Source organism: Centruroides vittatus, unplaced genomic scaffold, assembly GCF_030686945.1.
Source record: "Centruroides vittatus isolate TY-2023 unplaced genomic scaffold, ASM3068694v2 contig_753, whole genome shotgun sequence".
Lineage (NCBI taxonomy): Eukaryota > Metazoa > Arthropoda > Arachnida > Scorpiones > Buthidae > Centruroides > Centruroides vittatus.
In genome coordinates, this window is record NW_027122489.1 from 333,423 (window position 1) to 477,601 (window position 144,179).

General features: G+C 31.7%; 2 protein-coding genes across 7 annotated transcripts in view; one reads left to right on the forward strand and one right to left on the reverse strand.

The window, feature by feature from the left end:
• Positions 1-248: 248 nt before the first annotated feature.
• Positions 249-81,935, forward strand: LOC136981347 (MOG interacting and ectopic P-granules protein 1-like). Of its 3 annotated transcripts, XM_067277665.1 has the most exons (3): positions 249-397; positions 11,058-11,195; positions 78,201-81,935. In XM_067277665.1, the coding sequence occupies exon 3, from the start codon at positions 78,450-78,452 to the stop codon at positions 81,150-81,152; it is 2,703 nt and encodes a 900-aa protein (XP_067133766.1). In that variant the 5' UTR covers positions 249-397; positions 11,058-11,195; positions 78,201-78,449; the 3' UTR covers positions 81,153-81,935. The 3 variants fall into 3 exon arrangements, with proteins under 3 accessions (XP_067133766.1, XP_067133765.1, XP_067133767.1); XM_067277664.1 differs by lacking the exons at positions 249-397; positions 11,058-11,195 and adding an exon at positions 51,023-51,456; XM_067277666.1 differs by lacking the exons at positions 249-397; positions 11,058-11,195 and adding an exon at positions 51,467-52,089.
• Positions 81,936-95,098: 13,163 nt separating this feature from the next.
• Positions 95,099-144,179, reverse strand: part of pnut (septin 7-like protein pnut) — a 55,554-nt gene continuing 6,473 nt past the window's right edge. For 2 of the 4 annotated variants that reach the window (XM_067277675.1, XM_067277677.1), the window contains 12 exons: positions 137,840-138,101; positions 134,655-134,761; positions 133,206-133,306; positions 129,110-129,244; positions 128,897-129,014; positions 127,971-128,063; positions 127,044-127,140; positions 123,489-123,540; positions 118,533-118,643; positions 116,211-116,346; positions 113,702-113,865; positions 97,530-97,680 (listed from right to left, as the gene is read on the reverse strand). In XM_067277675.1, coding sequence (XP_067133776.1) covers positions 97,593-97,680; positions 113,702-113,865; positions 116,211-116,346; positions 118,533-118,643; positions 123,489-123,540; positions 127,044-127,140; positions 127,971-128,063; positions 128,897-129,014; positions 129,110-129,244; positions 133,206-133,306; positions 134,655-134,761; positions 137,840-138,101 — 1,464 coding nt within the window. In that variant the 3' untranslated portion in view covers positions 97,530-97,592. Of the gene's footprint in view, positions 96,231-97,529; positions 97,681-113,701; positions 113,866-116,210; positions 116,347-118,532; positions 118,644-123,488; positions 123,541-127,043; positions 127,141-127,970; positions 128,064-128,896; positions 129,015-129,109; positions 129,245-133,205; positions 133,307-134,654; positions 134,762-137,839; positions 138,102-140,078; positions 140,109-144,179 lie in introns of those variants that run through there. The other 2 variants (XM_067277676.1, XM_067277674.1) reach the window with 2 other exon arrangements.

Below are 144,179 nucleotides of genomic sequence, written 5' to 3' on the forward strand. Positions count from 1 at the left end.
TTCATATAAAATAAAATATTTTTCAAAAACATAAATCATGTAAAAAAAAACCGTATTTATTTTCATCTGTATAATAAATATGAATAAATTAAATAATTTAATTTTTAAAAATTTTATTAATTTAAAAAAATTTAAATATTTTAATTTTATACCAATGACGTCATTTTAATTAATTGAACGATACGAAATTTTTATCCTTTTTTTTCGTATTTTTTTAACAATCCCGCAGTTAAAAATGTTTTGGAGGGGCAATTTAAGGGTGCAGAATATTTTTATGTCGAGAAAATCGTAGTTTTAAATATATATATTTAATAACAAAAAAACATTAATTTTCCATATTCAATACATTATAAACTTTAAAATTCTCATGGCCGCGACGTGGATCAATGAATTAATGGTACATATTTTCATAAACATTTTTTCTTCCTTCTTTATTCTACTTTAATTTCTTATATTTTTTCTATTATAATGTTTTATTATTTTAATTTTTTAACGTTGAATTATTCGTATAAATCATCAATTTCACTTATCACGTCATCATTTACAATCTCTGTCAAATAAGTTATGCAATTGTCTGCAAGTCTCAAGCAGTGTAAAGCTGATTTAGGATAAAATCCATTTTAAAAAATAAATAAATAAATAATAATAATAATAAATTGTTTCTCCAGCAAATGTTTTTAATAATCTTTTGTCTAAAAGTATTTAAAATTATTAAGATTTTAAAAAAATTATATTAATTTATCAATTGATGCAACTGAATGCTTTCATACATGTTATTTCTTCCATTTAACTAGCATTTTTTTTGTAATGGTTTCAAAATATAATATATAAATATTGCATTGTTAAAGCTGCAAATATGAAAATATAGATGTGTTTTTAAATCAATAATCCCAAAATGTTGTATTTTCAGTTAATAAAAGTATCAGTTTATATGGCAAATCATTACATAAATACAAACAAATCTTATGTAAATAATAGTGTGATGGTGTATAAAAGTTTTTAAAATTAATATTTAGCTAATAAAAATGCTTTTGTATGTATTTAATTATAAATTTAGTTTAAAAATTATGTAATTTCATAAACAATTATTTAATAAAGGTGGGACTTTTATATAAATTTAACATTAATGAAGAGTTTGTGAATTTTTTATTTGTAGATTACGCTGTAATGTATATTATGCGGTTGTGTGCGTAGAGGAACAAAAAGTGTGTTAAGTCGGTATTGGTGTAATTAATTAGAAATTCGTCTTACTGAATATTAATTTTGAACGTTAAATAGTTGTTGTTATACAATTATAATGTATTTTTGATATAAAAATGTGTTTTTCCATGTAAAAGTGCTGTTTGTTTATTAAATTATGGAATTTTTCGTACAAAGGAAATGTTTCTGTGCATACATACACAATTGATGTTATTTGACTTAAAACTGTAAGATGAAGTTTAGCTAAATTTCTGATATTGTATTTATTTATAAAAGCATTAGGGAAACTGTAATAAACTAAATAATTTTGCAATAGAACAAATAATATGTTACAAGACAGAACACTTTGCACCGGATGTTAAACACTTCTTGTTCTGAAACTAATTTTTGGCATCAGAAACAATTTTGTACTTCAGGAACATTTTTGGGCTCTTCCAGAGCTCTGCTTTGGAGAAGCCCAAAGACATTTGTGAAGTGCAAAATTTTTTCTGACGCTAGAAATTAGGTTTAGTATGGGAATTAAATATGTTATTTTGATTGATATTATTATTATTATAATTATTACCTTCTGATTGTATTTAAAATGCAATACTATCTGTAACAAGATTTGCTGTTTATCAAATATGAATTACAAAACATTACAATTTTGTTATCGAAGTTGAATGTTGTTGTTTTCCTTAAAGGATTATCATCATCATTTTTGAAGGAAAACGGTTTTTATAAAATAGTTTAATGAATATGCATGTAATCATTTTAAATCAAATATGTAGCCTTATTTATACAAAAAATGCAGGTAAATTCTATATTCAATAGTGCATAGAAATTATATTCACTATTCTTGAATCTTTCTTAAAATGGAACGAAAAAATTGAAGATTTAGTTTGATACAGTGGGGAAAGATTTAGGTAATTCAAGAACAGTTTTTCATTATAAATGAATAGATCAGTTATGTAGTTCAAAATTATAAAATAACCACAGAGAGAGTAAATCCTTAGAACTTTTGAAATGTCAACTTTTTAAAGTTGTTATAAGTTTGTTGTATTTGTTACTGATTTATTCATTTCTACTATTTGCTCATTGACAATTATCTTTACATAAAAGATTTAGCTTGCTCATGCAGCTATAATGATGTAGGCTATATTGACTAATGAGGAGAAACATTCTGTTTATTATTAATTCATTTATTTTACACTTATTATATCAGACAGATATATAACAAAGGTATATATATAAAGTATGCATGCATATATCTGATATAATAAAGAGTTGTCAGAACTGCATTTTATGTAATAAAAACATAATGTAGAAGAATTTGCTTATTGTAATAAGAGTTTTAGCTGTAGTTATCATTATCTTCTTGTAATTAGGTGTTTTTTTTTTAACTATTTTTTTCTACTATCAGTCTTAATATGTGGTTGATAACACATTTGTTATCAGTCTTAATAAATGCTTTAACAATTAAACATAAATTGTCATATTATTTTTATCATTATTTGTTTGCAGTAGAGTAGTATAAATCACCAGTATATCTTATTTCAATTATATACTTGATAAATTACTATAATTATTATTATAGTAATAATAATTAATAAATTATGAATTTATGCATTTTTTAATTGTTTTAACATATTCTTTTAATGCTAGAGTCAATTTCCACTAATTGTATTCCAGAGATTGCTTGATTACAAAATCTGAGAGGCAAATTGACTCACTTGGTCCAAATTAAGACAAATCTCATACATTTTTGAATCAATGTAATTTTTTTTATAATGTTAAATAATTTTTTTAAAGATAAAAGAAAACTATATTTTTAATTTTTAGTTATGTTCAGACTTTCTTGCTTCATTGAATATGTTAGAAAATCCACATCTACATCATCCAAATTTAAAAAAAATTCCTTTGGAAAGCATGAAAATTGAAAAAATGCAAGTCATCAGAAATCAAAAAGATATTGTGAAACAAATTTTTATTTTCTAATTATTACATTCTTTCTTTCATATTTTCAAATAATTTTTATTGCTTTCTTTCATTTTATTTTTATTGCAAATGAAAATTCAGAAAAAATAGTATCATGTATTCTAAGTGACATTGTATAGCTTCTATATTTTTGTCCTCTTGACTATATCTTTGATTGCATTTAATTTGGTTTTGTGTACTAAAAGCTATGTCATTAGCATTTGGATATTAAATGCTCTTATGAATCAATTAGGTTGATGGATGTTGTCCTATATAGCAGAGATGGGCAATCTTTTTCTATGTAAGGGCTGCATTTCAAAACTTTTGAACTGACGCAAGTCGCATACAAGAGTAAAGAGGAAAAAAAATGCCAGTAAATCACAATTATTCATTCATATATAATTACAAATTAGCATACATATACTTAATTTAGCTTTTGAAACTGATGTAAACGTAATATGTTGGAAATATTTGGTTAAATATTAATCACTGCTAGTTTTAAATTAGTTTCAATGTGTCTGTTAGCCAGTTTCTTGTTTTAATTTTTACTAAATTTATTGTGGAAAAACTATTCACATGCATAAGATGTAGAAAATAACATTTGAATTTTTGCTGCATATTTCCTTAAGCTGGAAAATTGATATATTTATTCATATTTTATGCGACGTGGGCCGCAAAAAATATTAATGTAGGCTATATGTGGCCCAAGAGTCATGGCTTGCCGATCCCTGCTACATAGGGTGTCAGATTTCTACAACTGGAAATTTTTAATAATTTTATAAATGTTTTTGGCTTGATTTAAGGCCATCAGGTCTAAACCATCACAACACAAATTGCATTCTATTTTGGAACACTGATTCTATGATGCATACACCAGATTCAAACTTTTTTAGAGTGTACAACAGTTCGATCTTCAACAAACCTGGGCAAGAATTTAAAATTAAAAACACTAACCTTGAGATTCTCCCAGCAGACAACGAAAATCCAGAAAAACATGATTTTGGATTCTACACATTCCATTTTTGAACATCAAAGCCTAAGACATTTAATTTCTGAAATTTATAACCCTGAGGCAGATTGTAGAAGTAGACTGAAAGCTTTTGTTTTTCTGAATTTTCATGTCTGCTGGGAGAATTTCAAGGTTAGCATTTTTAATTTTCGAATTTTGTGTACTGTATATTCTAAAATCTGTAATTACAGATATTAATAATTATACAGCTTATTAACACACACAACTTTATTATTGTCCTTTTTATATAATGAAGTTGTGTGTGTTAATTAGCTGTATAACTATTACTATATGTAAAGCATAGGTTTTGAATTTTGTATACATTCTAAACACTTTTGAATCTGGTATATGTATCGTAAATCTAATTGGTGTTCCAAAATAGATCTTATTAAGCAGGCCAAAAATGTTTGTCAAATTATAAAAAATTTTTGCTGGAAAGAAGAAAAGATTATTTTTTAATATTTAAACTATTTCCTGTTTATATTCTCCATTTTCTTTTCTACAACAGGATTAAAGGATACTTAAAAATGATTTAATTCGACACACTCCAATTTTCACCTTTTCAAAAAAAGTTGATGGCCAAGTGCCAAGGCAGATAAGGTGTTAACCTACCATTCTGAAAACCCAGGATTGAATCTGGGTTCCCGGAGTGTAAAGATAAGTGGTCCATCTTGGATATTTTGAGCCTTTAATTTTCTATTGGCTATTAATATGCCCATAATTCAAGGTCCGACTATTAATATGCCCAAAAAACCAAACTTATCATAATGACCACAAATGATTTTAAGGTGACTGTTTTTCATCTCATTTTTATTGACTCCAATATGCATTTCGGGCGTATAAATTCATCCCTGTTCAGTTGGATACAATGTTAATAACTAATAGAAAATTAAGATAGGCATCCAAACAAGAAGCAAATTATACTATGTTGAGCCTTGTCCTTCACTACTCAGCTGTCCTCTGTTGTAAGCCTGGTCAAACCCATCATGGGTTTGACCAGGCTCACAATAGAGAAGAAAAGCACTCTTAGTGCCTACAGAGGAGAAAGAGTTTAAAAAATCCCAAAAAAATTAAAATTGAAGTTTTTGTTTGTTTTTAGTTAATGACTGACTGGATTGATTTGAAGAAGACAACGTGTGAGCAGAGTTTAAAATCTGCTACTCATTACCATCCTCTCCCCATTAACTCCTTATCTGCGATTGTCAAGAATTTGGAGAACTGAGGGGTCACGAAGGGGAAGGGATAGAGGAGAGAAATGGAATCACCTTTCACACTGGACATATGTGGAATGGATGTATCTGTGCTTATGATTACCTTTATTTTTAGTTCAATTATTGTAATATTATACTACACAATACATGGGAAATTTATCAAGCAGGTACCTCTCAGGAGGACTTGGGAAACTGGCTCAGTTTAGGTGTTAGGTATATTAAGAAAACTGAAAACTTAATGTGGCCAGCCTATTGGTCAGGCATGAACCCATCAACTACCACCAGTGTTCAGTAGTTTTATTCACTTAGCCAGTGGATTAATAATTAGATTAGATTTTGATTGAAAAATTATAGTTTCCGTATGATTTTTTTAACGAAAGACAATGGCTCTACACAAAGTGTGACAGAAGAAAGGAAGAGAAGGAGGGTGAGAAGATAGAAAGAAGAGAAAGAAAGGATCCCTCTGTGCAGTGTACATAAAATTTGAACAACGAAAGACCTCACACTTGCTAAAACTCATCTGCCGTTCCGCCATGTTACTCTGTTTATGCTGATGTGTGATGCGCAACCTGCCTCTTGACCTTTTTTTTTTTTTTTTATTTTATACTTGTATGTTACTCCTATGCAAGTCCCTAGTCCCTAACTGTAACTGATTTAGAACCAGCATGCACATTATTCTTTGCATTGTAAAATGACATTGTGCATGCGTCAGGAACTTCTGTTTGAACAAACCTGACCTGCTGTCTGGGTCAGCGATTTTGTAAAGGTGGCAACACTAAGCTACATATAAGCTAGACATAGTAAAGTTTAATGCTTAAAACTAATAACCTAACTGAAACAAGAGAAAAGTAAATATATAGATAACAATGTTCCTGGAGACTTCTCCACATTAATTTTTCCAGCAAATTATAGTTTATTTAAACTTAGATAAATCCTATTTACTTCACTTGTTATTTTCTGGATCATCACAGGGACCAGTGGCATAATGTACTGTACATACAGGACCAAGAAATAGGAGTAGATAGAATTACCCCATCAGTAGATGCAGGGATGTGTGGTTCTGGGAAGTGGTAGCCTCCAGAAAAAGTTTTTAAATTTAGAGATATTTGTTGAGAATTTTTTTAAAGGAAAGGGTACTAGATAAAATGTCCACCAATGTAAATGCAACATTTTGTATACATCAGGGGCAATGATTTATGCAGTGTATTAGTTAACCAATGGGTTTCTGACCAATGAGAAGCCAACCAATGGAGACACAAAGGAAATAAAGAGTGTATGGACCTGAAGAAAATGGTATTAAGGTATGAAACAGAGATGCAAGATAAAAGAAAGTAAATAAATTAAACATGTACACAAATACCACAGACATGCTACAGCTAAGGAAATGCATTCTAATTTGTAAAGAAAGAGAATTTGTGGGTAGCTCACCCACAAATTCTTTTTCTTTCTTAACATAAGTGGAAATAGGATGCAGTGAATGCAGAATTCAATGTTTGAGATATAACTTTGCATAAGTGTAGCTAGTGTCAGAGACTGCTGAAATAATATGGTGTAATTCCAACAATTTCTGTTTGAGAAAGTATAGAGATAAGCTCTACAGACAAAGCAGAAAGAGTAACATTGTGTTATTTCTGCTGCATATGTGCTGAGTTGAAAGGAGGAAGCAGGTTTGAATCGTTCTTGTGTATTGTCAAGAGTAAAGATGAATATTTCACAATTAAATACTGGAATTTATAACTAGCTTTTTCAAAACCTTTTTATTTCCAGTAAAATATAATAATATTTACTTGCACGAACGAACGTTTTCGTATCTCTATCGAGACCTGCTTCAAGTTCGATAATATTCTACCAATGGAATGACCAGAGTTCAAAAATTAACTGCCAATTAATTCAAGCGTTCAAATTATTTGGTGCAAATTAATTTGGCTATTTATGTTCTACTCCATTATATACATTCACTGTCTGCATACTAATATTTTATCCCAAATTCTAAGAATAAGATGTCAATTTTGTTGTGGATCTTTCTGATATGTATATTGTCGTGTGTATGAAATAGTATTGTTGTCTTTATAATTTATACAGTTTCCTGCTCTGCTGACTTTGTATATTTTCAATTTTTCCAATTCTCCTATATGGTCCATTTGGAATGATTTCTTTATAAGGGTAACATTCCCTAGGTCAGCATGTATACCACAGCATTGGCAACAGCAGCATTACAGGCAACAGAATACCACAGCATTGGCAACATATGCGTCAGACCCGGATATACATGCTGACCTGACCTAGGGAATGCTACTCTTTTAAAGAAATCATTCCAAACAGACCATATAAGAGAATTGGAAAAATTGGAAATATACAAAGCCAGCAGAGTAGGGAACTGTATAAATTATAAAGACAACAATACTATATCATATGCATGGCAATATACATATCAGAAAGATCCACAACAAAATTGACATCTTATTCTTAGAATTTTGGGATAAAATATTAATATACAGACAGTGAATGTATATAATGGAGTAGAACATAAATAGCCAAATTAATTTGCACCAAATAATTCGACGCTTGAATTAATTGGCAGTTAATTTTTAAACTCTGGGCATCCCATTGGTAGAATAATATTGAACTTGAAGCAGATCTTGATAGAGATACGAAAACGTTCGTTCGTGCAAGTAAATATTATTATATTTTACTGGAAATAAAAAAAATTTGAAAGGGCTAAAGTTGAATAGCAATAGGAAAAGCAAAGCTTTTGAATTGAATTCCAAAATTACACGGGAGCCCGATATAAGTTTTAATTCATTTCCATGTGAAAACAGATGATTATTTGGAAATCAGAATTCAAAGAAACTCATAAATGTAATCAATGAAGAGTGAATTCAACTGTTAAGAATTGGCAAAAAGATTTCCAATTGTCCAGCTTTACATGAACAAATTATGTTGTCGATTTTACAAGAGTTTAACTTACCTTAAAGTTTAAAATGCCAGTAATTTTTGCGGGACAATGTGTGGGCATTTACATGCATTTGATATTTTATTTGTGATTAAATGAAATAAAATTAGAATTGTATTAATAAATTTGATTTTCTTTATTTTGATCTTTAAAGTCACACATTGTCCTATATGCAAGATTGTTTTGTTTGCAAGTAAATATGGTAATAATAATGAGAACTTTGTGCAAAGTTTGAATAGTAATGAAACAGATGCTTTTAAATATAGTAAAGCTGTCTTGAAGATGGAAATGATTGCATTTAAGGAAGACTTAATTTTATAGGACAAATATACCAAAGTTTTAAATAATCTTCAATGTGAATGATTCTCTATTAAATGGGCATATGATAGTAAATACCCAGAACTAAAAACATTAACTGTAAAACTACATACAATGTTTGGATCAACATATGTGAAGCAACAAAGATGAATGTCATAAAGAATAAATTTAGATCTTCACTCATTGAAGTCCACTTCCATGACCCACTGAGAATCACTCCAAATTTAGCAAATATTCCAAAGTAAAAAATGTCATTATTCAAACCAAACTTGAACTTTCATAAACTTGTACTATGCTTTGTTTAGTATTATTTATTTAAAAAAATACAAAAATCAAAGAATAAAAAGGAAGTATCAATAGAATAAAATCACTTTATTAAATTAGTATCATTGATAAAGTTTGCTGGACAAAGGTATGGAAACTTTTTCAAATGAATTTCCATTAAAAATTAGTGGTGACCACATCTGTTGTGTACATTACAGATGGACAAATAGCAGCTAAGAAAACCTACAAAACATATTTACTCATACTATTCAGGTTAAAAGCATGTCATCTATATACCTTAGATGTACAGTAGTAAAAGGTAATGGATGGTAAGTGATACCAAGAACAGTCTAAATTCTTTTTTCTCACTATCAACTCTGACAAAACAGATAACAGCAGAGAACTAATAGGAACATCCTGCTTTTGTAGGTAAAAAACTTATTCCCAAAATGGAAATTATTATTTCCTGTTAAAATAGTAAAAATAGAGCCTAGAAAAATAGAAATAATGTATCAAAATTTGTTTGTTGTAATCCCATAGATTTATTAAATTAAAATTTATATATTCTAATTGACTTTACTAAATGTAAAAAAAATTTAAATTCAAAATTTTTAAATTCTTTACAGTTTAGTTATATGCTGGACCATCAAGAGGGATGGGAAGCTGGGGATTTTTTCCAGGTTCAAAGAAACTTAGGGCCTAATGTGGTTCTTACACTATTAATGTTATGTTTACTAACAAAAAAAAATATCATTAAGACTGCATTTTATTAATAAAGAAATATTCTATACACTTTTGTATTTCATTTTTTCAAAAAAAAAAAAAAAATGGTAAAAGGAGTTTGCTTAACTCCCAGGTTCACAGAAGTTCTTGATGACTTTGGTTTATATGTGCATCTTAGTACATGTGATTCATTATAAATTTTTTAAAGAACTTTTAATATTCTACTGCTTCAAGTAGAATTCTAAAATGTCATAATATTTTTTCATCTCATCATTTAAAGTATGAAACAATAAATATCTTAAAATTTTATATGAAAAATACTTTGTTGGCTCCTACCAATAAATAAGTGAATTTGAAAGTTTTCTGGTTTTAAATATAAAATTTGGAAAATTTACATTGATTTCAAAAGAAATTTCTGAAATTTATTATTTATTTAATACGTAAATAACATGAAAGCCATTCACAAATAATTTTTGTAATTTTATGCTCTAGTATAGAATAATAATGTTTTGTGAGTGTTAAAGTTATTAATATTCCTTTGTACAGCATTCTTTGAAGTGTCACCTTATTGAAGACAAAGATCTTTAGCATGACAATGCAATTGCAAAAGAATGTATGGTGAATATTTTAGAGTGAAGCAGTCTTTTTTGAATAATAACCCATCATACTTAGCATTTGCCTGATTGCTATTTGGATTCAGGTTTGAATAATAATAATAATGAGTTGTCCATAAATCATGTCTGCATTTTTCTTGAAATTTTTACTCCCCCCCTCTTGTCCTAGTTTGTCCAAGCTTCCATAACCCCTCTTGAACATCCAGTAAAACTTGAACCCTCTTAAAACCTTTATCACTTTAGAATGATAGATAACATAAGTAAACAAACATACCTCTGAGCCTGTTACCGGTGTGTGTTTTCTAATAAACAGACTGTTACGAACATTTTTGAACTCTTAGGTTGTTCTTCAGATAACTAATAACTCCTGAATGAATGCAATTCAAATTAAATTCAATTGCATTCATTCAGGAGTTATTAGTTACCTGAAGAACAACCTGAGAGTTCAAAAATGTTCGTAACAGTCTGTTTATTAGAAAACGCACACCGGTAACAGGCTCAGAGGTATGTTTGTTTACTTTACTCTGGTGTAGTATCACTTGTTTTACCATAAGTAAAAATGAAATATACAAGAAATTCTGAAATAAATATAATAAAATGCATAAACTGTATAAATTTACAACTTATTCAACTTGTCGTAATCCCCTTCCTTCTCTCTAGTGTGGACATCATTTATGGACAGTCCCTAATTGAAAATTATTTATAAATATTTCAAAATTTTTAAAATTGTATAATATATATATATATATGTATGTATGTATTAAGTAATATTAGTAATTATTTATTAACTGACCAACTTATTTGTATAGATCAGTGCTTCTTAAACTATGGGTCATGACCCCATATGGGATCGTGTAACAGAATTTGAAGGTCGCAAAAACTTTGGTAACTGTTTGAAAAGGATATTGCTTTAACCTGAAATGTTCCTGTTAGATTCTCCAATACTGGTTAGCAAAAATAATTATGAAAATCATTTTGAATTAAAATACAGAGTGGACCAAAAGTCATGCTACCATTTAAAAAATTCAAAACAATTTTCATAATAGTGATGATTTTTTTTTAGTTTGGATATTTTAAAACTTCAACCCTTGAAAATTTGTTATGGAAATGAAATATAGCACAGCCCAGCAAACCAAAACTGTAGATTTTTATTTTGAAAATGGATGGTCCATTGTTTGCACACAAAGAACATACATGTACCATTATCAAGTAAAGAACCTGCCTGCTAAATATGCTCTGTGGTTGACTTGCCATGAGTTGAATGACCATGTTCCAGACAAACCCCAGAAAACCAGAAAATGTGAACTGTGTTGAGCAAAGCAATTAACAAAATGCAACATTGACTAGATGCCACATGTGAGTTTGATATCTTCAAAATGTCCTTACTATAAGGTGAGCAGACGTCCCACTTTTTAACAGTTTTTCCCGTGTCCCGTGGCATTTTAAAAAGGTCTTGAGTTTTGGAAAGATTAAGTTTTTGTCAATTATGTGTCAAACTTCTGTCTTATGTTTAAGATTTGTAAAGATCATTTTGTATCACGTGTATCACTACCAAGGTGTGCGTGAGCATTGGAAATAAAGAATGCTGTGCCGACAAAACCCTTTGTGTTCGTGGCAAAGACTGACAGAAAATGGTTCAGGACACGTAGTTGCTGTCCAAATGAATGAACATTTTGTTTGTTGTATGTTACATGGCACAGAGCTCTTGTCTATCGTGTCTTGTCTTAAAATTTCAGTGTCAAGAGCGGTTAGAAAATAATTTTTTTCCGTTAATCATCCGTAATAGTATAAGTCAGTTATAAGAACATGGTGTAATAAATCGTGCAGATTTCATGAATCGCATCAAAAAGTTCTTATAGTAACTGCTTAGATTGTTTAGAAGAGTGGATGGTACATTACAATGATATTGAACATTTTTATTGGGTTATATTAAAACAAGAACTTAATTGGGAAGATGTGCAAAAATCATTCTATCACATTAGTCAAAAGATAGTAATATTTAAAGATAGTAAATCCTATTGACAAGGAAAACGTTAAATTTTGGGCATCAGCAAAAATCTCAACAGAGAATAAATAGTTGGAAGTATTTCATCATTTTGAAAGAAACTATGTTCCATACAATAATACATTAAAAATTGTGGAATATGCACTGTCCTTACCAGGAACTAATGCTGCAACTGAATGCATTTTTATACCGTAAATAAAATGTGGACATCTGATAAATTACAATTAAGTGTTGAGACCTTAAAAGCCATATTATGTGAGAGAGATAATTTAACAAATTTTCACAAAAAATTTCATGACATTTTAAACGATGACGGCAATCTACTAAAAAAAATTCACTCAACGGAAATATACGAAAGAATAAAGAGTTTTTAAAGATTTATAATACTATATATGTATATTTATTATATTTGTAAACATTACATATGTTGAAATTTCAAAAAATATAATACAATACAATTTTTGCATTCTTTGATGATAAACTTTTGTGCTCTAGAACAATTTTTTTCAACAAGACAACCACTCCCCCATCAATTTTGTCCCACTTCACCAATGTTAAAATCTAGTCGCCTTACCTTACTAGAACTTCAAAAAGATTTGCACTTGTTTTGCACTTGTACCCTTACAAAGTGCAGTTAGTACAGGAGACAAAGTCGATAGATCATCAGCAATGACAGTGTTATACTATTTGTTTTCAAGATATGGAAAGAGACAACAATGAATTTCTTCATACCTCTAGGGCCACCAAAAGAATTGTGTGTACATTAACAAACTTTGCAATATCCAGCAACTGAAAACATTTGAACAGAAATTTGTGCACTGGGGGACCCATGTCATGGAAAATGCACTTGAAAGGAAGCATTTTTGGCGAATAGTAATTGAAGATCATTTGTATAATATCTTTCATAATTAGACTAAAAAAGTTTTTCAGTTTTTAAATGGTAGCATGACTTTTAGGCCACCCCATATTTAATTAAAATTAAAATATCATATGTTATATGGATACATAGCAGAGAAATCTACTTTTCAATTAAATCTATTTCCTTATTAAATCTGATTCTACTACTAGTGTACTTTTTCAAACTTTGCATTGCATTGCATATGCCATCATGTGAGGTAATGCAAGCAAAGTTTTATGCTCTTACGAGAAACATAATTTAATTACCAAGAGGTGAAAAATTTTAATAAAATTTTTTTGCTATCATTCTTCAGCATGTAGGTATAAAATTTGTAAATCCTTGGCTTGTATATTGTGACTAAGGATTGTTTTCCCAAACTTTTTGAATTCTTGAAAATGGAAATTTCCAAATCAGAAAAATTTTTTTCTCAAGAATCTCTAGATTTAAAAAAACATTGATTATTTATAAAAGACATGGATTAATTTATTAATTTGAAAAAAAAAATGTTGCAAAAGAAATCATACAAAGTGGGATTAGTGGATATAAGATTGTCTCATATTTACCTATACTTAATTTTTAAATATATTAAAAATTAATTGTATTTGTTTCTAATTTACCAATTATTAAAAATACTTTTCAGTATACATAAACAGTCTATTGATTTATCTGACAAACAAGTTCTTTGTGTTGACACAAAAATTCCAGAAAAGGAGTTTTTTCATTTTGTATTGGTCAATACCAATTTTTGCAAAATAGAGAATTTTTGAGCATTTTACCTGAGACTTCATAAATATTAATTTCCTGAGAATGAACTGAAACCACCCTGCTGTTTTGAATGCCAAGCTTTATAGATTTGATTTTTCCAATTCCTGAATCAAATTCTTACTTAAGATGTTTACTCTTATCATTGTGTGTTGAAATGGGCAGAACAGTGTTATTTAAATTCTCATCGTTTTATTGATGTAATCTATTCATTATGCTTCTTGCTATATTTGTTGTATCCTTTTTCATTTTCATCATTGACAATTGTAAAATTCAAATACTAATAACTCTGAAAAATGTTGAAGATGTCTTGCTTCCCACAGTATCAAATATTCATCCAAGATTTAACTTTTTATGCAAAAATAAACAAGCACATTTATCTTGTTAGTATGAATGTTTGCATACTAATGAGATGGAAACATACTGCCCTCCCAGACATACACTTTGCTGGAAATGTATGTAAGGTCAGTTTGTCAAATTTGCTTTTGTCTTTAATAAATGGCAATAAATGGTAAAATAATATGTAAATCAAAGAATTAGAAATAAATTGTTTTATTATTTATTTTCATCAAGTAATTTTATTTGTATACCTATTTTATAGACCTATTCACTGAGATTGCATAAAATTTTCTCTGGTAAAAAGGGGTCATGAATGGATAAAGTTTAAGAAGTCCTGGTATATTAGTCTAAACCAGTGATTCTTAACAGGGGGCTGTGGCCCCCTGGGGGTCCATAAGAAGTTTGCTGGGGGGCGCCAAATTATGCAAAATTTCCTTTAGAATATAATAAAAAGAAAATTGATGTATAACCGAATATCGTATTGGAAAGTGAAATAAGAAAGATAAAGTTTTCCTATTTAGTTTTTTCTTATTTTTTATTTCTTCCTACATACAACTTTGTAAGTACAGAAGAAATAAATGCAAATATGCTACTTACACTGCAGTATTTACTTCTTTTATTCCAAAGCAATTCTAAGAAACTATTAATGCTTGGAATTTTAAAAATAATTAGGAAAAATAGTAGGCTTTGAAAATTTAAATATTTTTGCAAAAGATATGCAAAATCTTTACCACAAGTTGTGGGAGTTTTAGTTTAGTTTTAGCATCGACTTTGGATTGATTTATCAATATGTTTCTTATTTTATTTTTTGTTAAAAATTAATGAGTTTTCATGTTTAATTGTGAAGTTTGAATGTTATTTAAATAGATAAATGTAAATCATAACTTTATTATTTCATTATTATATAAAAAATAAAGCAATAATAAAAAAAATCTATCTATTATAGATATTTTAACACACATAAATTATTATTTAAAAAATGGGAGTCACAAAAAAAATTATGAAATATTTGGTGGGCTGCGAGTATAAAAAAGTTAAGAACCACTGGTCTAAACAATTACATTAATTTATGACTTGGATATTCAATGGCCCATTTTGTGTTAAGTTAATTTAATCAATTTGAAAGGTATTGATAAAATAGAAATATTTCTAATAACAGTAAATTCAAATTAAACTAAATGAAACATGAAAGACAGAAAAAAATATAAAATGTTTTCAAATACCTGATAAAATTGCAAGGTGCCCATAAATTATCTGAACAGTTTTGTTAATAATTTTTGAACAGAATGGAAAAAGTAAAAATGATTTTTTTTAAATTTCAAACAGTAATTGAAAAAGTTCTATTGGAACTTATAAACTAACTTCAAAAGCATCATTGGATACATGCAAGATATCAAGTGTACAAATGCCTTCCAAGATCCTCTGGTCTACTGTCACAATCACTCACTTGATTTTTGTTTTTAAACTTTGGTTTTATAAACCTTTATGCATACTCACAGAAAAAAGTTCAAGGAGGTGATTTAAGAGATTGAGGTGTAGGCCAATAATACTCTCTCCACCTTGGAAATCTTTCATTACAGGCTTGGTGAACAATTATCTCCAGTGAGGCAGAATTCCATCTTGCTGGAACATAAGGTCTTCTGATAACTCTTCTACTTGTGAGGTAAAAAGTAATATGTCCAGGTAGTTTACTGTCATCTCCATTTTATCAGCAAAGAAAAAGGGATCAATTAATTGATTAGACCAATACATACTACATATTAATTTTGAGGCTGTCATATTTGTTTTGTCATCTTAGCTTTTACTTATTAATTAATCAATCAGACAAGCAGAACACAAACTTGACTAGAATAAACATTTATTAATACGTGACAACTGCTACTACACCGGATTAACTAATAAAAACGTACTTAAAGCCTGTTACCGGTGGGGTCCGCTGAAAATCGTTACAAACGTTTTCGAACTATAAAGTTCTTCTTCAGGTAACCGACGACCGTTAATCGAATGCAATTCGAATAAAATCCTAATGGAATACGATTCCGAATTCTATCGCTTGGATCGTTGACGTCATCCAGGCATGCGCTCTTACCGGCTGTGTACTATCTTAAGTTCCTATTTATGAGTGCTTGCCATGCCGTTGACAGGGCGATTTCGTCCTTATTGTTGATGCAGTTATCTTCCTTGAGATTAGCCTTATATATGCACAGAGCTTCCAGCCATCTAAGATGGTTTACGCATTGAGTTGTGTGTATTATTTTGGCTTGATTGAGAAAAGGTTCTATTTCCGGATCCGAGGTATAGATAGCAAGAGCGGTGGTTGACCTCGCGTGCAAAATATCACTCTCGTGTTCTTTCAGTCTTACTTCCAGGGAGCGCTTCGTGGAACCTACGTAGATTAGACCTCTGTCTGTTCTATGGTCCATAATCGGGATGGAGTATACGCCCGGAAGTCGTTCCTTGTTGGAAATGTCTTTACCGTTCTTTAATATATCCGAAATTGTAGCGCATCTTCTGTAGGCTATGCGTATATTCTTTTTCTTAGCAATTGATCTGTATATTGCTTCAAGATATGGATTATATGTGACCGGTATGAGATTAGGTCTAACCTCCTCGTGAAGCTGTTTAGGTTGTGGATCTTGGCTATTGTGTTTGCGGATCAATTTACTTGCAATCCCTTGGTAACCATGTTTCTCGGCTATGTGATGTATACGATTCAGTTCGGCTTGTAAAGAGCTCTGGGATGACGAGTGTGTATAAGCTCTCTTAATTAAAGCATTAAATGCTGCTGTTTTATATTGCGGCGGGTCGCAGGATCCTGCCGGTATATAGAGATGTTCTGCCTCTGGTTTACGGTAGACCTCTGTGTGGATGGACGTTTGGTCGATTTTGATGTTGATGTCGAGGAAATGCGCTTCCGTAACGTGTGCTTGGTCTATCTCTAGGGTCATGCCGTAAGGATTATCATTGAATGCCCCGACAAACTCCGATATGTCCGGTTTCCGTCTCCACAGGATGAGAATATCATCTATGTATCTTTTATATAGTAAGATGTTCGGTGAATACTTCGTGATGATCTTAGATTCCAATTGCCTCACCACCATCTCACATAGATCTCCTGCGATGGGGCTGCCCATCGGGACCTCTCTACCCTGGGCATATGTGACTCCCTTGAATTGGAAAAAGGAGTTATAACATAATAGATGCGCCAATTCTAAAATCTGTTGATGTAGAGAGCTGTCATTCACGATGTTAAAGAGTTTGTCTCTAAGGGCGCAAAATACCGGTGGTAGTTTGATTGACGGGTATAACGACTTAAAGTCCAACACTGTTATGAAGCCGGGAGATGCTGGTAACTTTCCCAGTTTGGATAATAGTTCCGCTGGGTTCGTCAGAGCATATGGGTATCCTTCCAAGTCGTTCGACAGTAGCTTATGAGCGCGTCTCTCCAGTTCAATGGTTGGAGCTCTCGCTTTGTCAATAACGGGTCTTAACTGTTGACCCGGTTTGTGGGTCTTCGCGAAGGCGAAGATCCTAGGACTGTCCGGAGAATCTATTACGATATTCCTTAATCCCAGGCGTTTAGCTAACTTCGTGTTGGAAAATCTTTTGACCTTCGCCTGTAAGCTATCTATCGCATTAATGGGCGCCCTGGTGCATTGAGTGCTGTTAATATGTTCTTCTATACGACTATTGTACGTATCCCGCTTCATGAGAACGAAAGAATGGCTTTTGTCGGCTCTGACTAAGGTGACTTTATTTTGTTGCATCCATCTTTTTGTGCGTTCCACGTTATATTTTATTCGTTTGCTGTCCTGAGGCTGCTTGGAATTTTTAAGTTTGTGTGTGGCTTTCCATCTAAAGTATTCCTTCTCCACCTGCGTTAAACCTGTTATAAGGGATTCTAATTCCGGAATGGTGTTTATTTCTTCTGTAGACGGTGCGGGTGCAAATTTGGGACCCAAGCTCAAGACTTTGTGAGCGTACTCGGGTATCTTCAAGTCGTCCCACACGAGGTACGGGAATGAGGGTTGTCGCGGTTTTCGTGGTGTCTGCAATCGAAAGATCCACTTGAGTTTTCGATTATATCTCTTCTTCAATGAGATCCCGAGCTTTTCCTGTATGGTTACTAGCCGTATGTTTTCCTGGGATAACAAGTAGGGATTCCGATCAAACAGTGCGTTCTCAATCTTGATCAGCTCTGCGATGCTGGAGTATATTTGCTTCCTCGTTATGCGTATTGCTCGGTTCAAGCACATACTCTGTATTTTTGGCAGCAAAGGTTCACTACCCGGAGGGAGTCGAATTCGGAAAAACGACATAGGTAGTACTTTTTCGTTTTTGCATTCTCTCAGAAAGTCGTATCTGGCTCTTGCCTTAGTTAGGCGTATGAGCGTTCGCTTGTAGCTATTAGCCGGCATCGCTAATTAATACGTGACAACTGCTACTACACCGGATTAACTAATAAAAACGTACTTAAAGCCTGTTACCGGTGGGGTCCGCTGAAAATCGTTACAAACGTTTTCGAACTATAAAGTTCTTCTTCAGGTAACCGACGACCGTTAATCGAATGCAATTCGAATAAAATCCTAATGGAATACGATTCCGAATTCTATCGCTTGGATCGTTGACGTCATCCAGGCATGCGCTCTTACCGGCTGTGTACTATCTTAAGTTCCTATTTATGAGTGCTTGCCATGCCGTTGACAGGGCGATTTCGTCCTTATTGTTGATGCAGTTATCTTCCTTGAGATTAGCCTTATATATGCACAGAGCTTCCAGCCATCTAAGATGGTTTACGCATTGAGTTGTGTGTATTATTTTGGCTTGATTGAGAAAAGGTTCTATTTCCGGATCCGAGGTATAGATAGCAAGAGCGGTGGTTGACCTCGCGTGCAAAATATCACTCTCGTGTTCTTTCAGTCTTACTTCCAGGGAGCGCTTCGTGGAACCTACGTAGATTAGACCTCTGTCTGTTCTATGGTCCATAATCGGGATGGAGTATACGCCCGGAAGTCGTTCCTTGTTGGAAATGTCTTTACCGTTCTTTAATATATCCGAAATTGTAGCGCATCTTCTGTAGGCTATGCGTATATTCTTTTTCTTAGCAATTGATCTGTATATTGCTTCAAGATATGGATTATATGTGACCGGTATGAGATTAGGTCTAACCTCCTCGTGAAGCTGTTTAGGTTGTGGATCTTGGCTATTGTGTTTGCGGATCAATTTACTTGCAATCCCTTGGTAACCATGTTTCTCGGCTATGTGATGTATACGATTCAGTTCGGCTTGTAAAGAGCTCTGGGATGACGAGTGTGTATAAGCTCTCTTAATTAAAGCATTAAATGCTGCTGTTTTATATTGCGGCGGGTCGCAGGATCCTGCCGGTATATAGAGATGTACCTATATACCGGCTATATACTCTATATACTCTATATACCGGCAGGATCCTGCCGGTATATAGAGCGGTGGTTGCACGCGAGGTCAACCACCGCTCTTGCTATCTATACCTCGGATCCGGAAATAGAACCTTTTCTCAATCAAGCCAAAATAATACACACAACTCAATGCGTAAACCATCTTAGATGGCTGGAAGCTCTGTGCATATATAAGGCTAATCTCAAGGAAGATAACTGCATCAACAATAAGGACGAAATCGCCCTGTCAACGGCATGGCAAGCACTCATAAATAGGAACTTAAGATAGTACACAGCCGGTAAGAGCGCATGCCTGGATGACGTCAACGATCCAAGCGATAGAATTCGGAATCGTATTCCATTAGGATTTTATTCGAATTGCATTCGATTAACGGTCGTCGGTTACCTGAAGAAGAACTTTATAGTTCGAAAACGTTTGTAACGATTTTCAGCGGACCCCACCGGTAACAGGCTTTAAGTACGTTTTTATTAGTTAATCCGGTGTAGTAGCAGTTGTCACGTATTAATTAGCGATGCCGGCTAATAGCTACAAGCGAACGCTCATACGCCTAACTAAGGCAAGAGCCAGATACGACTTTCTGAGAGAATGCAAAAACGAAAAAGTACTACCTATGTCGTTTTTCCGAATTCGACTCCCTCCGGGTAGTGAACCTTTGCTGCCAAAAATACAGAGTATGTGCTTGAACCGAGCAATACGCATAACGAGGAAGCAAATATACTCCAGCATCGCAGAGCTGATCAAGATTGAGAACGCACTGTTTGATCGGAATCCCTACTTGTTATCCCAGGAAAACATACGGCTAGTAACCATACAGGAAAAGCTCGGGATCTCATTGAAGAAGAGATATAATCGAAAACTCAAGTGGATCTTTCGATTGCAGACACCACGAAAACCGCGACAACCCTCATTCCCGTACCTCGTGTGGGACGACTTGAAGATACCCGAGTACGCTCACAAAGTCTTGAGCTTGGGTCCCAAATTTGCACCCGCACCGTCTACAGAAGAAATAAACACCATTCCGGAATTAGAATCCCTTATAACAGGTTTAACGCAGGTGGAGAAGGAATACTTTAGATGGAAAGCCACACACAAACTTAAAAATTCCAAGCAGCCTCAGGACAGCAAACGAATAAAATATAACGTGGAACGCACAAAAAGATGGATGCAACAAAATAAAGTCACCTTAGTCAGAGCCGACAAAAGCCATTCTTTCGTTCTCATGAAGCGGGATACGTACAATAGTCGTATAGAAGAACATATTAACAGCACTCAATGCACCAGGGCGCCCATTAATGCGATAGATAGCTTACAGGCGAAGGTCAAAAGATTTTCCAACACGAAGTTAGCTAAACGCCTGGGATTAAGGAATATCGTAATAGATTCTCCGGACAGTCCTAGGATCTTCGCCTTCGCGAAGACCCACAAACCGGGTCAACAGTTAAGACCCGTTATTGACAAAGCGAGAGCTCCAACCATTGAACTGGAGAGACGCGCTCATAAGCTACTGTCGAACGACTTGGAAGGATACCCATATGCTCTGACGAACCCAGCGGAACTATTATCCAAACTTGGAAAGTTACCAGCATCTCCCGGCTTCATAACAGTGTTGGACTTTAAGTCGTTATACCCGTCAATCAAACTACCACCGGTATTTTGCGCCCTTAGAGACAAACTCTTTAACATCGTGAATGACAGCTCTCTACATCAACAGATTTTAGAATTGGCGCATCTATTATGTTATAACTCCTTTTTCCAATTCAAGGGAGTCACATATGCCCAGGGTAGAGGGGTCCCGATGGGCAGCCCCATCGCAGGAGATCTATGTGAGATGGTGGTGAGGCAATTGGAATCTAAGATCATCACGAAGTATTCACCGAACATCTTACTATATAAAAGATACATAGATGATATTCTCATCCTGTGGAGACGGAAACCGGACATATCGGAGTTTGTCGGGGCATTCAATGATAATCCTTACGGCATGACCCTAGAGATAGACCAAGCACACGTTACGGAAGCGCATTTCCTCGACATCAACATCAAAATCGACCAAACGTCCATCCACACAGAGGTCTACCGTAAACCAGAGGCAGAACATCTCTATATACCGGCAGGATCCTGCGACCCGCCGCAATATAAAACAGCAGCATTTAATGCTTTAATTAAGAGAGCTTATACACACTCGTCATCCCAGAGCTCTTTACAAGCCGAACTGAATCGTATACATCACATAGCCGAGAAACATGGTTACCAAGGGATTGCAAGTAAATTGATCCGCAAACACAATAGCCAAGATCCACAACCTAAACAGCTTCACGAGGAGGTTAGACCTAATCTCATACCGGTCACATATAATCCATATCTTGAAGCAATATACAGATCAATTGCTAAGAAAAAGAATATACGCATAGCCTACAGAAGATGCGCTACAATTTCGGATATATTAAAGAACGGTAAAGACATTTCCAACAAGGAACGACTTCCGGGCGTATACTCCATCCCGATTATGGACCATAGAACAGACAGAGGTCTAATCTACGTAGGTTCCACGAAGCGCTCCCTGGAAGTAAGACTGAAAGAACACGAGAGTGATATTTTGCACGCGAGGTCAACCACCGCTCTTGCTATCTATACCTCGGATCCGGAAATAGAACCTTTTCTCAATCAAGCCAAAATAATACACACAACTCAATGCGTAAACCATCTTAGATGGCTGGAAGCTCTGTGCATATATAAGGCTAATCTCAAGGAAGATAACTGCATCAACAATAAGGACGAAATCGCCCTGTCAACGGCATGGCAAGCACTCATAAATAGGAACTTAAGATAGTACACAGCCGGTAAGAGCGCATGCCTGGATGACGTCAACGATCCAAGCGATAGAATTCGGAATCGTATTCCATTAGGATTTTATTCGAATTGCATTCGATTAACGGTCGTCGGTTACCTGAAGAAGAACTTTATAGTTCGAAAACGTTTGTAACGATTTTCAGCGGACCCCACCGGTAACAGGCTTTAAGTACGTTTTCATTTATTAATATATATGGTTTAAATAAGACACTCAAGACCAACTTACATTGAGGTTGTCACCATTAATGAAAAAGGAGAGTTACAAAAAACAATGTTGCCAGCTTTTTTAAACAAGTAATAATTATATTTAATATATGCATATTTAACATCATGCTCAAATTTTCAGAACATGTGGGAATTTTCTGAACCATAAATGTGAACATGCCTGAAAGCTGGAAGATGGCTTCATTTGAAAACATATGAGATTAACAAAATTTTTGTCTTCTTCCAATTTATTCAAAACAGTAACACCACATTCCTTTTGCTTTTGCCAGTCACCTGGTTAGACTGCTTGCACCAACTCTACCTTTTATGGATGTACTGTAAACCTGCCTAAAATAGGAATTTATTGGACTGATAAGATGTTTTGTTTTGTTTGGGTTTCTGTCTTATAGAGGAATGTTTCTTCACATATGCAATCGTGTGTCTGTGTGTGCGTGTGTGCATGCTAAACCAGAAAAATATGAGAGAAATGCACACACAGTCTTATATATACTCTGCAGTTGTGTACTGAATAATTGTATTTTACATTCTTTTCCAAAAAACAGCAATGAAAGTCTGTCTTGTTTTGTTGGCAGCAGCACACTTTTCCATTTCATTTCTTCATGTTAATAATTCAAATAGTTCTGTGTTGTTTGCATCAGCAAGTTTTGCAACTGACATACTTGTTCAAGGGCTTTTTTGTAGCTCCCAGTTTTCTTTTCTACTGAATCTTCTAATTTATCTGTGTCATTTTCCTCACTTCTTTACTGTTAACAATACTCATTAATTTTCCTGTAGGCTGGTGTTCTGCTATTAATTCATCAGTGGACTGTATTCCTGCACTAAATTCCAAATTTTCATTGATTGTCACAAGATATGTGCATCGACATTACTGAATGCACTGGCATTCGAGAGAGTTTGCAATGCATCTGTAAATCCTGAATCCATAACACTATCATATTCTTGAGAGCTATCACTTGGAAAGCCATCTTTAAGAAAACATTTTTGGATTATTTAACAGTGGTGTGTCGTGACATTTGATTATAGGGAAGCTGTGTTTCTGTAAGAAGCTGACTTCCAGGGGCAATCAGTTAATTGCACCTCAGTAATGGTCCATTCGTACATGCGTGGTGGTGGAAAAGACAAAGACAACAAGTATCTGACAAAAACCGTTTATTTTAACATAAAATAAACATACACTATGTAAAAAATAGTTTGCTTTAGGACAATCAGCTGTTTGGATGTCCTGGGCATTGATGTGGTTCTTTGATCGTCAATGGAAGGTGGTCCCAGGACAGTGGTGTTGACAAGTCTGTAAGGCACGGGCAGTCTTCGTCCGTTGGCGTCGGGGACATGGTCGAAGTCTGAAGTGGCACAGGTTACAGGTTGGCACAATAGACGAGAAATTGTTTTTTTTTTTTTGCGCATTGACACACAATATTTTGATTATTCAGAACGTTAACTGAGTGCGAGGTGTCCTTGATTGTCAGGGATTATATCAATCTCCATTCTTTCTTTCATCCATTTTGATTGGTCGTTCTCCCTCAATTATGCTTCCCGAGTGGTTGGTTCCTCATTACTAAATGTAATGAGACTCTTACCTGGAGTGTGAGAAAAGTCAAAATCGAAGATGAATTCGATCTTCCACAAATCATAGGACAACTTCCTTCCACGATTTATGGTTTCTGCCAGGCAGTTTGATATAAACAATAGGTGTCTGACTACAAATGACTTTTTCCTGTTTTTTAAACTAATAAATTTTTCTCTAAATTAACCATTTTTTCATGTCTTTTATGACAGTTCGGACCTGTCTGGAACCTCACATTTCCATAAAAATTTTAAACAAACACTGGAAATGACAAAAACAAACAATTTATGTATTTTAGTTCTAAAATACAAATAATTCATACATAATACAAATTGATATGATACAAACAATATTAGAAAAATTGTTTTTTTTTAAATTTTTTATAAACTAACTCTATTCGGCAATTTTTTTTCTGCAAAGTCGTTAATTACTTTATCATAAAAGTTACTGGTCGTTGATTCCATCAACATATTTGAAAGCTCTTTTTCTATTGAAAGCAATGCTAGCGACGACAATCTTCCCTCCAACCATGAGTGTTCCTGGCCAATGTATGAATTTGCTTCGTGGTTGAAAAACTGTGCTCAACAGACCCACTGATTGATGGAACTGTAAAAACTAATAATATTAAATCATATAATTCTTTTAGTACATCTTTGTTTGGATCGTCATTATTTATAATACTTTTTATGTCTAAGAATTACTTGTTAATGTGGTCCAGACATGAATATAAATAATGCGATTCACTACGTAATTTAGATAAATCAAAAAATTTCCCATAAAATTTACTTTAATTTAAAGAATTAAAAAATGCTTGGAAAAATTGTTAATAATTTTAATATTATGAAAAACATCTAAAAGTGATAAAAATTCTAAAGATTTTATGTCTGAAAATCTGTCAATATAATTACAGTATAATTAAAAGAAAATTATAATTAAATATAACTTTTCAAAGAAACGTACATAAAAATAACATTGAATACTCTTTACTTTTTAAATCTTAAAACAATTCACTTAGTCATATAGCTCCCTACCAGTGGCTAAGGGATAGAATCATTGGAAGTGTTATATGATATTTTGGTGTGTAGCTTTTACCAGCTAAACCAGGTGAGGTTGGTACTCTGTAAAGTGCATGCGCCAATGCCTATAATCTGGCTGCTTTACATCATTCAGTTATTTTTGCTGTGGAAGCTGACCCGGTTTCGACAATACAGTGCTTCCATTCTGCCACTGATATTCGAATATACAACAGCAATCTTATCATTTTTTTCACATGTAGTAGTACAAGTATAGAAACATGTAGTATACATGTTTCTATACTTCTTAATATAAATTAATATTTTATTATAACCGCATTATTGCGGTTATAATAAAATATTAATTTTAATTAATTCAAAATACATTAAAATATAAAAATAATCACTCAATATGAATTTATATTTTAGAAAATACAAGGGAAGCAGTGCTTCCACTGCTTCCAATGATGGCACACCATTGTTATTTTAGTAGAAATATCATTGCTCCAACATTGCAATATCCAATTCATAGCATCTAATTCATCACATTAAATTTTTTTGCAAGTTCCATTGCAGAAGTGCATGTGTCCATGTTTACAATGAATGACTGCAGCATCTGGCATGGATAATGGGATTTCAGAGAGAAAAAAATAACTCTCTGATCCAAAGGTTATGTCACACTTGTTTTTGGAGGCAACCAAATGACCTTAACATTTGACAATTTATACTCTTGGGATCGCATGCAGCATTGCCCAAAAACAAAAGTATTTTGCACTTAACCATTTTGTGCAATTATTGAAATCCTGCACATTCCTCTAAAATGGCTGCAGTCATCCATGCATGTCTGTTTACTTCATCAAGATCTTTTGCTTCTCCACAGATCTTGTTCCATGAAATTGTCCAACCAACCATTTGAAGCTTTGAAGTTTACAGTTTGAAATTTCTTGGCAATTAATTTGGCTTACTGTTGCAGAATTGGCCCAGAAACTGGCAGGTTGTGAGAGTGAGCATCAACAAAACCATTCCTATACAAGTTCATTGATTTCTTTATTGCCCATTTTTCATACCTTTTACTTTGAGTTTCTGTTTCTTTCTTGTCATTCTTCTTGAATTTCTCTTTTTTGTTTTAAAATGTCATATATCTGGGTCTAGCCCACTTAATATTTTTCAACAGTTTGTTTCACAGTCCATTTTTCTGAACCAGTCTATTGGGGATAAGTTAATTATAAAGGAACAGACTGGATAAAATTGGTACTGGAAACTGCTTGTCAAATGAAACAAGCTCACAGATTCTAAGGTCGGTGTCACTTAATTTTGATTTCAAGTTTCTGATCCAAAGTCAATGTTTTCTTGAAAGACTTGCTCATTGTCATAATGACTCAATACCTCAGCAAACTAAGCAAACATTGAAACCACATGGCAATTTTAAGTAAAAAAAGGCTCAGCCTTATTTGTGATCTAGCATGTGTGCAATAAGCCAACTGTCAAACCCAGTTGGCTATTGCACACATGAGCATCCTGTGTTCAATTTAAAATTCTCGTGTGCTTAATTTAAACATTTTAATACTGTATGTAAATTTTAACAAATTTATCTTATACAGCATTATTTGTTTCCTTGCAGCTGGGAAAGTTTCATCACAATCTATTATGCAAAATTGAAAATAAACTGGCAAATCAGTGGCTCTTCCATGGAATCCTGTACGAATTCTGTAACATTATTTAGGAGAAAATAACCAAAAACACAGTCCCTACTGTTTGTGTGGTTTACATGTGTTGACCACATCAACTTTATATCATATAGTGAACATTCTTTTGAGTTTAGGCAGTTCATTTCTTTCAACAGCGCATACCTCATGGTGTTTAATGACTGGCCATGTTCTAGTGTGTGCAGATGCTGCTTGTCTGAAACAATAGATTATCCTTTCCATTTCTGCATTAGACAAGATTTGTTTTTGGTCTGTTACCTTTAACCCCAAATTAAGTTCTTTGTATGCAAAAATTGCTAAGAAGTGTGCTGTTTGTATATTCTTCAGGAGGTGCCTATCTGTTTTCAACATACTTCATGATGGAAAGGACCCAATCCTACCAAACTACCTGGCATATAGAGTATCCCTATTAGGGACATCAGATGCAATAGGGACCTTCTGTATATCAGGAGAACCAGAATGCAAGAACATATCTCAGACATGTAACATACTACAAGGGTGGATCCAAAAAAAATCTTCTTTTCTTTTGTATTGCCTATTGTAGTTGTCAAAGAAACTCACAATATATGGCTGCAGTGATGGTTATCCCAGGCTCCAAAAATTTAGTCAGTAAAACTCCTCTTCTGTCCCAAACACAATTGCTAATAGCTTTTTGTTGAAAAATGTTTGCTTGAACTTTTTCAGAAATGGAGACCCAGCATGCATCCACTGTTTTGATTGCTATTTTGACTCACATTTTCAAACTGGATTCATGTGTCATCATTATCTTGTCTAAAAACTTATTCCCTTTCATCTGTTTGTGCAGCAAAAACATCTAGACTGAATCCATTCATTGAGTTTTGTGATTGTCACTGAGCATCTTCAGCATCCATCAGGCACAAACTTTTCTATACTGTAGAGAGCTGACCTTAATATTTAAGGGAATTTGTCAGACAGTTCAGAAATTGTAAACCAATGCTTTTCTTAAACCACTTGAACCACTTAGTCAAGAACATTGTCCATCATTACAGACTTCCTCTCTTGACCCACTCTCTCATGATGAACATTGGTTTGTCCTTCTTGGAATTTCCTGCATCATTCTTTCACACAACCATTTCTCAAGAAGTTGGCACTATATACATTATTCATCCTGCAATGAATTTCTGCACTATGCCCTTCAGCTTGGACAAATCATGCACCTCACGTTTGGCAAGTGATTTGATTATAGTAGACATGTTGCATGCTTTCTTAGTGGGAAATGACTAGAACAGTTTGGAAAATATTTTTTTACTGTTATTAAAACATTGCTAGCATTACAACGTATGTTTTTCTTTTATTTTTGCAATCTTCTCCAGTTTTTGTATATATAAAATCCAACTCAAAAACTGGATAATTAAATTAAAAGCATACTAGGTAGCCACTTTACATTAAAACTGAAACTGAAAATAAAACTACAGTTAAAAATAAAATCAAAATTAATTACAGTAATTAAAATTGAAATCAATTGAAAATTAAAACAATGTTTCTAAAAACTGTTTAAAAGTTGTTTTGAAATTTTCAAATTGTAAATCAAATTTATTTTTAAATTTATGTTATTTGTGTGCAGTGGTGATAGAACAATTTGTTTTTAATATATATACAGATTTTACAATTGTGTTTTTATTTATATGTTGGATCCCTTTTAAGGTTATGATTTTTGAATGGTTGTTTACTGTTTTCATGGTTTCCATTACCTTGACAAATGTTATATTATGATTTCAGTTCATTCCATTATCAATAAATTGGTTCCCACTGTTTATAAAGTTATAAATAACTTTAGCACTTGTATAGTCTCAGATGGAGTCCTCATATCATCAAGGATTTGATCTGAGACTACAACAATTACACCTCACATTTCATATCTGCATTGCTACATTCATATATCACTAGACTCAACAGATTTTATTGTGGAACCCTAGGGTTGTGCAGAACACAAGTTGAGAACCCCTGTTGTAGAGCAAGTCAAAATTAAGTTTTTTGTATTCTTTATTAAAATTCTTTTTTGTGAAAGTAAAATCTCTTGTGATAGCTTGTAACTATATTGAAGCAATTTTTTTTACAACTATTTTATTTTTTTACAGTCAAAAATGTCAATGGATTATCACACTATACATATCCACAGTCCTTTTTTAGAGTAGTCAACTACTCTTTCATTTATGACATTTTTAAGCATAGCTGTGTTCAAAATTTTGAAGTTCATATTGCTTATGAACAAGAAAAATTAAAGTTCTTTGATGTACCAATAACAATTTTGTTATTGTATTTCTTGGTTTAAAAAGCTATATAGTACTAAGAAAACAAAATGAAGAAAATAGAATTGTGAATATGATATGCAAAAAGACCACATTTATCGTAGGTGTAGAAACTCACTTAAAGACACTGACTTTACAATTAGAGATGTGGAAGACTGTGTTGCTCATTTTTTGGGGATGATGCATTTCAGAAGGAAAAGTGGATTTATGACTGAAGATTTAGCAGAATTGCTTGGATGGAACAGTCTTCAAAATTCAAAAAGAATGTTACAGAATTTGAAAAAAAAATTTATAATGTAAGAGAAAGGAATTACCATTTAAGGACTCCTAGAAAATGTCTTTGAAGTTAATCTAAACTGGAAATGTATAGTGCTACATTACACAAACAATTCATGAAAAGTGAGAAGAGGCAAGATTAAAGTGTTCACTAGTGTTATTTAAGCCAGGCAAGAGGTAGCAAGTCAAGCCAGCATTGAAGAAGAGGCACTAATTCAATACATCATAGATGTTGTTTAAGATGACAAGGTGAATAAAATTGTCTTGTAAGTAGCATTGTCACTATATGAATTAAAAGAAAAATTCAAAATGGAAAGCTGATCAGAAGATAAGGAATCTGCAAAAGATCCCAAAAATGGAAGATCAAAAGCAACATTGTTATAGCTCAGTTGAACAAGTAATAGAATATGCCTGAATAAAAGTAAAGGATCTAAGTGTTTTAAATGCAACTGGTTTGGAGAGAGATTTTATAAAGGGTACAAAGTAAACTATAGGTGAAAAAAAATGCTTGCAGTTTCCTATACAGTTCAAACCTGTTTTTATGCGGTCTTTTTTTTTTGTGCGATTTTTTTTTATGCAGTTTTTTTTTTTGTGCAGTATAGTTGGCGACTAGTCTCGTGCGATTTGTCATGTCTCACGTTGACTTATTATAGCTAAATAAACTTATTATAGCATAAATGAACTTATTATAGTAATATTATTGCATGAATATGCGAAAAATGAAATAATTTATTTTTTAAGTCAACAAAACACCACCTGGACAAAAATATGTAAAACAGACGATGGAAGAGACGATGCAGTCAAGTGCTGACATCTGTTGTCAATAAATTCTATTTCGTACGGTTTTGAGTTATTTTCTATGTGAGACTTTTTTTTATGCGGTCCCTATTCACTGCATAAAAAAAAATATTTTTTTAATTGTGTTGCGAAAACTATTTTTTATAGCCACTCGTGAAGTTTCGTGCGATTTTTTTTTTTTTTTTTTTATGTGGTCCCTATCCACCGCATAAAAACAGGTTTGACTGTATTTTGAGTCAACTAGACACCTCACAAAGTTTGATGTCAATAATATTGGTTGTGATACTCTAATTGACGATGGATGTAATGTGAATGTGATATTGTAGCATGAGTATGGAAGAATCAATAGTACGGCCATACAGAAGACAATGTGTATACTTACAGGACTAGGAAGAGGTTGATGTAAAACTGATTGGTGGAAATTTATGGCTGTCATCAAGTTTTAGTATTTTATAAAGTATGAAATGTCATCCTGTGATAAAATACCTTGTTTTAAAAGGTTTAACCCTAATGGATATGGAAAAAATGGAGTTGGATTCTATCCTTAAAGATTCTTCACCAGTGTTTTCTACAGGGAAAAAATGGGCTGCTGAATTTAAACTTGGTCATTATTCTATTTTTGACAATGAACATTCAGGAGGCCCAAAAATTGCAATAACTGAGGACATCATTGCAAAAATCTCTAATGCTGTATTAAATGATTGATGAGTGAAAGCTTCTCAATAGATTGTTGATTCTTTATACCTCTATGCCATAATATATGTATGTCCATAATATTTTTCTTTTTGTTTCTATATTGTCTATTTGGACCTTGTTTATAAATAGGACTTATTATACTGGTATAGTTTCTGATTAGCAAGAGAGGAAGTTTTAGCCAAAAGTCAAAATAAAATATCTTTATTTTCACCTGTACACTCTTTTTTTTGTGTGTATTGGAATAGTTAGGTTTTTCTTCAGCAGGTTTACAACATTATTTTATTTACTGTCCAATATTAATACAACACTAATACTGACTTAAAGCATCCAAAAAACATAGCATAACATACTTTTCATAATGTTCTTTAATTTATGCTGACCTGGTTTGACTGTTTTTTCAATTCAACATCTTTTCATATTCTGTTTCCTTTTTTTTTATTTTGGAAAAAATCAATAGATTGTGTTGACATCTTATACAAACATTTGCCTATGAGAAAGCTGTCAGAATGATGGGTGCTATGTTTGTTAATGGTTGACCAGAAACACATTCAAATGAAAATTTCTCAGGAGTGCTTGAGTGCTTGAACATGTTTAAATGCAATGTAACTGAGTTTCTGTGGTTCATGGATTCACCACTGTGTTGTGAACTCACACGATCATACAATGAGCAATGAGAGCAAGTACAAAATAATAAATAGAATTTATTAACAGTTTACGTGGTGATTAACGTTACACAGGATTCTTATATAGGTCCCAACTATAACATAAGCATGTATATGTGTATATATTATCTTACAAAGGATAGGAGTGTTAACAAAGGGAGCACGATTCATGACAATACTGATTCCAGTAGGAATTTCCAAACCTTATAACTAAACTTAAAACTAACTTATACACTAAAAAGGGGAAGAAGGAAGGTATAAAATAAGTTCTAGAAGGTGAGAAAGAAAGTATGGATTATACCCAGGGTTTTTACTGAATTGTCTGTCTCTCAGGTTGAGGAGCTATGCTAACTCTGTTTCAATGTTCTTGATTCGAAAATCATTCACTTCGATGTTCAATTTTTGTGTAGACCCTCATGCTCGTCCTTGTTACGTTTGATGACTCTTGCCCTCTCGCTGTCCCACTGGACGATGTCTTGGACCTTGATCCTTTCCCTTCTGTCCTCGTTGAGCACTCCACCGAGAATGAATTTCTCTCACCCCGACTTGCCTCAGGGTTTTCACTCTCCTTTGTCTTTGTTGCGATTTCCCCAAAATGCGTTATCACAAACAGGAAGGAGGAGACGTGAGAAAGTTTGAGAAAAGATTTAAGACAAAGAACTAAGAAACTTATTGTTAGGCTTAAAACTATATACAAAATTATGGCGTATTGCCACAACTGAATACCAAATATGAAGCAGCAGTCCAAACAATGGGTGAAAGAAGATGGAAGTGCTTTATCAGAGGAAAAGATATTGGCCACTATTTTTTAAAATGGTAATGGTTTGGAACTTAGATTAAGGATCAGATTTGGCGCATGCATATCTTTTCTTTAAATGTTATCATGTTAAAACTTTGATATAAATGTGACTTGGGTCCAAGTAGATCAAATTAAGGTTATCTGATAATGCATTTTATGTGTTTTTAAAAAATGCATATTTTATAAGTCCAAAATATGATTTTTACTGTGTTTTGCAGATTTGACCATTTTCAGGATTAAATGTGTTTTATAAACATTACAGCTTATTTGCATGATTGCTAGTGCAATTTTTTAAAAATGATCTGTAGTCTGTTTCTGCTACCTGTCAAATCTGTGCAGTGAATCAGTTAATATGAGAATCACTGCCATCTAATTACAGATGAGCATGCAAAATTTAAATGTTTAAATTTGAACATACTACCTTTCATTCTTTTTTTTTAAAGTCCTGCAAACAAACATGTTTTGCATTGCCATAGAAATCAGTCATTTTTTCATCAGTCAAAATCTTTTGATTTAATTGAATTAAAATCATTGTAAAAGTCTCTGACAAGGTCTCTTATAACTAGTACTATTGGAGCTACACCTCCAAATTTGTAAATGTTATATTTATTAATTCAGTAATTTAAAATTTAAATCTTTCAAAAACCAGTATAAATATAATGTTTAGTTAAAATAATGGAGATACTTTCTTGGGAGTAAAGTACTCAAACTTCTGTGTATGACACATGCACAGAAAGAATTCTGTTGTTTATGTGCTACCTGGACTTCTGTCAAATCCTTCACTTCCAGACATACTTAATTTAGATATAACCATACTAGTTACAATATGGATAAACAGCAAAAAGTTATGCTGAATTGCTAAGAAAATATGTAAAGGAGTTTGTATCCTAGATATGTAAAACAGATGGAAAAATTATTTATTATAATGTTTATGCCAAAAATCATTTCCTGTTAAAATTTATTCAAACATCTTAGTATATTGAATGTTTACATCAATCAGCACAACATGAAGCATAAATAAAAAACCAAAACAGCAAATAAACACTCATTAAACCCAATAACATTAAGCCAATATATCACCAACTGCCGTAAATAATCATATATATCCAAAAGTTAGCCCGATTATTTATGGCAGTTGGTGATGTATTAACCAAAATAGCAGCGGATCACAGGTAAATTCTAGTTATACTAAAACTAACTTTAATAGAGTTCATAACATCAGTTGGAAATTAAATATTACTATCAACTTTGACAATAAATCTATAATTACTTAATGTAACAAGAGCATATACTTATTTCTCATCATTTGTACAGAGATGTAAACAAAAATATACAACTACTTTGGACCAGTGACTTAACAACAGGAAAAGGGAAATTAGGTTAACCTGGTCATCTTCAAATATGTAAACAATAAGGTACATATAAGGGGCAGTCAAATGAAAACGAGACAGACTATATAACGAGCATGGCGCGGAAGTTGGTAATGCAGGTAGGTGTGTGTATAGAAGTGCCCTCTATTGGGAATTAGGAAGGAACAACGCGAACATTCACCACTATGCCATTTTTCTGTTAGATGTGCTTGAAGTGAGATCGGCAAGTCGTGTGTTCATCTGACATCACTATGGAGGCCAGGAAAGAGGAACAGCGAGGTTTAATGCATTTTTTGACTGTGGAAGGAGTGTCAGAAAGGGAAATTTATGCCCGAATGTCTGTTGTGTATGGCGAACACAGTATGTCACGTGCACGTGTGTTTGAGTGGAATAAACAGTTTTGAGAAGGTCAGATGTCATTGAAAGACAGCAGTCAGCTAGGACAGGTTCATCGTGTCGTTACTCTTTCTGTCATTGCTGCGGTGGATGTTGCCATCAGAACTGACCGACAGTGGTCGGTGGAAGACATTCGCCTCATGTTGGGCATTAGTCACTGTACTGCTCATGCCATCTTGACAGAGCACCTGAAGTTCTGGAAAATCTGTGCACAGTGGGTTCCCCACAGCCTGATGGAGGAGAAGAAGTTGAACAGAATGTTGACATCACTGCAGCACCTGGAACAGTATTACGATGAAGAATATCATTTCCTATTCCGTATTGTCGTGTGAGATGAAACTTGGTGTCATCATTTTCAGCTGAAGAGCAAGCATCAGAGCAAACAAAGGAAGCATGTGGATTCACCCCCACCGAAAAAATCCAAAGCCGTGCACGCCAGCTCCAGGAAAGTCACGATGACCTTTTTCTTTGACTGCAAGGGCCCACTGCTCATTGACTTTCTGGAACATGGCACCACAATTAATGCACAGTGGTATGTGGAAACTGCAAAAATTGAAGTGCACCATCAAGTCCAAACGCCCAGGAATAATGACGGATGGCATCATTCTGTTGCAGGATAATGCCTGCTCACATGTTGCCAAGGTTGTTTCAACTACGCTGCAGAAGTTTTGCTGGGAAGCCCTTACACATCCTCCATACAGTCCTGATCTCTCCCCATGTGATATCCATATTTTTGGAGTCCTGAAGAAAGACATTCATGTCCATCAATTTGCTTCAGACAAACAGGTGCATGCCTGGGTACAATCATGGTTCTGTAGGCAACCGCAAACATTTTTCCATGAAGGCATTGCCCATCTTGTCTCACAGTGGGATAAATGTATTAACAGTTATGGCGATTACTTTTGAAATAATAAACAGTTTACTTACTTTTTTCCCATTTGTCTTGTTTTCATTTGACTGCTCCTTATATATAAATAAACTGACTAATTGATTATATAGTATAAAAAGTTATAAAATTTAATTGAACATATAATTTTAATTCTTAATTGACTTGACTGAACTTCCTACATGAAACATTATTGTTATAATATGTGCTTTGTGTTGACATAATTTTAAATCCTTTGTGTCATATATTGTTGCAAGTTTATCTTCCTATATATAAAAAGTGCAACATAATGGACATTAGTGAGATTTACTTGCAGACAGTATGTATGCATTTCAACTTACAAATTTTAGTATATATGACTGGTGCTTTTAACATGTGTACCCCTGTGATCAAAAAGTATTAGGAATGGTTCAAGAAAACACAAGATTTGAATTTATTTGTCAAAATTTGTCTTGTCCCCTTCAAAATAATCCCCTCCCACTGCAATGCACTTATGCTAATGTTTTTTCTAATTCTTAAAACATGTTTTAAAGTCATTTTCATGAAACCCTTCTGGATTCTCGGCAAATTTTGTTTTGTGACATTGCCTCAAAACGGTGACCACAAAGCTGAAATTTCAATCAAGGAAACAAGAAAAAAGTCACACAGTGCCATGTAAGGTGAATATAGAGCTTGTGAAATCACATTTTGTTGAATTTCTGGCCAAAAATCACAGATAATGAGCATTGTAAGCAGGTATAGTACATTATTGTGGTGGAAAAATCTTGAGTTTTCTAGCACAAATTGGCTCGTTTTCTATGAATTGCTCATGAAAACAATACAAAATAATATTATTTGTTGATAATTGGGCCAGTCAGAAAAAATCTGTAATGCACATCACAACATTCAAAGAAAACAGTCAACACAACCTTGATTTTTGCTTGCCTTTGAAATGGTCTTCTTGGTCTCGCTTCACCTTTCAAGCACCATTCACTTGATTGTTGAGCTGTTTTGGTGTCAAAAGCGTAGATCAATGTTTTATCATCCATAATGATACATTTTAAGATTGATTCAATTTGAGAAAGCATTTCCTTGACCACTTGAACATATTGTTTTTGGAAAAAGTTCAATGTTTTCAGGATGACTTGAGTAGCAGTGTGCCAAAAGACAAAATGATCTTTTAAAATTGCTTGACAAGATCCAAATGATACTGGAACATGTTCAATAATGTTCCTAATTATTAAAAGATGATCATTGAGCCCCAAATTTCTGACTTTAGCAACGTATTGGTCGTCAGTTGAAGTAGATGGTTTCAGTGTGTGTTTCATCTTCAACATATTTGCTCTGCTTTCCTTGAACATCTCCATCACCCAAACTAATTTTTGTAGACTATCATCAGCAAAGTTTTTTTGCAACATTTCCAACATTTTGGTAGCAGTAATTCTATTGTTAAAACAAAATTTAATGCACATTCTTTTTTCAATTACACTTGACAGTTTGAAAAATTGCTGATGTAAAAATTCTTTACACACAAAACAAACATTTACTTGCAAACGAAAACAGATGATGACATACAATTGTACTAGATGTTGATGAAAGTAGTACTAAATGACAAAAAATATGATGACAGCAGTCTCTTGCACACATGCAGTTTAAATGAACCATTCCCATACTTTTTGATCATAGCAGTATAGCAGTGTGTACACTGTATGTGGCATTTTTAAATGCTTATCTGTGCATATACAGTGTGATTTTAAATGCATAAAAATCTGACTGTTAGTTATCACTGTCATTTTGAGTATAGTCTGGAATCAGGGATGGTGCTACTGCATGGATAAATGCCCAGTTTGCAGTCTAATCCCTATATAAATCAACAATACTTTGCTTCCATCAATTTATAAAAATTTGCCACCCTTGCCATTTACCACCCTGGGCAAACTGGGCATTTGCCCAGGGTGGTAAATGGCAAGGGTGGCAAATTTTTATAAATTTTTGTGCATGAAAATAATGAACAGTGAAACTTTCATAGAAATGTAAGTGAAATTAAACTATTTTAAATAAAATTAAAATTTAAAAACATTCAAAAATTTCTTCCCACTTCTAATCAGCATTTTAAAACAAATTTTTGTTTTTTATAGGGGTTAAGGGGTGTCAAATGCATGTCTTGCATCAGGTGGCATAAACTCTAGTGCCAGTCCTGTCTGGAATAAAGACATCTATAAACATATCAAACCCTGATGTTTTTAATAATGATTCAATTGCTGCATTCTAAATTTAACTATTAATAGTAGTGGTAAAGTATCCTGATTCAATACAATGATTGTTTGGATTATTACTAGAATAAAGAATTTGTGAGTAACGAATTTTACTTTTAAATGGTTAGCTCCATGTTCATGGGAATCAAAAATTGGTTCTTCTGTTGACCACATCAGTTATCACTATATAAAGTAATTTTTAATTCATCATCATAAATGAAATTTGCAGTATTTTAAAATATTTTCAAATGTAATTGCTGATCTTGATAGTCCCTCTATGTCACTTACTTTCATGTCAGATGTAGTTCTACAATTTCAGAGTTCAGCTTTCAAACTGTAAAATTGCATGAATTTAATTATGATGTATAATAATACACTGAGATGTTGTCTCTTGGTGTGGATAGCACAGCTTATAAGTTGTAAATAGTAACTTTCATAGTTTCTTAGTTTCTTTAGTTTCAAGTTTCTTAGTTTTTTCTTTAACCTAAATTTTTTATCCTTAATAAGATTTCTTGATGGGTTTCATATTTTATTCTCAGTTAGTGTTGCCACCCATCTGGTTTTTACCCGGACAGTCTGGTTTTTAATTTATTGTCCAGGTTAACAATTAATTTTGTCTGGGATTTCATAGAAATTGTCAAATTATGATGAAACAAAGTACTAGCAAATATTTTTTATAAATTTACTTTATTTTAACAGAGAAAGACAACTTTACAAAGATCAGTCATGCTTAAAACTACCTTACAAACTGTTTTTACTCTAATTAATGCTTAAAGAGGAAAGAGATGTTAGATAGAGAGAGATAAATTTACAAAGAAAGAAGTCTTAAAAAAGAGGTACCTGTCACTTCACGTATCAGGATAAAACTGTCCAAATATACTGTGAAGCTAATGAGCGGTAAGAAGACAGAGAGTCGAAAATAAGAGAAACAAAACACGATGAATTTTATTTTCTTTGCTCGTTAATAAACAGGATACAGAAGATACCAACAAACACCTTTCCCACTGACAATACATGAGAGCAAATACCGAATCTTGTACAACAAATTTTCCCAACAATATCACTTAAAATATAAAATTTAATTCTAGTGTACAATATGAATTCCTGACAATATCACTTAAATTATAAAATTAAAACTAGTATACAAAACAAAGAAATAGCAAGAAAGAGGGAATATCAAGAATAGGACAGGAAAGAGGGTACCCACGACTAGATGACAAATCTACCGGCCAGGATGTCACGGTGAAACGAGGATTGATGAATACTTTCACTTTTTCTCACTTTCTAAAATGCAGTTCAGATTGTTCTTGTGTTTATCGTTCGGACCTATGCGTACTCAGGAGGCTCCACAAACACTCCTTCCAACTCGAGGTCCCGCTCCAGACTGACCCACGTGTTCCTCTCTCTCCCCTCAGGGCTGCACTCGCTCTTTTGTTTTCAGGGGTGAGTCATCGAAATAACAAAGAAAGTGTAAGACAAATAGATACATTCCAAGAAGAATGAACAAATAGGTTAGAAAGAAAGGAATAAAGGAATGGAGAATATAAAATATAAAAAACGATAAAATTATATATAAAAATATACATTTGAAGCATGGCGTTTAGCCACAATACCTTTGCAGTTCTCCTGAATTTCACTGGTATAACTATTTCTTTCTTAATTGTCACTAGTTCTCTTTTCTTTTGGTCTTCCAAAAGAGATTTCCTGTTTCGACTCTCAGAACTCGCCAGCGCTTTCTGTACTGACCATATATCTTAGCGGTCATACCCTGTCACTTCTCATGCTATCCCAAACCCAGAGGTCATCCTCTGCACATCTACCTTTCTTGGAAACTTTACCAAAAAGGGCTGACTACACTGATGTTTGCCTTAAGGACCTTCTCCACTCTGTTGTCTAATGCAGAAGTAGGGCAAGGGTGGAAAGTTCTCAAACTCAGAAACAAAGGAAAATCAAGAACAAAAGGAAAATTGATAGGCTAGGAAAGGGAAGTGATAGAAAATGAAAATAACATAACTTAAAACTATACATGAATAAATGGCATCATGCCACGATTGGTTGTGTGCAGTATCCGTTTTTGTTCAATATTTTTAAATATGCCACCACTATCTGCCTACCAGTGCTGCGGAGTCAGTAAAAAAAATACTTGACTCCAACTCCAACTCTGGCAAAATTAAATACCAAGTCATTTTATGGGAGGCAGGGCACTCATAGGGGTTACCCTACTCTGAACTCTAAAAGGAATCCTGGGCATTTACCCAAATACTTTTATAGTTAGTATTTTTAATATTTAACTTACATTAATATTTATTTATATAAAAAATTAATTTTTAACAAATATTTAATAAGAGGAAAAAGGGGGAGTGATAAAATTCTACATCTACATATCTTTATAGCTTTTGCACTTCAATTTCACCTTTCCAGAAAAGTTAGTCCAACTAAAAAGTGTGTAATCTAGCTACTTCAGCCATTCTTCAGTAAAGAAAAATATATACTCTGATCAATTAGTCTGGCTCATTCAGAAAAATAGAGTGCTTATTCAGAGTGGGGATAATAAAGGAATGAATCAAAAATATTCAAATTCAATTGGGTCTGTTAAATTTCTTTCCTGTCATTACCTGTGCATGTAGCAATGATTTGTATTATGTAACCTTTGTATTATTTTTCTTATATAAATAAACGGCCATGAGGTGGCGCCTCTAGCGAGCCCGCCACTGTTCGGTTTGGTATAACTTTGCAATGGACCAACGTAGTCGTGTACGATTTTTTAAACTTATTTGTAAGGTATCCTGCTCACTATCTGCGAACACATAACTTGCAACAGTGATAAATTTAACAGGTTATGGGCCCAGACACAGGTATTTACTGAGTGAATAGTGAGACAGAGTTTTATTTTACGTAACGGGTTTATTTAGCGTACGAGTACAAGAACAAAGACAAGATGGTCGACAGTGTGAAAACGGTTATCACGAAGTTGAACAGGAGTAATTATCCGGCTTGGAGGTTTAAAATGGAGCTGCTACTTATTGACAGTGACTTATGGGATGTTGTATGCAATCCACCACCTGAGCCACAGACGAATGAATGGAAACTAAAAGATGGAAAAGCAAGAAGTAAAATCGGACTCATGGTAGAAGATTCGCAATTACAGCTCATCAAAAAGGCAAAAACTTCAAAGGAAATGTGGGAATCGTTAGAAAAACATCATCGAAGATCAACACTTACACAAAAAGTAAGTCTGTATAAGAAATTATTACACTTAAAGTATGAAGAGGGGCAGGATATGGAAAGACATTTAAATAGTATAGAGGATTTAGTAGATGAGTTAACCGCTTCGGGAGAACAAATGAGTGACAGACTCATGGGAATTCTTATGTTGGGAAGTTTGCCTGATAGTTATAATACATTAACGACTGCCCTTGAGGCAAGAGCAGATACGGACCTCACTCTTGGATTCGTAAAGATTAAGATCATGGAAGAGTATGAGAAGCAATCAAGAGGATCGATTGGACATACCATGAATACGGATGAAGCCACGGCTTTGAAAACAATGGTCCGTAAACAGAAAACCGGATGTTACTATTGTGGGGGTCCCCATTTGAAAAGAGATTGTCCTGAATTGGGCAGAGGAAAGAAAAAGAAAGAATACAAAGTAAAATTAACTGAAGTCCAGGAAGAGTATGATCCGTTGGACAATGATGAAACATACGAATGCCACTCTGCATGTGTGAGCGCACAAAATATGCCATTAAGTATGAAACAATGCCTTGCTGTGAAGACTACAAGGGATTGGTATGTTGATTCAGCAGCAACAGCTGACATGACAAACAACAGGAACTTCTTCAGAAAGTTGAACAACAACAACCGTGAAATTGTTCGTGTGGCTGATGGAAGAGAAGTGCCTGCAAGCGGAGTTGGACATGGTGAACTAATTTGTAATGAAGATAGTTCAAATGGCAAGTTAAAATTAGATAATGTGTTATATGTACCACAATTAAATGGGAATTTATTGTCGGTCTTAAAAATGATGCAAAGAGGTTATGATGTGTATTTCGACAGCAAAACAATGCAGTGCTACATAAAACGAGATGGCAAGACACATGCAAAGGCTGAGCTTCGGGGATCACTATTTGTGTTGAGCCAACACAATGCTTTACAAGTATTATCCATGCCCAAGAAACAGTGCGTACATCTGTGGCACTTGAGGTGTGGCCACCGTGATCCATCTGTAATGCGTTATATGGCTGCCGAAAGTGTCGAGGGTATGAAAATTAATGAGTGCGGGTGCACTGTGGGATGCGAAAGTTGCATGAAAAATAAAACGCCGCGGAAACCATTTCCAAAAGAATCGATGAATAGAAGTAGTACAAAGCTTGAGCTCTTGCACAGTGACTTGTGTGGACCCATGCAAGTGAGAACCCCTGGTGGAAATAGATATTACATAACGATTATAGATGATTATACTGGTTATACCAAAGTTTATCTGTTGAAGCACAAGACCGAGGCTAATGTAAAAATAAAGGAATATGTAAATTATGTTGAAACACAAATGGGATGCAAGGTGAAAAAGTTCCGATCTGATAGAGGAACTGAGTACATGAATGAAGACCTGCGTAAATTTTTCAAAGAACATGGTATTAAAATTCAGACCACAGCACCAGATTGCCCTCAACAGAATGGCAAGGCAGAACGGAAAAATCGCTCTCTTTGTGAGATGGTAAGAACAATGCTGCATGATGCAGAATTAGGAAAATGCTACTGGGGTGAGGCATTAATGACGGCAAATCATATCCAGAACAGATTACCATCAAAAAAGGATCCAATCACACCATATGAGAAATGGCAAGGTAAGAAGCCAAATATTGAGTACTTCCGCCGTTTTGGATGTATTGCTTACACAAGAGTTCCTTTTGGAGTAAGAAAGAAACTGGATGTAAAGGCAACTGAAACAAGATTTGTGGGATATGAAAGTGGCAGCAAAGCTTATCGATTGCTGGATATCGTAACCAAGAAAATTAAGATAAGTCGTGACGTTGTCTTCATAGAAGGAGATCCACATGACAACATGGGCTCGACCAACAATTCATCCCTCCCACATTACCACAGTGAAGATGACAGCAAAAGCGAAGTGGAAGTTAACCTAAATGAAAAAGCCATCTTTAACAAGCAATCTGAGGACAATCCGCCACTCCGTCGCTCTACGAGAAACAACAAAGGTCGTCACCCAGACAGATTGATTGAAGCAATGTCAAGTACGGTTGTTTCTGAACCGAAAACCTACGATGAAGCCGTCAACGGAAAAGATGCGAATGAGTGGATAAAGGCAATGGATGCGGAAATTTGTGCACTCGAGAAAAATGGAACATGGTTGTTGGCCAATCCACCACCAGAAGCAAATGTTGTTGGAAGCAAATGGATATATAAAATTAAACGTGATCCACATGGTAAACCGACAAGATACAAAGCCCGTCTGGTGGCACAAGGCTTCAGTCAAAAATACGGGGAAGATTATGACCAGGTATTTGCTCCAGTGGCAAAGCCAACAACCCTTAGGATCTTGCTCACTTTAGCAGCTAAACGTAAAATGCATGTGAATCACTATGACATTGAGACAGCTTTCTTGAATGGCGACCTACACCATACAGTATACATGCAGCAACCTAAAGGCTATGACACAGAGGAACCGAGCAAAGTTTGCAAGCTTGTGAAAAACCTTTATGGATTGAAACAGGGAGCTACTGAGTGGAACAGAAAATTGCATGAAGTACTGACTGAATGCGGTTTTGCGCAGAGCATAAATGACCCCTGTCTGTACACCGGAAAAAGATGCTATGCAACAATGTACATCATTGTACATGTTGATGATGTAATTGCAGCATCAACCTCCAAAGAAGCGTTAGATTGGCTTGAAGTGGAAACTAACAAATATTTCCACATGAAAAACCTCGGAAATATCGATCATTACCTCGGAATCAAATTTGATCGAGATGGTGATGGAATATTCCATCTAAATCAAAAACATTTTATAACTGACAAACTAGTAGAATTTGGACTCCAAGATGCAAAAACCAGCAAGATTCCCCTTGATCCTGGATATTTCAAAATTAAAGAGAGGGGACCAAGGATGGAAAGTAACAAACTGTACCTCAAGGGTATAGGTAGTTTACTGTACCTTGCAACTAACACACGCCCAGATATATTGGCAGCAGTTTCCATCCTCGCCCAGTGTACTAAGGAACCAAGAGCAGCTGACTGGAATGAGGTGAAGAGGGTGTTTCGATATCTGAAGGGAACAGCTGATTGGAAACTGAAATTGGGTGAGAAGAGCAACACTAGAACCACACTAGAATGTTTCGTCGACTCAGACTGGGCAGGTGATAACACAGATCGAAAGTCGCATACAGGGTATGTCTTTAAATATCAAGACAGTCCTGTATCCTGGTACAGTAAAAAGCAAAGTAATGTGACACTGTCCTCGACTGAAGCTGAGTATGTTGCACTTTGTGAAGCCGCTCAGGAGGCTACTTGGCTGAAGCGAGTGTTTCTGGACCTTGGGGAAGCCGTCGATAAGAAAGTAACTATGTACGAGGATAACCAAAGTTGTATGAAAGTGGCAGAGAATGATCGTGTGAGTCAACGTACGAAGCATATTGATGTCAAATATCATTTTGTAAGAAATGAAGTGAAGAATGGGAATGTATGTATTATGTACTGCCCTACCAAGGAAATGGTAGCAGACATTTTAACAAAACCAGTGTGTACTGGAAAACACGTTAAATGTGCTAGACAACTTGGACTCGATGACTGTAAGCAAAATGGGACAAATCATTGAGGGGGAGTGTTAAATTTCTTTCCTGTCATTACCTGTGCGTGTAGCAATGATTTGTATTATGTAACCTTTGTATTATTTTTCTTATATAAATAAACGGCCATGAGGTGGCGCCTCTAGCGAGCCCGCCACTGTTCGGTTTGGTATAACTTTGCAACGGACCAACGTAGTCGTGTACGATTTTTTAAACTTATTTGTAAGGTATCCTGCTCACTATCTGCGAACACATAACTTGCAACTGTGATAAATTTAACAGGGTCAAAATAATTAAACTACTAAATACAAATACTACAAAGAAAACTATTGATACATATTTAATAAATTGTTGCATTTTGTATTTAAAATAAATGAATTATAACAAAATAAAAAAGCATTTTAAAAAATTGTTAAAACATAAAATAAATTTTCTTTCATTTAAATAAAAAAAAAATAAATTAAATTTAAAATGCTGGAATCAGAGTTGACACATTTTTCCCAACTCTGACTCCTCTGGCCAGAAATTCCTCCTGACTCTGACTCTGACTCCACAGCCTCCTATTGAACTCATAACAATACTGAGAAAAGTATTAATAAAAAGCAATTTAATTATTACAATATTATGCATGTGAACCTTTTTATAAAAAAATTACTGTTATAACTTGAAATGCATAGTGGGCACTGTTGACAATGTCAATGTCATTTTGAATTATAATAATAGTTACAAGAAGCAAATATTTGTTCCAGTAGGAGCTTGTCACAATTAAAAATATTTTAGAGTTGTATCATTATTGAACTGGAAGCATTGTAACCTTCACTGTAACAACTCACTTATGGCACTGTTTTCACTGGTAGAAGTGTTAAAGAAAGGTTAAGAGTATAAAAACACTTCTGCTCTCTAACAATGGATTTTCCAAATGGACTTATGACATTATTTTACCATATAGATATGGAATCAGGCACAATTAGTATACACTTAATTCAGAATAGAATTTTTTTGAATTTTGACAATATTCTAGATGTGCAACCTATTGTTAATATGCATGCATAACTTATATAAATAATATACAGACAATAATTATATGTGAAATTGACAAAAGCATGATTTGAGGCAAAATTTCATAAGATCACCTAATAATAAAACTAACACACTATTATAGATGGTGCCTATTCATAAAGAAATGTAAAATTACAATGCAGAAAATGTAAACTAGGATACTACACTTCTAGTTCACATTTGTTTTCAGGGTTACATTTCAATAGGATGATATACATTGTGTGCATTAACTGATAAAAGAACTTTAATATAGCTGGATAAATAAGCCAATGATACAGCTTGCTTCAAATAAAAGAGACTGTCATTGGCTTGCTTATCCAGCTGTATTAAAGCTGCTTTACCAGACAATGCACCCATTGATTCACTACTGTGATATCAATTTGATATCATCATTATCTTTGGGAACAGCTTTTCTTTAGTATTATTTAGCATAACCTCAAATATCTTGGTGTCTGTATCTAGAATATGATGAATGTTTATTATTTACAGTCATAAAATTCTTGTACTAACTGTACAAGAATTTTATCATTTACTACAATATATTCAGTTATCTTTGAAACTGTTTTATGTAAAATAATTGCACCAAGTAAAAAATTATGAAAATTTAGTTGATAGTCAAGTTTTTTTTAGCAGTTTTTCTCTGATAACAATAAGCTTGGCACTTCAAATTGGTATCCAAAAGATTTTTACCTGTATTAATGTTTTCTATGTTTTGTTTCCAAGCACCAGGCTTATCTTTGCCAAAGAATATATGAAAGAAATAAAACTGTCTTTTAGCATTAAAATTCTTTAATGATTGTGAAATCGGCACTTTAATGATAATTTTATTTATTTTATATATAATTATCAGCATAAAGAATATATTTTATTTAATGATTTACCAAAGAAAAACATTTGACTATCAATAAATTATCATAATTTTTTGCTTCATGCAATTTTTTTACATCTCAGATGTTTTTGTTTGGATATCAATTATTTTTTGGTTAATGATTGTGTTACAGGTATTATATCAAGATCTAAGATGATTACATAGGGGAGACCGGGGCAACCTCAACATGTTAAGAATAAGTTAAATTTTTTGTAACAAATACTGCTGTAAACTGAAAGAAAAGCATTATTTATTGTCTACCAGAATGTATCCTTACCAAGTTGCCCCCATACCAGGGGGCAACTTGGTAAGGATACAGCAACAGTAATGGAGCAAGATAGGCAGGCATATAAATTTATGTTATTAACAATGTATAAGTTGGAATTCACTATTAAAACAAAGAAATACTGTTCCAAAGACCTATTTAATATTATAACAACAAAATAAAAGTTTAAAGGCATATTTAAGTAAAGAAAATGTAATGTAAACAAAAATTAATTACAAAAAAGAAATCAAACAGATGATAAATGAAAACATTCTAATGCAAGTTAAAAGCAATATAAAGTAAAATGAATTAGTGAACTCAAATAAACAGTAGAAATGAAATATGCTTAGCAGCAAATTGTTTATGCCCTACACATATTGCAAATAAATTGAACCAACTCATTTTCCACATCTGTACAGCCACATGAGCCCACAGTTCACACTTGCAGCAGATAATCCACTTTTTTTGAGTAGTTCTATATTGTTCATTGCAATATATGCAATAAGTATTTTCATCATCATTTTCCGGTTTTTTAGGACTCCCTTTTCTTTAGTGAACTTCCAATCCGATTTCTCAAAATCCATTGCTTTTCTGTAAGTTCCTGATTTTTTTAACTTTAGCCTTGGCTTCTAGTGTGGCTTTGTATGGGAATCCAGTTATTTCTTCTACTAGTTGTTAGTTGCAGCCAAATCAAACCATAGCAAAACACAATCAGGAACAAGATCGGCAACACTGCCGAAGATGCTTGAATAGTAATGATTTAGAAACATTAAGTGGAACCCTGAGAATAGGGTACCAATCCATGACCTGGCCACGTGAATAAGTTAATGTTTTATCCCTCTAACAGGAAAAATAACTTTCGTTATTATGGAATTATAACAACACATGCCAATTCTATATAAATGGAAGCAAAATATTATACGAAATTGAATGACGCAGACAACTTATTTGATATTTCAAATACGCTTGTCGAAGAACAACACAGACACCACACTCTACAAGCCATCATTAAAACTCAACTGTCTAGCCTGTAAAAAGAGTCTCCTTTTATTTTGTTTCAAAGAAAATTTGATTGACAAACTTGCCCTGAATGCCGAAGTTACCCCAGTCTCCCCTATTGCATAATTTGCTGACTGAATTATACAATATGTCCAACTGAACAAAATACTTTCAATGCAAAATATTTTTAATATTGAGCCACTGAACAAATACTTTCAATATGCCATTTAGTAAAATCATTATAAAACATTTTAATTGGTATAAATTTGAGCTCTTGTTATTCTGGATAACATTTTGAATAATAATCATTCATTTCAAAGCAAATTTATCATTATAAGCATAAAATTAAGCAATAAAAGTAAAATAGTTCTACAGGGAACTCCTGTGAACTTTAACCTGTTGGCCCAGAAATTTCACAAGCATTCACTGATATGAAGGGAGACTTAAGTTTAAAATTTGAGCTTTCTATCACTAGTAGTTTTTTTTTTCTCTAGGAGTGTTTGCAGTGCTGGATAAAGGAAAAAATATAGCTTTTTGGCAATTTTTGCCTTTTTTGATTGCTTATATTTTGCCTTTATAGAAAATTCTGAAATTATGCACACCACCTAAGATAACAGTTATCTTTGGAATGACATTTTCAGAATTACTTTAGGTGTTGGGGAAGAGAAATTAACCCCTGAAAATTGTCTATTTTGATTCTTGTACATATAATCAATCAGTGACTTTTTACTTGGTGGTTATTGGTTATATAGCAATTTTTCAGGATTCTTTGGTGACACTTCTGCTCAAAGTTTTTTCCAAGCTTTTTCATAAACATTTCCACATTTGTTATTTGCACTCAAGTTTTTTTCATTTATAGATCATACAGACCAACTATTCTTAAATTTCCAATATCTTGGCAGGATTATTTTATGTTGTATATTAAACAATACTCATTTTGGTTTGTTTTCTTTGTATTTGTTCATTTCAGCTAAAGTTTCAAAAGTAAGTTTTAATTGTTGAAATACTCTTATACATTTTTTGTTTTTACTGAATTAATTTTACTTTTCATTACATTTTTAAATAGCTTTTGCCATTTCATATTGCACTCCATCTTTATCATTCTCATCTAAACATCTCATGATTTCTTTAGCTTTCTAAACCATCTTTGGAACGTTTTTTTTATTTTTTTGCTGCAAAATGAAAAAAATTGTAGACAAATTCCCACTGTCACCCATCTGTCTTTCCTTAATCTCAAGAAGGAATTAGATAGATGAAATCTGAGACCAGATAGGGACAAAAGGCCCTGATTATGATATATATGAACTTCCAATGCAAACTGGAAGTCACATTATTTCAATTCAAAACTTTTCTCCTGAAAGCAGTTAATAGATGATTGTCACAACTCTATTGTTAAAGGAAAAGTATGATGTACAGGAGCAAGACACTATTAATTTGAGGTGGAGAGCATATATTTTAAATGAAATAAAATAAAAATATGATTAAATATTGCAGCCTGGCATTGTGATGATGTTACAAGAAATAATCGCATATTTTTATTTATTTGATAATCTGTAGTATTAACATATTTTTTGAACTATATTGCAATCCCATGCATCTTGTAATGTTTTACTGCTAACAATGTCATGTCAAGCTTCTTGTTTTCAGATTCTATTGATTTACTTCATCCACTTTATGAAATTATCTTGTATTTTTCTTTGAGTATTTCAGAATCTTGTTATGAGTTATTCAAAATCTCTGTATGCTCAAATAGTGTGATCATTACAATTTTCAAATCCTCTTTTACCTTCTCTTACTTCGTGTGTGTGTGAAGAATATTTTAATTCATGTTATTAATCTAATCCATCAAACCTGCATGAAAAATTTCTGGAACTTCTATAAAGCTTATTCATTATACAACGAATAATTTTATATACAGATAAACATCTGCAATAACAAAAGTAATAATAAATGTATTATATACACATTATTGTGTATATACAAGCTTCAATGTGTTACAAAATGTTTACAAAATATAAATTTAGTGGATCACATCAATAACATAAAATCAGCTATCCTTTTCTGAGCACCAAGTATGACAGAACTTTTATAATTTGTTAAAAATAAAGTGTCTATTGATTGCTTCGCATAAGATTTTATTAATCCAGTTATTAATGATGAATTCATTACTAGTACGTCACACTATTATATTTGACTATGTATAATCAAAATTAATGTATTTCAAATAGAAAATAATCAAGAATCAATAAAAATGATAATGTTTATAATATATAATAATAAAATCTTCATGAGAGGTTGAGATATATTTCTAAATTCAGGAAAGAATATTTATGTACGGTGAAAACTTGATATAAAATTCAAGGGACCCATTAAAATGCCATTATAAAGTATTTTCATTAGAATGAAAATTCACTGATTTCTTCTTCATTAATGACATACATGATGGCCTAATTGTCTTTAATTTCTGAAAAATGTTCACTTCCTTGTAAAGCATCATCTATGTTAATGTTGTCATCAATACTGACATTTGATGATAAAATCTAATCTGACCACTGTGTTTGTCATCCAGGTGTTTTGCTTTTTTTATTATAAAGTTTTAGAAAATCTATTTTGTTGTAAAGTATTTTTTATTACAGAATAATTCATTATACAGTTTTCAAAGCTGTATTAAAGTACATTACACTGACCAAATCATGATTATCTTTTTGTTATAATGAGATTTGATTTGTATACAAAGTTTTTCAATGTTGATAATGGTCTGGGCAAATGTTTTTGAGTTTCTCCATATATTAAAAAATACAAATTTTTAAGGTTATTTTGTCTTATTAATTTTTTTTTTTTAAATAATAAAATTTTGTTTTCTTAATATACAAGTGCTATGAAATGAATAATCTGTAACAAATATTTTTTAGATCCTTATGTGAGGCTTATGCCAGATGGCACTGTTGGCATTCTGTAGGATCTCTCATAGGGTTCTAAGCATATGTAAAAAACTTTAAATGGAAAAAAAGGAGAAAAAATGTTGAACTAGCATTACAAAACAAAGAACATAATGTGGAAATTTTGTAAATCTTTATAGGTAGAAATTTTTATATTTTTCTTGCTGTATATTATAATAAAAATTTAAAAAATTCATTTGTATTATAACAAGTTTTGTTATGATTTAGTTTCCAGATCTTTATTCAAAACCTTAATAATTGATTGCAAATTATATCTGATGAATTACAACAGCTTTAAATAGTTGAAATCTAATCAAAAATGATAAAAATTTTTGATTATCTTTTCACGATTACATTTAATGCAAATATAAAAGACATTCTCTAAAGAAACGTCATTTGAATTTTAGAAGAAAATTATTTTAGTTATCAGTAGTGCAACCTTTGTAAAAAGTTCTGCCATAGTTTCTTCTGCATGTTAAATTTTCTGAAATAATAAATAACAATTAATGCATTGATATATATAATCTTTTTTAATAAAATGTGACAAGAGTGACAAGTTGAAATTAATGTAAACAGTAGAATTAAATAAAATATTTAATAAATAATGCTTTGAAACCAATATCTGTTTGATATTAATCAGTCTAGGAAGCTAGCTTTGAAAATGGACATTTATTCTAATAGAAAAATATCTTGCAGGAAAAAGGGGGTGGAAAATGTGACGTCACAATATAACTAAGTTTTAATTATAAGAATCAATAAAGGTATATCTGGGCAACATGATCACGTGATTTTCTATGACTAACTTAATAATGCTAATGAATCGCGTGTGTCATCAATATTAATACGTAAGGTGGATAGTTGAGGGGCGCACCACGTGACTCCCCGCACTCTTTTCCATTCGCCTACCGGTCTTTGTCTACGTAAGCAGCTGCGTAAAATTTACTGTCACGTGATACAGCGACGCCATATTCGTGCGGCTGACACCCCAAATAGGAGTTTTGGATGACCGGTTAATTAGTGATCAAGTAAAAACATTCCCTGTCATCTAGCCCACCGAACTCATCTGTCCATACATAACATTCCAGATATTCAGGTAATGTAAAATATTGATTTATTTGAGTATAAAAAGACAAATAATCTTTGTTTTTAAAGAAAAAATCCCGCGCGAAAGATTCGAAGTTCCGCAACCAAACGACGCGACAGTCCCTGCACGCGCTCTTCGTCATCACACAATCTTATCCTACAATAATTTGCTACATACACAACTATAACATATTATTTCCAACGTGATGGTTAAAAAGGCGATCGCAGCCAGTCTCGGATCGGAAAAATTCGAATTGATAGGGCAGTCATAAAATTATCATTGCAGACGATCGGGATAATGAATTTTGTCTGGAAAGAAAGATGGCGTACTAACCGGACTGCCCTCCGGTGTTGAATAAAGTTGGTCGATTCTTAAATTCTTTATTCGGTCGAGTGATTTACATAGATTTAAGACAAAGATGTAAACTATTATCATTTGATTATCGAAATCGTATTTCTTTTAGATGAAATCACACGATAGCTTGTATTTAAAATAACCAAGTTAAACGATGATTGTCATCCAGTTAAATTGTCAATGCACCGTTGTTTGATCCAATGGAGATATGTCGCTTCGTGCATCTTTGTTGTCTACGTTTTTGCATAAATTAAATTCTCTGATAGTGACATATCGCACTGATTTCCGGTTTGTTTTTTTTTTAAATTGTTGCTGATCATTATTTTTTCGACTTTATAACAGACTGTAATTTTATTTCCTTACTTTAAAACACCATTATATTTTTAATAAGTATATTTTTGCTGTTTCTGTTTATAGGCACGTTTTTTTTCTTTTTAATTTTTATATATAAAACTTTGAGAGAGATTTGATTAATGTTTTGAAAATAGTAACAAAACTAGTTTCCTGTAACTTAATTGTATTACGTGTGAAAAACTGTTTTTAAAATTGTAAAAGAAATTATTAATAAATTTAATTAACTTTGTAATTAATTATAAAAAAATGACTAATTAATATTGATCTGTTTATTGGAATTTCAATAAAGTAACAGTATTATTGTTTGACAAAATGTACAAATATTGTGTACAAAATATATTGTAGTTACAGTAAATATTATATACAGCTTTGCTAAATTGTTACTATTTTGATGATATTACTAACTGCATGTTACATAATATTAAATTATGGTTTCTATGCACAATGAATATGTATATTTAATTTAAAATAGAGTAAATAACAAAAAGAATTTAATCTCTTTTATCATTTTATCATTTCATGTATTTAAAATTTGCTTTAATTATAAAAAAAAATTTAAAATAATGTATTTTACAGCATATAAGACATATCTCCATTTAGCAAAGAATGTTTAGGAAAAGTAGTGTGTATTTAAACTATTCTGAGCCTTTGTCACTTGGACTCAATTTTTTTTTAATACTATATTCTGGTTAAAACAAGTAAAATTAGAATGCATGTTTTTTTATTTATTGGGGAGAAAGAGAAGCTTAAAAGAATAGTTTTCAATTAAAATTTACTGTTAAAATATTTAACATGAATACGTGCAAAAAGCTGCAGTAGTAAATAATGACAATAAAAATATGTTCCATTAAACAATAATGTTCTTTATTCAAGATTTGAGTTAGATAGAGGTTACCTGTGTCTTACTGAAGGCCACACCATTTGGGGTATTTATTAACCTATGGGAGATTGCAATTTTACATAAAGACATGGGCAATGGGCAATTTTTTTTATACAAAAAATAAGATGCTATATATAAGTAGATCCAAAAGGGAGATCTTTGCATCTTTCTCTTCCTCCAGGCAATTTTTTTTTTTTTTGGACAAAAGTTATTTCTTATATGCAGTAAAATATGTATATTAATGTTCTTTATAGAAAGATTTCAATTGGTCCATCATTGATTTTATAAGAAATTTTTTCCACAAATTTGCTATAATTAGAACTGTTGTACCTATGATAAAATCAAGTTTTATATATTGTCATGTAGATAATTGACATAAAATTCTAGTTACAATTAAAGATATTTTTTAAACTTGAGTTAGTTATGTGCTTCATAGCATGTTTAGGCAAATTCAACTGCATATACATTCCATAATATTATGTTAGAGAATGGGAAAGTTTGATCACTGGAAAATTTGAGAACATTGGCACAATCTGATGGGAAAATATGGTTGGTATAAGAGGAAGCCTGTTAAGGACTTGGTAACATTTATCATCTGTACAAAACAATTGTGCTATTAGGCATAAAGTGTACTGTATACCCAATGTTATCAAGTCTAAAATTTAAAGTTGCCAGAAAATTTTTCAAGAAGTTTTTAGATTTTTCCAGGTTTAAAATAAATATTATAAATAAATAAATAAAAATTACAGATAAAACTAATTAAATAATAAACATTCTCATTAATACTGTGTCTGCAGTATTTTGTCTATTCAATCAATACAACTACATTACAGTATCCCATATAGGTTTGCTAAGTAAATAGAATGTTGTGCAAACACTATATTATATATTTCAGAGAACTTATTGTAGTCAATAATTGATATATACTATGTTTCAATGCTGAAAGATTTATTTGTATTAACTTTCTAATATTAATATTGTTAGATTCTATTAGGCACTATGTACTATATGCCTAGTTTATTTAATACGATCTCAGTAGTAGAATATGAACAAAGAATGCAAGTGTTTCTTTTGGGGATACTATAGATTACCACCTATGGAGTTTCAGGACTTTGAGTATATTTCTGAACTGAGGGGACCGAGATGAGTTCAACAATCCCCTACTTTTGGACCAGAGACGAAAAATAAGAAAGTTATCATACTTTTTTCCGGCAATTGTGCAATGATCAGGAGTTGCTCTCTGCTAAACCTATTGCGTGTTTAATTAACAGGCAGTCCAGCAAGTTGGCCATATATACCTTCAACAGATGTAGATGTTGATCCACGAGCACACTGATTTTCTGCAGTTGGAGTTAAGTCCTTTTTGCACACCCTTGTGCTCCTCGACCTTGGGGCCTATGGCCCCTCAGCCACCGACATGCTTGCTATCGCTTGCGGTCAGCTAGTACTACATGCCACTATCACAGCTTGTCCAACAAACCCAACCTATCTCTCCAGGAGATGACCGTCACCGCTAGGTGGTGGAAAAATCTGAAATGGCGTGAAATGCACTGTGAAAGGCAAGAAATTGTAAATGTTATAACTTTCTTATTTTTGGTCTCTGGTTCAAAAGTAGGATATTGTTGAACTCGTCTCGGTCCCCTGAGTTTAAGTATATACTCAAAGTCCCAAAATTCCATAGGTGGTAATCTATAGTATAGCCTTTCTTTTGTATGAAATTATTTCAAAATATCTTAAATTTTGAGCTGAGAGAGTTGTTGTTGAGTTAACTTAATTTTCTGAAACAAAGTATAGGTTTGTTTAAATTTTATATATATATATATATAATTTAAACAAACCTATACTTTGTTTCAGAAATTAAGTTAACTCAACATCAACTCTCTCAGCTAAAAATTTAAGATATTTTGAAATAATTTCAATATATATATATTTATTTATTTATCTGTTGTATTTGAACTAATTAAAGCAATTAATATTGTTTGTTTTTATAATGAAATGCTTATTGATTATAATGCTATTAGTTATATTGCAGTTCATTCTTCCTCATTTCATTTAAAAGCAATACTTTAGAAACATGAATGTATTACTCCAGGGTCCTATTGCATAAGGCACTTGTAGTTTTTACAAATTTACAGACAAAATACATTGAATAAAAAGTTTTGTATCAAGTTTCAGGCTACAAATATTTTATTTTTAGGCTACTAATTGTAAGCAATTTTTGTTGTATAAAGTTACTTATCATCAGTTAACAAATTAAAAATATTTCTATAAGCTACAAGTTTAGGAAAAATCCATTGCATGAAATCTGTTGTAACAAGTAACATTTGTAACAACACAAATTTTCTTGTAAACAAGCTTTTATCATCAAATATATAAGAATTTGATTCAAAAGGTATTAGTTCGTCTAGTGCTGTGCGTGTATTCTATAAAAATTTCTACCAACAATTTTTATCTCAAAGTGATTACTTAAAGTTGCAAAGTTTTATTCTTATTGAATTCTCACATTTTGCTTCATTTGATTTGACAGTATGATGATTGATTTTACTGATGATAATGATGGATATAAGGGCTTTGATGAACAATTACAGAAAAGAAGACAAAACATGAAAAGAATTTTAATGTGGTTTGTTAAAGGAATAAATTTTACTTAATTATAAAGAAATTGTATAGTAAATGATACAAATCTAGGAAATTTTTAACACATGTCTATAAAAAATAACTCATGAAAATCTCAGTACCTGCTCCAGCACTTGCTTTACTAATCACACAAACATATTTGGCCCTATTTTAGGGTCCTTTGTCAGGTAGTACAACTGTTCCGTCAAACCCAACATATAAGGAATAAATTAAAAGTAAAGCCCGGCATTGTGATGATGTCACAATGCTGGACTGCAATGTTTAATCCTATTTTTATTTTATTTCATTTAAAATATATGCTCTCCACCTCAAATTAGTAGTGTCTTGCCCCTGTACATCATACTTTTCCTTTAACAATAGAGTTGTACCAATCATCTATTAACTGCTTACAGGAGAAGTTTTGAATTGACATAATATGACTTCTGGTGCAAACTGGAATTTCATACATACTTAATTAGGGCCTCCTGTCCGTAAGGTTTCCATATTTGGTCTTGGATTTCATCTATCTAATTCTGTTCTCAAGATTAAGGAAAGACAGACTGTTGGACAACAGTGGGAATTTATAGGTCTACAATTTTTTCAAATTGCAACCCAAAAAGTTTTATACAGGAACATTTCACCATCAGATTAGTGTAAATGTTTAAATCAAATGTTTCTGTATGGATTCTGAAATATGAAAGTAAAAAGTGTTCTACAAGAATATTCCATTAGCAAATTGATATAAATTTTAAATGAACATTTCCATGTGGGTTTTCAAAAATGAAATTAAACATTCATGCAGAATGTTTTTTAATTTTGTTTGAAAATCCTATGGAAATGTTTAGTTTAAATACTTACACCATTTTGCTGATCTTCCTGTAGAACACTTTTTACTTTTAATTTATTCTGTATATGTTGGGTTTGATGGAACTACCTGACAAAGTCCTGTAAATGGGGCTGAAAACATTTGTGTGGTTAGCAAATCAAGTACTGCAGTAGATACTGAGGTTTCTGTGTGTTATTGACTATTATTCCAGTTTTGTGGGTTTATAATAAAATTTAATAACAAAATGCATATTTGTTGCTGGATATATTTTCTCCTAACTTCTGATTATTTATAAAATCTGAATTTCATCAACTGAATTTTATCATTTTAATAATTTTCTTGGAATTGATAAAGGACTCAAATGTTTGATTGATAGAAGATACCTATATAATAGTTTTGCTTGTAACAAGTGTTGCTCTTAAAAGTGAGAGAAATTGGCTTTATGCAACAAAGTTTACAACTTGTAACTTATTCAGTTGCTCCTTATAACTCATAAATGCTTTATTTATGCACCTACCTATGTATCAAACACATGAATTCTTAAATACACAATGACTTCTTGTAACTTGTAATTTTTTTTTGCAATTGAGCATAGGCTTTGTCTTACAAGAAGTCTGGAATAACAACATACATATTTGTTTAAATATTGCACTCTGTTGCTTGAAATAAATGAATTTTATAAATATTGTTTTATATATAATTATTGAGCATTTCATGTAATCAAGAACTTTTCTGTACTCTGTGAATGCCTATGGTCATTCAATTTGTTTTGTGCACAAATTTATTCTATATTTCCTACTTTGCTTATTTAGGATTATTTTCACTGGAAAATCAGGAAATGTCAGAGGATTTTGTAATAATCAGGAAATTGCTTATACAGTAGAGAGTCGTAAATCGGCACCCTGGTAATCGGAATGGCCGGTAATCGGCACGATTTTCAGTCAAACTGTGTCGTGCTGAATCGAACGTTTTTGATACTAAATTTACTTCTAAAGTATAATTTTCATGTTTTTATATTCTTCAATATATTTATTTTGTTTGTACAAAATAAAGAAATAATTTTTAACGATACGATAGCCTCGATTATTATTATTAAAAATTTTCGTTAGGCTTAAAATTGACGAAAATTCAACACGAGGCGACATGCAACGGAGAAAAATTCAACACAAAGTGACACGTAACGGAGAACGGAGTTTGAACATCGGACAGGTTAATATATTTTTTCATACATAGACCGTAATCGGAACAAATCCCTAATCTGAACAACCCCAGTCCCCAATTGATTCTGATTTTCGGTTCTCTACTGTATTTAATGTAAAGCAGTAAAATTTATTCATTTTTCCAGAAATTTACATATTAAATTGACAGTTTTGGATTGAAGGAAGTTTTAAAGTTTAAAATATTTTAACCAGTGATATTATTTTTATTATAGAAGTTTATAAATCTTGGCACCATTCTTATAAATAAATAAATAAATGACTGATAATTTCAGGAAGTCAATTTTCATTAATTGAAAGAAATGTTTTGAGTCATGAGCTGATCATCCTCAGCATAGAATTTTAAAATATTAAGATTTTAAGCTGAGGATTGTTGGATCTTAACCAAAAATGTTTGGTTTAATTAATAAATGTTAGATTCCTGAAATTAGCAGTCATTTATTTATATTGTTTTTATGTAAGTAGGGAATGTGAAGACAAAACTTAATTGAATTAATCCAGCAGGCATATACAATTTTTGTTAGTTTTTCCAAAAAATATGAATTCAAAGTATAAAATGAGTAGATTATTTAGTTTTGAATAATAATTAACATAATATTTATATTGGTAGTTCCTAAATAATGCTTATTGTTTTACCGCTAACTCTGCTTACCTAAACTTCTCAAATATTGGTATATATAGTAAAATTATATATGCAATTTGAATATTTTTAAGTGGGTATAGGGTACATTTTGTAACATTCTTTTGATTAACCATCAGATAGCAGATTTTATTTTTCACGTTTTTACTTTCCTGGCTGTTATGTATACATAACAAGGGAAAGTATGTGAATCATGCCAAATTTGATCTCAGTGTTTTTTGCAAATCTCCACGTTTTGAGACCTGAATCCAAAAAATTAAAAAAAAAGCAAAAAAAGTGTATATGTATGTGTTGGTGTCTAATTCACTTAAATATCTCAGGATGGAGTAAAGATTAAGAAATGAAATTTGGCATGGTGACTTGTATATGAGAGGCATTTGTGCTATTAAATTTGATGGTGAAAGGTTGAGAGATCGAAGGGGGTCATGTATCTCAAGGGATAGGACTTAATGAAGATTTTATTTGTTATTAACATTTACACTTTTTTTTCTAAAACTTGTCGGTCCCTACTCTCAAAATTAAGATTTTTTCCATTTTATAGTAATTAAAAATATGAAAAATTTCTATAACAAAATCTGATCACAGATGGCATCACACACAATTTTATTTTTTATTTATTAATATAAAAGTTTTCTTTAATAAAAACTCATAACAGCTGGAAACTTACACAACTCTTGTTGCTAGATTTTTTCTTATATCTCATAGTAAATGCTAATCTGGTTATGGACTTTATTGGTAGTTCTTTACATGGGAGGTATTCATTTTGAAATATTTTATTTAGATTGCAAATATCTGCATCTAAGTGTTATATATCAATGTCTTCCTCAGACACAATTTAGTTGTTTGGCTGACAACTAAATATTTCTTCCAACTGGTCTATTAATTTTTATACCTATGGTTTCCATTTATTTGATTATTTAACGTTGTGAACAGGTTGAGGTTGTCTTTATATTATTTTCAACTTGTGATAGATATTGAAGTGCAATTAAAAAAACAGTGCAGTAGACCGAGCTTATGATATTTGACATAAAAACTCATTTGATCTGTCAAGTACTCTTTTTGCAAACCACAAAATTGTTAAAAATTTAAAATCATACGTTCTATCACTTATAAATAATTTTTTCTAGTTATATACTTTTGTTAAAGTATCTTATGAGTTTGAAGAGATTTAAAAAACCAGTTTGTTTATTGTTCATTGATAAGCAATATATTATTAAATGAATAAACTAAAAATTATTAAAATAGTAATAACACTGAAATTGAAATTGTAGTCATAATAAAAATGAAAAAAAACTATACAGCACAAATTTTTTTCTTTGTCAGCCACCAGTAGATTCAAGTTGTTGGATGTAAGAAATATTTGATTTGACAGACTGAGTCTTTTCTTTCCCACATTTCTGTTTTTATGCGGCATTACGTTACTATGTTGGTGATTGCTGTTAGTTCTAAGTCTGGTTGTAATTCTGGAATTGTAACACTTTTAATTAATGGCTGCTATGGTGGAAGGAATTAAATGCGAGTAATCAAGCTTTGGAATCGGTATGTATTTTGGACCCTTTGTTAGCATTTGATGAATTTCTTTTGGTACCTTTAGATTGGTATAATTATAATATGGGATCTCTATTTTCCTAGCCTGTTTACAGTGGGAAGTTTCCTGTAGCCAAAGGAATTTCTTGTGGAGTTTCTTTCTGTATCCACTCACTTTTTTGTTGGCTAAAAAGGAAATTTTACCCAATTGCTGATGTAGAAATCTTACATCACATTGTTTGGCAAAGTAAAGATGGGATAGGTACAACTTTTCTTCTTTTTCTGCCACTTCCTTGCATTTGTTCTTGATTAATTTAGAGAGTAGAGATAGTTCAATTCATGGTAATAAGGAGCAAACTTCAAATGGAAAGGAGTTGTACTTTAGTGCAATACATTTGGGAGTAAGATCTTTTTTGCGAATTTTTAAAAGGAACCATAGTTGTGCTTTTAGTTTTAGCCGTGTAAGTGTAACTCTCGTATTCAGTAGAAGGAAGAAGTGTTTTTTATGGTTTTCCATAATAAAACTGGTTATCACTTCATTTTGTAATTATCATAAACTACACTCATATGTTGTGGTGTTACCATGTTGAAAAGTTAAAATATAACAATGTTCACGAGCACTTTTGGTAACTTACAGTTACCATCTTGAGGTGAAATTGAATACTATCTGAGTTACAGCATTTCTTGAAAAATGGTACGGCTAAATGGAACACCAAATACAAAAAAATTCATAGTTTGAAAAAGTTTTGAATTGGTACAGAATGTTGTATGCATGCGCTAACAACGGTTACTATGCGACCATGCAGATCTAGAAATCTAAATTATAGCATTTAAATAAAGTAGTCCATGTTTTAGAAATTTCTAGAGTTGTGGTTTAATTATAGTTTAAAACTATAGTTTAATGGTATAATTCATTTTTTACTTTGTCGTTGGACTAGTTAATTATTAATCTTGCTGAAGTGAAATGTATGAAAGTTGATAAGTTTGTAAAAGTAATCAATTCAGTGTTAAAGTAATAAATTTACTCCATTTTAAATGAAGACTTATTTATTTGATTTAATTTTAAGATCAGAAACTGTGTAATTTACTACAGTAGAGTGTCGTTTTTCTAAATCAATTAGGGACTGGGGTTAAGTAAGTCAATAAGTCAATTTTTTTCAGATAACTGATTATTTTTCAGATAACTGATTATGTATGAAAAAATATATTAACCTATCCCATGTTGAAATTTTTCTCTGTTGCATGTCACTTTGCGTTGAATTTTCGTTGATTTCCAGCCTAACGAAAATTTTTATAATAATAATCGTGGCTATTGTATTGTAAAAAATAATTTTTTTATTTTGTACAAACAAAGTAAATATATTGAAAAATATAAAAATTATACTTTATAAATTAATCTAGTATCAAAAATGTTTGATTCAGCATGACACAGTCCAACTGGAAAGCTTTCAGTTAACTGACATTTCGGTTGATCGGCTTTCAGATAAATGATGCTCTACTGTATATATATATTTGTGTAAACAATGTAAATTTGAATCTCTTCATATAAATGCAGGATATAAATTATATGAATCTTATTGATGATTATGATTTGTCATAAAAATATGCTGGACTCATCAAAATTGGGAAAAAGTGTTATATATAGTATGGGTCACATTATGACATAATTCATGATGACATTGTCCAACTTTTCCACTTTGCAATTCTACATTGTGTAAGTTAGTAGTAGATTGTTAGTGAAAAGTATTATTATTTTGAAAGAATGCTTTTGTCAGTAATTTTCAGTGGTCCACTAGATTTGATTTAACATGAAATTAAATAATAGCAATAATTTTCAATAATTTATGCACTAAGTTTTTAATTCCATTGTTTACATACAAATTAGTTAAATTTCTATTCTTACTGTGAATTAAAATGTTAAAGTACACTGTTTATTGAATAAATACAGTATACTGTATTAAAAATAAAATATAATTAATTTCTATTAAAATGTATCTTTTAAAGAGGTATATTGACAATTATAAATAAATTTCTCAAAATTCCAAACTTTTTCTTCTTATTCACTGTTTTCTAGATGTTCTCAAATATGTATATGAGAAAAATGCATGGTTTTTTTTTTCCAATTTACTCAGTCTAAAAGCCAAGAGATATTTATTATAATTCAAATATTGAAGTATATGTTCACGAGTTAAATTTTCTGCAGAATTGTTTTTCACCTAATTTATAATATTTTGTTACTTGTCAGTTACAAAAGTGGCGAAAATGGTTTACTGGAAATTATATTGGGAAATTAGAGAATTAGAGTTGAGTAATAGGGGAAAACCCTGTTATTACTTTGTCAGTTTTGTTTATTTTTTGCTAAAAATTGCATTCACAACAGTGTTTATTCCATGTCCATGTTCAACAACTTAGTTAGTTTCTAGTTTCAATTTAGCAAATCAAATCTTAGATTTTATGTTGTTTCAATTTTGAACTTAATCATTACCTATTTTAAACTGCATTGTTTTTGAGAATAAGTTAAATTTCTTCATAACAGAATGCATGATTTGAATTATCATATGATAAATACTTTTACAAGTCAGTTGAGTACAAATTATCATGTCTTAGTACAAAATTAAGCTGATTTTGTAGAAAACTATTTATCAAGCAAAATGAAGAGGTATAGAATAAGACAGAATTAAAGCAGTTTCAGAAGTAACTCTAAGATCAACAAAACAGTTTTGGGAGTGTTATAAAAAAAACCAAAAATTTCCAGATTAGATCAGGCTATATCACTGCTGGTATTAATAATTAAATGCTAAGTAATTTGGCCTAGAGGTAGGCATTAGGTGTCATTTCTTATTAAATTTAATAATTTATAATTAAGTTAATATTTATTAATTTAGAAGGTTCTGGAAGAAAAGAATTTGTCCAGATACTGTAACTCTAACACACATCTGCTACTTACCATACACTAGATGCATTGTTAGTTACACTACCCATACCTCCATTTAATCTTTGCTTTCTACTACTATAATTTAGGTATGACCATACTGGTTACTCACAGCCAATTTAATAAGAGACTATGCCTAATACCCTCATTTAGGCCAACTAACTTAAATTTAATTATTAATAGTAGCAGTAATATATATATATATATATATATATAGTCTTATCTAATCTGGCAATTGTTTGGCTTTAATATAACTATTGAGCTTACAGATGTTTACTTTTTTTTTGTTTTCAAATCCTTGAAACCATGAAAGAATAAATAATAGAGTTGGAATATGCAAAATTAGTGACAGAAAACTATGTTCAATTATGTGAAAATCTGCTCTTAGTTATAATGCAATAAATAAATGTGTGGTGGTCAACAAACTGTGAGAAATAGATGCCATAAATCAGTGACGGTGAGCCTTTTGAATTCAAGTGCCATATAGTAAGCATATTTTATAATATAGCTTTAAAAATATTTGAGTGCTGAAGCTCTAATTAAACTTCAAATAACAATATTTAAAGAAATGAAAGAATATCCCTTAATTAGAACAAATGTAAAGAAACTGATTGTAAAAGAATGATCAGATGATAAATTGAAAGGATAGTTGAAATGAAAAGATGATAAACTGAAACCATATGATACATTACATGCCAGATGATTTTTCCTGATGTGCCATTTTTGACACTGCTAATTTATTGCAGATTTGTCATTCCTACCATAAATTAAAGTTTACATGCTTCAAAAATTTGTTTGTCTTTATCATTGTTAGATATGTTAAAAGTAAAAAGCTTATGTAGTACAGGTAGGCCTCCTACAATGCGTTTTCGCTCCAACGCGGTTGGAAAAATGCGGAAATTTTCTTACAACGCGGTTTAGGTATTTAGAAACGAATTATCTTTCACATAACAGAAAAATCGCAACGGATCACATAAGTGCAGTGGAACTTGATAAAACAAGCTCAGATTTTGAAATAAGGCCAGTCAAACATTCTCAAACAACTATAATAAGTGACGATGAGGACTGAATTTGTGAGCATAGCATTGTTTCTTTTTGATTTTGACTTGAAATCATAATCTTTTTAGTTTTCATATGATGTTGAATTTTATTTAAGCTTTTTATGTACATAAATTTAAAAAATGATGAAAATGTTACACCATAAAAGGCAGTTTTTCTCTTTTTAGAACTGAATCCCAGTTTTTGTATTAAATTCATGTCTCCTATAACGCGATTTCCCACAATGTGGTATTTTCAAGGAACGTATCTACCGCGTTGTAAGAGGCCTACCTGTATTTAGTAAAGGGTATATTTTTTAGAGGTATACAAATTTAAAATGAAATAAAACATGTAAAAATAATGTTAATGTCCATGGTGTTGGCTTTATTTAAAAGATAATTTTATGCCATTAGTGTTTAAACATGCTGACGAAACAGTTTTGCCAGAGGTTTGGTTTTTGAATTGGCACCACTGTTTATAATTTAATTTAAATTTAGTGACTGTCAATTTGACAGTTGACAGTTGATTTGTGGTCGGTACATTTTGCCATTTCACCATGAATAGGCTTATACCAGAACAATGCTTACAAATTATGCAAATTTATTTTGAGAATCATGGTTCAGTTTCCCAAACTTACCGTATGCTACGTCTATTTTATGGTCGATATAATCATTCATCTGAGCAAGTTATTTGGAAAACCATGGATTGTTTTCACACCATGCACACACTAGTTGATAATATGCATCCACAAAGACACCATACAGTGCACACAGAAGAAGTTATTGCTGCTGTGGAGTGTAGTGTTGAGGAGGACCGGAGTGAGTCAATTCGCCATGCACAGCAATTGGAGCTGTGCCCATCCACTTTGTGGAAGATTTTGCAGAAAGACCTTGGCTTATGAGTTTACAAGATCCAGCTTGTGAAAGAGTTGAAACCGTGTGACCATTATGCGTGCCGTACGTTTGGTGAATGGGCTGAAAACAATTTTCAGCTTGATCCTCTTTCTCAATGCAAAATTTTGTTCAGCGATGAGGCTCATTTTTTGTTGAACAGCTACGTCAATAAACAGAATTGCTGAATTTGGAATGGAGAAAACCCAGAAGCTTTTGTTGAGATGTCCTTACATCCATTAAAAGTCACTGTTTGGTGTGCTTTATGGACAGGTGGAATCATTGGCCCATATTTCTTTAAAGATGATGCCAGCCAGAATGTTACCGTCAATGGGGAGCACTGTAGAGCCATGATTGCTGACTTCTTCATTCCTCAGTTGAATGGTATTGATGTGGCGGAGCTTAGGTTTCAACAAGATGGTGCAACATGCCACACAGCATGCGACATCATCAATTTATTACAGGAAACATTCGATGAGTGCATACTTTTGTGTAATGGACCTGTGAACTGGCCTCCATGATTGTGTGATCCTATGGATTATCTTCTTTGGGGATATGTGAAGTTATTAGTCTATGCCGATAAACCACAGATGTTGGACCACTTGGAAGTCAACATTCACCACGTTATTGCCAATGTATGACCCCAGTTGCTCAATAAAGTGGTCGAAAATTGGACTTCCCAATTGCACTTCATATGCCCAAAATCATGTTTAAACACTAATGGCATAAAATTATCTTTTAAATAAAGCAAACACCATGGCCATTAACATTATTTCTGTGTGTTTTATTTCATTTTAAATTTGTATACTTCTAAAAAAAAAACACCCTTTATTACTCTAGTCTGTCTAGTCTAGTCTTTATTACTCTAGTCTATCTAGTGTGGAAGATTAAAAATCCACAAATAATTTGATAATTTTGTGGTGAAAACTAATTTCACTCTGACTTTAAATTCTAACTCAAGCTAAGAATACAGGTATAAATGATGAAAAATTTAGTAAATAAATAATCTTCAAAAGTTATATCAAAGCCAGTAAATAATGTTGAAATAATACTTAAATTTGATTAGTTTATTTTCAAATTTACTTATTCTGTAATTATCAGAGAACTTTTTAGTTATCAATTTTAGTGTGATTCATTTTATAATGTGGGTCAGAGCCTCCTATCTACAATCTGTATTGAAACCAGGAAGTGTATTTACAGAATTTGATTTTTCTATTGTAAAATGAAAATCTGGTGGAGGAGAAGTTTTTGTTTAAATCTATAAATTATATATACTTAAATATATGTAAATTTAATTTCTTATTAAAATTTATTGTTAATATCTATATTTATTTATATCACAGCCTATAAAAAATCGACCTAAATTTTTAATCTACAAAACTATAACATAAATTATATATTTCATGTAGTAGTAGTAATAGTAGTAGTAACAATAATAAATATGGCATTAGTGGATACTATCCTATCCAGTTTATATATTATCTAATACTAAGTTGGATCAAGAACAAGGCATAACTATAGAGTAAGCTAATATTTTGTTTGCATTCTGTTTACATATCACAGGCCGGCAAGAAAGGTGACACAACTCAAAAAATGGCAATTTTGATGTTATGTCATTGAAAAATACATATGAAGTGCCCCGATGTTCACAACAAATATCACATCTCTATCTCACAAAATAACAAAGTTATTAGAAAAGCAAGAAAAGTGACATAACTCAAAGACGTCATATATATTTAACTGATAACACCTCACATTCAACGAGAGCAGAGCTACAGATCCACAATTACTATACTATAGAACAGCAGTTCTCAACCTGTGGGTCGTGACCCCTTTGCGGATCGAACAACCTTTTCACAGAAGTTGCCTAAGACCATTGGAGAAAACACATTTCCAATGGTCTTAGGCAACTCCTGATTTGATTTATTTGAACATGTATAGACGCAGTCATTTTGAGTTTATCCATGATTGAAGCATTCAGAAAAAATTTAATTTGAAGTTTGATGATCTCATTATATAGTTTTCTTCCTATATCCAGCACCTTAATAGGGGGTCCTTTCTTAAAGGAAAGTTCTCCTGGGTGGTGCTTTCTCTTTGATATTACCTATCTGTTTATTGCCTTCCCATCAATCTTTTCAATACGGAATATTTTAAATGCCATTTGGTGTTAAAGGCCAGAAATATTTTGGTGTTTAATTGAGAAAGTTGAACAAAAATAAAATTTAAATTTTGCTGATAAGTCACTTACAATTCTCTCTTCTCTGGTTTATTAACTAAAATTGAAATATTTTGTTTAAACATGTTCTATTATATTAATTACTTATCATTTTATTTTTTATGGTTTTTTTAAGATCTGGAACCAATTTCATTTTTTCACATGGTTAGTATCTATTTTTTTACACAGATTTTTCAGGTATATCTAGTGTATAAGAACAAATTAGATATATTTGTAGTATGGCTGTATGGTGTGTGATGGTTTGTTTGTAAGCTTTTGATGTAGCCTATTGTGTTTGCTACTTGGTTATATTTGATGTAAAGAAAAGTAAATAATCTTTGTTCTAGAAGCTTGCAACCAACATATATAGTTTTGTGCCTAGTGACATCTATAAGTGTTGTAACTTTTTTAAATGTGTTTCATGAGATAGCCAAACTTTCTATATCAAAATTAGCACTTTTATATATTAGAACTTTCTATAGCTAAGTTATGCAACAATTGTTGTTCGTAGCTACCTGAGAAAATCTCCCGTTACACTTTCTCGAAGGCAAAACAATACTTTTCCGGGATCTATTAACCTCTAGACAGCCGATATCATCTGTGGATATTGCTAGAGATGGCTGGAAAAAAGTCGCCAATCCTTCCAATCAGGAAAGTCATAACCGATCTCTTCCAGAATATTGTTAGTCAAGAGAAACGAACCCCTCCAAATAACCAAGATCAGCGACTATTTGGATACCTTTGTATTAATATTGCCCAACATTGTGCCAATTTGACCTCTATTGCAGGGGTGGCCAACAAGTCGATCGCGATCGACCGGTCGATCGCCAAGCCAATTTTGGTCGATCGCTCGCGATGTCTTGACTTAATGTATTATATTTGTAACCGAACACAACAGTATGCATGCAGTTATGACTCGACTCATAAGCAGTGCACCACGTACTGAAACACAGTGTATAAACATAGTATGTATTTCACACCTCCCCCTCCCCACTTACACTATGCCTATGACAACAAGTCGATCACGACGCATTTTTAAGATAAAAAGTTGATCTTATGTATACAAAAGTTGGCCACCCCTGCTCTATTGGATATCCATTCCAAACAGAACTTTTGCAATCTGCTACTTCTACAACATCACCTTTGACAACTTCTGTATATCAATCAAGGAGTGCTCCATCAGATATCCACTTCTACTACAAGGTATTTATCCAATTTGCACCCATTAAGTAAACTCTCTCTCTTCATGAAATAATCCGGAATTTTTGCATCCTTTTAACCTTTTTTTTTGCAATTAAATCATTATTACTTGTTACTTGGAGTCTTAGTCACAACCAAATGCTGTCTCTCGATCAGCTGACATTACGAATTTGTCCATCCATGTATGAATTTGTCTGCGCGAACATGCGATGTTAATAACTGCCGTCTCGGCTTCCGTGTTCCCCGAAACACGGTGGTGTCAATCCTAACAAGGCACTAAAGAGGTGCTGACCCTTAGGCCACATAATTCTTCATATTCATGATTTCTACTATCGTATGACAAACTGAATTCTTCTAGCTGTCTAAATAGTCCACAAAATGCATCCATCAATCAATTTGATACAGTTTTGTCAACATGATTCCTGGCTAAAATTGTCAGGATGCCTACTGTAGAGTTTTTCAGGCATAAATAAGACTGCTTCATGGCGTGTGTCTTTTATGTATTGTATTACATACAGGCCAATATTATTTAGGTTTAATGGTGTGTTGTTTTTATCTGCAAGAGTTACTTTATGTAACTATGATTTTTCTTGTTTCTTGGAGAAAACTTTTATATTATCTGTGTTTATTTTTAGTGAAGATTTAAAATATCTATGAGGTATTGTCCTTCATCTTTAAAAGAAAAAAAGATCAGTCTTTTTTTGGAAGATTTGATGATGTTTATTATGCTATGTTCCTTGTTGTCCCCTCAGTGTATAACTGCAAATGAATATGAGTACTGGGATAACACCTATTATTGATTGCTCTAAATGTGTTTTACATTGAGTTCTATTTTTAGTATTGAGTTTAATCTGTTGTATTCTTTTGTTAGTCTCTGTTTGGTTTGTGTTCTGTGAGTTTGGCCTGTTGAAAACTTAAATATTTGTTTGCCCTCTTCCATGGATTCAATTATTTCTCCATTTTCAAGTGCAAAGTCTACTTATTTGGGATTCCTTTTGCAATGTGAAGTGCTGGGCATTTGTCTAGCTCAGTGTTTCTCAACCTGTAACAAATTGTCATTCCCTTCAATAAAACTGTTACGTAGTATCCGCCCCCTTCACTTTGAAAAAAATTTTGTTGGGCGTTGGCCTCAGCCCTCAAATTTGTATTGCATTGAACAGACTAGTGCAGGCGTGGCCAATAGTTTTTGCCCTTGGGCCGAATTGGAAAGAAAAATTTTTTCACACACTGAACGAAATATTAAAATTAAAAAATGTTAAATACAAAAATGATTTATTTAAGTAAATAAATGTTTAAATATATTAGTATTATATTTCTAGCAAAGCACACGAATTACTAAGTTAAATTGAATATCACCTGTATATCTTGAATATTTTCTAACATACATTATTTTATGATAAATACTAGCTGACCCGGCCACGCGTTGCTGTGGCTCAAAATGTATCTATTATAAATGTATAACGCTTCCCCCGTGGGGGGAATTTCAAAAAATCCCTTCTTAGTGTACATTCTCTTGACGTACCCTATTAAAACGCAATCAAACACGCATCTAAAATAGTATAATAAAAGTCGAGTTCTTCACAGTGAGCCTTAATCCTGTCCCTCTCCCTCGCAGGGAAATATCGAAAAATCCATTTTTAGTGTATATTCTGTTGACGTAACCTATTAAAACGCAATTAAAAACGCAAAAACGCATCTAAAATAGTATAATAGAAGCCAAGTTTTTCACGGTAAGCCTTAATCCTGTCCCTCTCCCCCGCAAGGGATTATCGAAAAATCCCTTTTTAGTGTATATTCTGTTGACGTAACCTATTAAAACGCAATTAAAAATGCAAAAAACCGCATCTAAAATAGTATAATAGAAGCCAAGTTTTTCACGGTAAGCCTTAATCCTGTCCCTCTCCCCCGCAAGGGATTATCGAAAAATCCCTTTTTAGTGTATATTCTGTTGACGTAACCTATTCATGCAATCAAAAACGCAAAAAACCGCATGTAAAATAGTATAATAAAGCCGAGTTCTTCACGGTAAGCCTTAATCCCGTCCATCTCTCCCCAGTAGGGGGAATTTAGACGTGTATATTATATACAAACACTTGCATATTCGAATGCAACGTTGTGTCAAAGTTCAAAAGGAATCGGTAGGAACAAACAAACGTTATATTTTATTTATATAGATAGATAGAAAATGATCTGCTTTAGTCCATTCTAACAGAAAAGCATAATGCCTCACAGAAAAGCCAACTTAGGTTGTCAGAAGTTAGCGCCATCTGTTGGACATGAAAGCCTTAATCCATATATAAATATATTTTTGAAAGGGGGAAATAGTGGTCTTCACATATGCCACAAACCTTCGCGGGAGTGTATTAAACAACTTCCCAAAGTTTCATGGCAATCGGATAAATAGTGTGGTAATGCATGAAGGACAGACACACAGACACACACACAGACAGACACATTCGTTTTTATGTATATAGATTAATAATTTAAATTTATCATTTTTTTTTTTTATTCTGGCACTATTGCACAGATGAGTACAAAAGTTGTAAATCTCTACAATGGAATTTTTTAAAAAAATATAGAAATATCGCAAATCCATTCGACCAATTATTGGAAGTTAAGTAGCTAATATTGAAAGATTAATCGCGGGCCGCATAAATTTATTAAGCGGGCCGGATCTGGCCCACAGGCCATATGTTGGCCATGCCTGGACTAGTGACTAGTATAATGTTATTTGTTTAATTATTGTATGATATAACAAATGGGCAATATAGTAATACATATAATGTTTTATTATATTGCCCAAAAAATTGCTTTTTGCCCCCAAAAATATAAATTGTTACTAATAGCCCCCCAACATGGAAAATTACCCACATGCGGACAATATCGCTCCTGTTAAGAAACACTGGTCTAGCTTGACTGGAGTTCTCAACCTTTTACTTATATTAACCTCTTTTAAGGAAAAAGTTTTCATTAGTTCCTTCTATAACAAAGATATACAGATAACTGTTATACAATGCAGTTTACAAATTGTAGCAATCCTTGAATAACATGATTTTGATGTAAGAGTTTATATGTAATCATCTGTTTATATTATTCTAGTAAATGTTCTTTCAGTTACCACAACATAATTTGCCAATAGATTGTTTATTTTCCTCGATATAGTGAAAGCTTTTTATTTTTCTTGTCTAAAATTTGTCTAAAAAATGTCTAAATCTTATTAGAAAATTTAAAATATTTTGTGCTAATAAGTATGCAGTTTTATTCACCAGAAATTTCCTTTGGCATTTGGTAAGCTGCATAATGCTTATAATTTTTTCTTTTTCATTTGCATTCTTAAAAATAGCATTTAATCTATACCAGTGGTTCCCAACCTTTTCTAGGATGCAGAACACTTTTGTGAGCAATTTTCATTAGCGGAACGCTTACTTAAGTTAATATGAAATACATAAGCTTGTCATGAAATAAAGCTTGTCATAAGTCAAGCATATTTTATTAGAATTGAGCAGTTATAATTCAAAATCTCTACTCATATTATTAACGCCAATTCTAAGACAAGAAAAAATATACCTAAATAACTTTAATGGGAAACTTGTGCCTGATGTTTTTTACATATTTCATTCAGTTTTTATCATTGCCTTTATCTTATTCGAAACAGTAGTACACTCCATAAGTACGAGTTGTACATATATATTTAAGTTTATGAAAATTTTATGATTTTAATTTTTTGATATTCGGCGGCTCGAATACGATTGTACACTTTCCGATTTGCAACTAAATCTGCGGAACACTTGAGAGATGCTTACGGAATACCAGTGTTCCGCGGAACACTGGTTGGGAACCACTGATCTATACTAATAAAGAGGAAATGTTTGTAAGTTTGTATGTAACAGGTAATCTCTGAAACTACTCATCCGATTTCAAAAATTCTTTCACCAATATTTAGAATGGACCTTCAGGGTGGACATAGGCTGTATATTATTCCATTAAACATTTGTATAAATTATATAAATTAAAAGATATCATCTAGGATTAAGGCTTTTATATCCAACAGATGGCGCTAACTCCGACGACCTAAGTTTGCTTCTCTGTGAGGCATCGTGCTTTTCTGTGAGGATGAACTAAAGCAGATCATCTATCTATCTATGTAAATAAAAATGTAATGTTTGTTTGTTCCTACCGATTCCTTTGAAATTTTGACACAACGTTGCATTCGAATGCGCATGTGTTTTTATATAATATACATGTCGAAATTCCCCCTACTGGGGGAGATGGACAGGATTAAGGCTTACCGTGAAGAACTCTGCTTCTATTTATACTATTTCAGATGCAGTTTGCGTTTTTGATTGCGTTTCAATAGAGTACGTCACAAAATATACACTAAAAAGGGATTTTTTGATATTCCCCCGCGGGGGAAAGGGACAGGATTAAGGCTTACCATGAAGGACTCTGCTTGTATTGAACTATTTTAGATGCTGTTTTTTGCGTTTTTGATTGTGTTTTAATAGGATATGTCAAGATAATATATACTAAGAAGGGATTTTTTGAAATTCCCCCCAAGGGGAAGTGTTATACATTTATATTAGTTACATTTTGAGCCACAACACGTGGCCGGGTCTGCTAGTTAGATAATAAATGTGGACATGTTAGTTAAAGTCATAAGTGCATATCAATGCTAACAAATCAAAATCATGTATCCTGGTGAGGAGCATACATCATTAATTTTTTATAATTGTTAAAATTGTATAATTGTATATTAATGATAAAAAATTTAGTGATGGCTAACAAAATTGCAAACAAAGTAAAGCTACCAAACACATCAATTTTTTCTTCTTAAGAAATAAATTTTCAATCTTGGATTTTTATCATTTTTGAGGGCATGATATGCTTGCTTATTATTGTCTAAAATTTTCTTACAGTATCTAATATTGGCAGAAAATGTATTGAAAATGGAATTTGATGTGATTGAACTATGATAATGTCATATACAATAAAATCTTATTTTATGATTGATATGTTATCTCAGTTTGTATTTTATATATTCTGTTTGTTAAATGTAATATTGTATTAATTAATTTTAACTTAAATTTTTTTTTCTTGAGTAGAAAACTATTTAAGTCTTATACTGTGTATTTGTGATTAATTACTTATTAAATTTTGTATTATAGTAGAGAATTTTTAAAAAGAAAGTTAGCATGATTTTTTTGCAAGAATTTTGATAAAGAAGAAATTTTTATATATGGGTTCCTATGCACCTGGAAATTCAGGGTTTTTCATTATTGTTCAGAAAAAATCATGGAAAGTCAGGAAATTTATCTCCTTAGCTGCCTTGTTGATTTTGTTTGCTGAATATGGCTGACCAAGCATAGCCATCTACAGGCAGCAAGAAATAATGCTGCAATCTTTAATAAGAAAATATACTAGAATCTGTTTTGAAATGGCTTTTTTCATCATTCTGGAGCCATATAATTTTGGAGTTGTGGATTAATAACAGGATAAACTACTTTTATGTAATAGTGTTTAAATTTTAAATGGCTACATTTCAAGCAAAAACCAATTAAAATGATTAAAATTTAAAGTACTGGTAACAGCTGATATGATAAGACCACTTAAAAATGCTTGATTCATCCAAATATAATGACAGCTATAATTGAAATTCTGATTACAATAAGTAAAATTTTATAAATGTATACTGTACTTTAGCTTATAATATTGGGATATTGTCTTTTAACTTGTTACATAATTCTGATAACATTAAATGTTGTAACTGATAACAATATTCATGATTCCAATAAGCAGATTCTATTGTGTAATCATTATGTGTAACATTAAATGCAGTGTTAGTGATAATGAAGTTTTAATTTTTAAGTGAAAAATATTCATACATACTGTTCACATTCATGTGATGATAACACAATGCACTGTTACCACTTGATAAATAGGTTTGAAAATGGCAAAAAATTCTGCAGCATAACATTTGATGTCATTCAAAGATTCACAAAATGATTGGCCACTGATCCACTGTTTATCAGTTTTTTTGACAAACCATCAATGACATAGTATGAAGCATACCTCAGTACGGATATGCTTTAAACAGCTCAGTCAACTCCATTTTCACTAGACAAAGCAATTTGTTCAAGTACTAAGCAAAATGGTGTCAAAAGTATGGCACAAAATAATGCATCAAAATTATCACATCATGTTCACAAAAATGATGTGGGCTGTGTTTGTAATGAAGTAAGAAAACATCATTCACAACATTGTTACATAGATGTGGCCATAGCTTTAGAATCTCTCTGACTCCTTGTACAAAATACAAGGGTCATTCTAAAAGTAAAGAACGTTTGTCTCTCTAGATATTTTTATTTAAGATAATGAAACAAAACTTATTTTACAACACACATGATACCTTAGCTATTTTTCTGCATAGTCTCCATACAAATTTAAACATTTGTCTTAGCGTATCACCAGCTTTTCTATGCCTTCTGCACACGTTACCGCCAAGTTCTTGAACCAGTCATTAACGGCCTCTTTTGGTTTGTTGTCACTTCCATAGTGATTCCCAATCAAAAAAATCTTCAATTTGGAAAAAAAAGATGGTAATCACTCCGAGCCAAGTCCTGGCTATAAGGAAAATGTTCCAGCAACATGAAGATGTGCGTTATCGCTGCTGCGTTGACGAAGAACTTGCTTATGCAGCGAATTTTAGAACAAATTATTACTCCAGTTAATAGGTTGGAGATAGCGTTGCTTATATAGTTTTTGTGAAGTTTTTGAACATTTTCCTTATAGCCAGGACTTGGCTCGGAGTGATTACCATCTTTTTTTTCCAAATTGAAGATTTTTTTGATTGGGAATCACTATGGAAATGACAACAAACCAAAAGAGGCCGTTAATGACTGGTTCAAGAACTTGGCGGTAACTGTCCAGAAGGCATAGAAAAGCTGGTGATACGCTAAGACAAATGTTTAAATTTGTATGGAGACTATGCAGAAAAATAGCTAAGGTATCATGTGTGTTGTAAAATAAGTTTTGTTTCATTATCTTAAATAAAAATATCTAGAGAGACAAACATTCTTTACTTTTAGAATGACCCTTGTATCTTGTCTATGAGATGGAAGTTAGTACCAAGCAGTACAGTGAAATTTATACAGTCATTTTTTGATTTACAAATAAGATAGTTTCTAGGGGTTATTTGTTTATACATTTTTGTTGTGTGTTAAACACCTTTAATTACTTAAAAAAGTAAAAATTTAACAAAATTAAAACAATTAGATTGTATACAGTATATAGTTAGGAATTATAAACTACAGTATATATAATTTTTTTATTTATTTCTTCATTTCTTCTGCTAAATATGTATTGAAGGAGAAGAACTCTAAAACTTAAGTGTTAATACATTTATATAATATACAAATAGACTGCACTAGAAACTACAAACAGTGGCGTGTGATTCAAAGGCTACAGCTTTCCTTATGTGATAAACCGCAGGTGAGACTGTGACCTTTTGTGACTTGTATCATTTTATATTGTCATGCTATACCGAGTTTTATTTTGTTGTCGTGAATTTTGAGTAATGTAAGTTAAGTGTTTGTTCTGTTTTTTGATTGTTTATTGAAAACAAATCTAAGTACAATTTATGTATATTTTTGGTGCACATGTAATGAATATATATACTTTTGCAACTTGTTATATAACATGCAGTGTAATGAGATCCCTCTAAAATGAGATGATGATTTATTATAAAAAATTTCCTATCTTTGTGCTAGACAAAGGATCTAACAGGTATGTTGCTATTATCACATTGCTATAGCAAATGCTTGTAAACCAAAATGTGCCTGTATTTATATTTGACAGTGTTAATAATTGTGGTGAATTGTAATATATATTTATTAGTAATTTTTAGCATTTTTTTTACAATATCAAAGCATTGATTGATGTCAATAGGAGTTTGTCTAATAAGTATTGTTTAATTAGAACAGCAATTCTCAACCTTCTTAGCTCCATGACTCCCAAATAGTAAATATAAATAAAATTAATATTTTGCAACCCCCCACCCAAAGGAATAACAACAGTAAGCCTTACTATTACTAATTGAGTTTTGACTGTAATTATAAATGTAAACAAATGCAACCATTACATTAATTTCTTTTTTTTACATGTGTATGTATTGTAAGTAAAATGTTTATAAGTTTATAATGATTTTTTTCATGAAATGATTTCATTATTGTTTTGCGACCCCCAGGTTGAGAAACACTGAATTAAAATAATAATAAAATTATCAAACAAATTTTATTTTTTAAAATTATGTAATTGGTTGAGATTAAAATTATAATTTGGTCAGATTTTGAAAATAAAGTTACACTTTGATTTAGTGCCACCATTTTTTGTTCTGAAGCTGATATTAAAATCGTTTTATGCTAAACTGAAGAACCTTAAACAATAAGGATTCTATATACTGACAAGATCTATACAAGTTTGATGATGATGATGTCATTTACAATGCAAAACTGTAATTTAGTAATTCATAGATACTGAAGTGTAATATTTATGGAGAAAATTGTTCATGAGTGTTCCTTGCTATTTTAAGACGGTTGTGCTATTATATTAAATTTTGAATGTGTATTTAATTTTTCTCTCCCATTTGTAACTTGAGTCAGATAATATATATATTTGGAAACCTCACAAAATATAGAAATAATTTTAGAAAATACTGTGTATTGTTTTTTGTGTGTAATTTTAATTTGATGCTTAATCATTGTTTTTTTGGCACTTTTAAATATATATATATATATATATAATAAATTAGAGAGTGCATTTTCATTATTTTGTAATAAGATTAATGAAAATATATTTAATTTATTATTTGAAAATTTTCTCCTTGATGTAGATTAAACATAAATATTTTTCTCTCTGTTATTTATAAGGTGCTTTTAACTTTTGATTGTATTGTATTTGTTTAAACATAGTCTTGTTTTATGGGAATTTTGTCAAAAGGAATCATATAAAAATTTTCTATATAAATTTGTGCTTTATTTCAAGTTCTCCCAGGCAATTGCCTAGACACTTTATAGGCAACCATTTATAATTAACAAAAACATTAAAATGTATTTTAAATATTTCAGGAAAAAAATAACATTTTAGTTTGATGTGTCTAAATATACTAAAAAAGAATTTTATTATACCATATGGAGTAAACTACTTGAGAAAACCATGAGTGCATTTTATCACTCGTATTAATTATGGTTTGTTTTCTTGCATAGTTTCAAAAGTTTTAGTTTTGGTTTAACCTTTATACAACTTGCATATGTACAGTACAGTATGCAACTTGTATAAAATAAACAGACAAATAAAATAAAAAACTTTTTCTTCTTTGTATGTGCATTAGAACCTTGTGTTTCATCTTGGTTATTTTTTTATTGTAGAAATTTGTTTTTAATTTTTATACTGTTGCTTTTGCTCCACAATAAAGTTCATAATAAAGATAGTTAAGTAATTTTGACTATTAATGCACACATACTGTGCATCAAAGGATTAACCTAACCATTTGCCATCAGCAAAACAAAATTGCATGTATTAATTCCATGTAAAATAAGATAACTCTGTATATATTACAACATATTAATATTATGAAAGTATCATTATCTAATCTAATAATTATATATTTATTAGATTAATTTATATTATATTTAATATTATTCATATTAAAACTTTTTTGAAGAAAATTAATTCTAACAATTGCATCAAATTTAACATCAGCAGTAATATAAAAAGTGATAAAAAGCAAGAATAGATAAATCACTTTAAACTATTTGTTAGTTTATTCATTCAGGTGGTAGATAAAAAATGAGTTCATTTGCACAACTTAAATATGTTTAACGATTACATAAATTGCTGATTCATTAGTTAAAATCATTTAATCTAATTAACACTATATATAATAATAATGAAAGTTTATGAATTGTTTCTTTTCATTTACATTAAAAATTTATTTTTTACTTCATAAATAGATATGTAGTTTTTAAAGAATTTGGTCTCAAAATTTATTAACTTTTTCATTTTTTCAGATGTTTTCTGATGGAAGTGAAATACATTTTTAACTTGAAGAATTCCTGTTATTACCAGAATTGTAATTCAGCTGTCTGTGGTTGTGATAAATTAACAGCAGATTATCAGAAGTCATATTAAAATATTCATCATGTATAGATAAATTTTAACATGATTATTTTGAATAAGTGAAGAATAATAGAAACAAACTATTCTAACATTTTTATTAAATCTTTTACTAGTTAAAATTTACATACCAAAGTTTAATTATGGATATAGAAAGTAGTTCAGATTCTGATGATACCTCATCGAAATTGCAAAATGAAAATTCCTCAATTGCAGTTTCAAATATTTCAGGTAAAACTGTTGATGATGATTTGATAAGAGAGAAAAATATTGAATCTTTAGAAATAGCAAAATCTGGAAAGTCTTTTACAAACGGAGAAGATATGATTAATGGAAAACATTTAGAAGAAAAAGATCTTTCAAATGATAAAAATATGGAAATAGATGATGACATTATGGAATCTGAACAAGATGATGATTCTGATAAAGTTTCAGATGAGGAAAGCAAATCTCAGGAAGCTTCATCATCATCTGATGATCAAGATGATCATATGTCTAATGGCTTTGATAGTGCAAGTGAATTAAATGATGATGATAAAAAGTATTCTAAAGATAAATATGTTATGTCTGAGAAAACAAAGAATAAAGAAAATGTTAAAAGTTCAACAAACAATAAAATTGATGTTAGTCATAGTCATATGCAAACAAGAAGTTTTTCAGTTATTACTAAAGCAAAACAAAATGCTAAAAAAAGTTTAGGTCATTCCAGTAATGCTGAAAAATCAGAAAAATCATTTGTTTTGTCAGAAGTTACAGATGATGATATTGAACAGATAAGGGATGATTCTTGTTTTCCAGACTATCTGAAATCGTTAATTTCTGTTGGAAGGTATATTCCAGTCCAAACAGTTAATCCTCGTGATTACAGACCAAAGAATAATGAAACACTAATTGAAGCACCCTCATTAACAGTTCCTCTTTTAGTTAAGGAACGAAATATATATTTTGATAAAACTTATAAAAGTGAAAGACAAAAGCACAATATACATTCATCTCAGGATAACTATTTCAATAGTTCTGTAGGACAATTTCTAATTGGATTGGGTTTTAGCAGAGTTCGAGAATGGTATCATAGAGATATGACAAAAATCAAGGAAAGACAAATTAGGAAAAAGTCAAAGAAAAATCAAGGAGAAAATGATGGCACAAATTTAGAAGAGGAATTACAAGAGCATAAAAGTGAATACCTCCAAGCTAATGAACCATTTATGTTTCCAATGAAAAAATGTAATTTATCTCCTTTTCAAACTGAATCACATTTAGTATTGGATGGACATTCTTTAATTCCACATATTTCTTCAAGAAGAGAATATCTTTGTAACTTCTGTAGTTTTAATTCCAGAGATCCAAAATTAATATTATTTCATATGGAAGCAATACACAACAAACGTGGTATTATCGATCTGCCCGTATTTTATGAGTGCCCATTTTGTTTGTTTGATACTCATCTAAAAACAAAATTAACAAGTCATCTTAGCAGATGTCAGAGAACTTTTCGGTACTCTCTTAATCAAGCACCATCTAGAGATTTTCCATATCCAACTCTAACTCCCAAACCTGTTACCACTAGTGATGTAAAAGAATATGAAGTAAGTTTGAATAATTCCTTAAAAAGTAATCAGAAGCTTCTAATGTCACAAATGGATGGATCTAATAGGCAAATGTTATCCAGTATGTCATCATTATATCATCAGTTGTCATCAGTTGATTACCAGCAATTACAGCAATTAGCTGCAAACAATGTACAATTGTTAACTAGCAGTGGCGGAGTTAGGACAAAGTATCCTATAATGAATCAGGTTCACTCCAATCAAAAGCTTCCTTTTCCCATTACTAGTAATCATATTTATCATTTTGTTAATTCAAATGGGCAGTTGGTTCCAGTTTTAGGCAAAGATTTGATTAATTCAACATCAAGAATGTCCTTTTTGCCAAGTGCTTTAGAAAGCAGCTCTCAAAAGAAATCTCAAATGAGAGGATCTTACGACAGTGGAAATATGGCAAGAGTTATAAAAATTGATGGTAAGAAAAGTATAGTTACCATGCAGTCATCAGATAATAAATTATCTTCCTCAGGTCATCTTCAAAGACTTCATCTGCCTCACAGTGCTCAGGGTAGCAAATTTACACCACAAAAAGGTTCCAGTAGTGGTCAGGCTAAAATTGTTATTTGTGAAATATGTGATGGTTATATTAAGGATTTAGAACAGTTACAAACCCATATGCATTGGATCCATAAAGTAAAGATTCATCCAAAAATGTTAGCTAGTAGACCACCATTAAATTGTCAAAAGTGTCAGTCTCGCTTCTTTACAGATCAGGGATTAGAACGCCATCTTCTTGGTACTCATGGACTTGTAACACCAAATATGCAAGACATGGCAAATAAAAATCAAGACGGAGGTTGTTGTACAATTTGTGGACAGTTTTACGCTTGCAAGCTCGTAGCACATATAAGTCAAGTACACAAAATTACACTCAAACCTGCCCATTTATCTTACAAGTGTACAGTCTGTTCTGCTACATTCAGCCTATATAGACAGTTTGAAAATCACGTGTATTCTGTACACAGTGGCTCTGGTAAGAGATCTGCCGACGGTGATTCTACACAATCAAGCAAAAAGTTTGCTATGTCTTCTGATAAGGGAAAATCGAAACTTGATCTAGAAAAAAGTACATTGTCGTCATCAAATAAAAATGATTCAAATAAGCATAGTGGAACAAATAATTCAGTTTATGCGAAAGAGAAACAAGGAAAACATAATTTGCAACCCGTCAGTACTCGATTAAAGAGAAGAAAGTATCTGCGTAGTAGCGAAGGCAAATTTAGGGGAAAAGACGCCTGATTAACATAATTTAAATAATAAAGTTAACGTCAAATTCTAATCAGGTAATATAGTGCTACCAATTATCGGGAAGGTAGATGTATATTTTTTAACTGTGGAACATGGTTCAAAGTAGGCATTTCATATTTGTGCTAAAGTGCATTTATGTTGAGTAGGTTAAAACAAAATATGTAAATATATATATTAAAATTTGTACGTTATTAATTTCTAAATGGTGGAAAAATTTTGATGTACATGAGAGATTCAGTAACAAGAATGATTTTGAGCCAGTTTCATGTTTTTCTTACTATTTATATACTACTGTAATTTTTTTATTTTGTGTGGAATATGTGTTTTTATGGATGTCAAGATCTGTCCATTCAAATGGACCAGATTAAATTGTGAAATTGAATTTTTAAAGACAGTATTGTAATTTTATATGGGAAAAGAAAATGCAGTTTACTATTAATGCTATTTAATAATTCTACGAAAATTCGAAAAGCACCGGTCTTGATAATATACAGTAGAGGAAAAGATTTAAAAAAGTGTTTGGAATTGGTGCTTTACAATAATATAGTAGGTAAGCCAACTCAATTAGCAGTGTTCAGTTTGATAATAACTTTTCATAAAGACGTGGTACAATTGCTATCATACCGATCAAACTAGGTAATTCGCCTAGATGGATTCGAGGCTGCTCTTGGGAGGGTGTATCATTCATCTGGTCACTGTTTCAACTACCATACAAAGAACTACCATTAAGATTCAAATTGTAGTTAAAAAATAAAGGTGATCATAAATTTAGAATTTCGAGTCTAGTATTCCTCTTAATTTTATATTCTTTAGATTTAGTTATTGTAGTTTTTCAATTTTTCTTCTCATTCTAAAATCCAGTTATTATTTTTTGATTAAGCCATTTCAATGCCTTAATCAAAAAATTCTCAAATTCATTTGTAAGTTAACTTGAATTTATAATTATAATAATAATATAAATAAGAATTGTTATAAATGCTTCTAGTTAACAACACAATTAATTTACTTTTGTACTTTTACGAAAAATTTTGATTACTTAAAGGTAAACCTGTAAAGATAGGTAGGGAATGAGTTCTGTAGATCAGAATTTATAAAGACGTAATTAAATCATTATCCGATACTTCTGACCACCGGAATGTTTACTTTCAAATGTAAGATTAATTTATGTTTTTATAAATTCGTCTCGGTTACTGTTTTGGTAGTTCTTTTTTCAGAATTTGCATTGCAAACGAATTGAAGCCGACTTGCCGCATTAAGCATATAAGTATATATCTGTGCTAGACGATTTTTTTCAGAGAAATAAGAGTGAATTTTAAAGTTTCCGTGAAATCAGTTCCGTTGAGAAGCAAATTCGCGAGTTTTCCAATTGTTAGATCCAAAATTCGGATGAAATTACGTGCTTAAAATGATGCGTTAAACATTATATTTAAATGAGTTTGTTCATCGTAATTGTGTGTAATGCCGAATTTCAAAAAACTGTCTTAAGCGTGTTTGTTTTAACATTAATTAAATAAAGTTACCCGATTTGAGAACAGCGTAAATTCTCAATTTTCTTAGGACATTGCATTAACACTATTTGATTTGTTAACACAAATTTTCACAGATGAATTCATTATAACAATAGCGAGTTGGCGCATTGGTATTTTTCGTCATAACGTAACGAAGAATTTTATAAACGAACTCTTCCCGTTATGTTATAAGGTGGTAACGGTAGCCAATCGGAGTAGTCATTTGCTGATAACAGCCAATAAGATAAGCGAGCTGTCGACGTCACTATCAAATATGGCGACTAAATTTTACTGTTTATAAACCAATTACAAATTTTTTTCTAAATTTCCTCGCAACGTTATAACGAAACGATGTTAAATGAAAACTAGTTTTCGTAACGCAGAACCAATATACGAATTATATATTTGCGAGAATATTTGAAATGATTGTATATTCTCCACGGTTCATTTTCTTCAAGTATTTCAATATTATAACTAACTATAGATAGATATAAAATTAACAGCTGGTTGTGTGTGTGTAATATATATATATATAGAGAGAGAGATACAAATTTTTTAATTATGATTATGAAAACACGCCACATCGAGTAAGGAAATTTATGAACCGATCTTAAGACAAATACTGTGTAGTTGAAAAAAATGACATCGTCAACAATCTCATTTTCAAATAGCGTTTGTGCAATTAATTAGATCGTTACCAAATCTGTTCAACGTTAAGCTATGTTAACTTTGCGTATCAGTGTTCTCCAGTGGTGATATTCGAAATAGTTAACAAAGGGTTCGCTAGCAGAAAATTTTTCCGTGACAATCACCGACAAACGAAATGGAAGTTTTGGCTAGAAATAAATACAATACCTTTTCTTGCGATATATCTACAATATATACAATATCCTTTTTATTTCACTGTCCATAGCCCGACACGTGTTCCACGGCCATCTTGTATTATCTCGCGCGCGTGAGATTATGGGATCTCTTTTTTTTAAGCAGAGAATTTTTCACCCCGAATGGCACTGCTGATAATAGACAGATATCATCATCTCTCGAAATACAATATCCTTTTTATTTCGCTGTCCATAGCCCGACACGTGTTCCACAGCCATCTTGTATTATCTCGCGCGCGTGAGATTGTGGGATCTCTCTTATGACTGGATCTAGTTTCAAGAACTCTTGAATCGATCGCGATTAAACAATCGTTTCGGTCGAGAGAGATCGCACCAAGACAGTCCCCGACCTTGCTCACAATCTAGATTGAAATGCTCGGTGCGAACGGGGTATAAGGCTCTCGTTTAGTAGTGTTACAAAGTATAATACGTATATTTTTTAAAAAAAACAAAACCACTGAGAAATGTTCCGTGTGTTTAACAAGGTTCGGAAAACTGAAAATTTTAACAACGGGTTCGGCCGAACCTGTGCGAACCCGCTGCATATCACCACTGGTGTTCTCCATTATGTTTAAACTCTGCATGGCTTACACTGTTGTAAAAATAGATGGATAGTGAGGAACCGTAGTATAATTTTTAAAAATAGGATTTGTCGAATAATGAATTCGGAGATTCAAAAATGATCTTTATATAGAAAGTCTATTTAACATCGTTTCGTTATAACGTTGCCGAGGAAAGGTAGAAATACATTTGTAATAATTATATATATATCAATTTTACTGTTTATAAACTTCAAAGAGATGGGAACTAAATGTAGGTGATCGCAAACACGATCAAATTAGAATAGCGATAAATTACATCTTATTGAGCCTATTGTAGAGTTAGTTTCGTTAAACATCGTTTCACTTAGGTTCTTACGGCATTCAAGTAAGGACATAATTGAAATGTTATACAATAAGTATTTATTCCTGTTTTTAAGACATTTTCCGCATCTAATAGTCATTTATGTTTAACTCGAGATGGTGAATACGGTTTTAATCGAGAGTTCAGTTAATGCGAAGTGAATACCGATTTCAAGATATTGAAATCGCGATTTATCCTGCAGCCATCGGCGCAACATGTGTTAACATATAATTCAAGTTAACTCACGAATTACAGGTTAGCGTTTGTCCTACTTGAATTCTTCGGAAAATGTATTTTCGATTTTTATAACAATTCGTGGCCATTTTTACCAGAGATTCGCTATTGTTTTAGTGACAGCTTTAGCGATAACCATGCAATCCGTCCGGCTATCGGTTCGAGAAATAACATCGGTGCATGTACAAAATTTTAGCATTTGTTAGTGGAATAATAGCCAGATTGAGCTCGAAGTTTTCAACGCGAAAAACGTGTACGTCGGACGTTCGGCGCCGCTTCCCTGTAAGCCTAGAACAGTGTTTTTCAACCAGAGCGCCACGATTGGGGGTGTCGCAAAGTTTAGGGCAGATAATAAAAGTAGATTTAAAAAATAATAGCGAGACTATTATTTTACATGTAGGTAATTCGACAAAATTCAATGGACTTAAATTTTGACTTTGAACACGTAGAAACGTTTTATACATTAAAATGCTACTTCAAACTGTCATTTTTTAAAATTTTTCTTCTCGGGGAGAGAGTCCCCTCCCCGGACCCCATCCCTGCGTTGCGCGTAATATTCATTTTCGCAAAAGGTTCATCTGGCCCATTAGCCTACTCTATAAATTATTTAGATGAGGATACTATAGATTACTATCTATGGAATTTCGGGACTTTGAGTATATATCTGAACTGAGGGGACAGACGAGTTCAACGATACCCTACTTTTGGACCGGAGACGAAAAATAAAAAAGTTATACTTTTTTCGGCAATCGGGCGATGATAGGGAGTCGCGTCGCTCTCCGCTAAGTCGGCCTCGCTATCGTGATCGGGAGTCCCATCGCTTGCCGTTAAAATTGCTTTTAGTAGACGTTTCCCCCCTTTTTTTACTTTGTTGAACAAAGTAAAAAAAACTAGTGATCGATTCACGGTAGTTCTTGAAGAACTACCGTGAATCGATCACTAGTTTAGCACATGGCGGCGTGTGGTGGCGCCCATACGAGAGGTCAGTCGGGCCGCCATGTTCGCTGCCATAAGTAACATTAACCGAAATGGCGATCGCGCGATGATCGGAAGTCGCGTCGGTCTCTCCGCTCTCGTATCGCGTGTTTAACCCTACTGGAGATGACCGTAGTCCGACGTCATGGTTTGCAGACTTTATCGCAAGATGGCAGTACTAGCAACTATGGTGCCGTCTTCACGAGAGCATTAAAAAAGTATGATAACTTTTTTATTTTTCGTCTCCGGTCCAAAAGTAGGGTGTCGTTGAACTCGTCTCGGTCCCGTCAGTTCAGATATATACTCAAAGTCCCGAAATTCCATAGATAGTAATCTATAGTACACCCATTTAGTTACTAGATCCGCCGCTGGTCAAGGGTGTCACGATTTTTTATTTTTCAATCGGGTGCCACTGTTACAGGAAAGCGGCGCCGAACGTCCAACGTACACGTTTCTCGCGTTGAAAACTTTGACCTCAACCTCGCTAATAAATTGATTAGAAATTCGTACCATAGACATTAAAAGATCCTTTTTTAGCAAGCCCATTATGGGTTCGGCCAGGTCCACAATGGGGCAGCCAGGTGGTGAAGGAGGTGTAAATATGTTTTTTTTTTTTTTTTTTTAACTCTTTCCGCCCTGTGGGGCTGAGGGTCTTTTTAGTAGGCCCATTATGGGTTCGGCCAGGCCCACAATGGGGCGACCTGGTGGTGAGGGACGGGGCCCGACATATCCGAACGGACCACCCCCGAAAAATTCCTGGCGATTTCTCGACCCGTTCGGATTCGATCCCGGTTCGACCCCAACGCGGTAGGCTGCTGCCTTGACCTCTCGGCCATCCGGCCATGGTGTAAATATGGTAGGAATAGTTTTCTGTGCTTAAAGCATCCTGTCTTCACGATTATTGTAATTCTTAAAGCACACAGTTTGATACATTCTTGTATGATAAGTCCTAAATTTACCTAAAAGAATGCGGTAAAATTAATTACATAGAATTGTCATTGCAGAATGCATTTCGGGCCAAGACCCTTCTTCAGCCGTTGACAATCTTTTATAACACTGGTCCTGGGTAATATCACAAGGAAAATAAATAATTTTAGTACATTAACATCCGAGAAAGTAATATGGAATGTCATGAGTATTAAACGGGATTTGAAAAAAAAAGAATTTATCTTAGAGGTTGCCGCAAATACAATTATACATTTACAAACACAAATTTGTACATAAATACTGTAATTAAAACTATTTAAAAAATACAAACGAAGATTAAAAATGAGGTTAAAACTAATAACTAAATTTTTTTACTTAATATTTCCTTTTATTTGTGTAAATTACTGTCAAGTTTAAAACAATAACGTTTTTTAAAAAATAAACTAAAAAAGTAATTTTCCCTTTATTACTTTAATAGGATTTTTGAAGAGGTGACTTGTCTACGCGCTCTGGAGATTCGAAGAAGAAAAAATGTGAAAAAATTTCTAAAAAATATGCATGCACATTATTATTAAAACATTATTAATTAAATAATAATAATCTCTAATCTCAGTTAGTAGAAATGTACTGTACGAATTCGCAAAACATGACTTACAACATAATGAATAAATAAATACAGTATATATATCCCGAACATAGGTCTACAATTTTTTCAAATTGCAGCCCAATTACAACAAGCGAAAGCTTACGAATCTCGCGATCAACAAGAGTTTTGTCAAAACTTTTGCATTCTTGCATTTATAATATGATCTAAGCGACTAATAAAAATCGATGTAGGGATTTGTCTGCCATGTAGTTATCGAGCAGTAGTAATTTTTCGAACATTTTTGCTTTTTTTTCTAGAAATGATTTATAAAAAATTACACCTAAACCACCACAAAGCTGTTAAGATTATAAATGATATCGTAAATGCATGAATATCTTCTCGCACTTTAAAGTGGCCGGAAAATCTCGTGTGACGGAGATTTGCCGGCTTTTTAAACTTGCTTTCTTCCCAATTCCTATTTTCAGCATTTTTATTTAACGCCTACGGTTAAAATTCGTCCTCCGAAAGAGAATTCGAACAGATTCTTTTAGTTTTAAAATATTTCATACGTAATTCTTTGGGGTTATTGAAGGCGGGACTTTACGTTTTCGTAAGTTATGGACGACGGTACCTGTTATTTATTGTGTCCGCTAATTAGAAGTAAATATAATAGATGTCCTATTTGAAGGGTCCGGGGATTGTACAAGGTAGTGTTGACGGCCGGATGGCCGAGCGGTAAAGGTGGCAGCCTACCGCTCTGGGGGACCCGGGATCGAATCCGAACGGGTCGAATAATCCCCAGGAATTTTTCGGGGGGTGGTCCGTTCGGATATGTCGGACCCCGTCCCTCACCACCCGGTCGCCCCATTGTGGGCCTGGCCGAACCCATAATGGGCCTACTAAAAGAGGCCCTCTTAGTGCCCACAGGCCGGAAAGAGTTAAAAAAAAAAAGAAAAACAAGGTAGTGTTAAGTAGAGGTACTCGCTATTCGGAAGTATCCGTTATGCTGGCTCTCCGCTTAGCGCGATCGTGTCGCCGTCACCTGATGATTCGTTGAGCGACGCAATCGCTGCCCTACGTGCCTACACACTACGCAAAATGGAAGGCCATTTGCACTAAATTATGGGAATTTTTTAAAATGGCGAAAAAAATTTTCAACTTAAAATAGTTTAAAATTTTTCGATTTGATTTTTTAAAATCTAATATTTGCTATTTTTGCACCTTTTCGAAATTTCCACACCACGCTATATAGAGAGGTTTCGAGTCTACACGAGTGACATCATGAGCATGCGCAATTATCCGTTGCCTTCTTTGAGGTTTGTTTACGTTTTATTTGTGTTTACGCGCACTTTAGTTGGAGTTCCTGTGTTGTTTATTTGTCGCGAATAGTACTCCTTGAGTGTAACACACTCAAGGAGAAAGAAACGCCATTTTTTAGAATTCCCGGTATTATTTGTTATCCAGGACCCTCAAACTGAGGCGCTTTCACGACGAAGGTAATTTGCATGGCTCTGGAGAATTAAACAGAAAAATTTCAATACGGATAAAGTGAATATCAATACAAGAGTTTGTCAGAAGCATTTCATTTCAGGTAAGCAATAACATTTGATTATTATTTATCAATAAATGATTAGGTAAACTTTTGCATGAGTATGATAAAGTGTTCAAGCCCATTGCATAAATCCCTTTGCTAATACCGACAAAATAAAGTTAAATAATTTTAACAACCGCAGATTTTAGTTTGAATAGATAATAATTGTGTTCTAACTTTATTTTTCACCTTTCAGTTTGTTTTTTTAGTCTCTGCTTGTAATAAATACTTGTACACAGTAGTAAAGTGTTAAGCAAAGATAATTGTCCTTCCAGTCTAATTTACATAAATGAAAGTGTGTGTGTTTTTTAAGATATTTTCATTGTTCATTTACAAATAGCTAAGTAAGATTATTTTGGTGAGCAACATTAACATTTCTTTAAGATGTTGCTTTTTTTACAATTATTTTTTTTACATTAGTAACAAATAATTATTACATAAGAACATGTTGTTCCTGGCAAATTCTTATTAATTTTATATAATGATGAGATCTTTTTAATAATACAGTAAGACCCCGCTTAACGCTGATTCAATATAACGCACGGTCTGCTTGATGCCTAAAAAACGCTCAAAATTTACGCTGATTCAAATTAACGCGGTATTTCATTGATTCGTATATAGTACAATTATTCCCAAACACGAACCAATCAGCAAAAGGTAGCAATTCGTCGTAGCGCTGTACTTCCCTTAAATATATGTTTGTTTTGTGCAATTTTGGAAAAAATATAACATCATGGATGCCATAAGAAATATATCGACTTCGCTCGGCAAAAATTAACTGTATGAACGGAAAATGCATGAACGGAATGTGGAAGAAGTAATGGCTGAAGGTATCCAAGAATTCTCAACGAGAAGAGCCTGTCCCTGCATCGTTAGGTTGACAAAATTGTCAACTTAATCGATACAGGGAATGTAGACGAGCAGGATATTGGGGAGTTACTGCAGGTTTCTGGTAAGAACCTTACCAACGACGACCTTCAAGAACTGGCAGAACAAGGATTTCGTGTAGAACTGGAAAATAGAGATTCTGAAGATAAAGAACCCAAAAAATTTCTCTACAGTTTTCCTTAGTAAAAGGTTGGTAACAATAACCGAAATCGTTGATCAAATTGTGCAGAATGATCCAGATTTTGATAGGAGTGCCAAAGCAAAGCGAGGCGTTTTGGATGCGATCATCTGCTACCGACATTTGCTTAAGGAAGAAAAAAAAAGAAAGAAAGCGACCAAAACTACACGACTTCATCGCAAAAAACAAGAATTTCAGAAGAGCCAGGACCTTCGTTACAAAAAATTAACTTTACATTTCTGTGTGCATGTTTATGTTATTTAAATATAAGTTATTTTTATATAAATTTTTGCATAATAATAAAATTATTGTAAAACTTGCTTATTTTTTGGTCGCGTGTTCCCCTATCCCTGTTTACTCTGTTAAAATGGTCTCGTTTAACGCTGTTTCGCTTAGCGCTTTGTTGTCTAGGAACGCATCCCCCGCGTTAGGCGGGGTCTTACTGTAATATATTATTGAAAAACTTTTTTTTACCCCAAAGGAAAACATTCCTCATTTTACGATCAGTCATCACTAGACTGGTGCCAACATCATACATGGGGTTTTCTTTTTTAACTCCGCCCTGTGGCCACCAAGAGGGCCTCTTTTAGCAAGCCTATTATGGATTCGGCCAGGCCCAAAATTGGGCGGTCGGGTGGTGAGGAACGGGGCCCGACATATCCGGTCGGTCAACCTCACGAAAAATTCCTGGGGATTTTTAGAACCGTCCGAATTCGAACCCGGGTCTCCCAGAGCGCTAGGCTGCCACCTTGACCGCTCGGCTATTATACATGGGGTATGAGTGGCCACAACCCGACTGCATTTCAGAAGCGTTATGAAAGAGCACATAATCAGGAGAAACACAGCCACTTGTAATATAGTTATGAGCCTCTAAAGATATGTAAGCTTTCATTTGTGAGAGAGTAGTAATTTGTCGTCGAAACCAAATAGTTTATGATATCACCAAATTCTACTTTAAGCTACAACTCTCGATCTACAACGAAGTTGCTGGCTTCGTATGGACCGACACCCTGGCATAATGAAACTTTCTCTTCATATAAGCAGCATCTCGTCCTGTCAGACTGCGAGAATAACCCGCCAGAAAAGCATCTTTTTAAATTTTGTCTATGATATAAAAATACTGCAGTTCTATTAAGTTTAAATTGAAAAAAACGCTGCTAACCTGTCAAATAACAAACTACGTGCAAGCTAAGCAAGCGGAAGCTAGGCCACAAACATGGCGGAGCGGTGGAGCAAACGTGCGTTTTATCACGTGACATGCGACCTTGAAACCCCTCTATATAGTGCTAACGATAATGGGTAACAATATGATGTCACTTATGCTTGGAATTATGGATACTGCATATTGATTGGTTGCGACAGAATCGCCAGGCGAAAATATACGTTGTTCCAGTACCAGAATTGCCGCCTGTCCGATAATTTCACAAATACGCCTTACTCCCAATCACCATTTTTATACGTATCACCTCATTGATAGCGAGGTTACGGCCGAGGTTTTAGAAATGAAAACTTCGGCCGTAACCTCGCTGATATTTCATTTTTTTTTTCTTCGCTAGAGGGTACTAAATTTTCGGATGTTTTTACTTACATTGACTCCTACTGTATATTCTTGATTTTAAGGCACTTTTTTCCTGCTTTTAGAGACTGCTAAATGCTATACAGCACTTTTAGACCGACTGATAAAATGCTCAAATTCATGTGCATTTTTGTACAAGTAAACGTTGTCGAAATGACACTATGCTTCTACTTTACAGAAATAAGTACTATACACTCAAACCTGTTTTTGTGCGATTTGTTTTGTGTGATTTTTTGTGCGCGGTATATGAATTTCAATCAAATTGGTATACTGCACAAAAATAATTGCACAAAACACATTGCACGTATAAATAATCGCACAAAAACAGGTTTGAGTGTATTATCACATTTTATTACAGAGAAGTTTTCATCTAATAAGCTGTCTACAACTGAGCCTTTTTTGACGTATAACAGCGTTTCCTAAACTATAGCGAGGTTGAAGGCCGAAGTTTTAAACGCGAAAACGTGTACGTCGGACGTTCGCTTTCCTGTAAGCCTAGAAGTTTGACGATGGCGTTTGGAAAGTCAGTGGAATCATGCCCGACATTCCAAACGCCATTGTCAATTTTAAAATTTTATATAGGGGGATAGGGACGTCAATTGCATGTCTTGCATAAACTATAACACTGGCTCTGGCTGTCCTTCGCATTTTGAAGCAAGATGAAATCGCAAAATAGCGTGTTCAACAACAGATCTGAGTGTTTCCGTAGAGAAGTGGATTTACGTGATGCTGGCTTGCTTTCAGTTCCGTTAAATGTGTGTGTGTATTAAACACAACATTATTTAATGTCCCCAAAGCCAAAAATCACGAGTTCGAATCTGGTGAACGTGTTGGCCACGTTACAAAAGTGGCGGCTGATTATTCTGTCGCTTCCAAAATGCCTGCAAAGTAACCGCTTTACCGGTGTTCGCGTGTCACGTATAAAAATTTACATCTTTAGATACTGCCAGAATGCATCAAGGTCCCCTAGCTGAAAATTTTTGAACTATTTTTTCTTCGCCAAACAAAATTCCATTGCTTCACGGATATTCACGCAAAATATCGTTATTCTGACCAGTGGTTCTTATTTCAGACCATTGTGAAATCGGAACTTTAATTATAATCATCCCGTACTCTTCATTGCAGCAAATGTCGAAGTTATTGTGTATCACGCATAAAAGGCAAAGCCAGGACTAGTCATATACCCCTTATATTGATTGTTGTTTGATGTTTTGCGTTGACCAAAGGTTTACAACACACACCACTTTTGCGAATAATAAATGTACCATGAAATTCTTAGTAATACATCAGTAGCAGATCCAGTGCTATCAAAGGAGACGGCCGGACGTGGCAGCCTACCGCTCTGGGGAACCCGGGATCGAATCCAAATGGGTCAAAAAATCCCCAGGAATTTTTCGGGGGTGATCTACCGGATACGTCGGTTCCCATCCGTCATCACCCGGCCGCTCCATTGTGGATCTGGCCGAACCCATAATGGGCTTGTTAAAAGAGGCCGTCTTAGTGCCCACGGGCGGAGTTTAAAAAAAAACTATCTAAAGGAGATTAATAAAAAGATCCTTATTGAGTAAAATATTTGAATAAAACTTAAATGTGTGCACGAAGATTGTATTGCGAATGGTCCGTAAACCATAAAAGCGTTTTTTTAAAACATTTTAAATTAACAATCAATTTTTCTGTGCCCCCCAAAAAGAGGACAAACCCTTTATCGCCACTTTAGTACATCGCTACGCAATTTTCAAATGGATGAAATTTTGCTCGACATTGTCGTGCTTTTATAAAAGTAATTTCGTATTTTTAAAAGCGTAAAATTTTTCGATCTTCATTACTATATTTTCGCCTTATAAAATAAGCCCTTTGTTGCACCCATCCATTAACGAATTTCGTCAGATCCAGACAGTTTTCCTGGAGGATTGTTGTTAGTAGAGATAGCAAAATCTTGTAAAACGCCAACGAAATTGAATTGAAAACACTAAATATTGGTACGTTTAAGCATGTGTTTATCCGTTTTATAAGCCAGAAAATAAAAACTAAATTAAAAAAAATCGTTATTTAGAGATTCTTTCATGATAATATTTTACCGAGAGGAAATGATACTTGACAGTTAATTACTAAAAAAAAATATCTAGTTTGTCCCAAAACCCCACACAGTATTTTCAAAACTGCACTATTAAACTCAAAGCATTAGATACACCTGTATTTTCGGTGGTAAATGTAATGTACTGGGTACGGTACGTGTATATCGTAACAAAATGCGATAAGTTTAGCAAAATTAGTGCACCGTAACTGAATGAAAACTTCAATTATGACAATTTTAACTTTACAGTTTGATTCAGTTCAAAATAATATATCCCGTCTATAATTAGTTCATTTTGATATTGGTAATTTAATTAATTAATGACTCCAATTACAAATCTATATCAGTTTATAAAAAATCAATAATTTGATTTCCTGAAATAAGCATTTAGTACCGATAAGAATAAAATTGCCCAAAATTCTACAACAAAGCATATAAGTTATTTAAATGTATATTATTAAGGTGTGTAAGGAATGTGTAAATGTAGTGGGTCATTTTTTAAATATCAAAAGTATATATTAGTTTTTCAACAATCATTTTTAAAAACTAAAAATATATGTAGTAGAAACTTATTTTCAATGGTTCAAATCTTTGAAGTTACTTTAAAAGTTAGGTACAACAATATTTTAATATTTTTTGAATTAAAATAAGTCTGATACAATTAATGCAGCTGTTCAAAATGATTTTAATATTTAATAAATTCAATTCATTTTTTTGCATTTAATTTGAGAAATGAACTAATTTTCAACAAACAACACAATAGCATTTTTCTAAAATACTAAATAAATAATTTTTTTACTTCTACCATTAAAAATAACTCAAATACTACTCTTTTCCATATACTCTGTTGAAGAATACAATTTTTCTCTAATTATATTGAATTTTACTACATCTATCATATAAGTGGTATATTACTATCCCATGCTTATAAATCGCTATCATAATAGCAATTATTAAAAAAAAACTAAGCACTAATAACTGCTTTAAACTGCTTGCTAAACTACTGAGAAAGATTAATAAACTAAACATACAATTTTTCATAATGCCATATAATAGTCCCATTGTAAATCATTCAGCAATATTATCTTTTGAAGAACTTATGTATCTCATTCTGAAAATATATATTAAATGCATAAATTAGTTTTTTACATTCACATTTTATTTTATATCTAATGTATTGAATATCAGTCACATTTTACTACAGTTGCTAAACTTCAATTTTTTCCCCTCCTCTTTATTCAATTTACATTTCATTTTTTTTTACATAAGTATTAATGTTGAAATAGATTAGTTCTCAAAATATTTTTCTATTTTATATACATCGACTCCAGTTTAAATCAAAAAATTAATCTTTAAATTACAAATTAAGTGTGTTTTTTTCGTCGATACATTGATCTACTAATGGTAATTCAAAAAATATTTATCAAATAAAACAAAGAAATGAATCCGTGCATTAATGCTTTTTAATGGAATAGTCTGTCAATTTTTACCTGTTATTTTATGGCAAGCCTATATTAAATACTAAATGTTTTGTACATGTACAGTATAAAGTTATATGTATGTTTGGAGTATAGAAATTTTATAAAAAGTTTTACTTTCAATAATTATCACAGCAATTATTTCATAAACATTTAATAAAGATAAAAAGTACAAAACAAAATACTAATGCAAAGCAGATAGTATCAATGGCAATTTTTATTACCTACTAAATGTCTGCAAAAAAAGTACAAAAGATGACTATAGCAATATTTTACATAAGAACAGTAAAAAATGCATCAAATAAGCATGAAATAATATTTTCACACTATTTGTTGAACACCAGACAACTATTCTTTAATATGTATATTTATATATATATATTTATATGTATATATAAACAGACAACTTATACAAGTATAAATGCTTCACACTTGAGCACATTCCAATTTGTCTCAGTAAGTAAATGGAAATTTTTTTATTGTACAAGATTGCAAAAAGCGTGTCCCAATAAACTTAAGTATAAAAAAAACTCAATTTTCAGAATGTATTTGAGAAGAGTAATAAAAAAATGTATATCTTCTATGTTTTTAATTTGGTTTAATTCTTAGAAGTTACAACAATATGGAAAAAACAATCTTTTATAAAAATTGATAAACAATGGATGGCGAATGGCTCTTGTGCAATTGATAGAATAAGCAAATGACAATGTCTGAAAAGTTCTCTATTGTGACTTCCTGACAATTTTTAATTTTTTTTACAGTCAACAACAAAAACTACTTGGTGGAAAATATGGCACAAAGTCCCTTCAATTGAGGTTACAAATAGTTGATGTCACTTTAGATCAAATGACTTGCTTTTGAACACAAAACACACACAAAGGGAAAATATTTGTAAACTGTACGCTCGTTTGTTGCGATTTCCAGAGGTTAAGACTAATTTTTTAAGAAATGACGTCTGATGCTGTCCTGGGGCAACAATCATGGGGAAAAAGTAGATTGGTCAGAAAAAAAGATGCTAATAAAATAAATGATAGATGCAGACAAATGACACAACGATGAAAAGGAATGAAATAAAACATTATTGTCAAACATTGATGTAAAGGAATGACATTCTCTGTTCATTAAATACACACACGCACGCACACCTCTCCAACCAGAGTGGAAATATGGTGAATGAATGAAGACACATCAGGACAGCAACAGAACTGATGAATGGAATTAAAAAAGTCCTTTCTTCTTTTCTTTTTTCTTTTCTTTGCTATCCAAATGCCTATAAAAACAGAGTTTTATTTTAAAATCTGTATGTGTCATAAAATTAAAAAAAAATTTATACATTAAAATTAGTCCATGCAAATTGTGTTAGTTTTAAATATAAAGACTCAAAAATTCAAAATATTACATTTTTATTGCAGCATAATTAATACAATGTTTGACATTATTCAAAGGCACCCGTAGAGAACATGACATTTCAAAATATAATTAATTACAATATGTCGAATGTTGTTGCTTAATGCGAAATATTGCACGTGTCTAAATTTATTTAACAACCACAGAAAGAATAACTAAAGAAAACAATGGTTTTGGCACAAAAGATTTTATAAAGAACAAAATTTTTAACCTATTCTGTATTTTAATTTCCCTCCCAAAAAATTAATGATCTGAAAATCACACTGATAACATTTATATCATTTATGAAATTAAGGAGTTTTTTAGATTTTTATTAATTCTCTATTCTGCAATCATAAAATTCTTTTATAAATATGCACAAAATTTTAAAAAACTAACAATATGCTAAAGTAATGTATTGTAAATATTAATTAAATGCAAAACAAAGTATCTTGAAAACAAATGTTAATTATTCTTAATGACTTTTTGTTCATATTTATAATTTTTATTATACTCTGAATTTATATCTCTTTATAGTTTATTATTAATGTATCTCTCGTATGTTTGATTATAAAAATATTTAAGACTCTAAATTTCAGATAGTTCTATACATATAAATTATAACATTAATTTGTACTAGAAATTGGTTAGAAAATTAATTACTTAACAATTATTGTTCAAATATAGATAACAATATTTTGAAACTTGCATATATACAGCATATAATTAATTTGTTCTTTTAAAATTAACAATTTTTAATACAAAGTCAATGTTAAAAACTTGATTATTTGAATTCTTACAAATAATAATATAGAAAACTAAACTGTGAAATTCCTTGATATATTCTTAATTATAAATACAGTCAAACCTGTTTTTATGCGGGGGATAGGGACCGCATTAAAAAAGACGCATTAAAAAAAAATCGCACGAAACTTCACGAATGGCTGTAAATACTAAAAAAAATTATGATTATTGGAATGTACAGTACATGATCAAATTTTGGTATTTGCACCTATCATTAAACCAATATTATAACAAAATTTGTTGTTAGGAAAATCCATATATAACTTATACATATGGCACTTATAAAATCACACCATATCTTAAGTACAAAATAGTTAATAAGAAGAAAATTCATTAATACTGTTTGGTATTAAATGAAATTTGTAACTTGTAGTTTGCAAATAAATGCCTTTAAAACATTTTTTCTTTAATCCCAAGAGGAGAAAACATTTAAATTTAAAGATTACATTTGCTGGCATGAACGAGCTTTAAGAGCTTTTTGCTTGAAATGTGCTCTTCTGGAATGACTGTTGCTATTTTCTTTTTTCGACCTACATAAATGTGTGCGCCATGTATATTAATTATTATGCTTTTCTATTAAAATGGTGATGCACCAAAAATGATATCATGAAAGTAAATCTTAAATAAAATATATTATTGGCAATATTGTTTGTTTTTGAATAAATATTAATAAAAAATAATAATTATAAAATTTCTAAAGTAATGATTGTGTAAACTTTTATAAATTATTAGTCATATGTTATATTTTCTGTAACAAGAATTATTTGAAATATACAGGGTGTATCAGTACAGTGGTTACTAACTTTCAGGAGAGATAGAGTATGATAGAGCATGATAGAGCAATGCATGGTCAGAAACGCTTTCCTGGTGCGGTAGTGATGACACAAAACACAAGAAAGGACGCGAACAGGGTGAGAAAACATGTTTATTATTCTTAGTATAGCAAAAATGCAGGGATGTCTTTGGCTGGTGTATGCGATGATGTCACTACATAAACCAAAGCATCAGATGACGTTACATGTGCGCATGCAGTTGTTTCGGCCTCATTCACTGTGAAGCTTCATTTCGCCTGCCAGCAGAGTGGTAGTAGGATGGCACGTTACACGAACGTGGAGCTTGCTTACATGCATCTGGCATATGGGGCCGCTGATTGCAATGGGCAAGCCGCACAGTGGTATTGTACACTCAACATTACCCCAGGAGGCAAACTGCCACACCTTCTTTGCATGCTTGCACCAGAGGTTGTCCGACAGAGGATCCTTCAGTGAGTGAGCGAAGAGTAAGAACACGAAACAACAAGACTGTGCTGGGTCTGGTACAGAACAATCCCGGTGCCAGTACGCAGGCTATCACCAGTCATGTCGGGATTTCCCATATGAGTGTCTGGTGGCTCCTGCATACCAACGACACACCCTGTATCACATCCAGCGCGTGCAGTTACTGGACGAAGGCAATTTTGCTCCACGATTGACCTTTGCATGTTGGTATTTACAGATGCGCGCAAGAGATCCCCGTTTCCAGCCACTGTTTTGTTCACCGATGAGGCAAACTTCATGCAGGAGGGAATGTACAATTCACATAACACCCATGTGTGGTTGGAGGAGAACCCACATGCAACAAGAACCCAGTTTTCAGTAAACGCATGGGCTGGCATTGTAGGGGACCACCTTGTCGGGCCATACTTGTTGCCCAAACAGCTGACAAGTGCAAACTATCTGATCTTCCTTCAGCAAGTACGAGGGCTGTTTGGAAAGTTCGCGGCCTTGCCTATATGCGGCGCTGCGATCAATTTAATTTTTGGTGGGAATTATTCAGACATCTTTGCTAAAGATACAATACCAATTTCCGCTTGATTTGTCATAAAGTTTTGCCACGACCACTTAGCAGATAGTTAGTGTGCAAGTGCTTTGTCAAAAATGGAGAAGACGGAGACTCGTGCGGTCATAAAATACCTGACGAAAAAAGGGTTGACCCTATCTCAAATCAAAGCTGACATGGATCAAGTTTTGGGAGAGTCTGCTCCTTCATACACCACTGTGAAAAAATGGACAGCCCTTTTTAAATCTGGCAGAGAGAGTGTGGAAGATGACGCTCGCAGCGGACGGCCATCAACTGCTGTCACTGAAGAAAATATCGACAAAGTTTACGATTTTATGTTAGCAGATCGCCGTTTGAAAACGCGTGAGATAGCTGAGACAACAAGCATCTCTGTCGATCGAGTGCACCACATCTTAACCAAAAATTTGGGTATGACGAAGGTCTCAGCAAGGTTGTTGCCGCATCTGCTGACCGCCGAGCAAAATTGTGTTCGCACTTTGATGTCAAAAAAGTGTTTGGACTTCTACCAGAAAAATCCACAGGATTTCTTGCATTGGTTTGTGACTACTGATGAAATGTGGATCCATTACTACACTCCTGAAACAAAAAAACAGTCGAAGCAGTGGAAACACCACAGTTCGTCACAACCAAAGAAGGCAAAGACAGTTCCATCAGTGGGGAAAGTGATAGCTTCGATTTTTTGAAAATCTAAAGGCATCATCTTTATTGACTACCTAGAAAGAGGAAAAACCATCAATGCTGTCTTCTACTGTGAACTTTTGGAAAAACTGAAGAAAGAAATCGAAGAAAAGAGGCAACACTTGAAGAAGAAAAGGGTTCCGTTCCACCACAATAATGCACTTGCATATTCCGCAGAATCTCTGAACAAAAGATAAACGAACTTCGCTTCCAATTAGTTCCACATCCACTGTACTGACCTGATTTGGCCCCCAGTGACTTCCACCTTTTTCCAAACCTAAAAAAATTTATGGCTGGAAAGAGATTCCACTCAAATGACGAAATCATCTCTGAAGTGAACGAGTATTTTGCACACCTTGACAAATCGACCTATTGTGATGGCATAAAAAAGCTAGAACATCGCTGGAATAAGTGCATTGCTAATAAAGGAAACTATATTGAAAAATAAAAAAAGTTTTAACATTATTTTGTTTGTTGTTCTACTTGAGGCCGCGAACTTTCCGAACAGCCCTCGTATTGCCACACCTATTGGACGATGCACATGTATCCGCTGCTATGCACTCTTTGTGTAGTTTCAGCATGATGCGGCTCTTGCCCATTACATTGGCCCGCTCGATCGCCAGACCTCACTTGCTTTGACTACTTCCTCTGGGGCATTGGTGTACAAAACTCCCGTTAACAGTGCTGAGGAACTTGTTGCACGCATCGTGGCAGCTGCTGGGGAAATCTGGGACACTCCCGGTATTATCAACGTTAATCTTCAATGTGCTGGAGATGTGAGGCCTGCATCATGGCCTGGGGTCGTGATTTCAAACACCTTTATTATTCTTAGTACAGCAAAAATCAAACATGTTTTCTCACCCTGTTCGTGTCCTTCCTTTCTTGTGTTTTGTGTCGTCACTACTGCGCCAGGAAAGTGTTTCCGACCATGCACTGCTATGTGATTTCTGATTATCTAGGTGTACTCTATTTCTCCTGAAAGTTTGTAACTGCTGTACTGATACTCTGTATTTCAAATATCTTAATTAATTTTATGTAAAATTCTATTCTATTAACATTCTACGTAAAATGTGGTTATGAAGATTTATAAATTAAGCTTTAAGATTTGGCATTATGTCAAAATTATAGAATCAGAGAGAATAAGTTAAAAAAGACATTTTAGAAGTATTTTACTACAAAATTTTTAACTAAAATTAGTATAGAATTTAACACTCATTAGACATGAAATTCAAAAACAATTACAAAGGATTTAACATTTATTAAAATCAGTAATGCCTCAGTACTCGAACTTAATTCATTCAGAAGGCTGTTTAGTACCTAATGAATTTTTTCCATAAGGAATAATATAAATTACATTAATCTATTCCAAACCCCCAAAAATACACTTATAAAGCATTTTAATTAAAATTTAATAAGATTACAAGCCTAGCATGATTAAATCATTAAAAATGCAAAGAAATGAGAAAGTTTATAGCAAAGTTTAGCAGAGTTTTGCAGTGAGCAACAGCTATGGAAAGACTAACACATTCCTTTGTTTCATCTGGGAACAGCCATTCCTAATACAAAGTAACAAAATCCATTCATCCTAATAAAATTAAAAATTCAAAAAAAAACTTTACATTAACAATAATATGTTAAGTAATGACAGCTGTTAATAATGTGAGATTAAAATAAGCTGCTAAACAAAGAATACAAACTTTTTACTTCATGTTTTGTTTGAGTAATATCAAGTGGAAATGTTTGCAGATGAAATGTAATCTGGCATATTATACTTTTTTAGTTTCAGAAAGGGTATAATGCCATGTAAACAGTAAAAAAAATTCATAATGTGTATGAGGAAGATGATCCTAAACTTTGAACATTTCAAATGTGATCAGGTAAAAATCTACTGACTCTGACCAGAGGTAGGCTTGTTAACAAAATAGGCCCAGGAATTTGGATGTCATCACTTGACCTCAGAATAACAGCTTCAATAAATTGAAAAGGCAAAAGTTTCTACGTTCTATCATTCTCGAGGCCCGTATAAATTTTTCACCTGGGCCAGCGACATCTTTCAATGTCACTGCTTATGGGCAAAATGAGAATACTGTAGGATTTGAATGACTTAGGAGGAAAAAAAACATCTCAGGCGAGAACATCTTAACAGGTTTTACTGTACTATTATAAAATGACAAAAAGCTAATTTTGAGGGCAGAGACAAGTTTTATAAAAAATCGTGAACACTAATAATAAGTAAAATATTCATTAAGTCCAATGACACATGACCCCATTGACCTTTAATTAAGAACCAAAATTTAATACCATTAATGCCTCTTTTATACACAAGCTACTGTGCCAAATTTTGTTTCTTAAACTTTACACATTTGCTGTTCTGAGATATTAAACAATATCTCAAAACAGAGAATAAAGAAATTAAACAAATTAGATGCCAACACACACACACATGCATGAATTTCCCACCTTTATTTGACATTTTTTGAATTCAGGCGGTCTCAAAACATGTAGATTTTCAAAAGCTTGGAGGGTCAAATTTGACATGATTCCAATACTTTTCCATTTTATATACATAAGATGGGAAAGTAAAAAGGAGTCAGTTGTCAGATTTTTGATGACTCCGACTAAAACACCAAAACTCTACAGCACTGAGTGTGGTTAAACATTGTGTTCAAGAAATTTTAAACTAAAAAAAATAGACAACTTTTGGTTACAACATACATTGTGTAAGAAAAATTGCAGAAAGAGATTGTTAACCTGTCAGCTGTGCACTCGATAATCCAAAACAACACTGCTGTTGCATAGATGTTTTGTGGTTTTTAAAGTAAATTTTCAATTTGCGATATCTCACTTAAAAATTGTTGTAGATATGATCTGTTTTTGGTTTTCTATCTCGTACATATTAACTTTACGATTGTTAACTTCAAAATATTATGTATGTTTAAAAAAATTAATAAAATGTAAGATTTTAAAATATTCAAAAAAATCGTTTTTTTTTTATAAATATTCCATTAATTTGTTATATACATTACTTAGATATGTCTATTTTCTGTCAAATAAAAGAAACTGCAGCTTTCTAGATCAACGTAGAAAAATAATATGGCCTATAGATTATAATGCTGATCGGCGTGGGGTGGTGGTGGCCTTTCTAAATCTAGGTCAATACACTTTTATTATTGATGATGTGTATTTGATTCTATTTATACGTTATTTACACTATTGTACTAATAGTAGACTATAATAAGTGATTATTACTTTTTATTATATTAACGACTATACATGTACAGTAGAGACTCGTAAATCGGCACCCCGGTAATCAGAATCGCCGGTAATCGGCACGATTTTCAGTTGGACTGTGTCGTGCTGAATCGAACGTTTTTGATACTAGATTTACTTCTAAAGTATAATTTTCATGTTTTTATATTCTTCAATATATTTATTTTGTTTGTACAAAATGCAGAAATAATTTTTAACAATACGATAGCCTCGATTATTATTATAAAAATTTTCGTTAGGCTTAAAATCGACGAAAATTCAACACAAAGTGACACGCAACAGAGAAAAATTTGAACATCGGATAGGTTAATATATTTTTTCGTACATAAACCGTAATCGGAACAAATCCCTAATCTGAACAACCCCAGTCCCCAATTGATTCTGATTCTTGGTTCACTACTGTACTTCTTATGTATTACGGAAGTACTTTGTTTTTTGAAAGATTTATGGCTGAGTGGTTTAAAAACATGCTTATTTGTTAAATAGGATAAATATACATAAAAATTTATTAAATTCAAGCTAAAAATAGATACACAAACAATTATAAATCATTATTCTTATGTTTGTAGATGACAATGTAGCTCCGAGTTGGTATAACTTTTTCTAAGAAAGTTCCCACCTCACAAACCCAAGTTGATGCTTATTAGTTAAAGCATAGTCATTTAGCTATAATATACCAATTACAGCCCAACGGGCATGCTAACTAGGATTTTATTGTCAAATGAACAAAAGAAGGGTCTCCCATAGACTTAACATGGAAAGGAGGAGTTTTATTAGTAAATTTAAAAATACGGGGTGGTAACAAATATCTTATTGATTGAAACAGACTTAGTCTTTGAAGGTAAAAGACAATCAGTGCTTAAATCGCCACTAACTAGTTAATTATGAAAAAAATTGACACTTACTCCAACTGGAGTACTGCGCAACAGTTTAATGAAAACCAGTTACTCCAATGGGAGTACGGCGCAAACAACTGGTTAAAACACTTCATTGGCTTGGAAAACATGACAACTGGGTTGCATATGTTTTAAATAGGGGATAAAAAACTAGTTCAAGTATAATTTTGCTTGTTTCTAAGGTTTAAAGTCATTAATTTTAAAATAAAATGAAACTAGAGTTACCTTAGTTACTCATTTTTATCATAGGAAATATTTTTATTGATTATAAAATTAAAGTTAAAATAAAAATATTTGTTTATAATTGAAAATTTGTTTTAGCAAGTCATGTTTGTTTGGTGGAGTAACAAGCAAATGGTCAAGTACTAAATTGTTTGCATTGGGAGCAATTCAAGAACTGAAGTACCACTGTAATATAATTTGGAAATCTATATGTATAATCACGTCAATTTTTATTGCTTACTATTTTCATGAACAAATTGCATCTATTTAAGATTATTATACATTAACTGCTGTATACTAAATTGAACAGTGCTGTAAAATTAATAAATTAATTTTATATTGTATATTTTAACATTAACATTAAACTTAAAAAGACAATTTAAAAATATACAAATAATATAGAGAAAAACAAATAACCTTTGACATTTTATAGCAGACAAATTTAAAAAACAAATACCAAATAAATAACTTCTGAAAAATGTAGATAAGTTGATGCTTAATTAAAATCAAAACTTTCAGAAAAATTTTTATAAATAAATTGGCATACTAGTTAAGATATATTAGCATACTAATAATATTGGATGAGGAGATATGAGTAATGTGAAAGACAACAAATATTGTATTTTAAATACTGCATATTAATTACAATAAACTATGGAAATTAACACTGTGCTCAAACATGAAAACAAGCTAGTCATATGACATAGCAAGGTTGCTATTTTTAAGTGTCAAATTATTTAATGTTTCAATTCTATAAATTTCTGCTACTCATTTTAATGATTTAAGCAAGTGTGCCCAAACTTTTTAATGGGTGGGAAAAATTATGCATAAGTCTTATGTAGGCAGGCCACAAATATTTTGTATATTCCATATATACAAATAGTAAACCTTTTTGTCATTTATAAATGAGGGATCAAACATGTACATGGACTGGATTTGGTCCAGGAGCCCAGTGATCTAAGCTGTAGTATATGTAAAAAATTTAAAGAAACCATTATTTTTGTAATTATGTAGAAAACATCCATATTAATGAATCTAGTGCAGGTTCTTTTTGCATTTTTAATAACGAGTTGTTCATGTGAAATGACAATAATCATCTCAATAGTCTAATTGTTTTTTTTAGAGATTGACTGAGGCCTCATCCCACTTTGCTTCCACATCTTTTATGGGACCTCTTCTGCAAATGCTAACAAGCTTACTTTTGGTTGGTGGATCCTATAATAGGTTAAGATAGCCAAGAATATCAGTCAATTTTGGATGGAAATCAATAACTTTGGTCTTTTTATGTGAAAGTTACTTTTTCATGTCTATGTAAAAGATGTATGCAAACTTTATTTTCCTCTTGAATCAAAATTTCAATCTACAAAATTATATTGGGGTACATCCCAAATTTTATATTTTGTGAATCCTGAAAACATGTCTAGATTGAAATATTTACAGTATCCAATAAACTGAATATTCTGACTGTAAATACCCAGATTAGACAGAGTTCTGGTAAGTGCCCTGATTTCAAATCCTTTGATTATTATATGCATTAAGTACACTCACTGACAAAAAAAGTTATGCACCCAAGTAGAGTTGTTTGATTACTGCAAAACTGACATAAGGTTAGGTTTCAAACAGGTATCTAAATAACTACAATTTGTGATTCAATTGTATGCCAGATAATGCCACCAGTGTCTTAAATCACTACCCCAGTATCCTATAAAAATGTTCACTGTGTTCAGAATTTCCAGTGTGCCATTTGTTTGGAAGTCTTCAAACATTAGTCATGACTGCAGAATGCAGTCAAAGATGTTATGCACAGTTGAAAAAGTCTGAGAAAGCCATGTAAGGTTGAAGGAATCAGGATGGTTGTTTTGCCAAATTGTCCACCATTAGGGTCATTCAGACCTGAATGTGAGTGAGACGATGGGAAAAGTAAATACATAAAAGCACACATACAGGGTGGGCAGGTTTTAGATGCTCCAGACACCATTAATATTTCTTATAAAAAAAAATTCCCTGAACAAAAATGTAATCAAACTATGAGGACACATGAGCATCATCAGCATATTAGCAAAGGAATGTAGAAAAGCATCTTCAGCACTAAACATGTTAAATTAACTTTTAAAATATGAACAACTGGTTTTTGCTTCGAATAAAGTTCTATAACAAATGTTCCTGAAGTGTTTGAGCAGATTTTAAATAATTGGATATTAGGCAGAAGATTTAAAAACATTTCTGCCATAATTCCAATTTCCTTTTTAACAAACAGATAAAAATCAAATCAAAAACAGTCATTTTGATATAATTCTTTTTCATATATTTTCATTAAAATAATCACTTACTGTCACATTTTTCTCAATATTGGATAAAATATCATTTAAGTTATAACATACAGTTTTCATTTACTAAATTAATCTATGTTGTTTCATCATTAGAATTTGTTCAGGAAGTCTATGAAAATATTCTCTTAAAAAAAAAGACAAAATATTGTCTTTGTTTTGCATATAGTAGTAAAACACTGATATTTTATGATCTATATTTTGAAACTCATATGATCATTTTCAGTATTGAGTAATTATTTCTGAAAGCCGCTTTTTTTTTACAAGTTACAAGAGACATATATTGTTTTACACTTTTGAATTTCCCAAAACCCATGATCTGCTTGGCTTATGACCAGTCACCATTAGCTAGGCATTGGTGTGCTATCACATGGCAGCATTGGACAGAAGGGTAAAATCTGTGAATACAACAGCAAATTTTTTCAGTCACTGTCAGCAGCTGAGTTGACATCATGGAGAGTGATCATCAAGGAAAACAGCAATGACTTAGTTTCTCTGGAAGGAGGGTGTGAATACTACAGATTCATAGGAAATTGTTGACAGTATGTGTAGAATAAGCACCATCACAGAAAACATGGCCACACAAACAGAGAAGGAAAGTGAAAGTGACAACAACAATTAACATTCCATCCTGGAAGTACAGTATGTCATATTCTTGGAAATAGAGGCAGCCATGGATTCACCCTGCAACACATCATGCATGAGCACTTTAAGATGTGGAAGGCCCAGGTGAGTTCCAAAATTACTGACTGCAGACAAATGCAACAACATGAAGACAGGAGCTGCCATCTCCTGTAATGTTATGACCAGAATCCAGCAGGCTTCATGTCCAGGTTTGTGACCAGTGGTGAGACAACTCCATTACCATGAACTGGACAAAGTTCCAATCAACGTAATGGAAGCACAAAGGCAGTCCACTGAAGATATTTCAATGTCCTCAGCCAACAAGTGTGTGGGCTCAATGTTTTGAAACACTGAAGGCACATCATCATTGTCAGGCTGGAACAGAAAATAACCGTTAATAACAGTGCATATGTGGTGACTCTGGAGCTTGTCATGAAATAAAACAAACAGCCAGGGAAATGGGCAGAAAGTATTCTCCTGTAACATGACAATGTGGATTCCAACACTAGTCAGAAAACAACTGCTGCAACTGCCAAGATGAAGTTCCAGTTACTCTGCATCCTTTATACTCCCTGATTTAGCCCCTTCTGACTATCACCTGATGAGGCATTGAATTGGAAGCAGCTGTCCAGGCATGGGTGTGACACACTAACAAAAAGTAGTTCAAGCAGGGCACTACACTGGTGGCACAAGTACAGACAGTTGAAGGAAGACTATATTGAGAGAAGGTGGACCTACTTAGAGTTGTAATTTTTTTTGACACAAACAAAAGTGTAAATCAATATGGTATGCCCCTTGTACAAAGAGAGATCCAAGGATTTTAAAACTCTTCTTTGTTACAGGGAAAAGTAATCAATTGCTACAAGTGGAACTAAGCATAATAATATGTATAGGCATAATTAATTAGTTATAATTTTCTTTCATGTGTCGATTGATTTTTTTAAAGGAAGGAACTTTTGTATATTGTAAATATAGAACCAAGTTCATTGCTCCAAAGAAGATAAATATCATTGTATTCTTTGTATATTTCAATAAAGAATGAAAATTCTATATTGATAAGACCTGGATAGTATTGGGAATCAAGGTACAGTAGGACATTAGATCAGCTTACAACTTTTAAAAAAATCAATTTAGATGAGATAACACTGAAATCCATAAAACATGGATGAAAAAAGAGCATGTTAAACTTTTAGTAGTATTTTAAAATATGCCAGTCAGTGTTTTTATAACTGAACACATGGATTACAATTGAATAATTCATTTCCAAGAGAGCCTAAGTCCAAAATATTGAAAAACACAGTGCATCAGTTAATGTATTACTTATTATCACTAGATTCACTACCTGGCTCAGTATTTGTCAAAAAGTCCTAAGTTTAATGGAAAAGAAATTTATTGCAGTTTTGTACAAATTGCAAGTCCAAACAATGATTTCTTTCAAAAGGCCACCAGTCTATTTTCATTTGGGACCTTTTGGAAATGAGAATCTTATAATTATAATCCATTTTCAATTTAATTGATTTTATTTTATTATTTTACTATAGGTATTTTATTTAAATAAAATAATTTGTTTGACTTTTCACTAGTTTATGAACTTTTACTTACAACACTACATACAAAATACAGGGTCATTATAATTAAAGTTCCAATTTGATTGGCCATAAAAGGAAAACTACTGGGCATGATGTTATCAAATTTGGTAATAGTTTACAAGACTTCATGGGAAACCTTTTTGAAAAGTGGGTCAAATTTTGTTCATTATTTTTTTTTAATACTAGCTCATGGGTCACTAAGTCAGTGGCATCACTTGGAAAGGGGAAGGGGAAAATGGTTAAAAACTACTTTTTTTTGGTTCTCACTTTTAAAATTCTCTAAAAAGTTTATGTTTCCTTTTTGTTTTACAACTTTTACTTTCACAAGTGAAGAGCAAAAAATAAAGGTCAACGTCAAAAATTGATATCAATGGGGTGATACCATGAATTACTGCACCAGGCCCAGTTGGCAGTCGCCCCTGCACTGAGTATTTGAATGAACAAGGAATAAAGAAAATCACATGCACCTTATGAAATATTTATTAATAGATATGGTTACAGGTATGTTTATGTATAATAAAGTTGAAGTATATTTAATGAGAAATCTGTTGTTTATTTTCAGATAGTTTCTTGATATTAAGTTCATATTCTGTATTCATTAGTTTAACACATTTTGCAGTCAATTCATTTCAAAGTTTATTTCTATTGGTAGATTTTACAAAATTCATTGAATAAAACAATTTTTCACACAAATATGTGGACCCAAACATCATTAAAAGAGCATTAGCAAGCTTCTTCATTGATATAAAATTATTGGTAAAGAATCCCATACATTTAATATAATATTTTCAATTTTTAGTGTGGGATCATTATTATCTGCACTACTTTCAGACATTTTTCCTTCTACTTCGGAAGTCAAGTTTCCAATTTATTTTTCCACACTATGCTGCATTGAAATTCAACTAATTCCATTTCTAAATCATGGATACCTAGCCACATAAATTCAGTTAACTCCATTGTTTCGAATTCTGTTTTGTATGGATATAAAATAAAGTGAAATGTATTTTACAAACTTTTAAATTGATTAAATCTCTCCTCAAAACTTTGTTTTATTTCCTGTATATCATTAAATATTTTTTAATTGCATTTTCTTGAATGTCAAGCATATTTTCAAAAATTATTGTGTTTTTAAAATGTTTTTGTAATTGAGGAAAATATTTCATGATTTTCATTTGCAAATTCTTAGTAAAGATGTCAAGTTTTGTCCTTAATATTTTCAACCATCATTAAAACAATTTGTCCATTTCCTTGAAGTTTTTTTTATTCAGTTCATTAAAATGCTGAGTGATCTCGCATAAGAACATTAAATTATTTAACCAATCTATAAGTGAAAATTCGTCAAAACTATTGTTTTTTTCATTCAAAAAGAGCTTAATTTCTTCTAATGAAATGACAAACCAATTAAGAACTTGACCACAACTGAGCCATTGAACATTGTTGTATGTCAAAATCACTGAATACTGGCACTCAATTTCCTCTGATAATTGTGCAAATTGTCATTTATTAAGAGCTCTTGCATTTATAAAGTTGATGACTTTTATTACAACTGGCATTACATTGGAAAATGTTTTAAAACCTTGCTTTGCAGATAGAACTTGTTGGTGTATTATACAATGAAATTCAATCAGAGAATGTGTAATATTTGCTTAAGATACTGAATGAAACCAATGTTTTTCCCCACCATATTGGGTGCACTGTCTGTTGTTACAGAAACAATTTTCTATAGGTCAATATCCATTTATTTAAATGCAATATCAAATTCTTTAAAAATATCAAGACTGGCACACTTCCCTTTCAATGTTATTAGTTTCATTAGATCTTTGTTCATTATATTGTCTGATTTATATCGAGCAAAAACTGATAATTGTGCATAACCATTTACATCATTAATCTCATCTAAAGCAATTGAATACATTTCTGCACAATTTGTCGTTATGTATTTGTGAAAAAATATTTCTTTCTAATTCTATTACCCGATCTTTAATTGTATTGCAACTTATTGGTAACTCATTTATATGCTTTATAATCAAGTCTTTTTCTTTAAAATCTGCAAACAAAGTAGCACTGCATTCTAAAAACACTTGTTTTAAAAACTCTCATTCTGAAAGAGGTTTCCCGTGGCGAGCAAGGCAATGGGCAACTTGAAAACTAGCAGCTGTAATGTTATTTTTTGGAATCAAAAAGTTTTTAAAACAATGGTTTGTGAATGATTCTCTTTTTTCTTTTCTAAAAAATATGTTCTTTCTTTATCTGTTGAAAGGACGAGACTAGAATGCAACTTTTCAAAATGTCTTTTTACATTGTATGTACTGTACATGATGTGACTTTTTCATTACAAATTACACACAAAGTTGTTTTATTCTTTTCAATCACACCATATTTATCAAACCATTCTGTTTGATATGGTCTGTTTGTTCTGTTTGATATGGAACTTGTATCGTTTGTTTTTATTTTTTTAACCACTGACGTAGTACCTGGCTACAGCTAAAATTATTTATATTAAATTATTGTATTCTAGAGAAGAAATTTCTTATTAACATACCTGATATACATACATATGTAAAAGATGAGAAACTTTAATAACAAAAAAATAATAATAATTTTGAATTACTAAACACTTCTAGACACATACGACAAGGCTGCCATTTAGTTCAGCACTGGTACAGTACATCTCCCCGTTCTATGATGCAATGAATGTGTGTGTGAGTCAAGTTTAGGCTGTCATGAATCATACAGAGACACGATAGAAAATCAGCTAGCCAATGTCCACATGGAAATATCTACTGTATGGTCAATTGTGAGGGTATGCCAAAAATGGCAACTAGGGGCACCCCTAGCTATTATTTAAATTAACAATATAAATTCTTTTATATTTACTTTATATTTTTACAGTGTAATTCAGTATATTATTATTACTATTTTGTAATAGGAATTTTATTATTTATACCACAGAATGACATCACATGCATGTCCCAATGCCTGCATTGGGCCTTTAAAACGGACAGTCTCTGTCGGCATAACAAGAACCAGCAAAGCTAGGAATTTCCAGAGACCGTGAGAATGCTCCAATGCCTGCATCAGATCTTTAGACTGGCTTTTTTATAAATTCGACATTAGATATATATACTTTAATCTTACATATTGTGCTTTCAAAAAGTGCACAAAAATTTCAAAATTTTCGTGCACTTTTTGAAAGTACAATACATAAGATTGGAAAAGTTCTGACTCCATTGTTTTTAATAATTTCTTTTTACTATATATACTTTATTTTTTAAATATTTTTGATTGTCTGTTCTCTCTTTTATGATATAAAAAATGATTTTTATAAACTTAAGTCATGGGTCATTTAAAAAGCCTGCATGGGTCAGTGTCTGACTTGCGAGTCATAGGTTCACCACCACTGTCCTGTACACTATTTATTACCAAGTTTGATAACATTCTGTCCAGTAGTTTTTATGGTCATTTCAAAGTGGAACTTTAATTATAATGACCCAGTATGTATAAGGCTAGAATCATATATAGAAATGCCAAATAAAAAAAGGGGGTAATTTTAAGGAAGCGAGAAAGAATTCATAAAACAGTTATTTATCATACACACAAAAAGGACAAAAATATGATATTAAAAATGTAATCACAATAAAACAGGAGTAATCAAAACCTTTGATTATGACATACTAATGAAATGAGAATGTGAGATTGAATTTCATGAAAATGTTATGACCTGTTGTAAAAATTATTCAAAAGGAAAATTCAATCTGCTGTTGGAAATGAATTCAGAAGAAAAAAGGTTTTTGTGTACATTTGATTTTAAAATCAAATTTTATTTCTCAAACTATCAAATGGCAAAAACCATACTGTTTTCTTGATTGCAGACTTGGCATCTAAAGTTGATGAAATTACTATTTTAATCTCATCCTCAAATGGAGTAAGAAATTTTGCTAATGCTTTTTGCAAAAAATAGATTCAATATGAACACTGACAGGAAATAAATAAAACAACATTAAATAAAAAAATACAGTGAATTATTATAGCATTACTTTAGATGACAATAATATAAAGAAAAAAATTACAGAAGAAATTAAATTAATATATTGCCAGCCAAAGATTTCAGAAATGTAATTCATACATAAACCTTCTCTTGATGCAAAGAATACAATGGCGTCCTGTTCTAACAGTTTTAACGTACTATTTAATATACAATAATAGCTCGGTTATCGTCGGTTTTTTTCGCGAAAAATTTGTTTCGGTTTTCGTTGGCATGCCCAAGTGACCTTGCTGCTAATTTTGTGAAAACAAAGGGCGACCCACTCATTTTCCAGCTCAGTGTGGCATTATTTCTTGTTCTATAAGCCTTACCCCATGACGGCCCACCATTGGCCAATGTTTCCGTTCCTTGAACACTGGTAGTTCAGTCGTGGGTTCATGCTTTGCCAGAATGGGCTGGTCACATGAAGTTTTTTGGGTTTTCTCCACGTCTGTAACACCTGAATAGAGGCCAATCAGTTACCCTTAAACGGACCTCCCAGAAGGCATTATTCTCCATGATATGACTAACATAAACGCATACAATTACTATTACATGACAATTATGTCACATTTTACCACAGGGTGATATAGGCTAGAAGCTCGTGTCCAACTAACTTCTATAAGACAAGACATTACCCCGTGCATCTAGCCAAACAATTCCATTGCTTTCCTTTAGATTACTTTTTTTTTAATATTAATTTCTTATTGCTTTTAGTATTTAACACTATATTAATTCTCTATAAAATGTGTTTTTAATATTATTTTGGACTGTCTAGAATGAATTAATTGGATTTACATTGATTCACATGGAAATAATTGACTCAGTTTTTGTCGGTTTTGGACTTTGTTGATTGTTTTTGGATGAATTATCGACGAAAACCAAGGTATCACTGTATTGCATTTCTTTCATATAAAAATTTATTTCCTTTCCTATGCATATTAGAACAGATTAATTATTACATTAATAATTTTTTTTGGATTAAACTCAAATATCTATGCTTTGTTTTAAATAATTATTTTCACTAAATGAAAAAACTCATATTGCCTGATTTGGAAGTTTACAAAAATTAATGTACTTACTCTTTTGAATTAGAATCAAGCGTCATCCTTCGCATTACATCTTCCATATCTTTGTTTGCCAATTCAAATGCAGCTTTCTCTTTTTCATAAGCTCTTCTCTTTTCTTCTAATTCTTGTCTTTGCTGTTCTAAATTCTTCTTCATTTGTTCGTGTCTGTGGTTAAGCTATATTTCAAAAATAATAAAATATTGCACAATATTAAAATTGATTTTCTATGCTTGAAAATTTTTATTTTATTATAATGAACAAAATTTTAGTTATGTGAACTTCTGCTCACTATTAAAATGTAAAACCAGAATAATTTTGAAGATGCTTATTTTATGAATGATTTAATAAAGTAGTAAACAGATCTTCAATTTTTAATAAAAAATTATGGAAAAAGTTCTTCAGAATGAACTATTTTTCTATGATAAATGTTACTATGAGCCAGAAACTTATCCAATACAGAAATGAGAAAGGTTTTTGGGTATGAAGAACCTATTTAACCTGCAAAAAGTGAAAAATTAAGATTCCACTCATAGTCAAATAAGTAAAATTGTCTGATATAATGTTCATCAAAGAACATGATAAATTATATTCCAAAAACAATTTCGAACCTTTGTCAGAGAAAAAAAAGGTCACCTATTGAGGATACATATTAATCAAGGTCTTGTCTGTATGTCTTAAGGAATTAACCAGGGACAGAATCATATTCTTTTAAGAATTGAATGAGTTTTTGAAAACTGTTTGAGAACAAGCAATTGAACATAATTTGTAAAAACAATGAAGATAAGGGAGAGCCCAGTGTTACCAATTTACCTTATGCAGTGGTTAATAAATAGCTATCCTTAGCACAAAATATTCAAAAACAAGTTGATTAAAATATTGATAATTATAAAGTTTGAAAGTAAATGATTAATTAATATTCCTTGAAAAGTCCAATTACAGAATAATTTGGTCTCTGTATTAGTGTAATGAAACTAGAATTTAATGACAGAGAAATACATTAGTTTTAGTGTTCAAATTGGTCAGCATTGGACCTGCAACAAATTAAGTCTGGATATATGTAAGTTGCCAGCCAGATGGCCAATGCACTTAAGACATTAGCTTATTGCTCTGAAGCATCTAGAATCAAATCCAGATGGTGATGAGCATAAGTCCAATACAACTCATTGTGGCAGTCTATGGCCCAAGTTGGAATCAATTACTTTCAAATTAAAGTTGCAAAATGCACATTGTGGCAAAATGCACATCTGAATTAAGCTCTAGATTAAGACTTTTTAAAATTTAATACAATAGACATATGGACAATACTTGTATTTTGTTTATTAATTTGTTTTCATCAAATGAGATATAACACATTAAAATAAGGAATGGTTATTTAGCAAACAGCCTATTGGGAAATTCCCAATTTCTCAACAGGCTGTTTGCTAAGTAACTATTTCCCAGTTGGCCAGTCCACCACTGTAACTGGCTTGTTTGCTGTAATGTGAGCTTGCAAGAATCTCATCCAAGTATTTAAATACTTAACACAAGTATGTGGGAATAATAAGAACATGACGCAATCAACTAGTTCTAAATCCTTGGATTCATATACTTCATCTTTGGTATGAATCACTTTGGACTAATTTGAATTAAGCTCAATAATAAAGTTTCTTTATGTACATAAAAGTGATTTTATCAAAACACACAAACTACACTTTTCAGTTCCAGAAGAGATGATTTAATTTGACAAGCATTTTTGGTTCTTCTTATAGGCCTTCTTCAGGTTACAATATTCAATAAATATGTAGCATATATTTTGTGATATTTGCTATATATTTATCATCATTTTATTACTAATAAAAAGCTAATAATTATGATAAAACAAGTTATTATAATCAAATTAAATTTTAAAAATGCACATAACATGCTGACTAAAAGAATGAATTAATAAAATATATTTGAATATAATTTTTCAATATACTATTTACATGTAGAAGAATTATCACATCCAGAGTAAAGAAAATAAACTTTTCTTAAGATTATAAAAAAAAGTTTATCATAAATTGAATCCTGATTGATTTTGTAAAATATTCAATAAAACTGAATAAGCAAAGTATTTGTTAAAAATATTAAAGCAGAATTATAAGATTATTTTCATTTTTAAACTCATGTTAAGTTGAATTTATACCTAACCATTAAAATCATAATGATAATCTATTATTTATTATTATTATTATTATTATTATTTTTAATGATGTATGTTGTTTTTAATTTCGTCAGCTTAATGCTACTGAAAATAAAAATTGAAGATTTTTATATACTGATTTAAGAATTTTAATATGGATAACAAAAGTTATTAATTCTTGTGTAATATCTTTACAGCATACTTGGATATCAAGACTATTGTGAACTACAAAACAATATTTTGAAATTGAAGTCTAATATTCATTTCTTAATAAATTTTGATCATTTATAAAATAATATAAAACATTTGTTATAAAGCTATAAAAGTAAATTTATATATTAAATGACAAAGACAACTTACATCATTTTCAGAATCTTTAAGTTTTTGAAGCTTTTCTTGAACTTTCATTTCAAACACCTTTTCCGTTTCTTTCTCTGTAGATTTCATTTCTGCTTCATGTTCAAGTTTTTCTTCTTCCATTTGAGTAAATGGATTTCTATATATGACAATAAAAATAAAACTATTATAATGAACATAAATTAACAAATTCATAACTAAATATCAGATTAATAAAAACTTTAAAATAATAATAAACTTTTTACTTGGTACATCAAATCTATCAATAATTTAATTAACTTGTAATTTAATTAATATTTATTTGTATTATAATATAGTAGCTTCTCCAATTTAGCTATATAAGTATTTTGATAATGTAGAAATCCGAAATAAATACATGGCAAGCCCCTCATTATATCATTCATTTGAATATATCACAGAATATTTTTTTGTCTTCAAATATAAAAATACATGGGGTCAATAATGGAGAGATACATTGGTTATATCATGTCATCTGAAATACGTCTCTTTAGTTTCCCTCTCTACATGTCCAATATAACAAGGAGCTACTCTGTATTGCTTTACATTTTATGAAAATCATATAAACTTCAGAATACATTTTTATCTCTTCTTGAATCACCTTCATTCACTTTACAAAATAATGTTTTCAAACAAAATTATAAAAACATGCTACAGTTTTTTCTATGTAAAAGTTAAATTAATTAATAATTTAGTGCAAATTTTAAACCCAAATGAGAAAGAAAACATTTGTATATAAAAACAAGTAAAACAGCAAGGCCGTATTTGGGACAAGACTATGTCTCAGAGACTCACTACTAAGTGGGATCACTTCGATGCTCATGGCGGGTCTCGTTCTCCAATTATCTCTGGTATCACTGGTTTTGAGTGCAATCATTCAAACTTTGCCAGCCACAACCACGAGGTCATCCATGATGCATTTTCAGTGAAATTAACCTAGTGAATGTTGAAATTTCTCTCTGTTGCATGATGCCCCAGCTTGAATTTTTGTTAATGAGAAAATTCCCCATTTTTGAAAAAAATAATGGTGGCTATTGTAAAAATAATTGCAAATGATACATTCACAATTATTTTTTTATTTTGCACAAACAAAATATATATACAGTCAAACCTGTTTTTATGCGGGGGATAGGGACCGCATTAAAAAAAATCTCACGAAACCTCACGAATGGCTGTAAATAATAGTTTTCGCGACACAATTAAAAAATATTTTTTTTTTATGCGGTCAACAGGGACCGCATAAAAAAAGTCTCACATAGAAAATAACTCAAAACCGTACGAAATAGAATTTATTGACAACAGATGTCAGCACTTGACTGCATCGTCTGGTCTATCGTCTGTTTTAAATATTTTTGTCCAGGTGGTGTTTTGTTGACTTAAAAAGTAAATTATTTCATTTTTCGCATATTCATGCAATAATATTACTATAATAAGTGCATTTATGCTATAATAAGTTTATTTAGCTATAATAAGTCAACGTAAGACATGACGAATCGCACGAGACTAGTCGCCAACTATACCGCACAAATTAAAAATTTGCATTAAAAAAATCGCACAAATAAAAATCGCACATAAAAACAGGTTTGACTGTATATATTAATAAATGTAAAAAGAAAAAAAAATTATATTTTGGAAGTTAGTTTTAATATAAAATTATAACAACACGATGAAATGAGACATCTCCAGTCAATCTGTCAAGGTTAGCACGTAGTGACCAGAAATATGTGAGAAATAACACAGGACAGGTGAATGGGTTTTTTCAAAGATTCATTTGTCAAAATTTGATTTAGCAACAGTCGCTTTTCAAACTTCCCAACGCACATGTTTGTCAAAATTCGATTTCACAATATTCGTATTTCCAACTTACCAACGAGCAACGCATGCACAAATCTCACACTACTGCCTGTTTGTAGAGAGTGTTGCCATTTTGTATTTTATTTTGTCTCAGTTCTCTATCTCCTGACTACCTACAAGTCTGGTTTTTTATGCATGCATGATTTGGACACCCAATACTCTGTACCAAATTTCAATTCCTGACATGTACTCCTTCATACTTCTAAGCTGATAAGACAGCAGGCAGTGTGATTTTATAAACAAGACATAGTCTTGTCAATACCAGTCATATAAACATTACTACTACTATCAATTATTAAGATCACACTCATTAAAGTTTGTTCATATTTAAAAAAAAAAATAAATAAAAATTTGTTTATCCAGGTAATTTCTTATTGTTATTTATTAAATTTTATATTTGAACAATACTGTTAATATTAAAAAAATTTTTTTGTAGTAACTAATTCAACATACTTATTTGTCATTTTGGGATTACCATCAGCACCAATACCAGCTAATTTCCTGCATCTATAATTTTCGTAGTGAACGTTACTTGTTACATCTTTTAGATCCTGCATATGGGTCCTAGAAAATTAATAATTTATTAATTTAAGTACAATAAAATTTGTATTGTATAAAAAGTTTTATTTACAGATAATTATATACAAATAATCTACATTTTCAAAGTGCAAAAAATTAATTTTAACAAATTTAAAAATGTAAAATTTTTAATGAAATTGATGAATAATCTATATGATCATTTAAATTTTATTATCTTTACTCTTTCTTTTTGTACTCTTTCATCTTTCCTCTTTCAACAAACATACTCTATTTTATTATTTTAAATATTTCATCTAAATGATGCATTTTGATGCACTGAAATAATCTCAAAAAGTTAAACAAAGGTGTTTTAGCATTGATAATATCTGTAGTATATTTCATGTTTGAAAAACCATCTGAGGTCAAAGGAATACACTGTTTTGGGTCAGTAAAAATGACTGCCCTAATAGGTAGAGAGTAAATAAGCAGCAAATAAAATTTCATGCTGATATTAATGGCATTAATACTAATTTTATTTAAAAAGTTGCACTCAGACTCTACATAGAAAATGACTTGCATTCAAGAGTTAGGGTGTGACTATGCAGAGGCAAGCAAGAATATGTGGCGAGAAGAGGTGAGATGCAATAAATTTCAAACCCTATCAGATATGTGCAAGAACCAGAAATTCACTCATGCCAGCAAGACTTCTCACTTGTTTTTCTTTACAAGAACTATATCACTCACAACTAAATTCGCATCTGCATATTATCCCTTAATCACTTAGCCATTATTTGCTAAAATCAACAGCTGGTTTCTGAACAGTTTTCAAGTTGTTTTATAGTCAGAAAAATTAACCAAACTTTATTAGCTTTCAATATCTAAGTTCATCTAGGCATGTCTAATATCATCAATTAGAACATGGATTAATGTACAGAAAAGGAACATGGAAAAACTAAAGATGAAACACAACCAAAGGTTTCACATCAAAGGTTTCATATGGCAAATCTTTGGTTGTGTTTCAGGAAATGTAACAGATAAATACATTTGTGGTATGGGTACACAACAACTGATCAATAGTTAAGTAGGCAACAGAAACTCAAAACATATGATGTTGATTATAAAAGAACCATAGTAGGTGTAAAGGTCACTTTTAGCGTCCTACGTCGAAAAGCCACGCGACAGAGATAATTGGACCCACCTGGCGTTGGGGCCATAAACGGCCGGAAAAATCAAAGGAGTAGCGTCTCCGTTTAAGGGTCAATGTGTTTGCCACGTGCCGGCCGGCTTGGGGAAAAATGTAAACAAGGGACGGACGCGAACGTAAGCTACGTCGTCGGGAAATAGGGTGGACGTCTTTGGAAGCTCCCAGGGGAGAAGAAGAATCTGATTGGCCGCAAGTTGTCGCCGTAGAATCCCTTAAGAGCTAAGTGTGGCAGAGAAACGGGGAGAAGGGCAAGAGACTGATAATATGGTAGTCTCAGGCACTTGGACAGCCCGCCGAACGTAGAGAGAGTGTTCTCCTCTGACAACGATCTCAGGGACGGGTAAGTGCGGAGACTGGACAGGCCGTATAGTTGAGCCAACTCCGGAAAGGCGACCTGAATTCCCCGAAGTTTAACAGTCCCCAATAGACAAGCTGACGTGAGATACTACATCTTTGTAGCATAGCGTATGTAATGTGTCGAACATTGTACATCTTGTAAATATTTGTTGTGTAAATAAACTGTATATATTTACTTGTTGAGTGTGGAGGTGTAGCTTTCCTTGAACCATCTTACGGACATTCTCGAGTCACAAAACCCAACTCGAGACGATTCATCGTAAAGATCGTGACGGATTAATACGGATCTTCACTGTAGGTTTTCAGCACCAGCATAAACATAAATGTTACAATAAAGATGTGAGAGAATCTTGGGAAATTTCAAATTTCAATAGGGAAAACATTATAGAATATTTACATGACATTGCATACAATTATAATATGAATTAATCAATTTAAAATAAAAAGTTTGTTTTGAATGTCTTTTTTTTTTTTTTTGGTTTTAATGTATGCAACATGTATAAATATGTTTGTTAATTACGAAATCATTCTTTTAACTTGTTTTTTGAAAAATAATAATTAAAATTACCAGATAGTAAATCAGTGATTTTTTTTAATAAAGGAAACAAAAAAGTTTGCGTATTTTGTATTGTTCATCTCTTATTTCATTGCCCACTTGATTAGCGACCAGTTGCCAGTGCCTGCGGTATGCAAAAAATTTCCATGTTTTTAAAGTGGATCTTGGCAAGCAAAGGAAAAGCTGCAGCATCGCATGCCCTTTGTCTGCTTTTAAACACAGATAATCTATAAATTATCTGCATGAAATTAAAATATTTAAACTAAATTAAACAGTTTTTATTTTAAAAGATAGTTATTTGATTTTTAAGAAACTATTTAAAAACTGAAAATTTATAACAAATAACAACAGTGTCCAAAATTAAATTATTTATAAAAAAAATATAGTATTAATTTTAATAATTTGTTAACAGAAATTTGCAATAATATAGTTAATTTTAATTTTCTACTGAAAATAGATCAAGTTTTTCGTCTAAAATTAATAATCCCTCCATTTACACAAGTAATTTGTTTCACGAAAACAGCTACATGCTGTTTTCCTGAAGTTGTTTGAAGTAACAATCTGTTACATATTCTCAAATACAGTATTTACTCTTACTAGGGTAGAACAGTTTTCAGTGAAGTTTTTTCTTTTTTTAATATACATATACATAACAGGTTACTGATATATATAACATTTTTGATAAACTACCATTTATTTTCATAATATTAATGATCTAAAATTTAAAACTTTTCAACAATGTTAATGTGAATTCCTGTAAATGAAGGAATTATTGTATGCAAAATTTCAGGCAAGCTACCTTCATTATTGTTTTTTAATACTACTGATTCTTTTATGTTGTATTTATGGATTGTAGAAATATATCTTGGCATACCAAATTTTATTAATGTCAATTGTATATTTTTTAAGGAAATTTTTGATCTTGAATTTGTAAATTTAATTTTGGACACTAGTGCAAATTAAGTTTTAAAAAATTACACTGTTAGGTGTATATGCCAGATGTCAGTGTACAAATTACACTTCAGAGATAACGAAAATCACTGAAACGAAAATCCAAGAAAAAGTTTCTTAATTTCCTCTTTTTTCTTCAGGATTCCCATCAATGTTGTTCTTGAAAGGTTTTTTTTTGTTTTGCAAATTCGGCTTGCAAAGTTCTCTTACATTCAAATTCAGACACAAGTGCATATTTTTCCTTCAGCATAAGCATTGTTAGTTTTTGGACACTCATTTCTAACAGAAATGTGAAATAGGCACTACAAATAATGCTTGATGTGAGAAAACGCAAAATCGCATTCTGCTGTGACAGTGATATAGATTGTATATTTTCTTTTTGTTTATCTGTTATTATTTTATATATAAAAATACATAAAATGTTAATATATACATATTAATAAAAAAACCTTAATAAATAAGCTGACTCCCCTCCTGAAAAAAATGAGTTCACACCACACAGTGCGGTGTGAACTCTTTTTTCAGGGAGGAGTTGACTTATCCAGTTGTGATGAGTAAAATGGTATTGAGTAAACCAGAGTTTTTTAACATTGATGCCTATGTAAGTTGGCTGGGACCACAGAAAACTGACTACTTGACTGACGGTGTTGAGTTATACCTATGACGACTTATGCAGACTCAACTGTAGTTGTGTTCATTATGAAATAGAATATCATATACCAAATGATTATAATTAAAGTATCCCATTCAAAATTTTCTATAAAGATACTTAGCAGACCAAATACAACCAAGTCTGGTATGCGACACTTCAGGATATACAAAAAAATTTATGTAAAAAATTAATACCACAACTCACCTTTATAATAAATACAAGACACTCGTACTATACAGAATCATTAGTGATGTAGGAAATATTGTTCAAAGAAAGTGTAAAACCTGAAAGCAAGGCAATGGACATGTTCAATAGTTGACTATAATAGATGCTTCTCACTTGACATGATACTGTTTTTTGATGCTGCCAAATTTGCAACACGTCCACAATAAACCACACTTTTTAATGGTACACAGAGCCAATATCACATGGAAAAGACCCAAAACTGCCATAGTGAAAAATTGTGGTGTTAACTTTTTTCTTTCATATGTTCTAAAATGTCACCATACTAGACTTGGTTGCATTTGTACTGAAAAATCTCTCTCTAGTAGCATTGCCACCTTTACAAAATCACCGACCCGGATGGCAGGTCAGGTTTGTTTGAACAGAAATTCCTAATGCATGCGCAATATCATTTTACAATGCAAAGAATAACGTGCATGCTGGTTCTAAATCAGTTACAGTTGGGGACTTGCATAGGATAGAAGTAGCAAGTAAAAAAAAAAGGCCGAGAGGCAGGTCGCGCATCACACGTCAGCATAAACAGAGTAACATGGCAGAATGGCAGATGAGTTTCAGTGAGCGTGAGGTCTTTCATTGTTCAAATGGTGTAAATTTATAACAATATTTGAAAGAACTTTGTTTCATCATAATTTCTACAAAATTCCCGACTGTCCAGGTGAAAACCGGACAGGTGGTAACACTAGACAGCATCTTAATTATAACACGATATATAGAAAACACATTAGGAAAGAATGTATGTTCATAACATTATATAAAATAAAATGTTTGAATTTTCAAACATTTTGCTAAAGTTGCAATGTGATACACATTCAAGAACCAGCATATTGGCTCTGTTCTTATTTTGGAAAATACTATAGTAAAGGCAAATCCCAGTGATTACAATAAGCAAATTCTATTGTATAGGTTTGAAAAAAAATCATTACTTGCCTGATTAACATATTCCTTAAAGCAATGAAGTCACAATGATCTGGATTTTCCACTATAATAAAAATACAGTTGAAGTCAACATAATATAAATTTTCAATTTAAAAGACTACTGTATTTAATTGTTTTAAGAAAATTTTAAATTATACTAAAATAATAATCTTATAACAGTAATTCATTTTCTCTCTCTCTTTCTTGAAAATATCTAGAAGATTTATAAGAATAAGTGACAGAAAGAATTAAATATGTCTTTAAAAAAATTTGAAAATTGAATTATTCCTATAAAGGCAAAGGCAAAAATTATACACACACACACACACATTATATATATATATATATATATATGTATACATACATACATACATACATACAGTCCATTTTAAAATTATAAAACACACCCAACTTTTTTCAATAACAAAATCATTAACAATAGTAATGTATTTATTATATTAGTATATTGGTACAACATCAATTTAAACATTTTGTGAAATTTTTAGAGCAATCTGACAATTACAAAAAAAAAAAAAAATTATCACAAATTTTCAATTTTTGATTGTTTCAAAAGTATAAACACAGGTGCATAAAATTAGTATAATAATTTTTTTTATTGATTATTGATTTAATTAGTTGTCATCAGAGGGTAGTACCATTCATTATTATAAACATGGTGCCAATTTTAAATAGTTTTTTGTGATTTAAAACAATGCTTTGTGGAAAAACATTAACAGAGTTGGAAATACGTCAAATTTACCAACTAAAAGGAGCAGAACAATCTCTAAGACAAATTTTGGCAGACGTGAATCGATCTACACATGCTGTGAGAAAAGTGTTAACTCAGGGTAAAAATTATGGCAGAAATAAGCGACACAGAAGGCCTAAACTCCTTACACCTAGAAATGGAAGAAAATTTTTTCGACTACTGATGGTCAACAAGTTGTCTGTCAGAGAATCAGCATCAAATTGCCAACTGCAGTTTCATCAGCAACTGTATGGAGATATATGCATAATCATAAAAATGCCAATTTACAAAAATGGCTGCCAAACCGAAATAAACCCAAATGCACAAAACAACTAGATTAAAGTGGGCAAAAGTCAAAGTGACATGGAAAGAGGAGTGGAAACAAACAGTGTTTTCAAATGGAAAAAGAAATTAAAAAAATTGGAATTTGGATGGACCTGACAGTTATAGTCACTACTGGCATGATTTGAGAAAGAACAAAGAAGTCAGAATGAGCAGATAGAAAGGTGGGGGCTCTGTGATAATGTGGGCAGGTTTTGGATGGGGAGGTAAAACACACTGTATTTATGGAAGGTAGAATGAATTCAGAAAAATATCAAGAACTGTTGTATGAAAATTTAATAACTTTTGAATTACTTATTGGGGGAGAAAACTGGCAATTCCAACAGGATAATGCTGCCATTCATGCATCAAAGTCAACCAAAAATTGGTTTGCAGGGAAAAAAAAATGTATTTGATTAGCCATCACAGAGCCCTTATATGAAACCGATAGAGAATATTTGGTGCATTATGAGCCATCTTCTTTCTGTCTAAAACAGAAAATACAATACTGTAAATGAACTGAAATTAGCTATCATGGATTGTTGGGAAAATATTAAACAACAACTTCAAAAACTATTAAAATGTATGCCTGATAGAATATTTAAATTAATTAAATCAAATGGTGGACTTAAAAAATATTGAGACATCACAAATCATCTTTTTATGCACCTGTGTTTATACTTTTGAAAGAATCAAAAATTGAAAATCTGTGATAATTTTTTTGTAATTGTCAGATTGCTCTAAAAATTTTGGAAAATTGATGTTGTAAACAACATAATAATATAATAAATACATTACCATTGTTAATGTTTTTGTTATTGAAAAAGTTGGTGTGTTTATAATTTTAAAATGGACTGTATATATCTACTATATAAAACTGAAAAACTAGGCAGTTGCTACTCTGTCACGGTATGCCAAAAACGGCCACTAGGGTGCCCCTAGCTATTATTTAAATTCACAATATAAATTATTTATAATAATATATATATATATATATGTATATATTATATTGTTACAGTATAAGTCAGTATATTATTATTTTCATTTGTAATAGGAATTCATTATTATTATTTTTACTTAACAAAAGAATTTTAGTTTAGCATTTTTATGACTAAAATTTAAATACGTATTGAATGTTATTAACAGTTTTTTAAAATTTGTTTATTTAGTCAACCAATCTTATAATATAATCGAGATGGGTTGATAATGATGATAATAAGCCCAAACAGTTAGGAGTTGAAAGATGAAATTTTGTACACGGGGTACACCACGAGAAGGCACACTAAGAAGGAATTTTTGAAAATTATCCCTGTGGAGGAGAGGGAGAGGATTAAGGATTATTTTATAGAACTCAGCTTTACTATACAATTTTAGATGTGGTTTTTTTGCATTTTCACAGAAAACCAAACATATTTTTAGATCCATGTAAAAATTCTCTAATTGTGACGTTTGCATGGTGGTGTTTAGCAGTGGCATCTTGGAAAAGGGTCTGGAAACAGGGGGACCTAATCTTGCACCCAGTGAAAATGGGTAAGATCAGCTATAATCTAATAATACTAATCTTTGCTATCATTACTTTTTGCCCGAGCAACACCAGGATCATCTGCTAGTTTATTTATATAAACCACTAGTAAAACTTGAAATTGTGAAGAGATTTTAAATTCACAAGTACTTTTTTTTTTTACTTAAAGTTTAGTACATTTGAAAATATCAAAATATGCTAACTACATTTTAACATATCTTTCCAAATACAACAGAGGTCTGCAAACTTGACTTAATAAGAACTGAAAAGGTTACCAAAGAATTCCCAAAAATGATGATTTTATGGATAGTGATGATGCTAGACTAAATAGCAAAATTTTCATAAGGGTATTATATGTGCAAATTTGTATATGTATTAGCTATGTACTAGTAATGACTATTTCTGTTAGTCATTAAATTTTAATTTAAAAAAACATTGGCTACTCAGTGACTACTTTCAAATTAGTGACATTTGCATAGTGGTGTTTAGCAGTGGCATTTTGGAAAAAGGTTATACTTCTTTGTTAACATGTGGAATTAATGCCATTATCAGATGTTGCCAGTGATAATAATAACTTATTTGATCCTAGTGTTACGTTAGAGATAAAAATTAGTTTACATGTATTTCTTGATTTTGGATTACAGAATGTAAGTTTCCAGAACTCTACTGAACTTCTTTTTGAAGTAGATAAAAATAAATGGTTAAAAATATGTGAAATGCTATTATTATTAAAATAATTTTTGCTTATTAAAATCTTTTCCCTCATGACAGTATATATCTATAGCTTAAAACAAAATATTTATTTTTAACCTACACTCAATAATACCAAGTACATATATATTAGTTATTGGCAGACAATCAGCCAACATATTCATGAAAATAATATTATTATGATTACTACATAACTTTTCAAAAAATCAGAAATATATAAAAATAGTGATCATTTTTATAAACATTAAAGAAAAAGAAAAAATACCTTCAGCTACACCCCAAGGATATTTCCTTCCTCTTACTTGTTTACCGTTGACATCAACTAGTGTATTACTTCCAACTACAGCAAATGGCATACGTTCCTAATACACATTTAAGAATATATTATATAACTTACATTTATGAAAATAGACACTATATTAGCAGATAAATAACAAAGTTTATTTTTAAGTGGAAGTCTTAAATTATAAGGTTTGATATAATAATATACATATTTATCTTAAAAAAAGTCTTGTGAGATTAATTAGACAAACTCATGCAGCAGTTCTTCAAAATAAAAACAAATAAATAAAATAATACTAATTTTTAAAAGTTATGTACATAAAAAATAAACCTACACTATAATTAAACTATATAATAAGCCATTTTATAAAGCAAAATTTAAAAGTTTATATTATAAATCTATTCTATATGTATAAAATACATATGTTTGTAATGATTTTAAGATTTTTCAATCAAAAATAAATAAATAAATAATAATAATATAGAAATAGGGGGGGTTGAAGACTTTAAGACAGGAAGTGAAGCAAGGATAAATCCCCCTTACTTAGTTTATAAAATTTCATATTGAAAGAAAATTATACAATAACAATTATAATTTTACTTAGTTATAAAAAAAATAATCGTGTTAGCAATTATGCAAACGAACAGTTTGAACTAATATAGTAATGTCTTTATATACATTGTCAGTAATTAATTTTGAAAGAGCAACTTTTGTGAAAAATAACTACGACAGCAAAAGACTTTTTTCTAGTTAAAAAAAAAAAAAATTAGTGGTAAAAATACATTAGTCATTCTAAAGGTGATAACTTAGTGGAGATTTATTTAATAAAGTTCTCTAAGAAGTTTTTGAATGATAAAAAAAATAATCAGCTATACATCTATTTAGAAATCATACCTGATTAATGCATACCTTTAATAGTTTTTGTACTTTGTTTTCTTCTTCATCATCACATTCTGGGAATTCATACACCTTTATTTTATTTTGAGCAATTTCATTTAAAATCTGAAAAATAACAATCGAAAGTAAAAGGTTTTAAAAATTATTCATTACTTATGTTAAAAAGTAAATACTAAATCAAGTTGTTTCTTTTATTACAGTATTTAATCAAAACAAAATCTTCAGAAAGTAAAATGATATCGTGTAATCTGCAAAAGAGAACATTTGGCTTAAAACTGCAAGAGTATTAAAAAGATTGAAGAATGAAAGAACAACTAGAAGAATGGCATACAACATTCTCTACCCATAATTTAAAAAAATCATTGTATGAATTGGTAAAATATGCTGAAATGCAGATAGAAATTTATGACAAAACAAAGATTAGAGAAATATTGTGGGAAATTCTGCATTTGTAATAAATTCAATTTCTTTCAAAACAGTCAAAATACTGTCCATATGAAAAGAAAAAAAAATGCATCATTTTTATGTTAGAAGTCAATAAAGTTTCATTTATTCAAATTTAAGAGAAATCACATCAATGTGCTTTCTTTGAAAATAGAAAAAGATAAGATTTGATGTCTATAAAATTGAAAAAGAAAGTTATAAACCATGATATGAGAAAAATTCAGAGACGATAAACTGCAAATATTTAGCATCTAATTATTATTTATAGAAGTAACAATAACTGGAAAAAAATTCAGACAAGCTATGTGAAGAGGAGGAAGTCAATTAAAATTTTAAAACGGTACAATTGTTATTGAAAAAATATGTAATATAAATTATATTGTAAATATAAATAATAGTATATACTATACCTTAACATTGAATATTTAATATCTGTAGAGTGTAATATGTTTTTCTTTTAACAAATTTTTTAAAATTAAATTTTTAATACTCACTGTTCTTTTAAAGAAAGAACATTCTTCAGGTGTTAACGTATCTGCTTTTGCAATAAGTGGAATAATATTAACTTTATCATGTAACTGTTTCATAAATTCAATATCTAAAGGCTTGAGTCTGAAATCAAATGTACAATAAAGAATGTATAATTCAATTTTAGAAAATTAAAAAAAAAAAAAAAAAAAAAAATATTTCACAAACAAAAAACTTACCCATGCCCAGAAGGTGCAATGAAATAAAGGCAACAGTGAACACGGGTATCAGGAATAGTTGTTCTGTTAACTCTAGATTCTGCATTAAGATATTCTTCACATTTACTCTCTATAAAATCAACTATAGGTTGCCAACTGAAAATATAGTTTTAATAATTCTAAACAGATTGCAAATATACACACAATTTACCGTATTTTACGGACTATAAGATGCACTTTTTTTCTTCGAAAAATTGCCTCCAAAATTCAGGTACGTCTTATAGTCCGTAGCATCTTATAGGTATTTTTTTTTTAAAATTGCTTAAAAATTAAGGTGCGTCTTATAGTCCGTAAAATACAGTAAATCAATATATTAGCCAAATCATTTAACTCAATGTTCTCCTAGAATCTTTTGAATTGATATATAACCCATTCAAAAGATTCTATAAGAGCATTCCATGGTTTTACTGGTTTTACTAACTACACAGTTAATCTGATAAATGAAAATTTTTTTTTTATATATATTATAAAGCATCATTCCCAACTGCGGAAAAATAATGTGAGAAAAATTTTCCATTCATTTATCACAGCATGCCTAGAAAATCATTTTAAAAATGTTTAACTTCTCCAGTGTGTATAAAACAAGTCAATAGCCAACAGAAACCAAGAATGCTTGTGATGTTGATAGATCAATACGACAAACACAATAAAACAACATTAAATATTGATCACTTACAAGACAAACATAACAGTATATTACAAAAATCTGAAACTTTAACTTTAAAAACAATGCACAAACTAGAAGAAATTGTGTATGTGATGTTAATATGATTAGCAAATAATTTGCTATCCTTATTGGAATTTTGATGTCATTCCAGTAGCATCAATAGTAGATATTTGAATTTAGTTTTCTGTATACGAGATTATATATTTTTGGAAAATGGAATCAACACATACAAATTTTTCTAAAAGTAAAAACTAGGATTTTCTGCATTTAAAAATATAAAATCTTTTATTACTGTTCCTGTGTTAGTTCTCACTTATAACAAAATTACTGCAGAAAAACTAAGTTTTGCTGCCAGTGTACAAATCAGTAATTATGTATTTATTAAATTATGCTTTAATGAACAGAAAGTTAGGCCTGAAAACAACTCTAGTTATTTACCAAATCCAAAGAGTAGTTATTTAACCAATTCTTGGCTGTTATGAGACTTTATTAAAAATATAACTTTTATATTAATAATAATAAATGAAATTGTCTGGGGTACCATCTGTTATAAACATGTTATAACAAAATTTAATTTTGTTATAACATGTTTTATAATTTTATTTTATATTATTAATTATTATGAAAAGGCAGGATAAGTTTTGTTAAATATTATAAATGTTAATAACGAGTAAAATCTTCATTAAGTCCACCCCCTTGAGATATGATAAGTGACCCACCCCTCTCAATCTTTAAGTTAACTACCATAACTTACTAGCATCAAAATGCCCTTTACATACAAATCACTGTGCCAAATTTCGTTTCTTAATCTTTACCACATCCTGAGATATTAAACAAAATAGATGTCAATACACACACACACATTTCCAGTAACAGTTTTTTGGGTTCAGAAATGTCAAATACATCATGATTCCAAAATCCTGGAGGGTGAAATATAACCCATGTTATGCTAAAACAGCCAGGAAAGTAAAAAACAAAACTGATAAGTGTAGTAGTAAAGGCATCAAATCAAAAATACAATTATTAATTATCAACAGAGATTAACTGGTTCATATATTGTTGAATTCATTTCTTTACAGTCCTTCAAATACCCTTTCATTATAAATTTTGTTTTTGTGTGTGTTTGTAAATGCAACCCTATTCTCTCTAAAGAAAGAGTTTATATTAACAAATAAAATATTTTATAATATTGCACAGTGTCTTCTCTTTAACCCAGTTATTCCTTCATTCCACTTTACAAATAAGAACTTCTGAAGAAAACATTGACATTCAAATTACTTATTAAGCTACATATATATATTAGCTAAACAAAAATGAATAATTCATAACTTATTACTAATGCAGGTGAAACATTGGTAATTAATAAAAAGTTAATTTTGAAATGACTACAAGTCTATTTGGAGCAAGTCTCAAATCCATAATTCCAGCAATGTGAAAGATTTTACCACACTTTCTATCCAAACACTATAAGATAAATTTTTAAAATTTATATTATATTTTATTTATATTCTTTATAATCATAGTTATATTATTTATAAATATGATTATAAAAAAATAAAAAATAAAAGAAAGAAAGAATTATAATAAAACTACACTGGTTAGACTTCTTTGGGTTGGGATAATATAACAATTATGAATTTACTGTCAATACTCAGTTGATGATAATTTACACATGCTAACATGTTACAAACGAAAAAATACTGTAATATTAATAAAATAGATGTTAAATTATCAATGAATTTTCTGCTAAACTATATATGTTAGTAAAACTGGATTATCATTTTAATTTCTATTCAAAATTAACATTTATTAACATATTTGTTGCTTTTTCAAAATGAAAGAATGATTTTGATGATAATAAATACTTAAAGTAATCTACTTGTTTTAAATTAAATTTTGATTTCTATTCTATTTGATGAACAATCTAAACTACCAAATTTAATAAAACTATAATATATTATTAGTTCAGATCTTTTATATGATATAATTGTAATCTAGTAAGTTTCATCTAATACATTAACAAATTAATTTTATTGAAATCAAATACTTTAAATTTATTTTTCAAAAATTATTAAAAAGATATATTTGCTGAATGTATAATTTCCATTTTTGTTATAAATAAAACAAAGCAGACTTAAATTAACTAATTCATTTTAATTAAGATAGAATAAATTAGAAGAAAAATGACTTAAAAAATATGGAAGACTTATTTTGTAGAATATACAATATTTTTTATATGAATATCCTGTTTAAGACAGTTTCATTTAATGTAAATTTGTTATAATGCAATTAGTGATGACCAGTTTGTATTTTTCACCACACACTTGTCCTCTAGTGTTCTAAAATATCTTGCTCTTATTTGGGACATTTTAATCAAAATTATACCTATACATCTTGGTTTGGATCTTTCTTTGGAGTATATTTACTGAAAAGCATTGGACATTGTTCATTGACAATGTTTTCAAAACAAAAACATTACTAATACTAAATTTTTTAAACTAGCTGTTATTTCATTTTTATGTGATTTTGGTTTTTATTTGTATATTTATATTTTAATTTACATAGAAGTCATTCAAACTTTTCATTGTTCTAAAATGTTAATATTAAAATCAACTTGTTCCAGAATACTTTCCAGATCATGTTTTTTTAAAGTGTATTTTCTTTGTCCTGAAGAAGGTGAATACAACAACCAAAAATGTTTGAGAATTAAAAATTTTACTGCATTTTAAAAGGCCTGGGTATTAATACTGTAACTCAAAGACAACAGATTTTATACTGCAATTCTTATGCATATAGACAATTATACATAGCACAAAGTCACAAAAACTTATCCATGTGAAGCTGAGCAATGGCTGAGAATGCAGGGTGCACACAAATTTATTGCTTTTACATTTTGAACAAAATGATAAGTCCAGGCAAATATCAAAATACAGGTTGCAGTTTATGTACTGAATCTTGTAAGCATAGCTCAATTGGAATACTTTTAGTAAAATACAAACTATAAACAATTCCACTTTTCTTACTGTTTATGATAAAGGTACATACATTTACAGCCACGAGTAAGGTATTATAAATGAAACTGGCATTCTAAATCAAATAATTTAAGTTATTGTTTTTTGAAATATCACATTTAATGTCATGTTAAATACTACTTACTAATTAATATTTAAAACAAGATTTTCTTTAAGAAATATAATGAAAAATAAAAATATATTTAAGTTATACTATTTTTAAAATTAAGTTGAAATTAGAAACTGACTTCAAAAATAAAGATAAAATTTAATCTTATGTTTATTTTTGGAAATAAAACATTTATTATAATTCTTAAACAAGGCTAAAATTAGTTTATTATTGATTAAAAAGTAAGACTTTAAAAAAAAAAAAATTTACCATTTAGAATTATCAACAGCATCTCCAAAACCTGGAGTGTCCACAACAGTTAGAAGTAAATTTACACCATTTTCCTTAAGCAGCACCTTTGTTGTTTCAATCTATAAATAATTTTACATAGTTCAACACTAATACAATTTTTAAAAAAATTTTCAGCAAGTATTTAATGCAATAATGTAACTTATAAAATATTTAAAATTTAAAAATTTCAAGAATAAGTTAAAACATTCAGAATCTCACTAGGCCCACCAGTGGCCAAGTGGTTTTCATTCCCTGAACACTGGGAGTTTAATCGTGGGTTCACACCTTGCTTGGACAGGCTGGCCACTGAGAGTTTTCCAGGTTTTCTCCACATCTGTAACACCTAAATACAGGCCAATTTCCCTTTAAAAAACCTCCTGGAAGGCACCCGTAGGCAGATCGCCCAAGTGTTGTGTTGCCATAACTTAAAACAAACTAGAATCTTACTACTATATTTTTACAAAATAAAGTAATTTAATCTGAATGATTCTGTGCACTTCTCATCATCAATGTTGGCATTATCCACTAAGTTAATAGTTTCACTAATGTTTTAGGTAAAAGGAACAGAGATTGTTTTAAAGAGAAAATTTATGTAAACTTAAATAATATGCACAATCTATCAATAATTCATTCATAAAATATTTATAGCAAAAGTTAAAATCAATTATAAAACAATTATATTGCTATTACAGGTCCATAAATTCACATTCTAGAAATTTGATTCTTATTAACATTGTATAGTAGTAAATCAACATCATATTTATTACTTTAAATAAATCAGTAATTATACAGTAAAACTTCTCTAACTTAAAGCTCCAAGGGGCAGGAAAAACTTCGAGTTACAGACAATTTGAGTTAGAGAAAAAAAGTAAAAAATGCTAATTCTGAACAGATCTGTATTTTTACCTCTCTTGCATTATATAAAGAATCTTTGGTAGATTTTTTGTTTTAAATAGCCCATGTAACACCTTTCAGCAAACTGTTCAATGTAACTAATGAGACCAAACAGTTTTGCAAATACATCTTGTTGAGATAAAGCAAGAGGTCCTCTTGCTTTGGACTGAAATGTTGTCTGAAAATTGATGTTGGAGAATAGATACAACTAACTGTCTGGAAATTTCATGGAAATCCGATAATTAGGATCATTTTGGATAAAATAAATATTAAAATTTGAGTCAGGAAAGTTGAAATTAACATAAATCATGTCGGGGGGCATAAAAAACTTTGACTTGGAGAAAATTCAAGTTGAAGACGTTAAATCCCCTGTGCTATTCCATTGAGACCTACAAAGTGCTTCATTTTCTTTGAGATAAAGAAATATTTGAGTTACAGACATTTCAGTTAAAGAAGTTTTACTGTATTTGAATTTTTAAGCAATTTAGTTTTTAAAGAAAACAAAAGGGTATTATTCATCAAGTATAATCTAACCTGAACAGTTTTTTTAATGCGATGTGAAGGTCCTGGATATTCATTGGAATATATGTCTGTCAAAAATACAGAATTGATGAGAGTTGACTTTCCTAATCCAGATTCACCTAAAAGATCAAATTTTAAAAAATTTTAAAATTTAACTTTTATAAACATAAAAAAAAAACACTTTTTCAATACAATCATTTCATAAAAGTAATAAAAGATATTGTTATAAGTATGTTCAATAAATTTAAAATTTAAAATAATACCAATACAATTATTATTATTATTGTGATGGTGATAAAAATGTGATAATGATAATAAATGCTAGTCAAAGGTAAAATAAAGCTATTAAAAACAACTGTTTTATATGTTTGTGCTTTGTCATTATATGTACATGTAATTATAATGTTTCCAAGTGCTCTCATCTCAACAAGGTAATGACTAGTGAGAAGATTTAATAATAATAAGTTAGCAGAACTTAGCTTATATAATAAAGTTTATGCTATTCCAGACCACGGTCAAGGCATAACTACAGGAGGGAACAAAGTTGTTTTATGTGCTCTTTCTGTATGTATGTGTTTAAGAATTTTGTATCTGAGAGTCAAAGAAGCAAGAACCAGAGGATTCTATCTACATTTTTTTTTACTATTTTATTTTAATTTATTGTACAGACAATCACTTCCTATAAATACAGAGTTTTGGCATTTTAGTGGTAAAAGAGGTGAGTTTTTGATGTGAAACTTTGGTTTTATCTATGAAAGTAGGAAGAACTCAGAACCAAAAGATTCTATGTCACGTACGGTTGTCCTTTAATTATACCAATAACAGGGGAGAGATAAGCCATTCTTTTAATTTTGTGTTTAGCTAACTAATTTAATATTTACATTGAAAAGTAGAGGAAAAAATTCATAGATGACTGTTATAATACCAGACAATCAGAATATGTAAACAATTAGAAAATGAAAAATGTTTGAAGAAAATAATTCTAGAAATCCAAAATTGTACAGGCTATGGTTAAAGTCTTCAATAAAATTATGTTGAAAAACTCAGAAAATACACTTTTGGAGTCTGCTGTGTGCCTCAAAGTAAAAATTTAATTCTAAAGTAAAAACTCTATTCCACCAAACAAACTGTTGCATAACAACATTTTTAACTGAAGGGAATTGTCATTCAGGAATTTGAATGTATGTGGAGAAAGACATTCATTCAAATAAAGAAAAATATCTGAAAATTTCAGGGAGTTTGGCCTTCAGTGTCTTTGATGAGAATACTTCCTGCAGCAGAAAGCTTACAATGTTATTCAAATGAGTCCATTTGATTTCATGACTATCATATCCCAAGTAAAACATTTAATTACACACAATTATTTTACACTAATAAGGGGAGGGCACGACCTGGGAAATTCACTTTGGGATGAGACTTGGTATATAGGTAGTACTCCTTTAAGATGTTCAATCCTCAAAACAAGAAAGTGCAATGGCCAGCCAATTTTAAGAAAAAGGCCTTTAAAAATTGCTAGGTCAGCAGCTGCTGACCTAGCAAAACTTATTAGTACATAAGCTGAGCTCAAATTTTGCTCTCCCCTTGTAAGTTAAGTTAGTTCACCTAAAATTTTTCTCAAATGATACTTTCACTAATTTTAAGACAAGCCATGGCAATTAGACCTGTAAAGAAGTTTCAAAAATGAAAACTCATTAGAAACAAGTATTGCAGATCTGTCTTCTAAAAGTCAAAGTATCCATTTCAGAAAATGAAATATTCATAAGTTAGAGAAGACTAAAGGCATTCATTTGATGATGAAATTTATGTCTACAGTTGATGTTGAATTTTACAAAATAATTCTGAAGCAGAGGATTTTCTGAATCTAATATTGAAAGCTCGTAAACCAAAATTTCTGCATACATCATAAGTTATATTGCTATATAAACAATAATTTATTTGTAATTGTGAAATAAATGGTTAAAGTAGCCAATACATAGCCAAATTTTGTAGCGACATCACTAGCGGACATTTGAATTTGCCGACTAGAATGCAGTCGGTTAACTGACGTGATGGTTGATTGGGGGTCGGATAATCGATACTCTACTGTATTTACATTTTTCTTCATATTATTTTTAATACATTTATGTCTAAGAGTCAAAATTCTGATTAATATTTTTAGCTATGCTCAAATTAACTAGTTATTAGTTATATATGTATATAATAATTAATGATAATGTATAATTAGTGTGTGTATGTAGTGTATGTATATATATATATATATATAATATATATATATATGTGTGTGTGTGCGTGTGCGTGCGTGCATGTTATGGACAAAGTGAATTAATACAGCCATTATTCATAATGACCAACAAAATTAGGCATTGTAATAAATTTCAATAATTTATCAAATTGACTGGTTATTATGAATACTGCTATCATCTAGTTGGGCAAATTGATAATACTACATTGAGGAGTGATCATCTGACATATGCTAGACCAGGGGTGGCAAACCTGTGGCACGTAAGAGAAATCATCTGGCACATAATGTATCTTATGATTTCTGTCCTTTTCAATCATCCTTTTTTCAATCAGATTTTTTACATTTATTCGAATTAAAGCGTATTCGTTTAATTTCTTTAAATATCATTATTCGAAGTCTAAGACTTTGGCACGCATTAACATCTTTAAAGCTAAGTATGCTTACAATATGGCACGTGGACTCAAAAAGGTTTGCCATCCCTGTGCTAGACAATCAGCACTTGTATCTGAGTTGCGCGTGCGTATTGCGTTTAGTATCGAATTTGGCAGCAGTTGTGACTGTTTGTGCTCTCGACGGATTCCTCCCGGAGGGGAGCTGCCGATTGTTTAACGTCACTAGTTATTTATTCACGGTAGTTCTTGAACGCACATATCAAAAACTAGTATGTATCAATATCTAGTGACATTAAACAATCAGCAGGCTGCCTGTGGCTCTTGTCTGGGAGAAATCCGTCAGGAGCACAAACAGTTGCAACCACCACCATGATGGTGCACATAGGTAAAATTTTACCATTTAATTAATATAGTTAATAGTACTTAGTTTTAAAAGATTACATGTTCTTTTTAATAATTTTGAAATAATTCACAAAAAATAAATATTTCTAAATGAAATACATGGAGTTTTTTTTATACATTATTATTTATGAAGAGTAGATGAAATTAAAAATAATACACACCTACAACCATTAGTGTAAACTCAAATCCTCTTTTGACTGCTTTACGATAGACTTGATTTGGGAGATTGGCAAAACCAACGTAACCATCCGATTCCTTTGAATGTGACATGTCTTTTACAATTTCTTTTTCTTTATTGAATATAGATTCTTTTAACGTCACCGAATTCGTTGTGCTTGTAGTTGTTGTAGTTGTATTAGATGTAATACTAGTAGAAACTGGTTGCCCATCCTGACGAAAGAACAACTCTCTCTTTGCAGACAACTGAAATAAAATTTTTGGAACAAAATTTACATAAAATAAAGATATTTTAAAAATAATTTACAACATCTAAACAATATAATAATCTTAAACTGACATTTTGAACACACAACAATTTAGACACTAAATCACAATGGAAGACTTTCATTAAATGTATGTGGAAATTTTTCAAACAACAACCTCTGCTGAGATTAATAACCTAAGTTTTGTCTTATGTAGTCTGTACAAGTAAATATTTAAAAAACCTTGTGAACATCTTCACTTTCTTTCTGTCATTAACACCAGCAACAGTCCAAAACAGAATTCTTATATAAGCACATGACCTTTCCTTTGAGGCTACATTTCCACAACATTAAACACCATTAGCCAAGGTTTCAAATATTTACTTTTATGTATTTTATTGTGAAATTGACTAATTTACCAGAGGATACTTTTCCATTTAAATGATGTTGTGTGGGCATAGCCTCAAAAAGATTGTCTCTGGATATAAGAATTCTGTTTTGGACTGTCACTGGTGTTAACAACAAAAAGAAAGCGAAGATGTTTATGATGTTTATATATATATATTTGGAGACAAAGACCGATGTTTTGATATTTTTGAAGTTTATTATTATAAAATTAAAGATCATATCAATTAAATTTCAATATCTATCGAGACAGTTAAAACTGCATAACTGTTTTCATCAAGGCATCAAATTAAAAAAAAAAAAAAAATGCTTTCAAATTGAATGTTTTTTTTTAGAATATCTATTTAGATATTATTTTAAAACTGTAAGTTATTCTACTGATAGATATCAAAAATGTTTTCTGACATTGTCTAATTATAATAGGATGTCTACTAACAGGCAAACTAAAATTAAATACAGAAATATTCTGAAAGTATAATCAGAAAATTTTGAAAATCATGAGTCAATTTACAAATTCTTATAGAAAATACTATTTCACATTAAATAAAACCTTCAAAGTTTAAGCATAAAGGAATAATTGTAATATTTTAATCTAAATAATTGGTATTTTGCTACTATACTTTGACATTAAGCCATATGAGTGAATTTCTAATTTTTAAATAAATATTTGAAATAAAAACTAATATTTTGCAGGATCTCATCAATTAAGGGTAGAGAGAAAGTTGTGAATCTAAGCCATTATTAAATTATTATTACAAACAAGTCAGATATTTTGTGACTACATATTTAATGTAATAGTATCTGTCAAAAAGGAAAGCTTTTGCATGGACCTTTCAGGGTCCTGAAAAGTACTCTCTGTAAAGCCATAGGTTCCAATAACTGTTAGAATAAGATAATTTACTTTTTTTTCAATTTCAGTCAAAACCTGAAATATTTGAATAAAATTACATGACATCACACTAAACATCCAATAAGAATGAAATATTACAATTATAACTAAAGTTTAAAATTGTGCAAAATATTAAAAAAAAGATTTACCTCAATAAATATAAAAAACTGCTTTATTATAACAAATTATAATAGTATAATAAAACTATTTTATTTATTCATTGAAGTTTGGCATGAGAGATATTTTGTAGATGTTAAAAAAAACATTTACGTCTAGTTCTATTATTTGATTAAATATTTAAACATTAAACTATTTTATTAAATAACTTCAAAATAAAAATATTCCTAATAATTATATCACCACTAATAGTAAAGTCATAAATGAAATACTCTGAACTAATTATCAAAATACATTATTATTTGATAAAAATTGCCAAGACAAAAATTTTTAAATTTACAATATTTAAGAAAATTCTTTAAAAAAAAAGGGCAATACAAAAAATGTGTCTCATGTGCATGTAAAAGGACAGTGAGAAGACATTTTTTGTAATGTCTTTTTAAAGATTTTTCTTAAATTTTGTAAATACATTGTTTACAATTCAAATATTTAATTCATCAATCCCAAATTTTTGCCTAGAGCCAAGGAATCAGAAATGAGTACAGGTATGTGGAAATTGCTCCTCACTGTATTCATATCCATTGCTGGATCTTTGGGTTTTTAATCTGTAGTAATCAAAAATTACTTTACTGGTCTGTTATGAAAAGCACAAAATATTTTGCAAGATATCATCATCTTACATTAAATATTTCTCTTCAGTTAGTGGTTAGTTTAAGAGAGATGCTGTATTTAACTTCTAAAATAATTAAACTAAGAGAACACATCAAGTATTTTTTCATTCAACAGTATTTTATCTATAATAAAAATATCATGCAAATATACAAAAGCTGTAACCTAAAAGAAGCTGCATTGAATCAAGACTGTTGTTTATTCCAACTATATCAAGCGACTCATACTCATAAACTGGCAACTTTCAGATTCACAAACGTCAAAGAGGTGCACACACATCTCCAATAATAAGGACAAAATATTTAAACTAAATTACATCAAAAAAGTTACTTTAAAACATGGCTATCCTTCATCATTATCAAGAGACTTATCAAACAATAATCCTATTGACCTCCAAAATTGTAAAGACCAATAGTATTTTTAATCATTTAAATCATCAAACTTACAAAGAAAGATTCAATAATATCTCTATTGCATTTAGATGCAAACCCAAATATACTCATTGATAGGAATTCTAAAAATCACCTAAGTGACCTACAACTCCCAGGAGTATACACTATTCCTGTTACAGACACAGGGATGGTCAGAATTTGCAGTAAACGGCACCCTTACGGCCCACTCAATCAACAATCAAAGAAGCATTTAGCATCATTGGAAAAAGGTCACAACACTACAGCACTGACTTATTTGCAATAAATCAGCAAGTTCAAGTGTATCTCACCAGTATCAAATCAAACTTTCACACTGCATGAGCCAATTAAATCAACTGAAACGTCTAGAGAAATTAGAAGCTTACAAAGAGAGAACATCAATCAATTTTAAGGATGATGCCCATGATTTTGAAAATGTTATCATTACTTGAAGTCGGTTTTTAATTTTTTTTTTAATTTTTAACCAATCAAACATTGTTCTGATTTTTTAAATTTCTGTTCCAAATTTTTATTCTTATTTAGAATATTTCTGTAACCTTATGATGGTTGTTTAAAACAATCAAAAACATTCATTTTCAAAGCCAGAGTTTGAGTGTTTGCTGGACAATATATATTGCAAGGTTAAATGAGACTTATTTCTGTAGACCAAAAAGAATGCCCAAAACATGTATAAACTACATCAATTTTTCAAAATACTCTCCATCTGTATGTAGATACTGTTCCCAGCAGCAGATTAGGTCCCTGATACCTTTCTTGTAGAAAGAAGTGGGCTGACGTAGCCAGCACAGGACAAGTTGCTGAAATTCATCATCTGTCTAGAATTTTGTTCCTCCCAGGTGTTCTTTAAGAGGCCCAAACAAATGATAATTGCTGGGAGATAAGTCTAGACTGTAAAGGGCATGAAGCAACACCTCCCAGCCCATTTTGACCACAGTTGATGTTGTCAAATTGGCTGTGTGTGGTCGGGCATTGTCACGAAAAAGAATCACTTTCCCAGACAACATTTCAGGTCTTTTCTTGCAAATGGCATTTCATACAGCACCTGTAATCAATTTGGTGTAATACTGGGCATTTATTGTGGGCCTTTCTCTAGAAAATCCACATGGATAACTCCTCACACGTCCCAGAAGACAGTTCCCATGATCTTTCTGACAGACGAAAGCATTTTGCTCTTCTTGGGCAGTGGAAACTCCATTCCATGCTGCTTCTTTTCATATCAGGTGAAGTAGTGTATCCATGTTTCATCACATGTGATGATTGATTGCAAGAATGCATTACCTTCAATATGAAACCAATTCAGATCACAATATCTTCTACTCTGTTTACCAGTGTTATGATCACTCTTGTACACACACGTTGAACCTTTATCCCTGGTACTGCTTAGATTTCGTGAAAGAGAAACATTTTCGGCCTCACCTGAGGTCTGCTTCAGGTTAAATGAAAACTGAATTCCAATCTTAGAATGGTTTTTTGAAACATTTTCAAACATTGAGTTTTAAAATTCAGATGCTGTTCACGTGTCTCCTTGAGTACCCATTTCTGATCACATATCAGCTGTCAGGGAACCCATCTGGCACACATCTTGCAAAACAGTAAGTGCTCATGGATGATTTTCTCAACACTACTGACATTGGTGAACACTTTATCTGCAACATGTCTCATGGTTCTCCAAGATAACTGGCTCAACTTGTGCAATATTCACTGGCTTTACTGCAATCAGATGAACATGTCCATGCACTTCATTTGTCACCAGCTCTTGACCTTCACCAAATTGTTGACATCATCTGTACACTCTTGTTCGCGATAGCGTTTGTTCCCCATATTATGCACTCAATCTTCTCAAAACTTCAGCAGGTTTAACCTTTTCCTTCACGAGAAATTTGATTACACACCACTGTTCCACTGTTATGGACACATTACCTTCCGCCATGATTGCTAAAACTGCTACACATATGCAAAATACATCATGCTTGCTACCAAATTCTTGGGATGGATAATGCTACTCTCTCTCCAATTTTTATTGTGCTACAGTTACACTTCGAAATTATAGGCCCAAAAGTCTCATTTAATCCTGAAAGACCCTTGTATAATCCAGTTTCTAAGCTGTTTAATTATAATTTTAAAAAATTATCTTCCAAACAAAATGAATTTCAGACATTTTAATTTTAAAAAACTAAAACAAATCTAAATGATCAATCAAGATAATATGCAGGATCATAAAGAATTGTAAAGCTACTGTGAGATCCGGAAATTCCCCGGAATGTAAAATTTATAATAATCGTTCCCTTTATTAAAGTAACAATTTTCCTATTAAAAACATCTTGTCTAAAACGGTCCCGGACGAGAAAATATGCGTCCCCGGCCAGATAACTATCAACTATCTATTGTTCTTAAGCTTTAAACGGATCATCTTGCAACCTAAGTTTATACTTAATGTCCGAACTCGTCATATATTTTGAGTCCCAGGAACACCTATGACACAAATCGTCATCCACCTACGATCACGTGACCTAATTTCCCAGACAAAAACTATAAAAGCCACTCCTTCCACCCCCTCGGGGGAGTCTCTTATCATCTGCCGGACAAATGCCATCGCAGGTTGTCACCGCTCGGACTGACTGTCCTAACATCTCCGCGCTCAGTCGCGACTTTTTATAACTATGCCTATTTCGGATACTTATCTCCCCTTCGTGGATATCCAAGTGCTAATTAACTAAGGAAACAAATTAAGAGGTATGAACTGAACTGTAAGCTCTCTCTCGAACCCTACGCGACTTAGGGAATTTAGTCAGCGTTGTATTTGTGTCCTTGTTAATTTTAATAAATCTTGTTTTATTGTTAATTTGGTGTCCTCTTGTCTCGAATATCGCTTTCGCCTTATCGTCGTCCCCATCTCACCTCCTATCCGCTCGACCGACAAACACCGTCCCGACTCTAGGGACCGAACGAACTTGGCCATCTTGACATGCGAGTTACCGGAAAGGGAGAGACGACTTACGCCTACCTCCCCGTTCTCACATATTTCTCCCGCTCCAATCTCACACTACACTTGTCCAAAAAACAAAATATATCTAACATCTAGAACAGCAATAGCTGGCTTTGTACAATAAATCCTCATTCTCACGCATCAAAGAATATATTTGTAAAATTCCTTAGCAGTTTGATTCTCAAATAAATAGTGGGTGATCGATTAACAAACAGTTCAGACAACGAACATATTCATGAGAGATTTTTATGTTCAGACAACGAACATCTCACTGAACAAACAAAAGAAGTGACGTAAAATAGCGAATATGGATTGGTCTTCCCTTGTCTCCAGATGACAATTCAAAACCTTTCAGAGCTCAGGAGACACTGACATCGATGCTCAACCTGATATCAATTGGATAGTATTTCTCCAAACTTTGAAACTCTCCCTTGTAATTCCAGCCTTTTGTTTACCTTTCTGACCAAATAATTTTTTTTAGTCCTTGTGAGACTGTTTAATGGGCACTCGTTAAGTTTTGCTTCAGTTTATATTTTCAAAAGGCAAGAGTTTAACTGTCCCATCAGATATTCGTTAATATTT

Excerpts from the sequence above, each read along its gene's own strand:
- LOC136981347 (XM_067277665.1), top strand. The coding sequence starts at position 78,450 with ATGGATATAGAAAGTAGTTCAGATTCTGATGATACCTCATCGAAATTG.